The sequence below is a fragment of the Ahaetulla prasina genome, chromosome 2 (genome assembly GCF_028640845.1).
Source record: "Ahaetulla prasina isolate Xishuangbanna chromosome 2, ASM2864084v1, whole genome shotgun sequence".
NCBI classification, from domain to species: domain Eukaryota; kingdom Metazoa; phylum Chordata; class Lepidosauria; order Squamata; family Colubridae; genus Ahaetulla; species Ahaetulla prasina.
The window spans coordinates 42,624,559-42,768,737 of NC_080540.1; the positions used below are offsets into that span (position 1 = coordinate 42,624,559).

At 38.7% G+C, this 144,179-nt stretch overlaps 1 protein-coding gene across 1 annotated transcript; it reads right to left on the reverse strand.

Annotated features, from left to right (window-relative positions):
* Positions 1-42,358: 42,358 nt before the first annotated feature.
* MDFIC2 (MyoD family inhibitor domain containing 2) lies at positions 42,359-103,637 on the reverse strand. Its single transcript, XM_058170362.1, has 3 exons — positions 103,516-103,637; positions 56,161-56,376; positions 42,359-42,618 (listed from the first exon to the last, which is right to left on the reverse strand). Exons 1-3 carry the CDS (start codon positions 103,538-103,540, stop codon positions 42,359-42,361), a joined length of 501 nt encoding a protein of 166 aa, XP_058026345.1. The 5' UTR covers positions 103,541-103,637.
* Positions 103,638-144,179: the final 40,542 nt, after the last annotated feature.

The following is a 144,179-nucleotide window of genomic DNA, read 5'->3' on the forward strand; positions in this document are numbered from 1 at the left end:
TCCTCCTATCCAAGAGAAACTTCAGCTGTGATAGATATATAAGTCTCTTTGGTGATTTGAATTATGGCCTATGCAACATGCATTCAGGTTGGCAAAAGAAAATTGTTTAGTCTGCCCAATTTTTTAGGGTCTTCAAATCAGGGTAGCTTGAGGAGCACATTTCCAAGTGTACATTTGTTTATCAATAGTGCTGGATATGCTGTCACTTATCCCTTTGTCATACAGCTCACTCTGTCAATATTTCATAGTGCTATAATGGTATAATGTGACTAACTAATGGGAATGGCCATTAGCAGCACTGATGCAATTTCAAAATTTCAATCTATATTTTATGGGCCAGAAAGAGCCCAAAGGTTAACATAGACCTGTGAGAAAAGAAGAGAGAAATAGAGAAAAAGAAAAGGAGATTCAAATACACAGTCTTATTGCTACCTGGGGCAAAAGAAGAAGGGGATGACAGAGGTGGCTGGATGGAGTTACTGAAGTAGTAGATCTGAGCTTAAATGGACTCCAGAGGATGGTAGAGGACAGGAAAGCCGGGAGGAATGTCATGCATGGGGTCACAATGGGTCAGACATGACTTCGCAACCAGCAACATCTTCCTAATAGACCAGCTCCATTTCATTCGATATTACACACAAAACACATATGGTGAGTTTTTTCCCCTTTTGCGAAAAGAGCAAAGGAAAAAAAGGTTTTTTTTAATCTAAACACAATTGAGAAGCACACAACTGTCATTGGTTAACCATAGAGGGAAGAAGAAGAACAACCAAAAAAAAAAAAAAAAGCAAGGCAGGAGAATCAAAGTGAAGGAAATGGACAAGGACAAAGATCAAGGTTACATTTCTTCTCAAAAAAAATAATAATAATAGATAAATGGATGGATGGATGGGAGGGAGGGAGGAAGGAAGGAAAGAAGGAAGGAAGGAAGGAAGGAAGGAAGGAAGGAAGGAAGGAAGGAAGGAAGGAAGGAAGGAAGGAAAATTGATAGATGGGTGGATGGTGGATGGATAGATGGGTAATCATAGTTACCTCAGAAAAGGGAGCAAATACATGTAAGACACATATGTTTCTAAAACATATGCTAAAGGCACATAAAAATAATGATTACACATCAAAGAAAAATACAACCTATCAAAAATCAATCCAACCTATCAAAAACAGCACCACAACATTGGGTGCTATCTAACAAAATGAAATTCAACAGTGAAAAAAGTAAGGTTCTACATTTAGGCCAAAAAAACAAAAATGCACAGGTACCGTATATGTGGTACCTTGCTCAATAGTAGTACCTGTGAGAGGGATCTTGGAGTCCTAGTGGAAAACCATTTAGATATGAGCCAGCAGTGTGCAGCAGCTGTTAAAATGCCAACACAGTTCTGGGCTGCATAAACAGAGGGATAGAATCAAGATCACGTGAAGTGTTAGTGCCACTTTATAATGCCTTGGTAAGGCCACACTTGGAATATTGCATTCAGTTTTGGTCGCCACGATGTAAAAAAGATGTTGAGATTCTAGAAAGAGTGCAGAGAAGAGCAACAAAGATGATTAGGGGACTGGAGGCTAAAACATATGAAGAATGGTTGCAGGAACTGGGTATGTCTAGTTTAATAAAAAGAAGGACTAGGGGAGACAGGATAGCAGTGTTCCAATATCTCAGGGGTTGCCACAAAGAAGAGGGAGTCGGGCTGTTCTCCAAAGCACCTGAGGGTAGAACAAGAAGCAATGGGTGGAAACTGATCAAGGAAAGAAGCAATTTAGAACTAAGGAGAAATTTCCTGACAGAACAATTAATAAGTGGAACGACTTGCCTGCAGAAGTTGTGAATGCTCCAACATTGGAAATTTTTAAGAAAATGTTGGATAACCATCTGTCTGAGATGGTGTAGGGTTTCCTGCCTGGGCAGGGGGTTGGACTAGAAGGCTTCCAAGGTCCCTTCCAACTCTGTTGTTATATTATATTATATTATATTATATTATATTATATTATATTATATTATATTACATTATATTATATTATATTATATTATATTATATTATATTATATTATATTATATTATATTATATTATATTATTGATCATCAATTGTGTTGTAAATGTTGTACCTTGATGAACGTATCTTTTCTTTTATGTACACTGAGAGCATATGCACCAAGACAAATTCCTTGTGTGTCCAATCACACTTGGCCAATAAAATTCTATTCTATTCTATTCTATTCTATTCTATTCTATTCTATTCTATTCTATTCTATTCTATTCTATTCTATTATACATAGTAATGAGAGCAGCAACCAAGCAACATTTGTGCTTAATCAGTCTGTGTCCTGCTTCAGGAATAGTAAAGTTGTAGAGCAAGATAACACCTAGGTAAAGAAAATTCCAAAGTCAGTTCACTAAATTCATCTAGCCAAATATATTTGAAAGTGAAGAAAAAGTTGCTGAGATTGCTCCCGATTCCTAGGTATCAAGGTGTCTAGAAATAATGCCACCTCAGAAATAAAACCTATTACCAAATTGCAAGTAAAAGTTACTTCTTAATAAGCAGTTTGTTCCTTGGTCTAATGTTAAACCTTTCAGGCTGGACTCATTCTGTTTCAGCTCTTATGCATTCTACTTATATAACTGTTTCAAATAATTACTTTCATTTTGGGCTTTCACTTTTATACTCATTTGGCCCTTATTCATTCTTGTTTTCCTTTTAACATAACACATTTTAAAACTATGCCACTATCCCAGAACCCAACTTACTTTTATGGTTTTTTTTTAATGACATACAATACACAACTTTCACTCCCATATAATAAAGTAGGCATCCTTCTCATACATTATTTTTGCTTATTTCAACAAACATTGATTTCTTTCAAAAAACCACACATTATCCATTACTTTTCTGCTAGCATAAGCAGATGTCTTAAAATGCTCCATCCATTTCCTCATCTTAATTAAAATATAGATTCATCTACTTCCACTAGTTCTTCGCCATTTGTGCATAGCAGGTAATCATTTGCTCCAATTTCCCAGCTACCTTGGTCTATGATATGTCCAGTTTCCAATCCCTATTTCTTATTGCATTGTAAGTTTTATTTATGCTAGCTACAGATTTTATTTATTTAATATTTGTTTATTTATTTTATTTCTTTCTTTATTTATTTGCTTATTTATTTATTTATTTCTAGCTTACTGCAATCTTGTGACACTCAGTGGATACAATAAAAGCAAGAGAATTAAAGCCATAAAATCCAAATTTCGAAAAACAAAAGCAGAGGAGAAGAAAATAACACATACCAGAAACTGTTCTTACTGAGATTAGTGCCATCCCTATTAATATTCTATTATCGGGCCTAGGGGTCCCAGAGGACAATGGCTATTCTAAGATGGTTCTACCATTATGATGAATTTATTCTCCCTTGTATCTGATGGTATCTATTTTTAATTATGATTCTTTTGAATGATTTTTTTTACATATGTACTGTTTTATTTAATTGTTGTATGCTGCCCAGAGTCATTTTGTGTGAGAGCTCGTTATAAGGAATATTTTTCTTATTTTGCTTATTAAAATATTCTTATTTTAAACTAAAGTTACACAGATGGAGACATTACTTTTCATTCAAGCCTCATATTTTAAAATCAGATCTTTAACTTGCACTTCTAGCAAGAGGTCTGTTGCTTTTATGTTATGCAAGCGTTTGGTTTTAAGCCTTTAAATAATTCTCCAAAGGTTTCTTCTTTGTGCGCTTGAGACATTGGGGATAAAGAGGAATCAGGTCAGGCAAAAAGTTTCTAAGTTTGTCCTTGAGAGTTTCATTTAGTTTTCTCAACTTATTAATATTCTAGTGCTGTGATGGCGAACCTATGACACATGTGCCAGAGGCGCACGGAATGTCCTCTCTGCGGACACGCAAGCCATCACCCCAGTTCAGCTCCAACGTGTATGCATGCACATCTCCTGCCGGCTAGTTGGTCTTTGAGTGTCTGCTGCGCATGCGTGGTGGGGTGGGGCACATGTGGGGAGAGTGTGTGCAGGGTGTGTGTGTGGGGGGCACATGTGCATGCGTGTGTGTGCGTATGTAGGGGCTGTGCATGTGGGGGCTGTGCATGTGCATGTAGGGGGGGCGCATGCATGGGGGCCTGGCACACATTGCATTTGGGGAATTTGGCTGCGTGTGCGCATGCACTTTGGGCACTCGGTCTGGAAAAGGTTAGCCATCACTGTTCTAGTGCCTACCAACTGTTGAATTTTTATGGCTTGACCATTTGGAAGTGAGACTTGTTGGCTTAAGTTGGCCTTCAGGAACAGTTAGCTCTGCTGCTGGTGTACTGCCCTCCTTGCTGTTACCATCACCCCTGCTTGGGCTGCTGGATTCATGGTTGGATTGGTGGAGAACTCCCTGATGCTGATGGTCCTTGGGGATTTTACCCTAGCTCCTGGTGATTTTCAGTCTGGGGTAGCTCAGGAGTTCATGGCCTCTATGGCAACCATAGATCTAACCATAGATCTACCCAAGTCATACAGGGTCTGATGCATACCAGGTGTGGCTCACTAGATTTGGTTAATTTGTTTGTTGTTTTGGGGCAGTTACAGTGCATTTGTTAGAGCCAAGATTAGAGATGACACTGCAAAATCCAGTTGAGTTCAATCCTTTATCTGTTTACACCTAATAAACAGAATCTTGCCAAATGAAGATATAACATTCTAAACTACTAGAGATATTTTGAGAGACTCTAAGGGTCTTTCTCTCTCCTCCATCCAGGTCAGGACTACACAGTTTCTTAATCCAGGCCTCTCTTTGGAAAAGCTTTGTGTTGGCAAAAGTCTATCTTCTGCTCCTCCAGGTGCACATTCTATCACAGCATTATGATGCTGAAGGACATATCACTTTGGTGGTCCTTTGTCTTACCAGTGCGTTTCTTCATGGGGAAAACGAGACTTGTTAGATTGTCCCATCCCAGGCAACTGAGCAGCCATGTTTGGCTTCCAAAGGAGCTTGGAGTTTTCACTGAGAATCTGATGGGCAGTTCAGCTGAGGGGGGTGGGGAGGAAACTCTCATTCTGTTTTAATCCAGCCTGCCTTGTTTCATTGGTTTATATTTTTTATAAAACAGGCTGGATTAAATTGAAGCTTGACTCAGCCTTCCATCCTTTATAAGGTAGGTAAAATGAGGACCCAGATTGTTGGGGGGGGGCAATAAGTTGACTTTGTAAAAAAATATACAAATAGAATGAGACTATTGCCTTATACACTGTAAGCCGCCCTGAGTCTTCGGAGAAGGGCGGGGTATAAATGTAAACAAAAAAAAACCAAAAAAAAAGCTTGGTTAACATCTGGCAAAAACTACCCGATAATGAAAGAACCAGCAAAAGGGACAGCACCAGGCAACTACAGGCCAATTATCTGCTTACCAACAACTTCCAGATTGCTAACTGGTGTGTTACCTGAGGCCGTCCCAACAGCGTTTAATTGAAAACAATCTCTTTCCACCTAAGCAGAAAGGAAACTGTCCAAGCAGCAGAGGAACAAAAGGTCAGCTCCTAATTGATTAGATAATTTTGGAAAACTGTAGAAGAAGAAGGCATTTGATTCCCTGCCACGTGATTGGATAATCAAGTACCTAGAAATAACAGGAATCAATAGAAACTTTAGAAGCTTGGTGCAATGGAAGACATAGTTCCTGGTCAATGGTGAGAGATTATATATCAAGAGAAGAATATTTCAAGGAGAATTACTCTCACAATCACTGTTTGTCCTTGCACTGATTCCTGTCAACGATATTGAACAAGTCAAGCCATGGTTACAAAATACCAAAAACATCTGCCAAGGTATCCCACCTCCTTTCCATGAATGAACTGAAGCTGTATATATAAAGATACTATTTGAGATAGAATCTGTACTCAATGCTGTCTATATATACAGTCAAGATATTGCAATTGAGTTTGGACTGGGCAAATATGTCACCTATACCATCGCTACGGGAAAATAGTGAAAACTAAAGGAATCCAGATGACCTATAGAAATAACACCAAGAATCTGGATGAATATAATCACTTCAAATATCTGGACATCCTTCAAGTGGATGATCTGTTGTTGAGGAATTGTTTTCTAGCTCCAATGCACAACCTTACCATGTAGTCACTTGCAGACCCCATTTTTCCATTACAAAGTGCAGTGGCAGGTTTCAAAATTTTTTACTACCTGTTCTGTGGGTGTGGTATGGCTTGGTGGGTGTGACTTGGTGGGCGTGGCAGAGGAAGGATACTGCAAAATCTCCATTCCCTCCCCAATCCAGAGGAAGGATACTGCAAAATCTCCATTCTCTCCCAATTAGCTGGGACTTGGGAGGCAGAGAATAGATGGGGGTGGGGCCAGTCAGAATTTTTACTACCGTTTCTCCAAATTACTCAAAATTTCTGCTACCAGTTCTCCAGAAACCCACCTCTGAAGTAGTGTAACATTACAAGTTGCTTTATGTTCCCATTCCACTGGCCTTTCACTGGTGCCAGGTTGCTTGCTGTCCCCCAAAATTCAGGAAAAACTAAAATGACCTAACTTAGAAGAGGTTCCATGAGTAATTTCTTACTGGCAGGGATATTGACTCTCATCCCTGGAAGGGATAGTGACTGGTTCGTGGTGATTTCACCAAATTTCTTACATTCTATATTCACAAAAATGAAGCCTTTTCCTGATTGGTTTCAAACTGCTTTGGCATATTGAGGAGTAAAAATAGTGATGGTCCATAAGCAGTTTTAGTATTCTGTGGACTTGACTAGTTGGAGAGGCCATTAAAGATACACAATGGAAAAAGCATATGCCTTCTTGCAATTTAATACTTCCAACATATTTGTGAATTATAGAGAAAGTGTTGACTGGCACTTTTCAACCAACTATCCCATTAAAATGTTTTAGTGTCTTACTTTGGCCTTCATTATCATTACATAATATGCAGTATTGATTTCTAAGATTGCTTTTGCTGTAAAGGATAGTAAATTGGTCCATTATGCTAAAATGTTAATGAATATGCTGCCTCTTTGTTACCCTTGTGAAACTTATAGAGTGACATATAGTGGTGGTGATAACGCTAGATCTAAAATGAGTGCAATTTCATTGATTAGGGTTAGATCTGCCTCCAGCATTGATTAACACGATCTAGTCTTGAAATTGTAGGCCTACTGCCTGGTGCAAAAGTGAAACACACTATCTTAACTTCTGATTAATTAGAGAACAGGTACGTTAGTTTGGAAAACAAAAGAAATTTTAAGAAAATTTTCAAGATAGCCATCTGTTAATATTATATTGAGGATTACTTTTATTCTGTATTTGGAAACAGAAAAGGGGAAGTCAAAATAGAAAAACCCACAAAAGCATACATCTCTACACTAAAGAAAAGTAGTCATATGTGTGTATGCATGCTGTCTATTCACCCAGCCTCTCTATCCCTCAAACCTTGTTAACTCAACACAAATATTGATATATTTACATTGTTCGTTCTAATAGTACATCCTTCCCCACATGATCTCTGAATCATCCACACTCTGTGAGAATGGACAATGGTTTAAACTATTCCTCACATGTAGATGACTAATCTCATTCTTTCAATGAAAGCAATGAAATATGGTGCTCAGAAAAGGAGTAAGAAATAGTAAAGCAAAAAAGTTAAATGTATTTATTAAATTGATTAAATTAGACAACCTGTAACCTTTTGGATTATCACTTCACAGATATTTTCGTAGCTAAACAGAGAAACAGAATGATGGACAAAATAATTGTGGGAATAGGAGCAACATTTGACTTTCTGCAGAGGTGAAATTCAAAATTTTTCCCTACCGGTTCTGTGGGTGTGGCTTGGTGGGCATGGCAGGGGAAGGATATTGCAAAATCTCCGTTCCCACCCCAGTCTGGGGCCAACTAGAGATGGTATTTGCTGGTTCACCAAACTACTCAAAATTTCCGCTACGGGTTCTCCAGAACCTGTTAGAACCTGCTGGATTTCACCCCTGACTTTCTGCTGGCTTCCCCTTTGACTTTCCTTGTAGGAAGCTAGCAGAGAGCATTGGAAATTATGATCATGTGACTGAATGATGGCAACAGAATGTCATGGTAGTGTAGCAGCATTGTAGTAGCTACAACTCAGCAAATTTCAATCCCAGAGGAGTCAGGGGTTCTGAATTTGGATGCATTCATAAAGTTATCCCATTTGATTAAAAAAATGTTATCCCTAATGCATTATTTCCTCCTGAAGGTTACAAACAAACAATCTGATTGTTCTAGTAGCATGCATATCAACATTATTCACTAGACCTCTCCATATCTTTCTAATCTTTACATCCTTCTATCTTTCTACCGATGCAAACTGTCCTTGATTTACTACATCCCTGACTGACTGACTGATTGAGGATGCTTCATACATTTCAAATTGTTCTTTAAATTTCTCACCTTGAGGATTTCATCAATTCCACCCGACCACAACTTTCTTACTTTTCTCCTTCCTCTCCATCCGCTCATTCTTCTTTTGTATATTTTATGTTTGATTTGATCCATTTATTTTTTTTCTGTCTGATCAAAGCAACTCAATTGATTTATTTCGTGTTGCTTGCTCTCTTTTATATTCAGTCGACGCTTATTTTATACTCATTATTTTTTTTTCTGGTTTGCTTAAAAAGGTAAAGGTTCCCCTCGCACATATGTGCTAGTTGTTGCTGACTCTAGGGGGTGGTGCTCATCTCCGTTTCAAAGCTGAAGAGCCAGTGCTATCTGAAGACATTTCCATGGTCATGTGGCCGGCATGACTCAACGCCAAAGACACACGGAATGCTGTTACCTTCCCACCAAAGGTGGTCCCTATTTTTTCTACTTGCATTTTTACGTGCTTTTGAAACTGCTAAGTTGGCAGAAGCTGGGACAAGTAAACGGGAGCTCACCCCGTTACACGGCAGCACTAGGGATTCGAACCGCTGAGCTGCCAACCTTTCGATCGACAAGCTCAACGTCCTAGCCCCTGAGCCACTGCATCCCTTTTGTGGTTTGCTTACGGAGCCGGTAATGACTTGTCTAACATGTGCATGAAGGCTGCACCTGTACCTAACAATTGAAATAATGCTGGTAGTATTCCCTTATGTAAAAGGAAAAGTAGTGAGTGTGAGCATAAAAAGTAGAGAGGAATTAATGTGCCTGGAAAGGTGTTCAACAGAATTTAGATCAAATGGTTATGAGGTATGATAATTTGCAAAGTTTGTGAATATGGTTTTAGGCCAAGAGAGGGGAAGGCAGACCACACTTTTGTTCTTCAACAGATCATTGAGAAATATAGAAATGTTTGAAAGAAAATCACAGAAAGAGTAAGATAGCATAAATAAAATTGACTTACGGATTGTTTGCATGAGTATTAAGTCCATAGTGATTGGTTAATATAATAGGGATGATGCAATTGAAACATGCATAAGGAACACTTAGCAAATATTTCAACCTGAGCAGGGTGTAAAACAAGTATGTATTTAGTATTTTTAATGGATAAATGAGTAAAGAATTCTTGTGATGGTTGTTGTTTGCTTGTTGGGAGCTAAGATTTATATGTATCTTTGAAGGCAAGTGATACTAGGTTGTTGCCTGAGAACCTGAATAAATTGCAGTGAATTTTTGAAAGATTGTATGATATACTGAAGAGGATAAATCCAAGAAGTAATGAATCAAAACTAATGTTATTGTGTTTTACAAAGAAAATTGATCTGCTGCCCTGTTGCCACTTGGATACTTTCTTAACTCAAATGTGTATTTTCCTATACCCACGAAACTATTGTATGAGGGCAGAAGGGACAGCTTTTTTAAGGATGCCAGATCTGAAGCACCTTTGTCCACTTTAGATCTAAATCTTGCACAATTCTGGGTCAAAACAAGAACAGATAGGATCAAGGATGAATAGATGCTGAATTTATGCAAAAGAATAAAACATATGTGACATGATTTGGGCATATAAAGCTCTGAATAAGGATCAGATTGCAACAAATATATGAAATAACAGTAACTAGGTTGAAAGGAAGAAAAACTGTGACTTAGCTGAGTTGATGAGATCCTGAGAAAGTAGGAAGTTTCAAGCACTAAGGACAAGGTATGAGCGTATAGATGTGATGGAGCCAGGAATGATTTCCTAGAACAGACATGTATGAAGGGATCTATTGAATGGTTTGGTGATCTTTTCTTTTTCTTATTCCAAACTTTTCATTTCTTAGAATAGAATAGAATAGAATAGAATAGAATAGAATAGAATAGAATAGAATAGAATAGAATAGAATAGAATAGAATAGAATTCTTTATTGGCCAAGTGTGATTGGACACACAAGGAATTGGTCTTGGTTCATAGGCTCTCAGTGTACATAAAAGAAAAGATACATTCTTCAATAATCATAAGGTACAACACTTAATGATAGTCATAGGATACAAATAAACAATCAGGCAACAATATCAATATAAATCATAAGGATACAAGCAACAAAGTTACAGTCATACAGTCATAAGTGGAAAGAGATGGGTGGTGGGAACGATGAGAAGATTAATAGTAGTGCAGATTTAGTCGATAGTTTGACAGTGTTGAGGGAATTATTTGTTTAGCAGAGTGATGGCATTCGGGAAAAAACTTCTTGTGTCGAGTTGTTCTGGTGTGCAGTGCTCTATAGTGTCATTTTGAGGGTAGGAGTTGAAACAGTTTATGTCCAGGATGTGAGGGGTATACCATTTCTTATTTCTTATTTGTGTTCTGCAGAATTTTGCTCATCCCAAGGAGAACAGAATGAAGGATATATGTTTGCTGCCTTGAATCATTTATGAACATAATAAAGGTGGGATATGAAGGAAAGGAAGGAAGGAAGGAAGGAAGGAAGGAAGGCTGTGAAGGATAGCAATTAGATGAAGATCACCAATTGGACTGGAAAGTAAAAAAACACAAGAGGACAATGGTAAAACTCTGCTTTTGTAACCAAGAAAAGCATATGGATGTATTCATAAAGTTATAAGTAGTCAAGCTTAAAATACAACCTTGGTTTTTGCTTTGGTCCCATCTGCTATCATTTGAGTTGCATCTCCCAGCATCCCACAGTCAAATACCATCCTCAGTCCAGAAAAAGTTGGGTACCTCTGTTTTTAAAGTATTAGCACTTATTTAATGTTTTCCTGTCATCAACAGCCTGTTATGCTTATGGGGAGAATGAGTATTATGTAACCTGTAGCCAAATGCTTTTGCAAGCTCTTATACTCACCTGGAAAAAAAAAATCCATTATTGCCCTTTTGCATTAAAAACAAAGAAAGCAATATATTTTCCCATTTAAAATCAATAGCAAAGCTCTCATAATGAGGCTGGATTTCACCCAGCACTCTTAACAGACTTCCCAACTTGCTTTCTGTTCTTTACACATTTAGTTAATTGTTCGTCATCCATTTGAAAACACTATATATTTGATTTAGGGTGTAGCTCTAGGTACTGTAATCAGTCACATAATGTGTGAGGCACATCCATATTCAGAATCCATTTGCTAAGCCGAAGGAATGTTTCTGCACAAAAATATTTGCAGGTTAATGGATCACAGCACTATTTTCCAACAAATTAAAAATCTTTTTTGCCATCATTGTTGATCTACACCCTCTTCACTGATAGGGTGGATAAAAAGAGAGGAATAAAAGTGTAGAATGATGTAAAAAAAGAAAGAAACACCAATAATGAATTTTTCTGAAACTTTTCAGTGCAACACAACACAAAAATTGCTAGAGCCACAACCTTTTGCTTTACATTTTAAAATGTTTCAAGTCGTTTCTGTAATAAAATCATTCTAATTGTCAAAACCTAAAATTAGAATTTTATTTTATGAGTACAAAATCCAGAAATGGCTTCCAAATGGAAACAAAACTGGATAAATTATTTTCTTTAATTAAAATAGTTGATTTTGCCATCTCTACCAACTCCATCACCTTCACATCAGTTTTCCACTGTGGGAATTAGTGTAAGATCTACTATTTTATCAAAGGAGCAATAGTAATGATAAATAGTAAAAAAAGTATGTAAGAAATAAAAGTGCACTTTCCATTTTCTTTCTGTTATGGTAGACTGTAGAACATGGAAAACTTCTCACCTGTAGCCAATAATGGATAAAGGTTGTTAATAAATAAACTGTAATTTTTTCCCCCTCAGTGTTTTATTTTTTGCTAATTATTTCAAATTTAATTTGCTGAAATTTAGCAAAGTTCTTTGTTGAAGGTTGTACTAAATATTATGTGCATGCCATTGTACTCCAAACATGTATTTGTATATGTATGTGTGTGTGTTTGTCAATATTATAGAATTCTTGCAGACCATTAAAATAATGCATTTCTTTGCATTAGGTGCCTCGGTGTGTGAATTTCTGTACAGATTTTATATGGTAGATAGTATAGCAAATTTTGGAACTTAGAACTTAGACTAACTTCATTGTTACTTTAAATGCACACTAATCGGCACACATTAAAATGAAATTTTGTTGCATACAGCTCTCAAAGGGTCATCATCTCCAATATACACTACATAAACATGACTAAATAAATAAATAAATAAATACAAAATTATGCATATACACACATACATGTGTCACAGAGAAAGAACACGTCTAGTTCAGATGCATACATGTACATGGCCAGAAAAACGAATCTTGCGAGTTTACCAGACGGATGGCATAGGGAACAGTGAAGTTTGACTCGTAACCAAAATGAGCTTTGTACAGGGATTGGAAGAAGATAAACTATATTTAAAAACTAAACAAAATAAATTCCTTCCCAATCTCTCTCTCTCTCTCTCGTCCCCATTTTTTTTTTCAAACAGCAAAGCTCACCTTAAAAGACTTTATAAGCTTCAGCTTGCAAACTGTTCCATTAAGCATCTGGCATTGTGATGTGATGTTGCATACCTACAGTATGTCTTTTATACAGCTGATTAATAATAACAGGAGCAACAGAACATGATTCCTTTTCTTGTCCTGGTTCTTCAGAAACATTGAATACCCAGATAATGGGGGCAGGGAGGCTATTTTTTCCCCATCAATAAATATGCCCTTGAAATGTCAGTGGAAATTTTATCATGGGAGGGGAAAATATGTTTCTGGAGGAACTGTTGTTAAGTCAAGAAGGGAACTTAATTCCGTTGCACTGACATTGTGCTTAAAACGAGTTGTTACGATGTCAATCATGTATCGAATGCCTTGCAATGTCAGAGCAAAGCTGATGTCAATGTAAGACTTTCTATTAATACATAGAATTCTAAATTTACCAGCTGCTAAAAAGTATTTTATCCTCTTCTGAATATTCAGAGCTGTGGTTGCTCGTCTACCCCCACGTTTCTCATTTAAAAGCAGTGCTGCGGCAAGCAAGGAGCATTTAATATCTAATACCAATGGCTTACAATTGAGGATATGAGCATTTAAGTAGATTTCATTCAAACATTACCTATGCTCTTTTTTGAAATAGGCATCAGTCTCTAACTCTACTGATCACATAGTCAGGAAATATGAATTCTTGTACCTTCAAACCTAAAATGTAAAAACTACAGTCACCTGCACTAATTTTTGTATAAGTTGTATATCAAAGGTTTCATTTAAAAAAAATATCACAGAAACATGCTAAGCAAAACTTTAATTTAATTTAATTTCCTCTATCCTGGTATTACATTCAAACTACAGGTAGTCCTTGACTTACAACAGTTCATTTAGTGACCATTCAAAGTTACATCGGTCCTGAAAAAAGTGACTTATGACCGTTTTTCACAGTTTACAACCTTTGCAGCATCCTCATGTTCACGTGATTAAAATTCAAAGGCTTAGCAATTGATTTATATTTATGACCATTGCAGTTTTGGACCGGAGAGGACTTGATTTTGTGTGCTGCCTGCTGCACTCCATGGATGGGGCTTTGCTTGTTTGTGTGTCAGTTTCTGGCATGTCACGTACCAGTGTGGATCCATGGACCGGGGTTTGGAGAAACCTGTTTTAATCTACATCCTTTAGTATGTCTTCGGTGCATCCAATTTAGGTAATGATAAGGAACAAATAACGATAACAATGACAACGACTTAAAACCACAAGGATGTGATTGTTAATTATGACTCTTCAAACTTGTTTAGTAAATGAAGTAATAGGCACAGTGGATTTCATCTGTAGGTCCATGGGACTGCATCTTAACCCCATCGCTTTTAAGGAACCTAGCACATTATAATCTAGTCTTAAATATTTGTATGTTATATGCTTGGGACAACATTGCCTCCCTTTTTAAGGCATGGACGGTGTTGCTATTTCGTTGCTGTTAGTCTTACAATTGCTTAGGATAGGGGTGTCAAACTCTATTTCATTGAAGGCAACATCAGGGTTGTATTTGACCTGGGGGGAGGGGCTGGGGCCAGGGGGGGCGTGGCCAGCTCAACATCACTTGTGTCGGGAGCATGAGTGCTCTGCCAGTGAAAATGGGTTCCTAAACTCCATTTTTGCCTGGGAAGGCCTTCTGCAACTCTCTGTCAGTGAAAACAGAGCTCATACAGCCCTCCCAAGCTCTGTTTTCGCTAGCAGAGGCATTGCGAGCCAGTCCTTCACTATTTTCAGGGTGGCCCCATGGGCCTGATCTAAGCACCCCATGGACCAGATCCAGTCTCTGGGCCTTGAGTTTGACACCCCTGGCCTAGGAGAAAAAAGAAAAAAGCAAGAGGTTTCTGCAGATAGTGCTAACTCATCAGCTTTAGACAATAATGGGGAATTATTCTCATTCTTCTTTTCCTAAGACATAGGTGATACCTCTCTTGGCAGTGTCAACCTAATCTAAGTATTGTCCCTTGTTAGGCTCCTCAAACAGCACCTGTCTATGGTCAAAAATTTATGCTGGGAAAGCCTTTATGCAAGCTTTTAATAAGATGAAAAATTTAGCCATATGCTGTTATCTGAAGATGATATATTTCATATACAGGAGACTTATTTAATTAGCTCTGCTGGAGTCAAATTGGCCTGTAGGGTACTTTGCAAATCCTATCTTCCAATCAAACTTTTCTCTCTTAATCGGAGGTTATCCTGTGTAAAAAAGAGGCAAATAAACCATTTTTTTCTGGTGATTAAGGTGGCTTATGTAGATATGTTTAAATAAAATAATCTTAACGGATAGGTATTTATTTTTAAGGCATATACATCTCAACTGTTGCCATTATTAAATAAATGTTAAGATGAAGATATGTAAAGACACAAAACATCTGGTCTTACTTCATCAAATGAATGAGTTGGACCTTGGAGATTTGCAAAGGATGCTATTTCACAGAAAGCTTCAAGACCCTTCCTCTAATTTCGGGCGATTCATCAGCGCAGGGAAACAAAGAGGAAGAAAATCATTTCAACCCTTTCTCATTTTGTTTTCTGTCTTCCGGTGCAGAAAAAAAAAGAGATAACCCGTTCCAGGAAAGAAAAGAGGGGGAAAAAAACCATCAGGGATGCTGAAGGTATTTAAGTAAAGGCTAGAGAGATATTCTAAGGACGATTGCTTTTACTAGAACAAGAGGTTGGACTATACGACCTCCAAAATCTCCATCATGGAAAAATAGACACCACCACCACCCCTTTAAAAATGTGCACTGAAACAACTCAGTTTTGCATGTAGTAAAAGGGAAAAAAAATTACTACCAGTTCTGTGGGCGTGGCTTGGTGGGCATGGCATGGCTTGGTAGGTATGGTTTGGTGTGTGTGGTGGGGAAGGATACTGTAAAATCTCCATTCCTTGGAGTCAACCTTGGGCCTCTGGTGGCTCAACAGACTAATGCAGTCTGTTATTAACACAGCTGCTTGCAATTACTGCAAGTTCAAGTTCCACCAGGCCCAAGGTTGACTCAGCCTTCCATCCTTTATAAGGTAGGTAAAATGAGGACCCAGATTGTTGGGGGCAATAAAAGTTGACTTTGTATATAATATACAAATGGATGAGACTATTGCTTAACACAATGTAAGCCACCCTGAGTCTTCGGAGAAGGGCGGGATATAAATTAAAAAAAAAACAACTGGGACCCAGATTGTTGGGGGCAATAAAAGTTGACTTTGTATATAATATACAAATGGATGAGACTATTGCTTAACACAGTGTAAGCCGCCCTGAGTCTTCGGAGAAGGGCGGGATATAAATTCAAATAAAAAAAAAAATCCCTCGCCAATCCAGGGGAAGGTTAGTGCAAAATCCCCATTTCCTCCCAATCAGCTGGGACTTGGGGAGGCAGAGAATAGATGGGGGTGGGGCCAATCAGAATTTTTACTACCGATTCTCCGAACTACTCAAAATTTCCGCTACCAGTTCTCCAGAACTGGTCAGAACCTGCTGAAGCCCATCGTGCTATTCATGAAGTAATCTGTACTCACTTTAATAGATTATCGCATTTGAGAGAGCTAGATCCTACTTATAACTTTGTTTATTTTTTTTTTAGGAGTGAGATACTTCAGGCTGCCATCTTCCAAAAGAGCTACTCAGTGAAAAACCGAATATCGTATAATAGAAGAAAGAAGAGGAGTTGTTAATCTTGCTGGAATTAGAGGCTACATAAAACAGAAACAGGAAAAGCAAATTTATTTATTTTATTTATTTATTTATTAAATTTTTATACCGCCCTTCTCCCGAAGGACTCAGGGCGGTGTACAGCCAAAGATAAAAAGTTGATATACATACAATTTAAAACCAAGATTTAAAACTAAGCAAATTACAAAAGGCCAATATTAAAATTTAAAAATTTAAAAAACCCTAAGGCAATAAAAACCCAATTTAAAATTAATAACACTATTATGCCATTCCCGCTTGAATAAATAGATGTGTTTTCAGCTCACGGCAAAAGGTCCGAAGATCAGGTACTTGACGTAAGCCAGGGGGAAGTTCATTCCAGAGCGTCGGGGCCCCAACAGAGAAGGCCCTGCTCCTGGGGGCCGCCAGCTGACATTGTTTGGTGGACGGCACCCTGAGAAGACCCTCTCTGTGGGAGCGTACGGGTCAGTGGGAGGCATAAGGTAACAGCAGGCGGTCTCATAAGTACCTGGGTCCCAAGCCATGGAGCGCTTTAAAGGTGGTAACCAAAATCTTGAAGCGCACCCGAAAGACCACAGGAAGCCAGTGCAAACTGCTTAGTAGCGATGTTACATGGGAGCCACGAGTGGCTCCCATTACTACTCGCGCAGCCGCATTCTGGACTAACTGCAGTCTCCGGGTGCACCTCAATGGCAGCCCCATTATAGAGAGCATTGCAATAATCCAACCGAGACGTAACCAGAGCGTGAGTGACCGTGCATAAGGCATCCCGGTCAAGGAAGGCTAACTGGCTAACCAAGCGAACTTGGTAAAAGGCCCTCCTGGAGACGGCCGCCAAACTAGACAGGCAAACCAAATATATAAAATGAAATTTGGACAAATAAATAGATCTCTGTTCAGCATGTTAAAAAACAACAACTCCAAACTATTGGGTAGTATAATAGAAGAGGCTAGGTTTAGAAATTGCCTTGAGCGCTGGACCATAAAACATGGATGACAAACCATAATGGTTTGGTGTATCCACTGTCTTAAGCCAGCCCTAAACAAATCTATTTTATAGCTTAGCATGGAGCTTTTGAATGATTATTTTGCACTTATTATTTTGCACAGAGGGCTCATGGGGTGGGTCTGTTATCTTCTGATATTTTGTTCTATCTATTAGTAGAAGGACGTTTTTTATCCACTTTTTTCTTGTGGGAGAGGAGAATGTAGTATGTATGGATGGATGGATGGATGGATGGATGGATGAATGTGTATTTGTGTGTGTATTTATTTATTTATTTATTTATATTGTTCAACTCATGTATTTGTGTGTATTTATTTATTTATTTATTTATTTATTTATTTATTTATTTATTTATTTATTTATTTATTTATTTATTTATTTATTTATTTATTTATATTGCTCAACTCACTCATGGTGACTCCAGGAGGCTTACATAAGTAAAGTCTCAAAAACAAAACTCAGTAAACCTTCATCCTCTTGGTGACACCAAACGATCAAACCAGACTCCATATCACCTAGGATCCCCAAGCAGGCCTACTAGTAAAACCATGTCTTCAGGCCCTTTCAAAAGGTGAGGGCCAGTCTTATCTTCATGGGGATCAGTGGTGGGTTTCAAATTTTTTTATTACTGGTTCTATGGGTGTGGCTTGGTAGGCGTGGCATGATTTGGTGGGCACGGCTTGGTGGGCGTGGCAGGGGAAGGTTACTGCAAAATCCCCATTTCTTTCCAATCCGCTGAGACTCGGAAGGCAGAGAATAGATGGGGGCGGGGCCAATCAGAATTTTTACTACCGGTTCTCCAAACTACTCAAAATTTCCGCTACCGGTTCTCCAGAACTGGTCAGAAACCCTGCTGAAACCCACCTCTGATGGGGATGATAGTCCACAGTGAGCCAGCACAGTGAAGGCCTTTCTTTCTTAGTTCCACTAGATGAGCTTCCTTGATGGAAGATAACATAGCTTGCCTCCCAATCTGATGAGTTAGGTAGGTAACTAGGAAAAGATGGTCCTCCAAATAACTTGGCCCCAAGCCCAAGTTTAAACTGAAACTGATGTAGTGGAATGTTGTCTAGATTCCCAGGAGAAAAGTGCTGCATTCCGGGGGGCAAAGAAGCAGTGGAAAGTTTGGTTGGGAGGAAAAGGTTAAAAAAAGTCCTCTGTAGTACGATTCCCATCGTATATCCATCGTATATCCATAGTGATGCAAAGAGTTGCTTTAGTTTGGCTTGATTTCTGTCTAACAATAAAAGAAACTCAGCTCAGAAGTAATTTCACATGTTTTTCTTGGTTCTTAGAGCCTGACAATTTAGGAGTTTAAAATGCAAAAAAAAAAAGTCTTGTAGAAGTTTAACAAACCTGTTTTGGCTCATTTTTGAATTAAAAAAAAATGATCTTATGATTGAATGATGGCATTATTTAAGGGTGCTGCAAAATTGGGAAGTAAAGTCCAAGAGGAACTGTCCATAGGCTACCCCGTCATGATTAATCCCTTCTTGATTATCACCTGACCATATATTTAATTATTATTGTCTCTCAATTTTCTTCTGATGGAATTCAGGATGACTTACAAAGATCTCTCTGTCCATTCCTACCACAATATTATATTCGCAACAACTCTTTCAAATATATTAGATATATATGTGGAAATGCAATGCTTTGGCTAAAGTTATCCAGTGATTCCTTCCAGGTGAATGGGGATTTGAACCTGCATTTCTGAGTTAATCTGATATTCTATTAACTGTAGAACTCTACATAAAGACTGTGTTGAAAATGATCATCCTGCTTTGACTACTTCACTTAAGAATTTGTTTCTGTAAACTCTAATAAAAATTATTACCAAAAAAGGAAGAATCAGATTTAACAGATTTAACAGATTAACAGAGTTGGAAGCCACCATGTTGGTCATCTAATCCAACCCCCTGCTCAAGCAGGAGACCCTACACCATTTCTGACAAATGGCAGTCCATTTTTTTCTTGAAAGTCTCAAGTGATGAACCTCCCACAACTTCCGAAGGCAAGCTGTTCCATTGGTTGATTGTTCTCACTGTCAGAAAATTTCTCCTTATTTCTAGGTTGAATCTCTCCTTGTTCAATTTCCATCCATTATTCCTTGTCTGGCCTTCAGGTGCTTTGGAAAATAGCACCCTTCCTCTCTGTGACAGCCCCTCAAGTATTGGAACACTGCTATCATGTCTTCCCTGGTCCTTTTCTTCACTAGACTAGCCATGCCCAGTTCCTGTAACCGTTCTTCATATGTTTTAGTCTCCAGTCCCCTAATCATCCTGGTTGCTCTTCTCTGCACTTTTTCTAGAGTCCCAACATCTTTTTATAGTGTGGTGAAAACTGGATGCAGTTTTCTGCATCTAGGTGTGGTCTTATTAAGGCTTTATAGAGTGGTATTAGTCCCTCACTTGATCTTGATTGTATCCCTCTGTTAATGCAATTTAGGATTGCATTGGCTTTTTTGGCTGCCACTGCACACCACTGGCTCATATTTAGCTAGTTATTCACTAAGTCTCTAAGATGCCTCTCACAGTTACTGCTATTAAGCCTGTTTTCACCCAGGCTATATGTGTCCTTTTGGTTTTTCTTGCATAAGTGTAGGACTTTACTTTTCTCTACATTGATCTGCATTTACCTAGTCATTGAAAATTGACTGTAGTAGCTCTGATTAGTTCTTACTAATACCTAGTTGTTATGTTACTAGGGCAAGGATTTTGAAATGCCATTGATGTTATCAATTTAATCCTCCCTTTCCTTGAATTTGGCCAGTTCCTAGGTGGTCAATACATTCTGCATAATTGTATAGAAATGTGTCCAATCTGAATACAGCAATCAAGTCTCTTCAAATAAATGCATTGAATGCTTCCATAAATGCAACATTCTTTGTGCTTCAAAAATTATGCTGAGCAAGTTAAGGTGATGGGATAGAAGATGGCAAGATTTGGGGCTTCAGGGGAGCTAATCTGGAATCAATGTGCATAATTCTTCCAGAATTCTTGATTATCACAAAAAGAATATTTGGGTCATGGTAGCAACAGCAACATTTTCACCATTATTATTTTCAAAAGGAAGGGAGCTCAGAATCCCTATGGGATCAGCCACGAAGGATCAGATGGCGATGTGATGTTGCATTAATGCATATATCCAGTTTGTAGAGATTGCATCACAATTCTACATCCACCATCTTGACTTTTTTGACCTGATATGACTGAGGGTCAGTAGAAATGTCAATGATGGCTGCATAATTCCCATAGAACTATTCCAGTATCCCATCCAACTGTTTCCTCCTTTTTCTAACCAATACAAATCATAATGCTGGCCTACTTCCATGTTTTACTTTTTTTTTTAACAATATACTTAGAGAACTGAAATATTTTTAGGACAGCAAATGCGCACTTAACACATGATGCATATCTTATATGTCATGTTTGTTTTATCACTGGCAATAAAGAAAGAATTTGTTTCAGATGAACAATATTGTTAGAGACTTAAATATTCAACATCTATAAAAAGCAAAGGCATGTAAGTACTATAGTTTTCAAAACACTAATATATCTGAGTAAAGTAGATAAACAGATAGTATAAATACATCGTCCTGGACCATTAATCAAGTTTTTTTCCCTCTCTGTAAAGCTACAAAACAAAAAAGCTCTGTACTAGATGAAATTTAAATGTTTCTCTTTTAAGAACATTTACAAGTCATAAGCTCCTGAAAAAGAGACATCTAAATGAGATGTAACTGTGTTATTTAAATGGGCAAATGTAAAGTATTCTGTATGCATTTAGATAGCAAAGGAGCAGAAAATTACCAAGTTTAAGTATTATTGGCAGGAGTTATGAAGGTGAACTGTAAAAATAATGCACCCTCAAAGAATAAAAATACTAACGGAAATATCAACTTCATTGGGTAGGAAATGGGATTTTGGCTGAGCATTTAATGGTTAAGACCTTTATCCTTTAAAAAGAATAAGATAGAGCAAAATTTGCTCCATTAGCTGTGTGTTTTAAGGTATAATGAGTTGTAGAAAATTACCCAGAGAAAATCAAAGTATCACTGCATTCACAAAAGTCAGTGTTTAATTTTTGATAGTGCTAAACAAATGTTAACCTAGGCATTTCTTCTCTAATTTGTGTTTTAATTGATTTGCCAAATATCTTTCAGATTTCATTATTAAGTGAAAACTAATGGTTCAAGCAAAATGAATATTTATTTTTTCCTGAAAAACATTTAACTTAGGAAAAGATTTGTCTATTTCTCCACAGTGTTTGGCAGGGTTTATTTCTGCAAAGTGCTTCTTACTAAAATTTTCAAGGTCATGCAGTCAACAGCTCAGAGAGAAAAGATATGAGGTCACTCAATGATCTCTTTGACTGTCCTCAACTTACAGAGAAAAGATATGAGGTCATTCAGTGATCTCTTTGACTGGCTGTTCTCAACTTACATTTAAAAAAAAAAGAAATTGACAATCAGGTTTTGCTGGAGTTGAAAAAAGCATATGTGTATTGCTTTCATTTATTTTCACAACAATTTAACTATTTCCCTCTTGCAAGAATCAATGCAATGTTGTCAATTGACAAATCAGACAATAAGTTCACAACAATTTCTGCTGAAAATTTCTTCTGCATTTTTAGAAGAAAGATACTTTTTTCAAACAAGAACATTTCATTGAAATTTGCACAGGGTCCAGCTCTTCCTAAACATCTAAGTTCCCACATTTCAGTTAGGGTTAATCTCAATTAATTAAATTAAATTAATCTCCCTTAACAATGGACTCTGTCCTGCCACTGCCTCAGCCACATTGATGTTGTAGTTATGAAGGGGAATCTGTGAACATTTTTACCATGTTTCCCCGAAAATAAGACCCTGTCTTATATTTTTGGGGGGCGTGTGAAGCAAGATGGGGCTTCTCTTGCCGTCTTACCTGATTTTTCAGCTCTGTCTCCCTAACCCTAATCAGAGGAAATGACGGGGACCAGCTGTGCATGTGTTTAAATATTTTCAGGAGGGGCTTATTTTAGCGCTTTTGTTTAAAAGCCTGATTGGGCTTATTATCAGGGGATGCCTTATTTTTGGGGAAACAGGGTAATATTGTGTGTGTGTCTGTGTGTCTCTCTGTGTGTGGTGTGTTATGTCCTATGGTGAGAGAAATGGTCTTCTGCAATTGAAAATCCAACTAACTTCCCACTGAATGCCTTTATGTTGGTGATGTAAACATTTAAAAAAGGAACTGAAATGGATGTTTTGCTGTTAAAACTGGCAACTAAATTGTTCTGTCAACATTGTATTCTGGCTGTCAGATTTCACACTGAATCTTGAAATTAGAAAGGAGATCAAGAGCAATGTTTCCAGAAGACAGGTTTGCTTCAGTGTCTATTTTGCTGTTAGGTTTCAACTTACATATGCTTAATGCTATATGGTAAATGACAAAGGTACCTTTGAGTAAGCAGATATAATCAGGGCTCCTATATTTTGCAGGTTACCTTATAGCCTATAGCAGTGTTTGTCAACCTTGGCAATTTTGAGATGCGTGGGGAATTCTGGGAATTGAAGTCCACACGTCTTAAAGTTGCCAACGTTGGGAACCACCAGCCTATACTATAGTCTTTATAACCAGCAGGCATTGTTGTCATAATGTTGTTATGACAACACCCACAGAGACAGCAAGTGAGATTTTTCTAATCCGTGAACATTAAACAACATGTTAATAGGCTTATATTTATTTGCTTGTTCCATTATTCCTTTTCTCTCAGTTCCAATAGTGCCAAATTACATATAGTCCTTGATTTAGTGACTGTTTGAAGTTATGACCCAACAGTTTGGAACCCTTATCCCTGTGGTCATAAGATCGTGTTTTGGGTGCTTGGCAACTGACCCACATTTATAGCCCTGGTCACATGACCACAATTTATGCCATTTGTTGCTAGAAACTGCATTTACTTCAAAAGCATTTTCAAAATCATTTTCACCAAAAATTAAATTAACCACCCACTTTATCTGTTTTAAACTTTCTTACATCCCTTCCTTTTTGCCACTCAGAAAACTTTTCTTTAGCTGTAAATTAATTATATCCAAAAGTTGTTTAGAAAATGCGACTTGTGAGTACCATTATATCTCCAAGCTTGATCGAAATCTCTTAACTCCCAGCTGTTCAACTCACAAGTTGGCCACAAAAGCCTCAGTTCTAGCAAGCTACTCATTAGGAGCAGTTGTCTGGAGTGCAGATTTATGACTTCATGATCTCTGCTTTATCCAGAAAGATTGTGTCAGCCGCAATTCACTGTCTGGCTGCTGATTTTCAATGCAATGACATCCCTACTCCTTCAGGGACATCTATTAGAGCAGCAGTTCGCAACCTGTGGGTCATGACCCTGTTGGGGGTCGAATGACGATTTGCCAGGGGTCGCCTAAGACCATCGGAAATATGGGAAGTATACTTGCGAGTCGAAGAATCGCACTCCAATGGTTGACTCCACAAGCAATCACTCCCAATCGCTAGCCTAATCTGGCTTCAGGCGCGATAAACTTAATAGGGGAGGAGTCTCCGCTTGAATGCCTCCATCCTCAAGGCAATCGCAAGCAGTTCAGATCGCTAGCCAATATGGCTTCAGGCGCGATAAATTCAAAAAAACAGTTTGCCGCTTTTCCCCCCCTTCTGCGGCTGCTGAGGCACACTGAGATCGCTGCGAAAATAATTTTACGGTTGGGGTCGCCACATCGTGGGGAATTGTATTAAAGGGGTCGCAGCACATAAAGGTTGAGAACCACTGTATTAGAGCCTCACCCAGAAGTCCTTGGTGGTGGTGTGTTCATGAAAAATTAATACAACACTGAAAGTTTTTCAGTTTAACCTTAAGGAATAATCTCTTATTTAACTGTCTAGTTTTTTTATTCTGAAAGTACTGTATGGTTTAGCAAATGTCAGTGCTCCTCTTTGAAACTTCTGTTTCAATATTAAAAATAGTGGTTTTTTGTTTAACATAGTTGACATTACAGCATATTTGTGATAAAGGCTGGCTAAAACAGAGGAGTAAGGAATGCATGCATATGATTATCTAGTTACACTCTAAAGTCATATGATTTAAGTACTAGAGGAAATGGGCCAGTTGTAAACTGGCATACCTCCCAGAATTTGAGATTCTTATTCTTATCTACAGCTTGAAAATGGATTATCTCCTCTACTGAAAAAACAACAACAACCCCTAACGCAAAAATGAAATGAATGATTGATTCCAGAAGTTCTAGCAAAGCTTTCTTCTATTTGGATATAGTAGACTACAAATTTCAATACTCCTTGCCAAAGGGAATGATAAGCATATCATTCCAATGCAGCTGATGAGTGGCAGTTTATGAAAGGTTGCTCTAAAAAACTCTGTTAAATCCAAATAATTTTTTAAACCTCAAACAAACAAACTATGCCATTTATTTGTAGTGAAGAACACAACACACTTCATTCAGAGAACATTAGTTAACATAGCTATCCTGGTGCTTGTCATCAACAATTCTTTTAGAAAAAACCACAAACAAAGTCCATACATCCGGAGTAAGCAAAAATTACTGTACGTCCCTGCTGTGTGGCTGTTTGATCTTTAAAATCTTGATGTTGCATTCCATTCTTACCATGGTGGAATTCATTTAAGAATTACCAATGTTGTTTGCATCCTTAGGTTTGAAGAATTACTCCATGCTAGTGGAAACCACAAAAATATTGATTTTTGGACGATGAGATAATTAAATATACTTACCACTGATTCTTAGAGGAAAAAATGCTCAAAGATCTTTTCAAGATACAAATAAGAATCCGAACAAGAAGAAATGTGTTGTGTCATGCTTCGTAAACAACCAGCTAGAAAAAAGCTAAGGAGACTCATGCTGGGTTGATAGGAATGCGGTGAAATTGATTTCTTTAGAGGGATTGTAAATTTATTCAATTTGAGATTTATAAACCTGTCTCTGATGATAAGCTATACATGGGTGCGTGTATATATATTTATTTGGATATTTCACATTCTATATTTTACAGTTTCAGGGTTACTGATTTAAAGAGATTACCGAAGGCTTACAACATCAAGGAATGTGCCAGGCTTGACACGAACCTATTAAAATATTGCAAGAATACATAATGTCCATTGATCTATTTGTCACAACAATAAATACTTCATAGCAAAAGATAAGCACATAGGAGATTCACTGAATGAATATTTTTCAGGAGTGGATTTTTTAGAATGAAAAGAGATTAAGATATGCTGAACTACTAATATTCAACCCAAACTGTCCACTATCAAAGTTTTGGCTCACATGCAAATCAGTGAATTTATATGTTGATGTGTCAAAGTGCAGACATTTGCACTGTGCTCACAAGTGCTCATCTTTTAATTGATAACCAGGCATACAAGTGGAACTTTTGCCTTTGTTAGATTTTCCTCTCTCCCTCTCCCTCCCTCCCTCTCTCTCTTTTTGCCAGTGCCCAAATACAGCTGAAAAACCAAAATACCTTTGAATGTATGTGATTGTTTGTTTATTTGTATGTGCATACACTTATTTTTCCTTATTCAGTATGAATTTATTATTTATTGTTAACTGAAACTCCCAAGTGCAGTCTTTTTAAAACAATCTTCATTGTGTAAGAGGATTTTTTTTCAGCTTGACTGATGATTTATTAACTGTTTGTTGTTTCATCAAACTGCATCCAATCTGTTCATTTATTCAGCGGATGTTCAGTGAGTATCCAAGATTTTTGGTGAGGCTTTTTACAGAGAGCTTTTGAAAGATGGTTCAGCACTAGAGAAGTCTATTAAAGATTTGGGGATATTTTAGTCCTGGACTTCCAACTTCGGGTTTGTTTCAAGAGTTTCACACTTACAGTTTTCTTTTTAAAAAAAATAGAGGTAATATGTATGCATGCTCATATGTTTTCTTTATCATTCCTTCTTAAATTCTTGTGTGTGACTGTACTAGATATGCTGAAGTGTGATATATAGATTAGGAAAATTCAGACTTGAATTCCCAATCAGCCACATGACTGGTCATTCTCTTTCAGTTAAACACCATTCAAGGAACATTTGTAATACCGGCAGTCCTCAATTTATCACTTTTGGAAATAATGATGGACTGAAAAAGTTTACTTACTCCCCCATCCTCGAAGTTATGGCTACATTTATTTTTTATAAATAAGTCAAGGTGGCAAACATAGCTAATACTCCTTCTTCCTTCTCCTATTTTCCCCACAATAACCCTGTGAGGTCAGTTGGACTGAGAGAGAGTGAGTGGCCCAAGGTTACCCAGTTGGCTTTCATGGTTAAGGCAGTACTACAACCCCACTCCCAATTTCTAGTCAGATGCCTTAAACCACTAGAGTAAAATAATGTTATGACTTATCACTGATAATAGTTTAATTAGCAGTGATGAGATTGGAGTGACTTTTTCTCTATAAAACTTTTAATTTATCCACCCTTAATGTAGCTGTTGTAAATAAAAGCAGTTTGTTAAAGAGGAACTTGTCTTTGCTTTCCCCATACCTATATATGACAATATATCATGGAACTACTGTAGCTACATTTTTATGGCTCTTCTGTGTAAATATTCCAGGGCCTTAAGTATAAGTAGTTACAATAAACAATGAAGTAGTAATCAATGAGTTTTTCATCTGTAATAAAGCCAAAAATAAAAATGACTGCACTCACGTTGCTCATGAGTTACAGTCAATAGATTTTTATTTCATCCTTCATTACCTCAAGCCATAAACTTTCATAAATAAAAGCACATGTAGTATAGTATCCACCTTATTAATCGGGACTGGATACCTGCTTAGCAACAAATTATGTCAGAAGATGGAAAACATCATTGTTAAACAGCTTATAAATGATAATAGAGCAGCTTCACATACAAAAGTACATAAATCACTTCCTAGATTGCTGAGCATATGAGTTATCTTTAAGACAAAAGTATTGTGTGGCAGATGATAACATCTCTGTGGTATCTAAGTTCAATACCCATCACCGACATTCTGGTCATGGGCAAGAGTTTTGATGCAGGATATTCTTCGAATGCAGAAGTTTTACGTTACAAGTTACAAGTTACTAGGTTGATCCTTCGTATTTCTGCTAGGGAGACTCAAGGTGATATAATATAGCACTTTTTCTTCCAGTTGCTTGCCACAGCCACAAACTTATGAAGTAAATTAGGTGGAGAGACTTGGATTTGCCCAAAAGTTACTCAGTGAGCTTTTACAGCTATGTGTAGACAGAATTGCAGGAATTGGGTGTGTCTAATTTAATAACAAGAAGGACTGGGGGGGTGACACGATAGCAGTATTCCAATATCTTGGGTCCTAATGGGGGAACAGTACATTGGAGGTGGTTGATTGAGTAACAACTGCAATTCTATGGAAGGTTGGGATGATGAACTCCAACCCCCAAACACGGCAGCATTGTGATTGTCAGCACAGTGATGAAGAAAAGTATGGCCAAAATCCTCCCTCCCACCCAGATCTTAATAAAATAAGCTGAAGGATATGATATAGAAACATAATCATCTTTATATTAGAAAAAATAAAAGATGATATACAGATAAAAAATAAATCTAAATTGGGCCACAACGCCTAGCAGTTGAAAAGTATAGCTCTTACAAGTTATTATTATTTTTTAATTGGCTGTCTGGAAGGTTTGATATCAAAGTTAAAACTATTTGTGTCAATTCTACAGATCAGTCGTTTAATAAATGCATTGATTTACTGTTTTTTGCCACATTGTTATCATATGGATCAGTGGTGAAATCCAAATTTTTTCACTACTGGTTCTGTGGGCATGGCTTGGTAGGCGTGGTGTGGCTTGGTGGGTGTGGCTTGGTGGGCATGGTCAGGAAAGGATACTGCAAAATCTCAATTCCCACCCCACTCCAGGAGAAGGATCCTGCAAAATCCCCATTCCTGGGGCCAGCCAGAGATGATATTTGCCGGTTCTCTGAACTACTCAAAATTTCCGCTACTGGTTCTCCAGAACCTGCTGGATTTCACCTCTGATATGGATAAGCATTAAGGAGGCATCTTAATTGTGCCAGATTCTTTTAGTATCATTAAGTTCATGATTCACACATACCTTGGCCCTTCTAATTGAATACTGGTTTTCCTACAGTAATCTATTATTTCTACCTAACCTCCAACATTTTTATTTTCAAAAAAAAAAGAAAAGAAAAGAAAGAAAGAAAGAAAAAAGAAAAGGAGACCCATTTCATACTGAAGACTTTATGCAATTTAAAGGACTCTTAATAGCTTGGCTAAACTGACTGTGACAGGCTCAGCCTATGTAATTTGCTATCTGGTAAGGTCATAAAATCTAAAGGCTGAGCTGGTTTGTTGGGCCTCCTTTATTTTGCCAGCCAAGCGGTGCTTCTTGAGATTCGTGGAAATGCTCCTTAGCATGCCTGTCTCAGAAAGATTACAATCAGTTTCCTGTTTTCCTATTGTTGTAGTCTCAGCATAAATCTACAGGCTGTTATGCATTATAGCAATCAGAAGAGAACAGACAAATATGTCAAAGCTGGTATGGCAATTGGCATAGTGGTGACATGTTGGTGCTTCTCTGAAGATAGATGCATAGGAGATCTGGAATATGTTGCTAACATTCTGGCAGAGCCCATAATATTTTGACAGCTTAGAAAGATGTCAGTGCTGGACATCATTTCTTTTTCAAATGGAGAGAAAGGAAATCATGTATGCGAGACAACTTTGTCTCCATTCTCTGTTACATTAACCCCGAGTATTTAAACCAATTTTAAAAGCATTGTGTGTAATAATTGCCCTATATAATTTGCCCATTCCCACAAAGAAAGCTAAACATCACCTCTACTCAACTGCTTGAAAAGGTCTTCATACATTTATCATGAGCGTTCAGCCAATTGCGTTCATCGTTCTATGTGTGATGGGGAAGCCTGGGCAGGGTTCATAATTCTGTCATTTTTACAGTTCCTTGACCCGGGAACTGGCACATGTAACTCTCCTGCAACACAAATTCCTCCCTGAATTCATGAGAGTTAGCATGCTGTTGAGTACCACAGGAAGGAAAATGGGAACAAATGCTGACACGTGTAATGATGATATGATGCTTGCACTGACTTGTGTCAGAGGTCTTAACCAACGTATGCAGTTATGGTATATAATGATGTCAATACATGTGCAGTTAGTTTGGTGTCATCTCAGCTTACTGAGATTGTTGCCAAACTCAAGAAGACTAGTAAAGAGATCATTAAGGAGGCTCCATGGCATAGGGCCGGGCTACTTACGGGACCGTCTGCTGCCACCGATTGCCTCTCACCGACCCGTGCGCTCTCACAGAGAGGGACTCCTCAGGGTGCCATCGGCCAGGCAGTGCCAACTGGCGACACCCAGGGGAAGGGCCTTTTCTGTGGGGGCTCCCACCCTCTGGAACGAGCTTCCCCCAGGACTTCGCCAACTTCCTGACCTTCGAACCTTCTGCCGCGAGCTTAAGACACATCTATTTATTTGCGCAGGACTGGACTAGAATTTTTAAATTTTAAATCTGGTTTTAATGGGGTTTTATTATTTATATTTCTATTTTAAATATTCGGCCTATTTAATAAGTTTTTTAAATTAATGTTTTATTCTGTATATATATATGTTTTATTTGGCTGTAAACCGCCCTGAGTCCCTAGGGAGATAGGGCGGTATAAAAGTACGAACAAATAAATAAATAAATAAATAAATTAGAGTGCCACTGGCTACCATAAACAAGTTTAATTTTCTAAAATTACATTTAAGGGTCTTGAAAGTGCTTGAAATGATCTTTAGAAAACCATTAAGAGTAGGCATTTACAAAAGTAACTCACTACTTTTTGGAGACTATCTTCACTTGTCATGTAATTAATATAAATATTGTAATTATACTAATTGAAGGCTGGTTCCTTGAACATGCTGTGCTAGCATGGCCCAATTGACTGGACCTCCAGAAAAAAAAGAAAAAAAGATTTCTTGTTTTATTGGTAAAGGAAGACTTCACCCCACAGTGAAATATGTGGTGGTATTCTGTCCTGAAAGAATGAATCAGGAAAATGCCTCCAGATGTTTTCTATTGACATCAATTTATATTAAGAGGGATGTTTGTCAGGGATTCTTTAAGTTGATTCCTGAATTGAACAGGAAGATGTACTTAGTAGTTTAAAGCAGTGTTGCTCAATCTCAGCAATTTTAAGATGTGTGGACTTCAATATCCATATTTCAGCTATTCTGGACAGCACATCAGGAGGGCAATGGGTGATTAACTAAGCCTAAATTAAACCTTTTAAAGCAGCTGTCTCATTTTATTCAGTGACTGGCTTGAAGTTTTGAACTCCCTCTCTCTGAAAATAAAGCCCACAGGAATATCTGTTTTGTAATTTGGGAGCAAGTCTTGGAAAAAAAGACAAGATGTTATATTCCTTGGAAAAATAGCATCCATGTTTCTGAGCATTTGCATCTTTTCAATGTAAATTTAACATTATATTTGGCAAAACAGGCATCAACATATTTAATAAGATGGCTTTTAAAAAAAAAAAAGCAAATCCAAACAAAAAAGTGAGCAATTTTTGAATTTTCATTCCATCCAGAAATTGTTTAGTGTGTAGAAAATTAGTTTACCCTTATTGAACTTGGTATCATGTGCTCTTCATAAAGATAAAATGCAGTTCACATGACTTCAGCATCTGTGGTTCACTGTTAAGATAGCTTTAACCTTCCTGGAAATCCAAAAAGCATTTAAGTGGACTTAGAATTTTGTTCCAACACTAAGTATTGAGAGATTTTTGGAATGGGTTTCGATGGACTTGAACAAAAATGTATATGACTAAGAACTGGATACAACCTAAAATATTAAGGAATATTTTTATGATGGACTTGCATAACTGTGTAAAACTGCATCATATTGATTTATGTAACTCATACACGGACAAATAGTCAAACCTGTATAGGTTACATAATATAGAAACTTTAGCACTGAGATTATAATTTATATTTAATTGCAAGAAAAGATGTACATATTTGGCAGCATGAGATCCCTAGCCAAAAAAGAAAACAAAAACACAACCTTGTGACAATGGCATTATGTCATTTATTTGGCCTTTTCACCTCTCATGTACAGTTGGGATTAGGATTTGAATAATCATGAATTTTCTCTATTTCTATAGGTAATGCAGGTTGACTCAAATCCAGTCTAATTCCTTAGCTTTAGATTGCCAAAGAATTGAGTGCATTCTGCAATCAGATATAGATAGAAAGAATCCTATGGACATTTGAGAAAGTTCTTACCTTTCCCATCACATACTAGAATAGCCTAGCCTTGTCCTTGTGTCTAGTTGTTCTGGTGTGCAGTGTCCTATAGCGTCATTTTGAGGGTAGAAGTTGAAACAATTCATGTCCAGGATGTGAGAGGTCTGTAAATATTTTCATAGCCCTCTTTTTGACTCCTGCAGTATACAAGTCCTCAATGGAAGGCAGGTTGCTAGCAACTGTTTTTTCTGCAGTTCTAATTATCCTCTGAAGTCTGTGTCTCTCTTGTTTGGTTGCCAATCCAGACAGTTATAGAAGTGGAGATGACAGACTCAGTAATTCCTCTGTAAAACTGGATCAGCAGCTTCTTGGGCAATTTGAGCTTTCTGAGTTGGTGCAGAAAGAACATTCTTTGTTGTGCTTTTTTGATGACCTTTTTGATGTTAGGTGTCCATTTTAAGTATTGAGAGATGATAGAACCTAGAAACTTGAAGGTCTCTACTGTTGATACTGTGTTGACTAGTATTGTAAGAGGTGGAAGTATAGGAGGGTTTCTCCTAATATCTACCACTATTTCTTTATACTAATGATAGCATCCATATTTCCCATTCATGTATGTGTACAAAAGTGGATGTCTAAGCCATTATGTGTTGTCCATTACACAATACTGTTTAAAGTGATACCAGATGCCTGCTGAATTCGCATGCATACAGTCCAATAGCTGATTGTTGCTTTGAAGAACTGTTTTATCTTCTCTGTGCTCTTTTCAATGACAATTTAAAAAATTATTCTGGTTTGAGACCTTTGTGTCTACGGTTGAAATATTCATATTTTAGAATGGTACTATACTCCTATCAATGGCTGAGAAGGTAAATGTAATATTAGACAACCTGTGACCCATCGGCTCATCTTTTCAGTTATTCCTTATCTAAACAGCAAAACAGAATGACCATAGATGGATTGGTATTGTTTTGGTTTTAAAATTTAAAATTTAATTTCAGAATTAAAGAAGAAAACATCATTTTAAAAAAAATGTTGCATAGAAAGACTAATATATATATGTTTGGTTTAAAAAATGATGTATTGGATGACACTTGTGGTTGATCTGCCATTCTTTAAGAATACTCTAATGTTTTCACTTCTTTTTCCTCAGCTTAATGCAACATATGACTGATCATGTTGGAACAGCAATAGCAATAGTACATAGACTTATATACCGCTTAACAATGCTTTACAGCCCTCTCTAAGCGGTTTACAGAGTCAGCCTATTGCCCCCAACAATCTGGGTCCTCATTTTACCCACCTTGGAAGATTGGAAGGTGAGTCAACCTTGAGCCTAGTAAGATTCGATCTGCCAAATTGCTGGCAGCCGGCAGTCAGCAGAAGTAGCCTGCAGTACTCCATTCTAACCACTGCGCTATCACTTTCTCCAGATAAATCTGCACATTCTCCCTGCTTTGTTCTGGTGCTTTATGTATAGTGAAAGCATGACTATATTGGGAATTGGGTTTGCTGGAGAGCAACATCCTCACCTTCTGATAAATTTGCGTAGCATCCTATGGCAAATATTTAGTAGGAGCTTGGAAATGGGGAAGAGGGAAGAAATGAATGAATATATATGGTGTCTATCTATATACCTCAACGTATTACAATAATCCAAAGAGAATATTTTCTATTTAATTCCTTCCTGATTTGACCATTTGCTGTCCAAGAAAGAAGGGCTACCTGTGTTTAGCCCTCTATTGCAACTTCCAGTTTAAATGGCTAAAGGGCTAGATGATAGATAGATAAGATAGATTGATTGATGATTGATAGATAAGATAGATCAATAGATAGATGGATCGATTTATCGACTGACCGATAGATGATAGATTATATATAGATTATATATATATATGATAGATAATAGATAGATAGAATAGATAGGATCGATATCTATCAATCTATCTATCTATCAATCTATCTATCTATCTATCTATCTATCATCTATCTATCTATCATCTATTTATATAGATATAGATAGAAGATAGAAGATACAGTAGCTATCTATCTATCTATCTATCAATCAATCATCTATCTATCTATCTATCTATCTATCTATCTATCTAACAATCAATCAATCTATCTATCTATCTATCTATCAATCAATCAATCTATCTATCTATCTATCTATCAATCTATCTATCTATCTATCTATCAATCAAAATCTATCTATCTATCTATCTATCAATCTATCTATCTATCTATCTATCTATCTATCATCTATCTATCTATCATCTATTTATATAGATATAGATAGAAGATACAGTATCTATCTATCTATCTATCTATCAATCTATCAATCAATCAATCAATCTATCTATCTATCTATCTATCTATCTATCTATCATCTATCTATCTATCATCTATTTATATAGATATAGATAGAAGATACAGTAGCTATCTATCTATCTATCTATCTATCTATCTATCTATCTATCTATCTATCTATCTATCTAGCTAGCTAGCTAGCTAGCTAGCTAGCTAGATATTAAAATATCTAAGATATTTAGGTCTCAGGCAAAAGGGCTGCTTTAACCATTTACACTGCAAATTATAATAGAGGACTAAATAAATAAATAGAATAAGATTATTCTATGTATTATTCTCTTGATTGATTCTTGAGACAATTATAAATGTTTCAAAATCATTAGTAACAAATATATATAGACTTGAAATATAACTTTTAGAAAATTAACTAAAGCTTACCTAAAAGAGACAAAAACAAACGCACATGCTGGCTGGGAAATTCTGGGAGGCCACACATCGTAAACCTAATTTTGCGTAGCTTCTTTTCCAAAAACACCACACTACTAACCAGAGCATATAAAACATTTGCTAGACCAATTCTAGAATACAGCTCACCTGTTTGGAACCCTCACCACATCTCTGACATCAATACAATTGAACGTGTCCAGAAATATTTTACAAGAAGAGTTCTCCATTCCTCTGAAAACAACAAACAACCACAAATCTTAAAACTGCTAAATTTGGAAAACACTAATGTAGAGGTTCTCTATCAGTCACCATTTTGCTTGGACATCTCATAATCTTCCCAGTTTAATTGCTTGAAACTAACTTATGATGACAACACTCGCATTAGAAGTACTGTAACTTCTTGTTTCCTGGACAGATTTCATTGAATATGTTTGGTGAGTTCACAGAAAAATGGGCCCATAAATATGGTGCTTCAGTATGTGAGCTAATTCCATTGAGTTAAATGAACCTACTTCCAAGTAAATGTAAATACATTTGCTACTTTAGTATATGTAAATAGAGTCTAAGAAGAAGTAAGATTTACTGAAATAAAGCATGAAATTTATTGTGCAGGACCTTGTTTAGTTTACAATATTAAATGCAAATATTGTGAGTTACAAATGCTCACATTTGTGCGTGAAATGAAGCATGTATTATTATGAAATAAAACAAAAATTGCAGCTGTTTTCTTGTGCTGTTGTTAACAATTCTGTGTCTATTCCCCAAAGTGGATGTGGTACATCATACTTACTAGATATAAAGTCTTTCATTTTTCCACTGTGATGATGAGCTAATAGAATTCTTTTTATACAGTTTACCTAATAGCACCTACCATTCTTTCCCTGGCCATGATTTCTGTTTCTAAATGGGAAAATGTACAGCAAAGTCAGAGAGGAGATTCAACGTGAATAGTTTTATTGTCACTGGGAATATCTTTTTTTTCTTGATTGATTATAAAATCCCTTCTACCTTTTATTCTAATAAGTGAACATGGAGACATAGATAAACTGTGAAGAAATATCAGGGGTGCTACTCAGCAGGTTCTGACAGGTTCTTGAGAACCGGTAGCGGAAATTTTGAGTAGTTCGGAGAACTGGCAAATATCACCTCTGGCTGGCCCCAGAGTGGGGTGGGAATGGAGATTTTGCAATATCCTTCCCCTGGAGTGGGGTGGGAATGGGGATTTTGCAGTATCCTTCCCCTGCCACTCCCACCAAGCCATGCCCACCAAGCCATGCCCACAGAACGGGTAGTAAAAAAAAAATTGAATTCCACCACTGGGTTAAATGTTAGTGTAGGGTGATAGAGGTTTGCTGGGAAGGTGTGTCATAGAATCAGAACTGGCTACGTAGACCTGTAATTGGGGGAAATTAGAATCAAGGAATGACACAAACTTCCAGACAGAGCAAATGGAAGACAAGAGATTAAAAGCAGGTGATCTTAAAAGGAATGGGAGAGTCATCAAGAGATCCAACCTGAAAATAATTTCCTGACATTGAGCTTGATTAGTCAATGGAACAGCTTGCCTTCCAAAGTTGTGGATGCCCTATCGCTGGAGGTTTCCAAGAGAAGATTGGACAACCATTTGTTGATGGTATAAGGGTTCCTGCCTTAGGATAGGAAGTGAAGGAAAAGACCTTCAATGTCCCTTCCATACCTATGATTCTATGACTCAATTTGTTTAAATATGTACTATGCTTTTCAAATGTCCTTCAGTTTCTCATGCCCTAATAACCTTATGGCTTGACTATTGCAACATACTGTACAAGGGGCTGCCCTTGATGACCACTTGGAAGCTTGAACTGGTCCAGAATGCAGAGGCACAGGTCGTGATGGGCATGCCCCAGTATGTGATACCTCTGTTTCATGAGCTGCACTGATTGCCAATTTGCTTCTAGGTATGATTCAAAGTGCTAATTGCTACCTCTAAAGTCTTACATCAGAGCTGAGGTGGTGCAGTGGTTAGAGTACAGCCCTGCAGACTACTTCTGCTGACTGCTGGCTGCCTGCAATTTGGCAGTTCGAATCCCACCAGGCTCAAGGTTGATTCAGCCTTCCATCCTTCTGAGGTGGGTAAAATGAGGACCCAGGCTGACTCTGTAAACCACTTAGAGAGGGCTGTAAAAGCATTATGAAGTGGTATATAAGTCTAAGTGGTATTGCTATTGCTATTATGGCAGAGGGACTGTTGATTGAAGGACCACATGTCTCCCATAACATCTGCCCAGCTGATTCAATTTTACAGGTTTGGTGTGGTCCAAGTTCCTTTGATTAAGCTATGTCATCCATGAGACCCAGAAGCCTGCCTTCTCTGTAGCAGCACCAATTGATGCTCCTCTTGAGATCCGGATGGCCTTTACTTTGTTCTTTAAAAAAATCAGTGAAAATTTGTCTCTCTAGCTAGGCCTTTGGTGAGGGAGAGGGAGACCCTTCTTGCTTAATTCCATGCATCTGTCATTCTTGCTATCTTTTCACTTTTATTGGCTTTTCTGTAATTTCTTTGATTCTGATGAGTTGCTGTTTTCCTGACTCAGAATAGTTCCCAAATATATAAAAAGATTCCCATTGTGGGAAATACAAATGAAACTTCTAGAAAGTCTAATGACAGAATATTCCTTGCTCTGAGTCTACAACTTAGGCTATAGTATCTATATTGGGCTATAACAGGGTTCTGCAACTCAAAGAGCCATTTGGACCCTTTCCCATAGAAAAGAAAACACCGCCTGACTATTTCTTGAGCGGCCACAAAACTAGCATATGTTGTTGAATTAAATATTTTGTTTTCTTCTGAAACTTTTTTTCTTGGATTTATCCATGGTTGGCCTACCCGAGGCATTGAAAAGCTCAATAAATCACTTGCTGGTGGGTGTTGCACATTGGCGCTTGTGACACAGGGATCAGCAGCAGAGCAGTGAAAGAGCCATGTGCGGCTCCAGAGCCACAGGTTGCTGACCTCTGGGATATAATATCTATATTTAAACTCCTTTTTTACTCCTGTAATCCTTAATTCAAGGAAGAGTCAGGGCAACTGGATGGAGCTGAGCATTTACTGGCCGGATACCCTTCCTGATGCCACATGGAGTTTGCAGCAGATTTTCTTTGCGCCCTAGGAGAGAAATATCTGCCACTATCTAAGATTGAACTCTCAACCTTCCAAGTGGGAGGTGAGAGTCTTCATCACTACACTACTACGTCACTCATAATATCTATATTTGAATTCTTATTATTTCTTTAATGAGAGAGGGGGGAGGGGAGGGGGGAGGGAGGGAGGGAAGGAGGGAGAGAAAGAGAGACAGAAGTTTTCTTTCCAAATATAGTAAATTATCATGGCTTTTCTCTTTAACCTGCTGTACTCAGAAAAACAATTTTTGAATAAAAGAAATCTAATTTAATAATCAAGATCTCAAAAATAATATTTTTACAGTAGTCCACCTGACTACCTTTTTTGAGCCCTATTTATTATTTTATTTTTATTTAAAGCCCAATTCAAATGCCTGTATTTGTTCATGTTTCAAGTGTTTGTAAAATAAGAGTTTGCCAATTAGAACTATTCTTTTCTCTTTTTCTCTCTCTGTATTTTTCACTCACTTTTTTCGTATGTACCATAGGAATAAATGCATAATAGATATAATTATAAATGCTCTTAAATGTATACATGTATTTGAAATAAAACCCAACAGCCTATGTGGTGTTGGCTAGCAAGTCTAGGAATGACAGAGACAGTTTGGTGTAGTGATTGAGGCAACAGGCTAGAAACCAGAAGCTGGTAGTTCTAATCCTACCTTACTTACAAAGCCAGATAAATGACCTTGGGCCAGTCATTCTCTCTCAGCCCTAGGAAGCATGGAATGGCAAACCACTTCCAAAATCTTGCCAAGAAAAAATGCAGAGATTTGTCCAGACAGCTTCCAGAGTCAACACTGGCTCGAAAACATATATATACCCAAGTAGGTATTAATACTTGGTGTGGTGGCTCAGTGGTGAAAATGCTTGCCTCCCACTTGGAAAGTTGAGAGTTCAATCCTAGGTAGTGGCAGATGTTTTTCTCTCCTAAACCAGAACGAGCTTCCCCCAGGGCTGCGCCAACTTCCCAACCTCCGAACCTTCCGCCGCGAGCTTAAGACACATCTATTTATTTGCGCAGGGCTAGCCTAGGGTTTTTAGTTATAAATTTAGTTTTAATGGGGTTTTATACTATTTTAGTTATATTTTAATTTCGGCCTAATTAATAAGTTTTTTAATTGTTGTTTTTACTTGTATTATTCTTATGTTTTATTTGGCTGTACACCGCCCTGAGTCCTTCGGGAGATAGGGCGGTATAAAAATTCGAATAAATAAATAAATAAATAAATAAATAAATAAATAAATAAATAAATAATAAAGAAAATAAATAATAAAGAAAAAATGCCTGCTGTGAACTCCACGTGGCATCAGGAAGGGTATCCAGCCAGTAAATGTTCAGCTCTATCCAGTCGCCCTGACTCTACCCTGAATTATGGGATCACAGCAGTGGTGGGTTTCAACATTTTTTACTACCGGTTCTGTGGGGTATGGCTTGGTGGGCATGGCAGGGGAAGGATACTGTAAAATCTCCATTCCGTCGCCAATCCAGGGGAAGGATACTGCAAAATCCCCATTTCCTCCTGATCAGCTGGGACTTGGGAGGCAGAGAATAGATGGGGGCAGGGCCAGTCAGAATTTTTACTACCGGTTCTCCGAACTATTCAGAATTTCCATTACCGGCTCTCCAGAACTGGTCAGAACCTGCTGAAAGCCACCTCTGGATTACAGGGTTGTAAAAAGGAAGTTAAGTATTAGTAGCAGTCTCCTTCTGAGCTGCTGGCTTTATGATCTTGCCTTTGGCTCAGGGTTTTTGTCAGTTGCTGATTGTTATTCTATAAAGTGTGCACTAGAACATACAGTAGTTTATCTCTTGCTAAGAAATATAGATGCACAAAATAAGATGGCTGCTCCGAGGTAGTTTATGTCGTGTCCCACTCCTCCGCTGACTGCTGAGTCAGGGAAATCCGAATCAGGCGTGCCTCTGCAGCTCTGCCAAAGTCCTAGCAAAGTCCTCAAGGCAGGCAGGAGACCAGAAAGTGACTTCAGCAAGATATGTTTAGACTTTGCCTGACTCAGAGACTGCCAGAAAGCAGATCCTTTATATAGGCCATGGGGTGTGGCTCCATGACTCAGCACTTATCCAGTCCTGCCCCTCCCTTCCTTCTGACGCCGCCTCCTATCAATTTTTCTGAAGCGAGGGTCACTCCAATCGGCAGCTGTTGGTAATTGACCTTCCTCAGGCTCACATGCTGTGGAGGAGGGGGAGGGGTCTAGTTGCTCCGTTTGCCTGGGCATGGAGCCAGAGCTGGGGGCTGGAGATACTTGCTCTTCTTCAGCCTGTCTGGGCATGGAGCCAGGGCTGGGGCCGGGAGATGCCCCCTCCTCAGCCTGTCTGGGCATGGAGCCAGGGCTGGGGCCGGGAGGCATGCTAGGACATTCTTCAGCGTTCGGAAGCAGATAAGCAGACCCCGGCTGTGGTGGTGAGTTTATAAGCTAGTGTTCTGAATGATCACATCTGCATTCTTCCTTTCTGCTGAGTGTGGGTATTTCATGCCAGCTTGACCTCTTCAGGTAAGGGTGGAGTATGTCACTTTTAACAACATTGAAAACAAAGTCTCATTGGTTCAGCTCTGAAATTCAATTTATTTTGCAACAGTATAATGGCATCCAAAATCCATTCCTTATGATACAATTGTGAAAATCAATATATATGTACACATACATACACTAGTGAAAATTTTTTAAAATGTGATATCAGGGTCTTATTTCATGGTGGAACCAACACCATGAAGAAGAACATGCTGCCATAATCTCTTGGTGCACAATGAAAATCTCAGGCTCTCAACTTTCAGGACCATGATAAAAATACATGTTCTTTACGATACACTCAAAATATGTTGAAATGTACATTTACTCCTTCCACTTATGACTGCATGACTGTAACTTTGTTGCTTGTATCCTTACAATTTATATTGATATTGTTTCCTGATTGCTTATTTGTACCCTATGACTATCATTAAGTGTTGTACCTTATGATTCTTGATAAAAGTATCTTTTCTTTTATGTACACTGAGAGCATATGCACCAAGACAAATCCCTTGTGTGTCCAATCACACTTGGCCAATAAAAAATTCTATTCTATTCTATTCTGTAATTATGTCTAGCCGTCTTTCTAATTCATTAACTTTTCTGTTTGAAATGAAGTATGTGCGTGCGGGTGTGTTGTAAGAGACTGTAAAAATGAAATTTTAATTATAAAAGGACATAACATCATTAATTATTAATAAACGGCCAACAATGTGGAATATGTTTATATATAAAATCCATTAGGAAGATAAGATGGCCGAGGTCCTAAAATAAGACAAGCATTTCTCCAGGACATACAGAATCAATTGTAAATAAGATTTGCAAAGAAGAAAAAAAAGCAAGCAATTAGATTGATTCCCTAATAAATTGGGACATCCCATGCTGGGTCAAATTGAGGGATATTTAGCATATTGTCCTCCTTTATAATTTGTTCTCTGCAAATGATACTTGAGATGGAGATGTCTTATTGATAGATGCTCCATTAAATCAGTAACTTTTAAAAAAAAGAAGCAAAAAAACCTCCCCACCTTCTGCCAATGCTGTCATTAAATGTCTATGGACATTCTCCGTCATCCAGGTCATGGTTGTCCCAAAGGTGCTTTTTCAAGTTTCTTCAGCTTCTTGGATGAAAAACAAAATGTCTTCAAAGAAAATCAGAAAGTCCAATTGCCTCTTGAAAAAGCACCTCTGAGCTGTCATTAAATCTTACAGTACTAAATTCAGCATATTTTATAAATTATGTGTTTATGGTGGAGAGAATTGTCTTAAATATACTACTTACCATGCTGCCTTTAATTTCCTGAAGTTGAGTTTTATCAGAAAAGGAAAACAATATCTATATTTCCCACTTTGGAATATTACTATACGTCGGGGTAGTCAACCTTTTTATACCTACCGCCCACTTTTGTATCTCTGTTAGTAGTAAAATTTTCTAACCGCCCACCGGTTCCACAGTAATGCATCGTGTATTGTCATCTGCGCATGCCTCTCATGCATTGTGGATTGGGTGGGTGGGGGCGCCGGCTATCAGCTCTGCTTGTCTGTTACAGCTGGGTGGTGTGGGGGGAGATGCACGAGCTATTCTGGGATGAGGCTCTTTTGTTTGTGGTCACACTGTAGCACCATTTAGTTTCACGTAGGTAACGTGAACTAAACTTATGCGCGGGTAATTACAAATAGTATATTTTCAGAAATTTAAATTGTCACGGGGAATTTTATGAAAACCTAATGAAAATGTTTTTAAATAATGCGATGAAATTTTTTTAAAAAGTCAATTAAATTAAAAAAAAAAGAAAGTTCTTCAATATCAAACAAAACCTCTACTGCCCACCATGAAAGCTGGAACGCCCACTAGTGGGCGGTAGGAATCAGGTTGACTACCACTGCTATACATGATTCTTAAACTCCATTACAAGACAGCTTCTCATCCAGAATATCTTAAATTTGACGCGAGAGGGCACAAGCTATACAGACTGCACAGGGTTTAAAACAAGATGCATTTAAACAGGTGAAGCTGGCAAGCATGTTGCTGTATGCTTGCTACTATGGTTTATATCAATCCATCCTTCAGGTACCTCAAGGATGGTTTTTGAGGGAACCCCACCAGTATTTTTATTCTAGTGATAACAGACTTGTGAGATTTCCAGAGCCAGTTCAAGACATTCTCCACTTTCCTGACAAGACTCAAGGATGCTGCAATCAATGTCACAGTTGCAGCTGCAGTCACCGTTGTTGGAAGTATCGCTTGATGTTTGGTGATATCTATGCGAAGGGCAGCACGTATCGATCAGCCAGTTTTCACAGACATCGGGCAACATGAACAGAAACTCCCAAAACTGGCAGAATAAGCAGGCCAGGATGAGTGTGGCACATTCATCTGTTTTCAAAAGGAAAAGGGCAAAGAGTGAGATTCATGAGAGAAATGGGAATCCATCAGCATTGTGATAGGGTATCCATAGTAAAATAATAACGGTAAAGCTGTTATGCCACTTCTTATGCTACGAATCACCAGAAACATTTTTTAGCGCAAATTAAATGCAACTGCTTAGCAGGAAGTCCCTCTTAGCTAGAGGAATCTTATTTATTGCAGCCATAAAAACTAGACTGATATAGAAAAAAAAAGATTGTGAAAGGAATGTGTATGTACTAAGCATCTATTTAAAGGTAATCATGGCCAGGATCAGTATACCATGTGGCTTAAATTTTTCTTCCTACATGCTGGCCTCCTGATTCTCAGACTCCCATTTACTAGGCTTAAAACATCTCCTTGGTTCTGTGCAGACTAATTTCCCATTTAAAAAAAAAAACAACAGAACAAAATAAATTGCTAAAGGAGATGTGACAGCAGTGATGGGTTGCTCCCGGTTCTGTCCGGTTTTATAGAACCAGTAGTAAAACCGGCGGGAGGCTCCACCCACCCACCCCATCATCAAGGGGCTTCTGCGCATGTGCAGAAGCGCACGCATGCTCCCGTTGCAAACCGGTAGTAAAGGTAAGTAGAACCCACCCCTGTGTCACAGAGAATGTTAAATTAAAATATTCAAATTAAATATTTATTCCAAGAAAAGTACTAATATGTGAATACTGAATCAGAAATGGAGACTATTTTTTTAAAACCAGGCTTGATAGCTGAACTATTTTCCTGTTTAAATGAGAATGAGCCAATTTGGTTAGTAGTTAAGGCATCGGGCTAGAAAACAGTCCTGCCTTGGCCCATGAAAGCCAGCTCAGGGACTTTGGGCCAATCAACTTCTCTCAGCCCATGATGATCAGTTGGTCAGTCAATTCTTTTGCAACTAATGGATCAATAATCAGTTGATCTAAAAAAAAAAAAGAAGAAGCAGAACTTATACTTGCAGGAAAAATGTTAGGGAGAAAAAGAATATCCTGGAAGAAGATTCCAAGAATCTTAACTGCATCTTAACTCTTTTAATAAATTTGCAAAATTCCCAGGGAGCAGGAGATTATTTGCATGTACTTATTTATCGCCTGCCTTTATTATTTTGATAAATAACCCAAGACAATGAACATATCTAATATTGCTTCCTCCTCTTATTTTATCCACAACAACCCACTGAGGTGGTTGGGCTGTGAGAGAGTGATTGGCTCAAAGTCACCCAGCTGGCTTTCATGCCTAAAGTGAGACTATAACTCATAGTCTTTCTCACCTGTTGTGATAATCATTACTCCAAACTGGTGTTCAAGAGTTAGTGCCAGGGGTGAAATCCAGCAGGTTCTGGAGAACCAGTAGCGGAAATTATGAGCAGTTTGGAGAACCGGCAAATGCTCCAGAGTGGAATGGGAATGGAGATTTTGCAATATACTTCCCCTGCCATGCCTACCAAGCCACGCCCACCAAGCCACACCACACCCACCAAATCATGCCTACAGAACGAGTAGTAAAAAAAAAATTGGATTTCACCACTGGTTAGTGCCCTTTATTTAACCATGGGACAGCAATGTGAAAAGCAAACAAATGCTTTCTGTGATTGGTTGCATAGATTGCCACAAAGAGGAAATGTTTGGTCCATTTTAACCTAAGTATACTGCCAATTACCATTGTCATTACTTGCCTAGACTTGAATCCCCCTTCCTAATTACAATACTACAGGAAAGTACCATTTGGAACTTATTACCTGACTCCATAGTCTCTACTCAAAATCCCAAAATCTTCAACCAAAAACTGTCTACTATTGACCTCACCCCATTCCTAAGAGGACTATAAGGGGCGTGTATAAGAGCACAAAAGTGCCTACCGTTCCTGTCCTATTGTTCCTTTCATTATTTGGTTCACTGGTATCTATAAACACCCTTTGATGAAATTTCTTAACCTAATTCACATTATATATCAATAACCCCCTTAACATCAGACTAAAAAAAAGCCGCTCGTCCCTAGGAGCTTTCTGTCAGTCAAAAGGTTCCTTGAATATCCCAAATATTACATTAAAATCAAGTTTTATAATATCAGATAATAACACTAAGAAGCACAGCATTGAATTAATTTTTATTAGTAAGCTATCATCCATAATATTATCAATTTTAATACTTATCTAAATTTGTCAGGGATCTATTTAAGTTCAGACAAGCACAAGTAACTCCCAAGTCAGTCTGAGAGAATGAAAATGACTAGATTTGGGAGATACTAAGTAAATTCATGCTTGTATTTTTTTCTGAGTAAATGAACTGAAATAATTATCAAATTGAAACATGTTATAAGGTGACACTACTGCATTTAATTGTATGAAATTTACAGTGTAGAAAACGTAATCATTTTATCCAGTAGCCCATGGTGTAATTAAAGTTCTCCTCTTTTAGGTAACATATATTTATTAAGTTTTTTCCCCCTCTCTCCCCTCCCGCCTGCCTTGGCACTCAGATAGAAGAATATCAACTCTGAAGTTAAGCATCTTTTCAATTCTGACTTGAAATGTAAGATCTGTTTTCTTAATAATATGCACGCTTCTCAGTTTATTAACCTTGTTGGCATCTGCATAATTTTAATCAGAGAATGGATATTGCTCTTAAGGTCTTCCCATTATTTGCAGGAAGGACCACACAAAAAGACAACATTTTAATAAGAAAGTGATGTTCCAGTGGATACACTGTGCCTTACATTAAAGATGCTTTTAAATCCCCATCAGACCATATGCCATGAAACTAAGGTAATGGATATAATTCTTTCTTGCAAGATTTGCAGGTATCATGTCTTCCTCCCTCCTCCCACTACTTAAATGTTTAATGAACAATAAATATTAGCAACTGAGCATTTATTTCTATGCATTTATACGTGAAATAAATTAGCCACAAATTCAGATCCAAACTTTCTTTTCTGTCTTCTGCCTGTCTGGCTGCTCACAAAAAAGGTTATAAGCTCATTTATCTCAATAAGAACAATGATCTCCCTTCTCTATCAGTAGACAAATAATAACAACAAGAACTATATTTAATAATGTTGTCAAATTGACGCAAAGGTGCTTTTTCAGGAGGCAACTGGACTTTCTTGTTTTTTACTTTTGAAGACATTTCACAGACCCCTCACATCCTGGACATAAACTATTTCAATTCCCACCCTTAAAACAAGGCTATAGAGCACTGCACACCAAAACAACTAGATACAAGAACAGTTTTTTCCCGAACACCATCACTCTGCTAAACAAATAATTCCCTCAACACTGTCAAACTATTTACTAAGTCTATTTACTACTATTTACTACTATTAATCGTCTCATCATTCCCATCACCCATCTCCTTCCACTTATGACTGTATGACTGTAACTTTGTTGCTTGTATCTTTATGGTTTATACTGATATTGTTTCCTGATTGCTTATTTGTACCCTATGACTATCATTAAGTGTTGTACCTTATGATTCTTGATGAAGGTATATTTTCTTTTATATACACAGAGAGCGTATGCACCAAGACAAATTGCTTGTGTGTCCAAACACACTTGGCCAATAAAAAATTCTATTCTATTCTATTCTATTCTATTCTATTCTATTCTATTCTATTCTATTCTATTCTATTCTATTCTATTCTCATCCAAGAAGCTTCTTCAGCACTGACAGGATAGTGAGGAATGGAAGGGTTTATATTCCATGCAGATCTGGTTGACTGAGATGACTTGGATGACTGAGAATCTCTTCAGACTGTTGTCAGATTGACTTCACTCTACGTTTTTTTGACCTCAGTTGCTTTTGACCATCGGTCCATTCTTGCTTTATGCTATAGTTCCTCCTGCCCAACTGCTGATTCAAATAGTCTAATTTTTGAAGGAATTTCTATCAATATCCAAGACGGAGTGGCTGTGGATGCCGGCAGCCCAGCACAGTCAGCTTACTCCTTTGCTGACTGTGGGGGGCGAATCGTTGGCCCCCAGGGAATCGGTGCACAATTTAGGCGTTCTCCTGGACATACGGATGTCTTTAGAAGATCATTTGATGGCCGTCGCCAGGGGAGCTTTTTGTCAGGTTCGCCTGATTCGCCAATTGCACCCTTTCCTGGACTGGGACTCGTCATGCACAGTCACTCATGCCCTCGTCACTTCCCGCCTGGATTACTGCAATGCTCCCCTTGAAGAGCATCCGGAGGCTCCAACTGGTACAGAATGCGGCCGCGCGGGGGATTGAGGGAGCTCCTCGTAGCTCCCATGTAACACCTCTCCTGTGCAGGCTGCATTGGTTGCTGGTGGTCTTCCGGGTGCGCTTCAAGGTGTTGGTTATCACCTTTAAAGCGCTCCATGGCATCGGACTGGGATATTTACGGGACTGCCTGCTGCCGCCAGTTCCCTCCCATTGTCCAGTGCGTCCAGTGCGCTCTCACAGGGAGGGCCTCCTTAGGGTGCCGTCAGCCAACCAATGTCGGCTGGCAGCCCCCAGGGGAAGAGCGTTCTCTGTGGGGGCCCCAGCTCTGTGGAACGAGCTGCCGGTGGGACTCCGTCTTCTCCCTGATCTTCGGACCTTTAAACGCGAGCTCAAGACTTTCTTTTTCCACCAAGCGGGGCTGGCCTGATTGATTGATTTTAATAATTAGGGATTTTAGCGGGTTTTTAACAGGGGTTTTATCTTTGTATTTTTATTCTAATAGTTTTAAGTTTACAGCAGTTTAATAAGTTTTTTTATTTTGTTATGGTATTTTAAATGGTTTTTTTGTATTATTGTTGTTTTATTTGCTGAGTCTTCGGAGAAGGGCGGTATAAAAATGTGAATAATAAATAAATAAATAAATAAATAAATAGTTCTTCATAATGTGACTGGAATCATTTATGCAATTAAATTCCTTCTTCTGACTAGATCATTAAGTTGCACCAAGAATTTTATTTTATTTGGCCAGTGTATTTGATTGATTCATTTTACATTACTTCCCAAACCAAGATTTTGCTTTCTTTCATCAAGTTTTCTGTAAGAATTAAGGTTGTAAATTGTGACCATTATTATTCATCTAAACCAGGGGTCTCCAACCTTGGTCCCTTTAAGACTTGTGGACTTCAACTCCCAGAGTTCCTCAGCCAGCTTTGCTGACTGAGGGACTCTGGGAGTTAAAGTCCACAAGTCTTAAAGGGACCAAGGTTGGAGACCCCTGATCTAAACCATTATTCATCCAAATAAAACTTATTTGCTTTCATATTTCCTATTAACACGTATTTCATTTAGTTCTGGAAAGTTACTTCCATGAACCCTATGGCTACCTAAAGTTGGACTAAGTGGAGCTGTTTATAGTTCATAGAAGCCAATGTAAGCTTTCTCATTGTTCCAAATATAGTTAAATATCAGAATGTACATCTTATAGGGGAGGGTACTCTTGAAATTTCATTGACATGCCATTGTCAAAAATTGGTGAGAACACACTTTAAAGTAGTCCAGAACAAAGAATGGATTTACAGAGATTAACCTATAAACTGGGTTGACAAAATCAGAAATGAGGCGGTGATAAGCCACCTGGGAAAGTCAAGGGAAATCATCAAAACCATTAAAAAGCGAAAGTTAGTATATTTTGGACATGTGCTGTGATACCTGGAAAAATATGCCATACTTCACTTAATCCTCCAAGGAAAGATTGAAGGCAAATGAGGTCCAGGCAGAAGAAGAACATCATGGCTTCAAAATCTAAGGGATTGGTTTGGACAAAACTCAGCAGCATTTTTTTGTATGTCTGCTGATAAAAATAGGATCGCCAAATGATTGCCAGTGTCCAATGATGGACATGGAAGAAGAAGAAGAAGAAGAAGAAGAAGAAGAAGAAGAAGAAGAAGAAGAAGAAGAAGAAGAAGAAGAAGAAGAAGAAGAAGGAAGAGGAGGAGGAGGAGGAGGAGGAGAAGAAGAAGAAGAAGAAGAAGAAGAAGAAGAAGAAGAAGAAGAAGAAGAAGAAGAAGAAGAGGAGGAGGAGGAGGAGGAGGAGGAGGAGGAGGAGGAGGAGGAGGAGGAGGAGGAGGAGGAGGAGGAGGAGGAGGAGGAGGAGGAGGTGGTGGTGGTGGAGAAGGAAGAAGAAGAAGAAGAAGAAAAAGAAAGAAGATCTAGGATAACAAATAGATTTCTAACACTCCAAATTAAAATAAATTACCCAGAAAGACAGGAAATTCCTCAATCATATCATGCATTCAAGTAGAGGCTGAATAGCTATCTGACAGGAATACTTTAATTCGAATTCCTACACAGCCAGAATATTTGACTGAAAATGACTTAAAGCTTAAGTTTAACTAAATTAAATATATTTAATTTAAGAAATGCAACTACACCTCATGACTTTTGTTTTCTCCTTCTTTTGCATTAAAAACTTCATTTTTGCATCAAAAATTGGGATAATTGGGAGGAGCCTCATCATCTGAGAACTACATGTAGCCCTGGACTTCAAGTCGTGCATTGTTGCTGTAATGCATGCCTAACGCTTCTTCCATATTTACAGTATATTTATTCTCCCCACAAATAATTGCCTCTAAATTGACTCTTACATTTGCTGATAGCAATAGAAGAAACTATTGAAACCAAAAGAATGAAACCTGCAAATGACAGTCTCAATGCATCAATATCTTTGAAAATTAGCTATGTTTCCAATTTGCCTGGTGAACTGAACCTTTTTTGCAACTTTTATTTATTTATTTATTTATTTTTATTTATTTTGTCAAGCGTGTATAAGATAACAGATATAAGTATAAACATGCTTATGAATACATGAAATGGATACGAATAAAATGGGGACATTAGGACAGGGACGGTGGGCACGTTGGTGCGCTTATGCATGCCCCTTACAGACCTTTTAGGTCTTAATCATCTTTCTCTTTTCTCCTCTGTCCAGTTACCTCTTCCCTTTATTCATCTCTACCCAATTTTGCACCCTAAATACTCTCCTTCTTTTGTCTTCAACTTCTTCATCTAGTGCATCTATGCCTTTACTTCCCCCATTTTTGTCCAGTTTCCATTTCTTCTTCCTCTTCTTCAATGTTTCTGCTAAATGGAGGGAGTAGAATGTGTTTTTGTGTGTACCTGTGCACACACAAAATGTGTACACACAAATGGTGAAAGAATTGCTGCCACTTGTAGATAGGTGGAGACCGCTGAGATATCTTATTTTACAGGTTATTTGATTTGGGAGAAAAATATCGCAAGTAGTTATTTCCTGGGAATATGGTATTTCTAGTATTTGCTTTATCCAAAGTTGAAACCCTAGGTGGACAAAGTGAAGAAGATTTGCATAAAAATGTTTATCATCATTTTTTCCTTTCTACTCATCCTGGGGGTAGGTGGACAAGGAATAATTTGAAATTCAGTATCAACTAGCCTTTCTGTAAATGCAGTCTATAAACATCTTTCTTGATGTTTCAGTAGAATGCAATTCCATGAGCTTGCATGGAGCTTTACCTTCAATTTAATCCAAAGTGAAAATTATTGAATTGAGGAAGAACTAAACAAAATTCTTATAGAGATCCTTTTTTGAAGAATCATAGGTTAAGGGCATTTGTTGAAAACTTAAGATATTTCTAGACTAGCCAGCTTTCTCTGTAAATCAATACATATGTATATCATAAGAAAGAGAGTGGATTTTTATAGTGATCAATGACCAGTCCATAAAACACCTTATATACATAAAAACTGATATTGATTACCCAATTAGGTAAACCAATCAAACAAACTGCTGTACGTCTTACATGTAATATGAGAAAATTTGGCCATACTTAAAGAAAGGGAATCATCTGAATCTGGAATTGAATGTTTTAAGTAAAACTAGTCAAAGTGACCAGGGTATTTAATTAAATGTGGGGTTAACAGCTCACAGCGTGTGTCATCATAAAATGAATAGTATAGTAAAACATATTGGTGGATTCAATGAATCCTTCAACACAACTTCAAAAAAGCCAACTACGATCTTATAAACAACGATCTTTCATTTCTAGACTGGCAAAATCTGTTTGCTACCTGCACAACCGCTGAAGACCACTATAGAGTTTTCCTACTTGAAATCAATAAAGTCATTAAACTATATGTACCACAAATGACCACCATGACCAGGAAAAGCAAACTACCCATATCAGTAAAAAAGCTTCAATCAAAAAAAAAATCCCTCTGGAAAAGAAACAAAAAAGGCTATGTAGCAAATTTCAAAAACCGCTACAAAAATATATGCAACCAAATAAAAACTGAATGCACAAATTACCACACCAAGCAAGAAGAGGACCTTCTGCGCACAAATTCCAATCGTGCCTTTTATAATTTTGTTAACAATAAACTTAAAAACTCAAGATCCATCCCACCACTAAAAGATTCTAACAACAAAGAATACAATGACGAAACAGTTAAAGCTAACCTCTTCAACATTTTCTTTGGCTCAGTTTTTGTTAACAGCAATAACACATATCCGACATTCCACAAACGCACCAGCATTGAATATGATGACTTAACCCATATAGATTTCACAGAAGATAACGTTGAAAAAGCTCTTCATAACTTGAAACCATCGCTATCTATTGGACCTGATGGACTATGCGCATACTTCTTAAAAAAACTTTCCACTAATATAGCAGAACCCCTAAGCATAATCTTTGACAAAGCTTTCACTACCAGTTCCCTTCCCAAACTTTGGTCACTAGCCACAGTCATCCCTATCTTCAAGAAAGGAGACCCCAGCTTAGTTGAAAATTACAGACCGATCTCTCTGTGCTGCGTCACCTGCAAAGTCATGGAATCAATCATCAACCAATCCATTACCTCACACTTAGAAACTAACAACCTACTCTCCAATAAACAATTTGGTTTCAGGAAAAAATTATCATGCAACTTACAACTTCTTCACTGTAAAAACATACGGACTACAAATCTTGATCAAGGCAAAACAATAGATGCAATCTACATAGACTTCTGCAAAGCTGTTGACTCAGTAGTACACGATAAACTTCTCCTAAAACTAAAATCCTATGGCATTTCAGGACCCCTTCACAAATGGATATCTACTTTTCTGTCTAACAGACAACAAGTGGTCAAAATTGGCAATGCTCTATCAAATCCTGTTCCTGTCAAGAGTGGCATTCCTCAAGGCAGCGTCCTTGGACCAACACTCTTCATACTATACATTAATGATCTTTGTGACCATATCACAAGTAATTGTGTTCTCTTTGCTGACGATGTCAAACTATTTAACACCACAGACAATGCATCTATCATCCAAAAAGATCTTGATCATCTAACCGCTTGGTCTAAAACTTGGCAACTCCAAATCTCAACCAGCAAATGCTCAGTCTTACATATTGGAAAAAAGAACCCAAACACTAAGTACATACTTGATGGACATTACCTTACAGATGACCCCCACCCCGTTAAAGACCTTGGAGTTTTCATGTCAAATGATCTACATGCCAAAGCCCACTGTAACTACATAGCAAAAAAGACTCTAAGAGTTGTAAGCCTAATCTTGCGTAGCTTCTTTTCCAAAAACACTACACTACTAACCAGAGCATACAAAACATTTGCTAGACCAATTCTAGAATACAGCTCACCTGTTTGGAACCCTGACCACATTTCTGACATCAATACAATTGAACGAGTCCAGAAATATTTCACAAGAAGAGTTCTCCATTCCTCTGAAAACAACAAAATACCTTATCCCACCAGACTTGAAATCCTAAGCTTAGAAAACTTGGAACTCTGTCGCCTTCGAAAAGACCTTAGTTTAACTCATAGAATCATCTATTGTAATGCCTTCCTGTTAAAGACTACTTCAGCTTTAACTGCAATAATACAAGAGCAACCAACAGATTTAAACTTAATGTTAACCACTTTAATCTAGATTGCAGAAAATATGACTTCTGTAACAGAATCATCAGTGCTTGGAATACTTTACCTGACTCTGTGGTCTCTTCCCATAATCCTAAAAGCTTTAACCAAAAACTTTCTACTATTGACCTCACCCCATTCCTAAGAGGACCATAAGGGGCGTGCATAAGCGCACAAATGTGCCTACCGTTCCTGTCCTATTGTTTTTCTTTTCTTCTTCCTATATATATATAGATGCTTATACCTCCCAATATTTACTCATATATATGTTTATATACTATAAACTCTTTTTATATGATGTTGTGACAAAATAAATAAATAAATAAAAACATAGGCAAATCCTGAATTTACACTGGATGCCTTTGTTTCTTCTTTTTAAGGCCACTAATGGAACTGCAGTGAACCATGTCCCTTCCTTATATTATGTGTGCAGTAATCTCAAGGGACTACTTTAGCTAGAGTTATAGTTTAATAAATCAAGCACATTGTTTGTTTGTTTGTTTATATAGTTTACAGTGTGTTTTAATTAAAGCCAGTTCTGATTAGCTCTGGTTGATGTTTAAATTAAATAATCCCAGAAACTGGGATTGACTATTTGAGAGATTATTTCTTTTTTAAAAAATAGTCTTTATTCAACCTTTTTTTTTTTTTAGTTTTAAAAGCACATTTCCATTTTTGCAGCTTTCAACTATCGGTAACAATTCAAATTTCATAATTCCAATTGTTGGCCTAGTATTTTATACATTATGTACATCTTTAAATATATAGTATCTTTTACTATATTCTATTTATGTTCTTCATTAACATCAATTTAATTTAGTCGTCATATATGTAATTATATCTATATGAATTTACATATTCCTTTTAACAAGTTTTTATCATATTTATAAATATATATAATTTTCAATTTAACGTACTTTCTATATCATCTTTACGCATCAATTCTACATCTCGTTTCAAACCATTGATACCACATATTCCAACTCTTGTAATATTCTGATTCCTCTCTGTCTTTAAGCTCCATGGTTAATTTATCCATTTCTGCACAATCGAGGACTTCTTTTTAATTATCATTGAGTTTGTTGGCATGTTTTCTTGTTTCCAATTCTGGGCAAATAAGATTCTTGCTGCTGTTGTAATATGAAGTATAATAATATACTTTTGCTTACATTTCCTTTTATAATGCCCAATAAGAACAACTCTGGCTTCATCTCAGTTTTTTGTTCTGTGATTCCTTCTAACATTCTAATAATTCTGAGATTATTTCTATTGGTGAATCTCTTCAATATAATAACCCTTATAATGACCCATGCTCAGGTATTGGAATACATGACTGCTTCTTTCATAACATCTGGGGAGCTTTTTAAGTCATTATTCAGCAAAATTACCCACCATAATACTAATTAAGGCACCAGTGACAGCAGGCCAAATCTTATCATTTCCACTTATAGCCAGTGAGGGGCCTGCAAGGTGACCTGGTCCCTCTTGGGGAACATATTTATGTTCCTATAAAGACTATTTCAGGCATTTGTCAGATAAAACTACCTGAAATATTAGTTGGACTCCAGCTGCACGAGTCCTGCGGAACTGAGGCATGATCTAGCATGATTATCTGGGAAGACTTTGATTCTATTGGACCTTAGGGCTGTGAATGCAGTGACCTAAGTATTAGTTCCATGTCTCTGTTGAATCATACTTCTTCTCAGGAGTTAATTTGTGGATGGATTCAGGAAGAGGTATTGATCTATCAGCATGTAAATATAGTATGTGGTATTCTATCCTATCATTAAAAAAAAAAACCAGTTCTGGATTTAACAGTTCTGGACAATTGTCATCTGTCTCTAACTTCCCTGGACCAGGATAAAGAACTGATATATCACTGACTGCACTTTTAGATGATCTTTGGCAGGGTGAAGTTGGGGGTAGTGCATCCATCAGGGTATGCTTCTGGATCAGGGGTGGGTTCTACTTAACTTTACTACTGGTTCGCAACAGGATTGTGCGCACACGTTTGCTTCGCTTGCATGTGCACCAACTTTCTGCACATGTGCCAAGCTTCTGCACGTGCGCCAAGCTTCTGCGCATGCGCAGATCACCTATGACGCTATCCGGGTCGGTGGGCAGAGCCTCCCACCAGTTTTACTACTGATTCTATAGAACCAGTCCGAACCGAGGGCAACCCCCCCACTTCCTGGATTATCTTTGGGCCTGGAAATGGGGATCTTGATCTTGTGGTGGCTCACCTTCTTCCTCCAAAGCCAATTCACATCAGCCTTAGACCCCTATAGTACAGAAATCCTTGGGCCTTTACTTTTTCTCCATCTACATGAATTTGTTGGGTGAGGTCATTGGCACGGAGACTGTGAAGATTCTTTACTTTCCAAGGATTGTACACACCATAGCATTGCAGATCTGTACACAATGCTTTATTGTGGCACACACCTTTCCTGGCCACAGGCTATTGCTGTGGGTTAACTGTACCCTCCACTGGATTACGACATTGGATGAACCTATCTGAAAATTTGTTTAGAAGTTTGAATGTGTTGTCCTTCGGGCCTCTGATCATGCTGTTTTATATTTTTTTATTGCTCTTATCATTCTTTTACACCTATTGTTATCTTGTTTTCTTTTTAATCTTTTAGTTGCTCAGAGTCACCTTTTGCAAGCTGGTGCCCATACAAACTATTTAAATGAATCCAAATAAATAAAAACCCTTTACTACTTGTATCATAGGAAATAGGAATTTTTCAAACCATAAAATAGATCTGACCCCAATGGCTGTTTCTGAACACTGTAATTTATTGCACCAATCCAAATTTAGTACAGTTTAGTGATGGATGTGATAACTATTCAATAACAATCCTTTCTACTACAATTTATAAACAGCAAGATCAGAAAGATTTAATCTCCGAGCTAAAAGTATGCCAGATGCTTTACTACAATATTTTTTTACCTTTCCTGTTTTAGAATCAAAGGGTTAGCCTGCATTTAAAACACATTTTGTAGGGCAAAAAAAGTCAGTGAGTTTGTATTGTACTGCATTATTATGCAAAGCAATGACAGGTTGCAAGTGAAAATTTCTCAGTTTAGCCTATTTAATCATCGTAAAGATTGTTTTTATAAAAAACAATTTTCATTTTAAAAAAAGCTTTACAGGTTGCTTCCATAAGGTTCCAAACTAAGATTGCGTAACATTTAACATACAAAGTTTGATTTGTACTTTAGGCAAATGAGAAAATGTCTAAAATGGTCTGGGGTACATTTCCCCTCATTTAGAAAGATATCAAGAAGGAGAAGGAGAAGAATGCACAAATCTGAATTTCTGTCATTGCTGTGAAAATATTTTGTCATGGCACATATTCAGACAAAAGCTTGACTAAAATACCAACATTTTCCTAGCTGACTTGCTTATAGTTTCCAACATGAACAGTGGTTTGTTTTGTTTTTTAGGGTTTTCAGATTTTCATATGAGGCTTCAGAGCTTCAGACCCACAAATCCATTTCATATAAACCCGAATCACACAGTGTCTAACCTCCACAAAATGAAATGTCAAACCCATCTCCAAAACCCCATTTCCTTCTTGATGTACACAACCGAGGATAACTAAAGGGGATTTATATAAAAGATTTGTGAAAATGTGCTTCATCGGCAAAAACGTACCATTATTGTCTCTTTCGTGGCCTGATGCAGCATCTTCGAGGTAGCTGAATTGTGCTTCACATTTCTGAAGTGATGATAATGAAGATGTAGTAGAGTCCGAGAGTTTTCTGTCATTCCTGATGTCTTTGGATGGCACATCTGTGATGCTGAATTCCGACACTGAGCTGAGAACAATACTTTTCATAGATTTGTCGTCTTTATTTGCTAACTGATGTTCTAGAATGGTGGGGAGAAATCAAAAATTACTTGATTCAGATAGTTCTAACCTTTTCCCCAGACTTCCCATATCAGAGTAAATCCCCCCCCCAAGTTGTAATAATGTAACATAGCCAAAATGACATTGGTCCTTATAAAGTGGGGATATTACTGAAAAAAAAATTGCATTTTGCTCTTCCAGTAAATTAAAAAAAAATCCAAGCAGATTTTGGTCAACCATGAAACAATAATCTATAATAATTCAAAAGCATAGATAATGTTTGGGGAGCATACACAGATTGCTGATAACAAATAGCACCTGAGAGTCAAAATTCTATTCTATTCTATTCTATTCTATTCTATTCTATTCTATTCTATTCTATTCTATTCTATTCTATTCTATTCTATAACCATACTCTACCTTGTTATAGCAAATGCCACTGTTTAATATTAAGAAAATACTTCTTTTAACATTCAGGAGGAATCATGCAAGATCAAATATTTATCTAGATCCATCATATGATTAATAAATAGAAGTTTGGATTTGAGCTTCATATTTGCTATGTTGCAAATAAATAGCCAAATTCTGTTGTTGTTAGTTGCAAAGTTGTGTCCGACCCATTGCGATCCCATGGCCTTCCCTCTACCATCCCCTGGAGACCATTTAAGCTCACACTGACTGCTTCAATGACTCCATCCAGCCACCTCATTCTCTGTTGTCCCTTTCTTCTTTTGCCCTCAATTGTTCCCAGCATTAGGCTCTTCTCCAGCGAGACCTTCTCATTAAGTGGCCAAAGTATTTGATCACCTTGTAGTCAAAGAGACTCGCAGGAGTCTTCTCCAGCACCATAAATCAATAGTCCAAATAACCAAGATTCAGATAAGCTGATCCTCAGCTTGCCTATCTTTTTGCAGTATTATGATATTTTAATATTTGGCTAGAGTTTGGGTGTTGTGCAATTTGGTTTCTCCTTTGTTCCAGTCCTTTACAACAGGGTCTCCAAACTTGTCAACTTTAAGACTTGTGGACTTCAACTCCCAACTAGCATGGCTAGCTGAGGAATTCTGGGAGTTGAACTCCATAAGTCTTAAAGTTGCCAAGGTTGGAGGTGGCCCCCATTCTGAATTCTTCTGTTGACTGAAGTCTCCATTGCCAGATTTTAGAGTCAGCTGTCTGAAGGGCTTTTCAACCTGCAGAAGCCATGCATGACTTCTCTCATCTTAATCCCTTTCTTCCTGCAAATTGTTTTACCAACTGCCAGGTCAGTGTTCTGGTGCCCAGACTACTGATTCTTTTAGATCTGGAGAAAATAAGCACACACTGAATAAAGATTAATTGTTTAACTGTAGAAAGCAAATTAAACAGATCCACCAGAAAGCATAACATACTCCTCCTCCTCCTCCTCCTCCTCCTCCTCCTCCTCCTCCTCCTCCTCCTCCTCCTCCTCCTCATAATAATAATAATAATAATAATAATAATAATAATAACAACAGAGTTGGAAGGGACCTTGGAGGTCTTCTAGTCCAACCTCCTGCCCAGGCAGAAAACCCTACACCATTTCAGACAAATGGTTATCCAACATTTTCTTTAAAATTTCCAGTGTTGGAGCATTCTGCAGGCAAGTTGTTTTACTGATTAATTCTAACTGTCAGGAAATTTCTCCTTAGTTCTAAGTTGCTTCTCTCCTTGATTAGTTTCCACCCATTGCTTCTTGTTCTACCCTCAGGTGCTTTGGAGAATAGTTTGACTCCCTCTTCTTCTTCTTTTTTTAATTTTATTTTGTCACAACAGTATACACAAGCATCAACATAAAACAACAACACATCATATAAGCATATATATGAGCAAAAGTATGCAATAAGTATATTAATTTGATATAATGAAAGGAAACAATAGGACAGGAACGGTAGGAACTTTTGTGCTCTTATGCACGTCCCTTCTAGTCCTCTTAGGAATGGGGTGAGGTAAATAGTAGATAGTTTTTGGTTAAAGCTTTTGGGATTTTGAGAAGAGACCACAGAGTCAGATAGTGTGCTTCAAGTATTAACAACTCTGTTACAGAAGTCATATTTTCTGCAATCAAGATTGAAGCGGTTAACATTAAGTTTAAATTTATTGTTTGCTCTTGTATTATTGCGATTGAAGCTGAAGTAGTCTTTTAACAGGAAGGACGTTGCAATAGATGATTAAACACAGGTCTTGTCAGAGTCGGCGGAGTTCTAAGTTTTCTTTGTGGCAACCCCTGAGATATTGGAACACTGTTAACATGTCTCCCCTAGTCCTTCTTTTCATTAAACTAGACATACCAAGTTCCTGCAACTCTTCTTCATATGTTTTAGCCTCCAGTCCCCTAATCATCTTTGTTGCTCTTCTCTGCACTCTTTCTAGAGTCTCAGCTGAGTCTCAAAACTGAATGCAATATTCCAAGTGTGGCCTTACCAAGGCATTATAAAGTGGCATTAACATTAAGACAATAAGCAATAGGGTCTCCTTCCAGCTGTAAGGAGCCCTGTTTCAAGCAGCAGAGATACTTCCAAGCCCCTTGGTGCACAGAGGCTCAAAGCTTAATAGGCAGTTCCATAGAAGCTTTTTATTAAAGCCTAGGGTCAAGACTTCAGGGTCCTGTTTCCATGGTATGGAGACCACAAGACCTGACCTTGCCTGGACAGTCCATAACTCTGGGATAGGAAGAATAGATCTGAGAACTTTTCTGATAAACTAAGGCTAACCAAGGCAAGAGCCGTGGTGGCACAGTGGTTAGAGTGCAGTACTACAAGCTATTTCTGCTGCCTGCTGGCTGCCTGCAATTTGACAGTTCAAATCCCACCAGGCTCAAGGTTGACTCAGCTTTCCATCCTTCCAAGGTGAGTAAAATGAGGACCCAAATTGTTGGGGGCAATCAGCTGACACTGTAAACTGCTTAGAGAGGGCTGTAAAAGCACTATGAAGCGGTATATAATTCTAAGTGTTATTGCTATTGCTATACCCCCTTTCCTTCTATGGGTTCATACACCTTTTGGATAACAAGGGCCTAGTTAGTGGCTCTTTGTCTTATCTACAAGACCATCCTCACAGACCATTAAGATTCATCCTAGGGCAGGAGTGTCAAACTGGTGGCCCGTGGGCTGGATGCGTCATGCATCATGGGCAGGCCACAGTCACCCCAGCTCCGCGAACGGGAAAAGCAGGCTACTTCTGCTGACTGCTGGCTGCCTGTGATCTGGCAGTTTGAATCCCACCAGGCTCAAAGTGGACTTACCTTCCAAGGTGGGTAAAATGAGGACCCAAATTGTTGGGGGCAATATGCTGATTTAGAGAGTCAGCTTAAAGAGGATTCTAAAGCGCTATGAAGCGGTATATAAATCTAAATGCTATTGCTATTGCTAACCTAAACAATCTACAGCTGTGTGAAAAATCCCCTCATATTCCTCATTTATCAAGCAAGAATGAAAACAAGCAGGTCAAATTGCCCAGAATGAAATATATACTTCTAGATCTTTTTTTTTTTTTAATATGAAGGAGAAATGAAAATATGTCGCTAAACTCTTTGAATCACAGTGGTCTTCCACATTGCCACTACACACATGTGTCCAGTCAGGATTTTACTTATGCTCAAGTATCAATATCGAGTATTGCTTTCTTTAGATACCGGAGGGCCTATCTCTGTTCCAGCCTGGATTGGTAATAATCTGTCCAGTATTAAGTGATCTCTTGAAAATAAAGTTCAACCTATTTAACCCAGATATAAATTCCTTTGTTCATAATGTGCCCAAAATTTAACAGACTCATTTCAACTCCTGAAAGGTTTACAAGCATGCAATAGGATTAGGATGAGAAAACCTGGGAGGAAATATTCAATAAATAAAAGAGCAGCATTTTCTATACCCATAGTCAGCTCAGCATATCATGCTAAACTTTATCCTTCAAGCACTGTTGGAAGGGTAATATAAAAGTAATACATTTAACCTAAATTCCCCATTACAACACCTTCAAAGGAAAAAAGGGGTGAAGAGAGAGAGAGAGAGAGAGAAACAGAGAGGGGGGGAGGAGGGAGAGAGAGAGAGAGAGAGAGAGAGAGAGAGAGCTGTCATTCAAGGGTTCTTTTGTTTGTTGAAGAATGCAAATAAAGTGTATTTTACTGTCAAGCTCTTGTTCTGAAAAGCTTCCAATAAGTAATGATAAACAAGTTTTGTTACTAGAACAATCATTACAACAAGCAACTTGCTACGGCAAGCAGATTCATACTGTCTCTTCCAGAAAATAGCATTTCTGAGAGAAAATAGTGCACAGTTACAGGTATCCTTATGCAATTAGTCCTTAGTGGTTTGTGTGCCATGATAATGCTGTGTGGTTGTAATAATTTGTGATTTTTCCTGAGATGCTTTGATGTATGATTATCCTTTTCATAGCTTGTAATTGGTGTGCTACAGTGGATTGAGTGCATGAGCACTTGTATTTGTCTGCACTACTGTGAATCCTTATCTAAAGCACTCTTTGCAGCAAATACATCATGACTGGCTGTAAGCTGAGGGCATATATCCAGTATCTGATTTTTTAAAATATAAATGCTGCAGTTCAATATGTAGATGGCCTAGACATTGATGTTTGAACATAGATCTTTTTAACATTTATATTTTATTGTGTTTTACTAATCTAAGTGAAACATTAATATATATTGCTAATCTATTAATGAATTGTCATAGGCTAAATAATAGAATAGAATAGAGTAGAGTGTAGAGTGTAGAGTAGAGCAGAGTAGAGTAGAGTAGATTAGACTAGACTAGACTAGACTAGAATAAGTGTGAAAAACAGTTTTTTCAGTGACATTGTCAGTAAGCAAACTGTTGTAAGTCAAGGACTACCTTTACTCTGTCCACAAAGTGCAAGGACCAGCATACTTTGCAAGTCAGTTTACATGTCAACTTTTGAAGCTTTCCTGACCTGCTCCTGAGTTGCCATAGGAGTGGGATGGGAAATTGCGCCTCACAGCTGCACCAAGAAATTCACATGTCAGTCAAAACGAAACACAGTCTAGCCAGCTGAAGAAAGGCCATCTCCATGGAGACCCGCAATGGCTGGAGGGAGTGACTTCTATGACCCGCAAAACTGCTTGGTTGGGGAATGTGACTGGTGACACACTTTGGGTGGAGGGGGAAACGGTCAGAGGCATGGCACAAACTGGGTGAAGTCAGAGCTGGCTTCACCTAGGTCGTGCCAACATGGTGCTTCTAATGAACAATTGGATTTTTCTTGCTAAATGGCTTGAAACTCATAATTTTATTAGGGCATTAGTCGGAATCCTGACATTATGTTTCCTTTTATTCTTGACTGTTAATCTGCACAGCTACTTTAAGTATGAATGGGATGAAATTGTTTTTATGAAATTTTATGAAATTATTTGAGCCAAAATGGCACAGTGGTTAGAGTGCAGTACTGCAGGCTACTTCTGCTGACTGCCACTCCCTGCAGTTTGGCAGTTCAAATCTCATCAGACTCAAGGTTGACTCAGCCTTCCATCCTTCCGAGGTGGGTAAAATGAGGACCCAAATTGTTGGGGGCAATAATGCTGACTCTGTAAACCGCTTAGAGAGGGCTGTAAAGCACTGTAAAGTGATATACAAGTCTAAGTGCTATTACTATTCCTATTTTGTCAATGATTGCAGCTGTGATTCTTTGTCCCCTTGATTAAGGAAAAATATAAGGACCGCATACCATGTTAACTTTGACTTTTTGGAAGAAAGTGTTTTTTCCTGTTTTTCTTTTCACCTGTTTAATTAAAATGACTGTCGTTAATTTTGTATACATTATATGTGTCAGGAAAAGGCAGTGAAGGTAGACCCTCAAGAAACAAGTGGTGAAATCCATTTTGAAAATAGGAACCTTTTTAATAGGTCTCAAAATACTGGAAGAATTAGGATTAATGTCAATTCAAATCTTTATTGTCAGTACAATAAACAATAAACATATGTACAATGAGATTGGTTGAGCTCCCTCAGTGCACCCCCCACAACACAATATAACTCACAGTGAAGACAGAAAATCCCTAACCCAATAAATCATATTAACAAAACACCCAGTCCTATTGCACCAGTGTGAACATGTTACACATTGCACTGGCCCTGCAGTCCATCATACTACATAGTTATACTATTCCTCATTCAGGAGTCTGACAGCCCATGGATAAAAACTGTTCTTCAGCCTGTTTGGGCGGTGGCTATACTTCTAAATCTCCTTCCCGATGGTAGGAGGGTAAAGAAGTGATGACCAGGGTGAGAGTCGTCCCTGACTCTTTATGATAGGGTTGACATTTGAAGGCATTTCATCTCTCCTCTAGTTCTCCTGCTGCAGTTTTTCGAATAAAAATGGCTTTCAGGGAGAACATTCTGTAGCCAGAACATCATACAAAACAAGAAATTGCAAAAGGGGAGAGAGAAATGGCAGGAAGAAGAAGAAGAAAAAGAAAAGATTTTCTCCCACATCCAGCTTAATAAAATTAAAGCAATTTATGTAATATTGATATGTCGATATGTTTTTCAATTATTTTCCCCTGCAATTTAAAATAAAACTTTCACCACTTCAGAAATTATAATTACACATCTTCCTCCCACTTTGAAAATGGCATAAGGTGCTCATTTGCAGATTTCTTCTCTTCAGATTTTCCCTAAGAATAGAAATGTCATGACTCAGTTAACAATGGTTTATTATTCACATTGATCTCTTTTTTATGGTGTTCTTTATCTCAAAAACATTGTAAATCAGATAGCTTCCTCCCACTCTTTTGTTCATCTGCAAAATTTTATTATTCTCATTTAAGAAAGCAATGGAGTGTCAAGAGTCACGATATATTGTTTATATTCCTTTTTTCTTCCTTTACAATTACCTTTAGCTATTAAATAAAAACCCTAGCAGTCAGGGGGAAAAAAATATCTGAATTTTTAAAAAGCATGTAGTTGAAAAAGGAAAGGCAAGGATAGCTCAAGTTGCACACATGTATTTTATATTTATTGTATTTAATTCAACTTATATAGCCACCCATCTCACTTAAACAACTCTTCTTAGGGCACTTTTGTGTTTAATTTATATTCACTGACAAAGAAATAAAGGGAGACTAGTATAGATCTATTTCAAGCTATTTTTCCTCTCGTCAGCTAGCCATATCCTTCTGGGATTCGAACCCGGGCTAAAAGCAGAAGCAGTATGCTTTGTCCCATTTGGGTAGACCAGGTTGCCCTGATTAAAAAAATACTTCTTCTTTGGGCTGCGAAGAGAGGGTAAAATTTCAATATAATTCTAAAAATGACAATCCAAAATGCATTTTTTTAAAGAAACAAATGTCGGTCATGAATAACTATCAACTAGTAACTGTGAGAGGGATTTTGCAGTCCTAGTTGACAACCATTTAAATGTGAGCCAGCAGTATGCAGCAACTGCCAAAAAAGCCAAGACAATTCTAGGCTACATAAACAGAGGGATAGAATCAAGATCACGTGAAGTGTTAATAGTAATACCGCTTTATAATGCCTTGGTAAGGCCACACTTGGAATAGTGCACCCAGTTTTGGTCGCCATGATGTAAAAAAGATGTGAAGCCTCTAGAAGGAGTGCAGAGAAGAGCAACAAAGATGATTAGGGGACTGGAGGCTAAAACATATGAAGAACGGTTGCAGGAACTGGGTATGTCTAGTTTGATGAAAAGAAGGACTAGGGTGACATGATAGCAGTGTTCCAATATCTCAGGGATTGCCACAAAGAAGAGGGAGTCAAACTATTCTCCAGAGCACTTGAGGGTAGGGCAAGAAGTAATGGGGGAAACTAATCAAGGAGACAAGCAACTTAGAACTAAGAAAATTTTTGACAGAACAATTAATCAGTGGAATGATTTACTTCCAAAAGTTGTGAATGTTCCAACACTGAAAGTTTTTAAGAAGAGATTGGATAACCATTTGTCTGGGATGGTGTGGGGTTTCCTGTCTGGGCAGGGGGGTTGGACTAGAAGACCTCCAAGGTCCCTTCCAACTCTGTTATATAATTGTTTTAATAACACTGATTATGTGTATTCAAGGTACACATGACCTTTCACAGACCTAAATTGAATCTTTAACTATTTTATATGAAGAAATAGCAGCCTATTATTATTATTATTATTTTCCTGTACATATTTATTGATTTGATAGATATAGATTGGGTATAGTTATCCATGGATCAGATTTATTATCTGACTATTTTTCTAGAAGCTCAAAGCAGCATTCCCCTCTCTAATTTCCATATACAATAATTTTAAATGGTAGATTAGGATAAGAAAGAAACTGGTCCAAAGTTATATAGTTTGCATCTATAAAAAGGTAAAGGTTCCCCTAGCACATACGTCCTAGTCATTGCCAACTCTAGGGGGCGGTGCTCATCTCCGTTTCAAAGCCAAAGAGCCAGCGCTGTCTGAAGACGTCTCCATGGTCATGTGGCCGGCATGACTCAACGCCAAAGGCGCGTGGAACGCTGTTAGCTTCCCACCAACGATGGTCTCTATTTTTTCTACTTGCATTTTTACGTGCTTTCGAAATTGCTAGGTTGGCAGAAGCTGGGACAAGTAACGGGAGCTTACCCTGTTACACGGCAGCACTAGGGATTTGAACCGCTGAGCTGCCGACCTTTCGATCGACAAGCTAAGCTGAGGGTAGATATGGTGCTTATTCCCATTCTCCTAAGTAACCAAACTGCTCTTATTCCTTCCCATTATTTTACAGCAGTGGTCACCAACCAGTGGTCCATGGACCACTGATGGTCCATGAGAAAATTTTGGTGGTCTGCAGAAAAATTATTTGCATTTTTTATATTGCACTAAATACTATTTATCTTTTTAAAAAATTCATATTAGTGGTCCGCGGGATTTAAAATTATGAATTTAGTGATCCCTGAGGTCCAAAAGGTCGGTGACCCATGTTTTACAGCTATCCTGTAAAGGTGTTGTATTTCTCTGAATTCTGATTCTTTGTATTTACCACCTGCATATTTTATTACTGTATTTTCTTTTATCTATGCTACCCTGGAATTAGATTGTTTATTTTGATAGGTTTGTAAGACGAACCAATTAATAAACTATTACCTTCCTTTTACTGGGTAATCCTATTTAATTGAATTCAGCACCTAGTATTAGAAATTCAGCTTGTATTGTAAATATCTTTGTTAATACAAAGCTTAAAAGGTTGGTTTTTCTTGTCTCATGTACCAGGGGATCTGCTGTCTCCCACAAAGATTGATAAACCTGGCAGCCTTTGCTGACTTTTTGCTAGAAAGCTAGAGAGTGTGCCAAGTATACTTAGCACAATTCTAAATCTGATACCCATTTTGTAGGTCACCAGGATCAGACATGATTTCTTTACAGGTATTTATAGGTAATCTTGACTTACAACTATTTGTTGTATTCATCCAAAATTACAATGGCACTGAAAAAAGTGATTTATGACTCTTTTTCACACTTACAACCAATGGTGAAATTCAGTCGGTTCTATCCAGCTCTGGTGAACCGGTAGTGCCGGCGGTAGGAGGCTCCTCCCACTCGCCCAGATGTCATCATGTCCCCTTTTTAATCCTCTGCGCATGTACAGAAAGCTCTGCGCATGCGTGGAGGAGTCGCACGCACTCAGATTTGTGAACCAGTAGCGAAGGTAAGTGAACTTCACCCCGCTTACAACCATTGCAAGCATTCCCATGGTCATGTGATCAAAAAATTTGACATTTGGCAACTGGCATGTATTTATGATGGATGCAGTATCCTGGGATCATGTGATCAGTTTTTGTGACCTTCTGATGAGCAAAGTCATTGGGGAATTTACTTAATAGCCATATTACTAACTTAACAACTGAATGCAGTCATTCATTTAACAACTATGCCAAAAAACAACAACCTGTCCTACAACAGAAATTTTGGGCTCAATGGTGGTCATAAATTATTATGGACTACCTGTATCTTTTTTCTTCTCCTTTCCCCCTCTAAAGCCATCTTGTTTGATGAGCAAGAATTCCAAATGAAGGAAGGTGAATATATATGTCCCAGGATAATGCTGCAGGATCCAATCTGGTTCAGGGAAGAGGTTGAGTCTTCCAAGTTTTATAAAGGGCATTCTATTGAAAGGCCACCAATACTCCATGCATTCTGAATTTCAATAGCAACCATCCGGGATACTTATGGGACCATCTACTGCTGTCTTCTATCTCCCAGCGACCGGTGCGTTTCCACAGAGAGGGACTCCTTAGGGTGCCGTCAGCCAAACAATGTCGACTGGTGGCCCCCAGGGGGAGGGCCTTCTCTGTGGGGGCTCCCACCCTGGGGAACAAACTTCCCCCTGGACTCCGACAACTACCTGACCTTAGGACCTTTCGCCGCGAACTTAAAACCTATTTATTCCGTCTTGCTGGGCTGGCCTGATTTTTTAAAATTTTAATTTGATTTAATGGGTTTTAAATTTTTGTAAATTTTATAGGGGGTTATTGTATTTTAAATTTGGCCAATTGAATCAGTTTTTTTAAGGGTTGTTCTTAATATTGTATGTGTTGTTCTTTTTGTATTTTATTTTGGCTGTTCACCACCCTGAGTCCTTCGGGAGAAGAGCGGTATACAAATTAAATCATCATCATCATCATCATCATCATTATTATTATTATTATTATTATTATTATTATTATTATTATTATTATTATTATTATTATTATTATTATTATTATCCACTGTCACACAAAAAGAGTTGCATCAGAACAGTATATGGCAGGGTGAGACCCCACTGTAGTACCCAGCAAGTCAAACAGCTGGAGAGCAGGTTCCTACGTGAACAGTTCAAGTAGAATGGGTACCCATAATTATTTGACACAAAATATCTCGCAACATGGTGGGGAGAGAAAGGAAGAAACAAGAAACAACAAGCCACATCTTGCCGTACATCAAAAACATTTCGGAAGCTGTAGAATGCAGCTTCCAAGATCTGGAAGTAGGCATCACAGACTGCCCAGAGGACAAATTATGCATTGTAAAGATCACTTGGAGGTGCGATATACTTCCAATGTAATCTAATGAATCCCCTGCATGGATTGTCCCTGCATGGATAGTCATGGACTGTGACTATGTAAGTCAGATGGGGAGGAAGCGAACAATAACCACCAGACTGCAAGAGCACAAGCGAGCAGTCAGATGAGAAGGCCTGAACTTACTGGTAGTCACAGACTGCAATGAACAAGGACACACATTCAACTTTACTGCTATGAAGATTGTTGGATGAACAGGTACAAAAGCAACCACAGAAGTGATTGAAACAAGAAGTGAAACAGGCCCCTTGTCTTGGCTTGTCAATCCAGGTCCATGAATCCATAAAAGACCAGCAGCAAAAAGATGGAAGCAGAGTTCTTTAATGAGTAACCACAGCTAGAACGCAGAACAATTTATTTATTTATTTATTTATTTATTTATTTATTTATTTATTTATTTATTTATTTATTTATTTATTTTGTCACAACAATATATGTAGGTATCATACAAAAAGATTATATACACATATATGAGTAAATATAAGGAGGTATAAGCATATATATATATATATATATATAGAAAGAAGAAGAAAAAACAATAGAACAGGAACGGTAGGCACATTTGTGCGCTTATGTACGCCCCTTATGGTCCTCTTAGGAATGGGGTGAGGTCAATAGTAGAAAGTTTTTGGTTAAAGCTTTTAGGATTATGGGAAGAGACCACAGAGTCAGGTAAAGTATTCCAAGCACTGATGATTCTGTTACAGAAGTCATATTTTCTGCAATCTAGATTAAAGCGGTTGACATTAAGTTTAAATCTATTGGTTGCTCTAGTATTATTGCAATTAAAGCTGTAGTAGTCTTTAACAGGAAGGACATTACAATAGATGATTCTATGAGTTAAACTTAGGTCTTGTCGAAGGCGACGGAGTTCCAAGTTTTCCAAGCTCAGGATTTCAAGTCTGGTGGGATAAGGTATTTTGTTGTTTTCAGAGGAATGGAGAACTCTTCTTGTGAAATATTTCTGGACACGTTCAATTGTATTGATGTCAGAGATGTGGTGAGGGTTCCAAACAGGCGAGCTGTATTCTAGAATTGGTCTAGCAAATGTTTTATATGCTCTGGTTAGTAGTGTAGTGTTTTTGGAAAAGAAGCTACGCAGGATTAGGTTTACAACTCTTAGAGCTTTTTTTGCTATGAAGTTGCAGTGGGCTTTGGCACTTAGATCATTTGACATGAAAACTCCAAAGTCTTTAACGGGATGGGAGTCATCTGTAAAGTAATGTCCATCTAGTATGTACTTAGTATTTGGGTTCTTTTTTCTTATATGTAAGACTGAGCATTTGCTGGTTGAGATTTGGAGTTGCCAAGTTTTAGACCAAGCGGTTAGATGATCAAGGTCTTTTTGAATGATAGATGTATTGTCTGTGGTGTTAAATAGTTTGACATTGTCAGCAAAGAGAACACAATTACTTGAGATATGGTCACAAAGATCATTAATGTATAGTATGAAGAGTGTTGGTCCAAGGACGCTGCCTTGAGGAATGCCACTCTTGACAGGAACAGGATTTGATAGAGCATTGCCAATTTTGACCACTTGTTGTCTGTTAGACAGAAAAGCAGATATCCATTTGTGAAGGGGTCCTGAAATGCCATAGGATTTTAGTTTTAGGAGAAGTTTATCGTGTACTACTGAGTCAAGTCAACAACAAGTCAAGTTATAGGGTCAAAATTAGTGAAGATAGCAGCTGCCTCTCAGAGCTATTTATACAGGTTGTTCATCTTAAGCCACCAACCGGCGGCTAAGACCACCCTCCATTAGCTATTCATCAGTTTTAAGATTCCCACCTCCATGGAGCGTCTCTGTCCTCCCCGGAGCATCATGCATGACATCATCAGAGCCAGCTGCTGTCTCTTCCTTGCAGCTGCTTCCCCGTCCATCGCAAATGCCGCCCTCCGCCACCAGAGCTCATTACAGGTAGTTTTGATGGCTTCATCTCCTCCTCTCCCTCCCTCCCCCCCCCCCCCCCCCGCAAATGTCGAGTCCAGGCCGGGGCTTGACACCTTGTCACTTAACATTTACCACCAGTATATAAGAGATGGGCAAATGACAGCCAATGACTTAAAAACCAGCCATCAACACACCCCAATCAGCATCAAAAAAGCCACAGACAACAGGCACCATATAAATACCACACACATGCTCTGCTAGAGAGAAGTTCCCTGAAAATGGGCTCAAGCATGAGTCTGAAACTTGGAAGACAAAATCTCTGGTCCTGATGATCGACCCAGATTGGATCCTTTAAGAATTCCAAATGTATGCAACAATTTTGTAAGACATAGTAGTCCTACTAAAGGCTTTACTCAATAGATTTGGAAGTAATTTTTCCTCCTGTGTAAATAATGACTCTGCCTTCTGTTTTAATTATTATTTTATTTTCAAGAGGGCCTTTATCCCACCAAGCATAGACTGAACACCTTGTCCCTGTTTTGTCCTCTGACAGATCACCTCTTTCTTCTTTGGATTAAACTCTAAAAGCAGTGCTCACGTGACACGCTGAATGTAAGTCAATCACATTTAAAACAGCAATGTGAATCCAGAAATTTGGATTGAGTACACCCTGGCTAAGTAAATCTTGTTTAAGAATGGAAACACAATTCATTCATCCCATTTCTAAGAATAAGGTAGTTGAATACATTTAATAGAAGCTGATGCAAATCTAGATAAAAGTCTGGTATCCTAAGCAGATGATTGGCACTGACATCACACTTTACCTCGTTCTGGAAAATTAAGAACAATTTCATAATGGTTTCTAAAAATATGGGGCAGTGGAGACGAAACCACATTGATTTTTTTTTATTTTGTTGCTTGTAACTTTCAATTATATTGTTTTATTTGTTTCCTAGTACGATTTGATAGCTTATTAGTAACCTTGACTATTACTAAATGTTGTATCTTTTTATTATTGATGAATGTATTTTATTCTCCTTATGTACACTGAGAGCATCTACACCTAAGACAAATTCCTTGTGTGTCCAATCACACTTGGTCAATAAAGAAATTCTATTCTATTCTATTCTATTCTATTCTATTCTATTCTATTCTATTCTATTCTATTCCATTCCATCCACATTCCCTAAACTTACAAAGAGTATTGAAAATTTCTGTCATTTCTGCCATTTTTTCCCTTGTAGCCAAGACTATTTAAAAGTGAAGAGTATGCCTTCAGCTATCTGCCATCTTTATTGCAACCCAACTGGTCAATCCTTGCCATTTGCATGTAACCTTCACTTCAGATGAGATATTTTCCAGAAAGCAAAACTGAAAAGCACAACATCCATCTGTTGCCCAAAGGTGCTTTTTCAAGAGGCAACTGGACTTTTCATTTTTGGTTTTTCTTTGAAGACATTTTGCTTCTCATCCAAGAACAGAAGTGAAATGTCTTCAAAAAAACAACAACCCCAAAAGTCTAGTTGTTTCTTGAAAAAGCACCTTTAGGATAATCATGACCTGGATGACTGAGAATCTCCATAGACATCCACCTGTTGCACAGCCTAACTTTTCAGCTGTGAACTTACTTGGATGTTTGTTAGATTTATTGGTCAAAGCATGTATCAGCATCACTAGGTCCTTGTACTACTGATAGGCAGCAATCAGAATAAGGCCTGCCACATATAAATCACCCCTAACGTGCGTGTTTGAGTGAGAGAAGGTAAGAGAGACAAAGTATAAATTTATATGCATGAAGCAGTAAACACCAGCCTGAAGATGACGAATGAGACTTCGTTGAAACATCGCCAAGACAGTTCCAATTTTATGCGGGAGAAAACCCGAATAACCAAAGACCTACATACAAAAACCTGCGAAAACCTCAGAAAACAAATGTATGTATGTATGTATGTATGTATGTATGTATGTATGTATGTATATGTATGTATGGGCAAAACGCGACCTGTATCCCCATTTGGAGCAGGATCATCCTCTCTCTCCCCTTCTTTTGTTCCTGATCTATATTCCAAGCAAGCCCTTTTTTTTTTTGCTATCAATCTAAGCACTATTGTTCACATCTCCAAATGTGTTTAAAACACAAGGGCATTTTACTATGTGTATTGTGCATGAGAAATATTGTTAGATGACAAGCTCCAATTGGCAAGTGAGCAGGGGTTTTATTGAAGGAAATAGCAATAGCAAAGAGCGAACTGTGCAGCATAATGGTAATTGCTCCTTGAGCCCTGGCAGCACACATTCACTTAATATGACTCCTTCCTCTGTGTCTGCCTCATCAGGGCCCAGAGGACCTGTTAGACAACAGCCCAGCCACCTCTCTCTGGGATCAAGCTGTCAGTGCAGACTCTCTCTCTCCCCCCCCCTCTCTTTTTTACTTTGAGCTAAGCTTTTCCCCCAGAGTTCCCAAAGCTTTTCCAGATTGAAAGCTTTTCTTGGGGAAAAAAAATGAAAAGAAAGAACGCTCCATTCTAAATTACATCAGATGAGTACTTTGCCTTTCGATTGACAGAACAAAAGAGTTATTGGTGGTGGGGGGTTCGACGGTGGCATGGGGAGGGGTTAGATTCCAGAAATACAGCCCAAGTTACTTCCAGTTCATAATGAGGGCTTGTGGAAAGGATTCATTTCTCTCTGCAATTGATCAGGGGAAATGGGGTGTCGCATGAGATCATTTAGCGAACACCCACACCAAGGACTATAAAAGGAATAAAACAAATGCAGTATGAAAGGACAGAAAGCTGCAAAAAACCCTCACCAAGGATAAATCCATCTTACTAAACACAACCAGTATGAATGGTCCTAACTCGTTTATGGCCTCCGTTTCAGAATCCCACCTATTTAGAATAGAATTTATTTAGAATAGAATTTATTGGCCAAGTGTGATTGGACACACAAGGAATTTGTCTTGGGGCATATGCTCTCAGTGTACATAAAAGAAAAGATACCTTCATCAAGGTACAACACTTACAACACTTAATGATAGTCATAGGGTACAAATTTAACACTTAATGATACACTTAATGATAGTCATAGGCTACAATTAAGCAATCAGGAAACAATATCAATATTTTTATTTATTTATTATTTATTTATTTATTATTTAACTTTTATACCGCCCTTCTCCCGAAGGACTCAGGGCGGTTTACAGCCAAGTAAAACTAATAATGCAAAAGTTAAGAACAATTTTAAAAAACTAATTTTAAATTGGCCAAAATGTAAAAATTTGCTAAAACCCATTAAAAAACTAATTAAAACTATTAAAAACTATTAGGCTAGTCCTGCTTGATGAAATAAAAGAGTCTTCAGCTCACGCCGGAAGGCTCAGAGGTCAGAGAGTTGGTGCAACGTTGGAGGTAGTTCGTTCTAGAGGGCTGGGGCCCCCACAGAGAAGGCCCTCCCCCTGGGGGTCGCCAGCTGACATTGTCTGGCCGACAGCACTCTGAGGAGACCCTCTCTATGGGAGCGCACTGGTCGATGGGAGGCCACCGGTGGCAGCAGGCGGTCCCGTAAGTATCCCGGTCCTGAGCCATGGAGCGCTTTAAAGATGGTCACTAACAGCTTAAATTGCACCTGGAAGACAACCGGAAGCCAGTGCAGCCCACGCAGGATAGGTGTTATATGGGAGCCTCGAGCCGCTCCCACTATCACCCGCGTGACCGCATTCTGGACTAGTTGAAGCCTCTGGGTACCCTTCAAGGGGAGCCCCTTGTAGAGAGCGTTGCAGTAGTCCAGACGGGAAGTAACAAGGGCATGAGTGACCGTGCACAGGGCATTCCGGTCCAGGAAGGGGTATCAGGCGAACCTGATAAAAAGCCCCTCTGGCGACGGCGGTCATATGGTCTTCTAACGACAGCCATGCATCCAGGAGGATGCCAAGATTGCGGACCTTCTCAATATAAATTGTAAGGATACAAGCAACAAAGTTACAGTCATACAGTCATAAATGGAAGGAAATGGGTAATGGGAACAGTGAGAAGATTAATAATAGTGCAGACTTAGTAAATAGTTTGACAGTGTTGAGGGAATTATTTGTTTAGCAGAGTGATGGCATTCAGGAAAAAGCTGTTCTTGTGTCTAGTTGTTTTGGTGTGCAGTGCTCTATAGCTTCGTTTCTTTCAGACAATCTTAAAGAGATCTACCTCCAAACTCTGTTTGGCTATTTCAGGGAACGTAAAATGCAGTTGCATGGTTTTTAACTGATGCACAGATGAGGGAAGATAGATGACCAATACTGAAAGAGATTCATGGGCTAACTAGTCTTGAAAGCCCTGTAAACAATATGGTTGACGACTCCATAAAAGATTTTCTGTTTCCATGTGATTTCACCTGCCGGTAGCCTTATTTTATTTATTTATTTATTTATTTGCCACAACAGTATATATAGGCATAAGCATGAAATAACTATACGATTTTTTTTGTTTGTTTACATTTATATCCCGCCCTTCTCCGAAGACTCAGGGCGGCTTACAGTGTGTAAGGCAATAGTCTCATTCTATTTGTATATTTACAAAGTCAACTTATTGCCCCCCCAACAATCTGGGTCCTCATTTTACCTACCTTATAAAGGATGGAAGGCTGAGTCAACCTTGGGCCTGGTGGGACTAGAACCTGCAGTAATTGCAGGCAGCTGTGTTTTAATAACAGGCTATCTTACAGCCTGAGCCACCACGGCCGATATACTTACAATATATAAGTATATGCTGTATATAAGCATAAATATGTAATAACTATATGAATTGGATACAATTAAAGGGAATATTAGGACAGGAACGGTAGGCACGCTTGTGCTCTTATGCACGCCCCTTACAGACCTCTTAGGAACGGGGTGAGGTCAATAGTAGGTAGTTTCTGGTTAAAGCTTTGGGGATTTGAGGAAGAGACCACAGAGTCTGGTAGTGCATTCCAGGTATTAACAACTCTGTTACTGAAGTCATATTTTCTGCAATCAAGATTGGAGCGGTTCAGTCTTGTTGTTAACATTGTTGTTGTTAACCTTGTTGTTGTTAATCTTGTTGTTGTTGTTGTTAACCTTGTTGTTGTTGTTGTTAACCTTGTTGGCAGACCAACTCATTTTTCCAATAAATAAATAAATAAATGAAAACAAGTAAGTGAATTCCTAACATAAAGAGAATCATACTTTGTGGAATTTCAGCAGGTAGCATCACCTGGCTGACCTTAGAAGTTAAGTAGGGTCAGGATAGATGGGAGAGCATATAGAATTCCAGACTGTTTGCTAGACTGGGGAGTTGACAAAATATTCCAGAAGACAGCAATAAGAAATGGTTTATATATCATTGCAAAAAAATAAAAATAAAAATGGGTGAAATCGGAGGTTTCGGTACAATCCCATGAAAACTTTACCTTTCTCCATATCCATGGGCTGACCTTCAATAGCCTGCAGAGACTAGGTAGCAAGTAGTACCTTTCAAATCAATCAAATGGATGATCAAATGATTTGGACACTGAGGTATAACATACAATATTAGTCATCATTCCAGAAATCTTTACTGTGACACTCAAAGAAGCTTTTGAGTTATATCATTCTATCCAATGGGATTTTGTGTGTGTGTGTGTGTGTGTGTGTGTGTGTGTATTACAAGAGAGGAGATTGAACTTACAATACTTAAAATACAATTTAAAAAATAATAAAGGGTCACTTCCTGACACTTTTTTCTTCTGGACAGTTTTGTAATTAAGGACATAGAGCTGAAGGAAAGGGCAGTTAACCCGTTCCTCTTCTTGATGCCAAAATTTGCAATGCAAGCTGTACATACAGCATCTCTGAGAGTTAACTGTTCAGTTTCTGCATAAAAAATATCACCAGCAAAAAATAATTTACGAGGGGAAACTTTTTCTAATTATTTTTACTGTATTTAGTCAAAATTGGTTTCCCTACAATTTGCACTCCTTGGGTCAACCATACGTTATGGTTTATTACCATTTATGTTGTTTGGGGAGGAATGGGAGGGGAAGTCAGATATAATTTTGGAAAGAGGCAGAAGAAAAACCTAAGTAAGTTCATGGGGACTCACAACTGCTAGCTTGTGAGTCCCCCTAAACCATATTAGTTGTTTGGGGAAGGAATAAGCCAAAAAATTGGGGAAACCATGGCTCTTCTGTTGAATGTTGCCTTTTATGATATTTATTTTCGTAAAGCATCTAGTATGTAGCGAAGTAATGGTTGTCCCATCTTGGAAGGGGCTAGTAGACTAGAGCAAGATCTCACCTTCATTTCAACTACACATATTTTCTTTTTATCTGTTTTAATATTAATATTAATTTTAATGCTTTAGCTTTTGATGTCTGATGTTTTTATGTTTTAATCATCTAGCTATTTTATTCTGTTATTTATGATATTGCAAGCTGACTATAGTTGCTTGATAAAGAGACGGGTGGCATACAAATGTAATAAATAAATAAAGTAAATATCTTTATTCCTAAGCATTCTCATCTTTTCTTGATTTCCAAGTATATCAACTCTATATTTCAGGGGTCCCCAACGACGAACTGTGTACCGCTACCAGGCCACAGCCTGTTGGGAACCAGGCTGCACAAGCTTCATTTTTACATGTGCGGTTGAGTGTGCAAACCTACTCCTCCCCCCACCCACCATGCACTACCACTTGTTCAGGTGTGTGCAGCCAAAAAGGTTGAGGACTGCTGCTATATTTCATGCATTACCCAGAGAACTCTATAATGTAGTAGCTCTGCAAATACTATATGGGCTGCTGACTACTAACGGTGTTCTATAACTTTTGCTAATTCTACCCTTCTGCAAATCATAGAAATGGTTCTTCTGCCACTTGTACTTGAACTGGGAAATGAATTCAACTTCAATGAGGCAAAATGATTCACTTATATCTTCCCTATCGCTATTGAAGTAGAAAAAAGAAAAGTAGACCCACTAAATTAAAATTTAACTTTTAATATATTTTGCAAGTACTTTTCATATAGTCATGAGGATGGAGATAAGGTTTGAAGTGGCCAGGCTATAGACTAGTGCATTTAGAATAGAATAGAATAGAATTTTATTGGCCAAGTGTGATTGGACACACAAGGAATTTGTCTTGGTGCATATGCTCTCAGTGTATATAAAAGAAAAGAAAAGATACGTTTATCAAGGTACAACATTTACAACACAATTGATGATCAATATATCAATATAAATCATAAGGATTGCCAGCAACAAGTTATAGTCATACAGTCATAAATGGAAAGAGATTGGTGATGGGAACTATGAGAAAATTAATAGTAGTGCAGATTCAGTAAATAGTCTGACAGTGTTGAGGGAATTATTTGTTTAGCAGAGTGATGGCCTTCGGGAAAAAACTGTTCTTGTGTCTAGTTGTTCTGGTGTGTAGTGCTCTATAGCGTCGTTTTGAGGGTAGGAGTTGAAACAGTTTATGTCCAGGATGCGAGGGATCTACAAATATTTATTGATTATTGTGATTTTCACACACACACACACACACACACACACACACACACACACACACACACACACACACACACAGAATCTGCACTTCCAAGGTCGGTAAAATGAGGACCCAGATTGTTGGGGACAATATACTAACTCTGTAAACTGCTTAAAGACAGTTCAGTGTAAAACACTGAAGTGGTATATACATCTAAGTGCTATTGCTATTACCATTTATTTATTTATTTATAAATTATATTTATATAGTCACTGATTTTACAATGAAGTGACTCTGGGCAACATACAAAGCTAAAAATAACATACAATTTAATATTAATATGATTATATTAAAAAAAAACTTTTCATCATCTCATCAAAGCTACCTATTTAGGTTTTTTTAAATGGTGGCTTTATACCAGCATATAACTATCCTTATAACAATGGCATAAATATAGACATAGACTCCTTCATGAGCATAACTTGAATTCTACCAATAAAAGAGAATGCAGTCAATATCTTATTTTGAACTTTTTGGCACAGTTTAGAGAATAAACATCACCAAAAGACAAATATGTTTTCATTGTTAATCAAATCAAAAATGTAGATGAATGCAACGTTGGTTCATAAGCAGGATGAAAGAAAGTCAAATATAACTGTGCCATTAAAACAATTTTTATTACAGAAACTTTCTCATTATTGACTCACCTGGAACTTTGAATTTTTAGATTACAATGCTAGGGAATCCCTTTTTTTCCTGCTACTTGTCTCCTAATCCAATGCATCTATCTTTTGGGATTGTTTATATGTGTACCTTTATCTTCCACAAAAACTTTTGCACATTTGAGTAGCTTGTTAAAGTCAGTTGAGGATTGACAGTTTTCTCACCAGGCATCTTTACTAGAGATTTTAAGCCACTTTTTTTTTTTACATGGGTGGTCTTTGAAATGTCTTTCATGGAACAATAATTCCCTCTTTCTTTGTTTTTCTATAATCATAAGGATCATTTCCACCACCATTCATTGCACGTATGTACGTTCTCTTCACTGCAGATACGGAAGGGCCTAAATGAGCTCTGACGATAAGAAATGGGAAGACAGTACAGTAAGTGTTGTTATTTGATGTCTGATTTTATAGGAATATTGAGGAGCTCCATGTCATATGTGTGTGTGTGTGTGCGCGTGTGTGTATAAAATCAAGCTATTTCATCCAGAAAATGTTTCTGAATGGATTAAAAAAATCATTTAATTTTCTTTATCTCAGTCCATATAAATCAGTCAACTGTATCTTTGAAGAAATGTTTTCCAGTAAATTAAAAGAGCTGTTTGTGAAAAAAAATTTGGTTGGGTGAAAAATTCAGTTAGATTTAATTTTATTGTTGTTGCTAGTTGTGAAGTTGTGTCCGATCCATTGTGACCCCATGGACAATGTTCCTCCTGGCCTTCCTGTCTTCTACCATCCTTTGGAGTCCATTTAAGCTCATGCCTACTGCTTCAGTGACTCCATCCAGCCACCTTAAACATATCTCAATGAATGCATCATGATATATATTTGGATCTGTTCCTATAGAACTGCAGCGTACAGTAAGTTGCTCTTCTGATCCTACAGAGTGGTAAATTCTGCCTCCTCCTCCTCCTTAGATTGTGTATAGTAAGAATGCACAACCTTGAGACCCAGGGTTGCAAGTGGTCCCCCAAACTTTCAACTATGATCCCCCCCCCAAGTCCACCTAGAAATTACGGTCAAAATTGTATTTTTAGTGTAACAAAAGGGGAACAAATTCCATTATTTACATTTCATTGAACTAATTTCAGTTTAAATAGTGCAACCTTAATTTTTTTTAAAAAAGAGTTTATAAGAACATTTTTGTTTTGTTGCTTTTCATTACTAGCCTCCTTGCTGAAAAAATGGAGATAACAAAAAGGCTCCTCACACAGAAGTAAGTGAGCATTTTTTGCTACAAAGGAGTCTTCAGCAAAATAAATTATAAAGCTATCAATTAGCTACTGAGGCTTTTCTAACGATATCACAAGGATGTTGTCTTATTGTCAACCTGGCCAGCAACCACGAAAAATGATTTTATTTTATTTTTTTGACCAGCAAAAATGATGCACAGGGAGCCTATCTAACCTATTTCATGTGCCTGATTTTCCTCTCTCAATGAGAGCCATATCCAAGAAACATATTAGGTGATTTATATTTAATAGGAATCTTATGGGCCCATCAAAAAGTGCATCTATTTGCTATGGAAATATCAATTAAGATAAATATAAACTAATGCGGTAATCAAATAACTCTGATGGATAACATAAACTCTTCCCCTCTCTCTGAAGCCGACCAGGCATGCTAACAAATCTATTTGATCAATATATGGGATGTGAAAAAAGGAAAGACAAGATTGACTGATGACTAAAATGAAACTGACACAAATAGGCTGACAGCCAGTTTCAAGTCTCTTTAGGGCAAATGCAATTAACTTAGAATAATAGACTTGAATTTGATGGTTAGAAATGCATTTTTATTAACAATCAGAATCTGAATTATGTGCACTTATGAATCAAATGGTACTTATATTTAGCACATGTGTCTATATACATCTATTGAAGTGTATCTTTAAAAAAAAAAAAGGAAGAACATTGCTTTTAAGCACCAGACTGAAAACACAAAACTAGGGGGATTTTAAATAGAAAGGTTCATCCAAGCATATCGTTAAATATACCGAGTATACAAGTACACAAGTAAATTATACTGAGATAGATGTATAACAAAGATCATTGCTTTCCTTCACCCAGCCAGGTTCCTAAATTCCCATGTCTTTAGGGATATATATCTACAATCAGGGATTTTTACCAATTTCCTTCTGAAGAAGAGAAGTCATTACTAGAAAACTATGCTCATTTTCCTTAGCTTAATAGCTTTTTAAAATGATTCATTTAGGGAAGAAGAGATTAACACTTTATTTACCGAGTGTTTTATTCCACTTGCAATGCAATCCCAATGACATTTGTCACCCATATGGAATTTATTGTTTCATAAAAATAGTGGTGTGAACAGGTTTCCTGCCACATGTTACTACTGCTGTTATTTATAATTTGTGAATTGGGTGGTGGTGGTGGTGTAGGGGGGCGGGAAGGCTGTTTGGTTGTTTTTTGTTTTGTTTTTTAGAAAAAGTCAAAATCAGTAAGTTTCACATGGTTTTAATTTAAAGGGTAATAACAAACATAGCAGTGTATATCTGATCTTAAATAATATTATATCTCTTTCATAAATCATATAAGAAAAGTAGAGAAAGAAAATAGGATATTTTTTCTGATCAATGGATAGGCCAAAACAAGATTCTAATTCCATAGTAAGTTAGTAGTAGTCAGTCAGTAATACAGGGAGAATTGAGTTCTAGAGTTAAAATGTGGCAAACGTATATTGCACGAGTCAAAAAGAGGACTGGGAAAATATTTACAGACCCCTCACATCCTGGACATAAACTGTTTCAACTCCTACCCTCAAAACAACGCTACAGGGCACTGCACACCAGAACAACTAGACACAAGAACAGTTTCTTCCCGAATGCTGTCACTCTGCTAAACAAATAATTCCCTCAGTACTGTCAAACTATTTACTAAATATGCACTACTATTAATCTTCTCATCGTTCCCACCACCCATCTCCTTCTACTTATGACTGTATGACTGTAACTTTGTTGCTTGTATCCTTACGATTTATATTGATATTGATTGTTTCCCGATTGCTTATTTGTAGCCTATGACTAACATTGAGTGTTGTACCTTATGATTCTTGATGAAGGTATCTTTTCTTTTATGTACACTGAGACAAATTCCTTGTGTGTCCAATCACACTTGGCCAATAAAAAATTCTATTCTATTCTATTCTATTCTATTCTATTCTATTCTATTCTATTCTATTCTATTCTATTCTATTCTATTCATAAGCCATAGAGCAGCAGCAAACAGATTAAGGCTGAGCTATTTGCAGCCAGGATGGTGCCATGATATGAGTAAACTGCAAATGTGATGTTGCACAGTGACTGACTGATCAACTGTGACTTAATGGAAGCAATTGTAAATAGTAAGGGAAGGAGGTAAGAGAAATGATCTTTTCAAAATCTAAAAATTTCTCTATGCGACCATGAAGTTCAGAGATCTAAAATTATACGATTGAACTGTTGATTTAAAACAGCACAAATAGTAGTTATAGTGCTGCAGCAAAGAGTAAAAAGGAAATGGGGTAAAAGGCTATTCAATGGAAGGCAAAGTGTAGAACAGTGATTGAAAAAAGAGAGGAAACTGTTAAGCAGTGCCCTTACTATCACAACATTCTCTTAGGTTTAGAAGCAGTAGCTCAAAAACTAAACCTTGATAGGTATTGGGAACAAGCAACAGCAGTAGTATTTAGATTTATATACCGCTTCATAGTTCTTTACAGCCCTTGGAAGAATGAAAGACTGAGTCAAGCTTGAGCCCATCAGGATCAATCTCCAGGCTGTGGACAGACTTAGTCTGCGATATTGCATTCTAATTATTGCGCCAGTAAGGCTCCTAATGTCAGATCTGGCTAGTAGTCATACACAAAATCTTTGGCTTGCATAAGATGGGTTTTAAATTGGCTAGTGGGCAGGGGTGAAATCTAAAAATTTTCTCTATTGGTTCTGTGGGCATGGCTTAATTGGCGGGCATGGCTTGGTCACGTGACCGGGTGGGCGTGGCCAATAACAATAAATAATAAAAATAATAAAAAAGTACACAAAACAATGAGTTACCAGAAACCAACTTTCACAGTTTACACACGCACAACACAACACAACAAAACAAAACACAATTGACTCACACACAATGTAAAAGCAGCTGCACCCCACCCAAAATGGCCCCTGCAGCAAGCAGGCTAAATATTGCCTTGTCTTCCAAGACTCAACCCATCCTCTTTTTCCAGGCAGGGATTTCTCCAACCAACATGCCAGGATTCTCTTAAGTCCACATCCAGGTTAAAAAAAAAAGCCTATCTCCAACTTTTTCTCATGCCCACAAGACTGGAAAACAACTTGTAAACATTTCAAACCACAAATGGAAATTAGATTTTAAAATAGGTTATTCCTTATAATCGAAGTTCAATTTTTCTGTTCCCTTTTCAAGATACTAATTTAAAATTATATCCAAAGTATGATAAATAAGTAACTGTTTTTCCCCACATTGATTAAACTTCCTTATCATTTTATATAATATGGAATAAGTCAAAATATTTGCATATTCTTAGAGAAGAAGTTATCCTTATAGTTTGATGCCTACAGTCTGAAGTTCAATCCTGATGGCTGAAGGTTGGCTTAGCCTCCCATCCATCTGTGATCAATAAAATGAGGACCCACATTGTTGGGGGCAATATGCTGACTCTGTAACTTCTTAGGGAATACTGGAAAGCACTATGAAGTAGTATATATTGTAAAACTATTATTGCTATTGCTATTGACTATCTATGATATTCTCAAGAGTCTTTTCCAATACCAAGTTAAAAAGCACCAACATTTTATATTCTTTCAAGATCCAGTGAGTCACAAGAAAAACTTTTGTGGGTTTAGCTCTTGGTAGGTATAGATACAACATGCCTTCTAAATATCTTTTCCAAAGCTTTCATTGCTACTTTATTAGGTGTCAGTCTATGCTATATTTCTTGCTACTGGTTCTTTTATTGTTGATAGTCTATCCTAGGCAGAAGCTGTCCGCCATTATGTTTTTAATTTGAAAGCTGGATCTGTTTACATTTGACCTTCCCTTATATATCATTTTAAGGGGACGCAGTGGCTTAGTGGGTAAGACTCTGAGCTTGTCGATCGAAAGGTTGGCAGTTCAGCGGTTTGAATCCCTAGTGCTGCGTAATGGGATGAGCTCCCGTTACTTGTCACAGCTTCTGCCAACCTAGCAGTTTGAAAGCATGTAAAAAATGCAAGTAGAAAAATAGGGACTACCTTTAGTGGGAAGGTAAAAACATTCCATGCGCCTTTGGCATTGAGTCATGCCAGCTACATGATCATGGAGATGTCTTCGGACAGCGCTGGCTCTTCGGCTTTGAAATGGAAATGAGCACCGCCCCCTGGAGTCGGGAACGACTAGCACATATGTGCGAGGGGAACCTTTACCTTTATATATCATTTTAGTGGAACACAGTAAAGGCCTGGAGACTAAAACATATGAAGAACAGTTGCAAGATTCAGAGTTGGCTAGTCTAGAGAAAAGAAGGACTGGAGGGACATGATAGCAGTAGTCCATATTTGAAAGGCTGCCACAAAAAGGAGGGGGTCAATTTTCCAAAGCACCGGAAGGCAGGACAAGAAACAATGGATGGAAACTAATCAAGGAGAGAAGCAACCAGGAATTGAGGAGAAACTTCCTAACAGTGAGAACAATTAACCAATGGAACAGCTTGACTTCAGACATTGTGGGTGCTTCTTCTGGAGGTTTTTAAGAGGAGACTGGACAGTCACTTGTCTGAAATGGTATAGCAACAGCACTTAGACTTATATACTGCTTCATAGTGCTTTTACAGCCTTCTCTAAGCGGTTTACAGAGTCAGCATATTGCCCACAACAAACTGGGTCCTCATTTTACCAACCCCAGAAGGATGAAAGGCTGAGTCAAACCTGAGCTGCTCAGAATCAAACTCCTGGAGTGAGCATGAGTTAGCCTGCAGTACTTCATTCTGACCACTATGTCACCACGCTCTTTTATAGGATCTCCTGCTTGAGCAGGGGGCTGAAGACCTCCAAGGTCCCTTCCAGCTCTATTCTGATTCAGTAGCCTAGCAAAGATGCTTGGCCTGTCGACCAGAAGAGTGGCAGTTTGAGACCCTAGTGTCATGTGATAGTGTGAGCTCTCATTCCTGCCCCAGCTCCTGCCGACGTAGGAGTTCAAAAACTTGCAAATGCAAGTAGATAAATAGGTACCACTTCGGTGGGAAGGTAACAGTGTACTGTGTGCCTTGACTTATAATCATGCTGGCCACATGACCGTGGAAGCATCTTTGGACAACACTAGTTCCCTCAGCTAGGACATGCAGATGAGCACCATCCCCTAGAATTGGATATGACTGGACAGGGGAAATTGTGACCTTTATTTTTATATATATAAATTTTGTGTGTGTGTGTGTGTGTGTGTGTGTGTGTGTGTGTGTGTGTGTGTGTGTGTGGGTCTTGGCATATTCGGGTCTTTTTCCATGTAAGGTTGAGAATATCTTGGCAACATTTCGATGAGGTTTCACTCATCATCTTCAGGCTGGCGCTTTTGGCTTCGTGCTTGTGCGAGCAAAGCATGGTTGGAGCTGCCATCTCTCTATTGGTGGGGAGGTGGGGACTGTTGCTGTGAGCGGATTGGTTGGCTGTATGGTTGCATCTTGATTGGTAGATGGAGTGGGTGTTTGCAGATTGGTCGGCTGTTTTGTAGCATCCTGTGTGGATGTGGTCCTAGTCTTTTGTGTTGTAATGGCCTGGTTAATGGGCTGTGTGGAAACATCCTGAGTTCTGGGAATGTGACCTCCTGTAGTGGTAATGGGCTTCCTGGAAATGTCCTGAGTTCTGGAAATGTGACCTCCTGTAGTGGTAATGGGCTTCCTGGAAATGTCCTGAGTTCTGGGAATGTGACCTCCTGAGTCTTGTGCTGTAACATCCTAAGTAGTAGGTTGTGTTGTAATGTCCTGAGCTTTGATGTTATGGCCTCTGGAGTTCTGTGATGTGATGTCTTGAGCAGATGTCTTGAGCAGATGGCTGTGATGCAGCATCCCGGGTTTTGGTTTGGCTCCGAGTCCAAGGTCTTGTCATGTGTTCCTGCCGTGTGTCAGCTTGCTTTGTGTGGGGATTGGAGCGGGGTGCAGCAGCCAGTGGTGCCAGCATGGTCTGGCTTCTGGCTGGTGTGGTTGTGTTTCGTCTGTGGGATGGGTTTGGGTTTGAATCTGGTGAGCATGATTGGTGGTGGCGTTGTGTGTTGTCCTGGGTCCTGTGTCAATTTTCGTGGCTGGGACTTGTTTGTTGACTAAGGCTAGTTTCCAGCTCTCTGGTAGGCGGGAGGTGTCGTCCCGTAGGCAGGAGGTGTCATCACGCCAGGAACACATGACAAGACCTTGAGACCAAGATACTCTCAACCTTACATGGGAAAAGATCCGAATATGCCAAGTCCTACATACCTACATCCATAAAAACCTACGAATATATATATATATCCCCCTTTTTTGCTGTGCTACTTAACTTTCATTATTAGAGTTTGTAGATCATTTGAATTTTGACTACTAGTAGTGTCATCAGCAGACCACAAAATATTGATTTTCTTCTTCCATTTTTAAAACCACACTCATTTTTCCATCTAGCTTTTCTCAATATAAATGTTGCTTACTGTTAAATATTTTCACAATTGGAAAGATATCAGCGAACCCATTCATTTGTTTGCAAGATCATCAAGATTAAATTAATGTTTGTTAGCTGTCCACAAGGGAAGATAATCTTGGGAAATTTATTTAGAATTCTCAAATGAAGTTTCTTTCAAGGTGTAAAGGACAGTATTAAAAAGTTCCAGAATACTTTGGTAAAGGCAAACAGCAAGACACCAGTTGCAAATAAGGTGACTTCTTACACATTATCACAAAAGAAGATATGAAGCATCTAAAAGGAGGACAAACTAGAGTGCATAAAATTAGCATATGTTAGCTAAGCAACATCAGTGCATATTAGAACCTAATTAAATATATTAGAATGCATCACACCATAGAGGAGAAGACTGAAGCCAGGTGGCCTGGCTGTCAGCTCAGTTTGCTTTTGAACAACTTCAAGGCCCCTGTTCTGTCTTCTTATGCCTCTTAATCATTAAATCAAATTTGGACTGGAATAATATAGGGTATCTTTACATAGAAATTTGTCCTCTGCAAAATAAATTGCAGGCACACGCCTTCCAATAAATTATCCTATGCATTTTCTTTTAGATCATGCTGGCTTTGTTGTTACGGGCTTCTGCTGTTATTCCATCACCTTGATATAACCCCACACTGATTTGGCTATTGTCTGTACACACAGAGAGAAGGTTGTCAAATTCCAAATAGGACCTGAAAGGCAGCTGAATAAGCCACTGAGTCTTACACATACAAAGCACTGCAAACGATTAGCTCTTTTTCCCTGAGAAATCTTGATAACACATGTGGCTTCAAGTATTTGGAGGAACAGAAGGCAACTGCAGCAATGGCTTGATTCAATGGCTAAATAATGCAAAGCAACAACGTTTATCTCGTAATTCTTGAGGTGGATGGAATGAACATTCTTTAGTGTTATAGGGAACAATGTCAACCCAAAGACTCAAGGCAAGGCCAATTCTGCACCCCATATTTAATCCTCAATCCTTTTCTCTCTCGAATGAAATGAGAAGCTTTGCGGTTGACCTTAATGGAAACAGGATCGAGCCCTTTCCGTGTGAGTGGTGACACGAAAAGTGGTGTTACAGAGAATGATTATATTTAAAACAGCTTTGGTGTAATATCAATGTCAATGCCATTATTCTATCAGATGTAAATTTGCTGTGCTCTTGAACGCCAGTGGATTTTGTTAGCGATGTGAAAAAAAATGTACTATTAAAACTGCTGAAAAGATCTGTTTGCCTTGAATTGCTTCCTTATTTTCTAGCTCCCATTACAGGTAGTCCTCAACTTACCACAGTTCATTTAATGACCATTCAAAGTTAAAACAGCACTGAACAAAATGACTTACAATTATTTTTCACACTAACAACCATGGGGTCATGTTTTCAAAATTCAAATGCTTGGCAACTGTTCTGACCTAGGCTCCCTTAAAAAGCAGGAAGCGGCAAAACCTCTTTTATTTACATGACTGTGAATTACTTTCATTCACTTTCAGTCAGCAAGGTTTGTCCAAACAGTTTTTCAAAGGAATATTTCTCAACACACCTTATCTCGCTTGGCAAGCTGCCACGTAACTTGTTTCCAAAAAAACAGAGTAAGGCAAAACTTGGCACAGAGTCTCTTAAAGTCTCTGAGAAACAGAACTTTTCACTCTTGAAACTACTGAACGAACAAATTGTTTCCTGCAAAAGCCCCCTCCCCGTTTGCTCCTCTTTTGTTTCCTATGGGAGGGGCCAATCACCTCCAAGTCGACCCTGCTTTCTGAGTTGTTCTTGTTTTCTGGCAGCTCTGCGCATGCGCACACTGGGAACGGGCTCCAGCTGTTCCTCTGCTTCACTGCTGTCTATCTCTTTCTCTGCCTCCGACGCAGAGCCCTCGTCTGAGCTTTGTCCACCCCCAGGACTGGACCATGTTCCTCCCCAACCTCCTCACTGTCTGACTCTGCTGCCAGCTCTGCTGGCTGCCGGTGGGCCACAACAGCAACTGGCTCATGACAGTTGATGACAGTTGCTTTTTTCCGAGTTCATGCGATGTCCTTTTGTAACCCTCTGACAAGCAAAGTCAGATTCACTTAACAACCATGTTACTAACTTGACCACTGCGATGATTCACTTAACAACTGTGGCAAGAAAGGTCATAAAATGTGGCAAAACTATCTGAAGAAATGTTTCACTTAGCAACATAAATTTTGGGATCAATTGTGGTCATTAATCAAGGACTGCCTGTACTTGTTTGGAGTATATACTATCACATTAATAGGGATGAGCAATGGAGAAAAAAACACCCCCTCATCCATATTTTTGCTTCCTTTTTTTCTTTGTGGTGCTCGTTCTCACACGTATTTATGCAACAATCCTGTTTTGCTGAATCAGCATGTGGCATTGCAAGCCTGAGTACCAGGCTATTTCTGTTAATTCATCTCTGTCACAGACCATTGGTCACTTTCCCCGATGCAAACAATCCTTTGCATTTCCCACAATATTCCTGGTATTCTTTTAATCCAGGACATTGTGGAAAATTAAAATGGATGGCTGCTTTTTTAAATAAACTGATGGTGAAGTAATTGTGTGGTTAACATAAAGGGTGGTCCCTTAAAACTTGAATGGGTCTGGTTATCAAATGAGGAACCTAATATTAGTCAATTAGCTTTGCGGGTGAAGAGATTTGAATTTAAAACTGAAAATTTGCCGTGTTAGCATCCTCCACTGCAAATAAATGATTTTGGGATGGTCTAAAACAGAGGTCTCCAACCTTGGCAACTTTAAGACTTGTGGATTTCAACTCCCAGAATTCCTCAACCAGCAAAGCTGACTGAGGAATTCTGGAAGTTGAAGTCCACAAGTCTTAAAGTTGCCAAGGTTGGAGACCTCTGGTCTAAAAAATAGCATGTCTTTCATACTATGAAGCCTCAACTTAGGAAATATTTCTAATTAAAATGAAAGTTTTTCCTCCAACACTGAGATATAATTTTGAACAAAATGGAGAAGTTACTAGATGATGATGAACACAAAATTAATGCAACTGAGCTTAAAGGAATTCTTGTCATTTCAAATATTTATAATGGAGAAACATTCATTCTGAGACAGAATCAACTTAATCTGTAGCCCAAATTCACTAAACAATTAGACGACGTCCTCGACTTACAATAGTTCATTTAGTGACTGTTTGAAATTACAACAGCACTGAAAAAAGTGACTTACAGTATGACTGATGTGGGTTTGACAGCACCACCACCAGATGGATTCGTAACTGGCTAACCAACCGCACTCAACGTGTAGTCCTCAACGGAACTACATCCACATGGAGGGAAGTATGCAGTGGAGTACCCCAAGGCTCTGTTTTAGGCCCAGTACTCTTCAACATCTTCATCAATGACTTGGACGAGGGGATAGATGGGGAACTCATCAAATTTGCAGATGACACCAAGCTGGCAGGAATAGCCAACACTCCAGAAGATAGGCTCAAGTTACAGAAAGATCTTGACAGACTTGAACATTGGGCGCTATCTAACAAAATGAAATTCAACAGTGAAAAAAGTAAGGTTCTACATTTAGGCCAAAAAAACAAAATGCACCAGTACCGTATATGTGGTACCTTGCTCAATAGTAGTACCTGTGAGAGGGATCTTGGAGTCCTAGTGGATAACCATTTAGATATGAGCCAGCAGTGTGCAGCAGCTGTTAAAAAACACAGTTCTGGGCTGCATAAACGGATAGAATCAAGATCACGTGAAGTGTTAGTGCCACTTTATAATGCCTTGGTAAGGCCACACTTGGAATATTGCATCCAGTTTTGGTCGCCACGATGTAAAAAAGATGTTGAGACTCTAGAAAGAGTGCAGAGAAGAGCAACAAAGATGATTAGGGGACTGGAGGATAAAACATATGAAGAACGGTTGCAGGAACTGGGTATGTCTAGTTTAACAAAAAGAAGGACTAGGGGAGACATGATAGCTGTGTTCCAATATCTTAGGGGCTGCCACAAAGAAGAGGGAGTCAGACTGTTCTCCAAAGCACCTGAGGGTAGAACAAGAAGCAATGGGTGGAAACTGATCAAAGAAAGAAGCAACTTAGAACTAAGGAGAAATTTCCTGACAGTTAGAACAATTAATAAGTGGAACGACTTGCCTGCAGAAGTTGTGAATGCTCCAACACTGGAAATTTTTAAGAAAATGTTGGATAACCATCTGACTGAGATGGTGTAGGGTTTCCTGCCTGGGCAGGGGGTTGGACTAGAAGGCCTCCAAGGTCCCTTCCAACTCTGATGTTATGTTATGTTATGTTATGATGGGCACAATGATCAAACTCCAGGTGCTTGGCAACTGGTTCGTATTTATGATGGTTGCAATGACTCGGGGTCATATGATTATCTTTTGCGAATTTCTGACAAGCAGAGTCAATGGAGAAGCCTGATTCACTTAACAGCTATGTTGCCAAATAGACAACTGAAGTGAGTCACTTGACAACCCTGTCAAGAAAGGTCGTAAAATGGGGGTAAAATTCACAACAAATATCTCACTTAGTACCAGAAATTTTGGCTTAGTTGTGGTCATAAGTCAAGGACTTCTTATATCACAGAGGTGACTAAGTACTAGAGTGAGTTTTGATCAAACTTGCAAACCAAAGGTAGGAAAATGGTTGGGGGACAACATTCAAGTTTGATGAGAGGCAGAAGCCTATTCTCTTGCCAGCAACAAAGCCCTTGATATGCAGATGTTCTCATACATTAATGGAATGACTGGCAGTACTCTTGAGAATAGCAAGTGTAATCTCAGAGTGCATTACGATGATTTATTGAAAGGGGAAAATCTTTGCATTAACAAAACAAAACATGCATCAGTAAAAAATCAGTAAAAATATAGAAATGGAAAATATTTACAAGTATTACATTAGTGTCAAAACTTGGGCTACTCAAGAAATCGGAACTGACATGCAGTGGAACAATTAAGATAAAAGTGGCCATATTTATAAGTACATTGCTAAAAAAAAGCTAACCCATGCTAGTTAATCTTGAATAACTCCTTATTATCATAGATCAGCCTAAGTTTAAATTACAAGAACCACCATTTCTTTTCCTCAGCAAACAGAATCTGGAAGCAGAATACTGGATTATACTTACCCATCATTTTTTTATTTTATTTTATAAGAACCCCTACTGGACCTCTATGAGATAAGATACTCATTTGGTATAAATGAATTCATTCCATTTCATTAAAAAACCAAAATCAGCCATGGAATTCAAGAGGCAGGAGAAAGACGTGAGAAGCTATGAAGGATCTGTATGTTCTGAGCAGTTGCATACTCAATTGTAAGGGATGAAAAGAACAGCTGGATCACTCTTATTGCAAGGTACTTCTAGGTCAGGAGTGTCCAACTGGTGGCCTGCGATCCAGATGTGTCACATGCAGGCCACACCCACCCCAGCTCTGCAAAAGGGGGAAAAAATAGTGATACATCATGTGAGGGCAACATACACCACGAGTTTGACACTCATGTTCTAGGTATCAAAAGCCTCTGTTTACAACAACGGGTATTTAAGTGTGCTTCCTGAGTAAGTAGAGACCGTTGTCCTTTATTTAGAAAAGGTATATAAGGTAGTCAGTGTTAGAAATTCCATGTATATAAAGCACTACACAGAGCAAACAAAGAGTGCACTCAGTCAGAGGTAAAAGTCCCAAGTAGATCTCTGCTCCAAATCAGTACCTTTCCTTTTGATTTTCCTTCCAAAGTCTGCTTCCTGAATTATCTGGTTGATATAATAAAGATGAACAATGAACATCATATGCTAACTTCACTCTTCCATGTCCTCTCTGACTGTTTAAAGAAAGTATATGTAAAAAGAAGACTTTACATATAGCCAAATTGGCTCTTCAAATGACTGAGAATTATCAGCAGTTTTGGGGACTGTTTTGGAAAGACTTTCATGACCAGATTGCCATTTACAAACTTCAAAGAAACATCTTGACATTGAAGATAGACTGTGAGATGCAATGGCTGGACTAGCAAGCATGCTATGATATAGCCCCATGATGGCAAACCTATGGCATATGTGCCACAGGTGGCACATGAAGCCATATCTGTGGGTACGCGAGCGTTGCCCTAGCTCCATTGTGCATGCATGTGTTAGCCAGTTGATTTTTGGGCCTTCTGGGCCCACCGGAAGTTGGGAAATGTGCCATTTCCAGTCTCCAGAGGGCCTCCGGGGTGTGTGTGGGAAAGGCCACTGGAGCCTGGGGAGGGTAAAAAATGGGCTCACCGTGGCATTGTGTGCCAAAAGCGGGGGGAGTGCAGGGGGTGGTCATTCGTGCATGCATGGGGGCAGGGCACATTGAATTATGGGTGTGGGCACCCATGCGCGTGACCCCCCGCGTTCTCCCCGCTTTTGGCACACAGTGACAAAAAAGTTATCCTCACTGATTTAGCCTATTATATTTGTAGGAGATATTGATCCTACTTTTGAAGGAAGATAGATACTTTAAGCTTGGAAGCATGAAAAAAAGCACCCAAGAAGTTCATTGTTCAAGGTTAAACAGTTGTTTTGAATACAATTGAAGTCCTCATCTTCCTAGAGAGCAATCATTGGTTGTTGTCAACACAACACTAGACAAAGAAGCTCAATAGCCCGGTTCTATATAAGACAGTTCCTCTTGTTCCTGTTGAAAAGCAATGGAGGAAAAGCTAACAAGGAAAGAAGAAAGAGAATGAATGCTGTGCAGATGCAGGAATTGGGTATGTCTTGTTTAATGAAAAGAAGGACTTGAAGGAGCAGGGGGTTTCACTGGAAGACTTCCAAGGTGCCTCCTTCATGTCTGTTATATTCTGTTATCATTCACAGAAGTAACAGAGATATAAAAAAGAGGCAGCTACTTGCTTCAAAAAAGTATGTGATCCACAGTTGTTCATCTACATCAGAAAAAAAAGTACTGTTGATTTCTAGTGAGGAAATGGCAAAGTGACATTACAAGGGGAGAAGGAGACCTTGTGCATCTTCTTGTTGCAGCCATTCTCTACCCTGTTTTCCCCAAAATAAGACATCCCCTGATAATAAGCCCAATTGGGCTTTTGAGCACATGGCAATAAGGCCAAGCGCTTATTTCAAGGTTCAAAAATATAAAATACATTATAAAATATTTTCGGGGAAACATGGTATTTATTATTGCTTATCTTCCTTTCTACCTGTAGAAGAGTCCTAACAATACAATGTCTGACATTTTCTACACAACGGGGATATTACACAAAAATGCAACTAAACATCTCCTTGCTCTGGTACCCAGACACTTTTTCAGCCGCCTAAGTATTATATGTAATGGGATCAAAAGGTAAAAATAAAAGCCATTTTACATACAAAACTCTTTCATTTTAAATCTAGTTAAAATTATTTTAATGACTTATTTAAAGTAAAATACCAGGTTTCTACTTTGCTTCCTTTTTCTTGGCTCTGGCTTCACACCGACACATTAATGATTATTCGTCAAAGTCACACTGTTTGCTTACAAGGTATGAAGGCTCTTTAGACACTGTAATGACACCTTTTGATTCGCTTGATAATATTTAGAATAAATCCTAAAAGCCAATCTTTGAAAGAATAGACCATTTTTATTGGCTTTTAGTCTCATTACTGCTATCATAAGTGGTAAATTGGACTAATGCAAGTAGTGCTGCTGGGTCATACCGTAAAACCACTGCTTAGTTCAACATTTTATTTATTTTTACATGATCTTATTTTAAGATATGATTAAAAAGTAGTTCATCATGATGACCAGAAGTCCCTTACAAGGCATGGCTGGAGCAAATTGTGGAAAATTACACTCCTGAGTTGTGGTTATATTTGTTTCATTTATATTTGGAAGGAGTTCTTTTTTCTACACTGTATATAAGAAACATATAGACTAAAACATTTGAATACAGCTGGTTAGTCAAGCCAGAATTTCATTTGAGATTTCCTGATTTGAAGGATGATGAACCAGCCTGATCGCAGCCATTCATTAAGTCTTTTGCATATTTATTTGCTTCAGAACGTCTAAGTCTCTAGGTTAGCCTGAGTCATATGCTGCACTAAGCTGTAGTTCAACTGGGGTTTGTTGAATTCAGTTCAAACAACAATAATTGGCTTCACGCAAAATAGTAGGGTGAAACCAAACAAGCTACAAGGTAGGGGTGGCGGGGTGGCGGTTATTATTAGGGAGAGTCTGGAACCGAGGGAGACCACTGTGCCTCAGATAGCTGGGTGCGAAACCCTCTATGTGAAGTGGGGTCGTAGGACTCAGGTGGGCTTGTTGATCACGTACCTGGCTCCTTGCTGCGTGCCAACAGCCCTGCCCGAGCTGTTGGAGTTGCTAGCTGGGTTGGCAGTTGAAACCCCTAGACTGTTGGTCATGGGGGATTTCAACTTGCTGGCATGGCATCCTCGACCGCTCTGGAGTTCATGGCTTCCATGACGGTCATGGACCTGACTCAATTAATTGATGGCCCTACTCACATTGGGGGAGGCACCCTAGACTTGGTTTTTATCTCTGGCCAGTGGTTGAATGATCTGATTTTAAATGATTTAGTTATCGATCCTTTGTCATAGTCAGATCATTTTCTCCTTCGTCTGGACTTTCAGACTGTTACCCACTGCCGCAGAGAGACGGAACCAATGCGTTGGTTCCGTCCCAGGCGCCTGATGGACCCTGAGAGGTTCCTGACGGAGCTTGGGCCGTTTCCCGAGAATCTGGCCCATGGCACGACTGAAGAGCTTGTCGCGGCCTGGGAACAGGCCGCGGCTGGAGCTTTGGACCGTGTCGTGCCTTTGCGGCCTCTGACCTGGTGTCGGTCTCAACCAGCTCCTTGGTTCTCCGAGGAGCTGAGGGAGATGAAATGCCAGAGAAGACGCCTAGAGAGTGTCTGGAGATCCAGCCGTTCTGAGGCTGACTGGACACTAGTTACGTCCTATAGTAGGACCTACCTAGTGGCACTGAGGGATGCGAAACGTTCCTACGTTTCCTCCCTCATTGTGTCGGCAGATAACTGCCCGGCCGCCCTGTTTCAGGTGACCCGTTCTCTTCTTCAACAGGAGGGGCGGGAGGATCCTCTACAAGGGCGTGCCGAGGAGTTTAACGGTTATCTATACGATAAAATCGTTCAGCTTCGGGATGGATTGGATCAAAATTGGGTAGATCCAGACGAGAGTTCCGAGACCCGTCTTGTTGAGGTGGTTTGGGATGACTTTGACCCTGTGACTCCCGAGGACATGGACAGGTTGCTGGGTAGGCTGAATGCCACCACATGTTTACTGGATCCGTGCCCCTCCTGGTTGGTACTGGCTACTCAAGAGGTGACACGAGGCTGGCTCCGGGGGATTACAAATGCTTCTTTGCGGGAGGGGGTCTTCCCCGCTGCCTTGAAAGAGGCGGTGGTGAGACCTCTCCTCAAGAAGCCTTCCCTGGACCCAGCTGTTTTAGGGAATTACCGGCCAGTCTCCAATCTTCGCTTTACGGCGAAGGTTGTAGAGAGTGTGGTGGCATGTCAGCTACCCCAGTACCTGGATGAAGCTGTCTATCTAGACCCGTTCCAGTCCGGCTTTCGGCCTGGATACAATACGGAGACAGCTTTGGTCGCACTGGTGGATGATCTCTGGAGGGCCAGGGATAGGGGTTATTCCTCTGCCCTGGTCCTATTAGACCTCTCAGCAGTTTTTGATACCATCGACCATGGTATCCTGCTGCGCTGGCTGGAGGGGTTGGGAGTGGGAGGCACCGTTTATCGGTGGTTCTCCTCCTACCTCTCTGACCGGTCGCAGACGGTGTTGACGGGGGGGCAGAGATCGACTCCGAGGTGCCTCATGTGTGGGGTGCCGCAGGGGTCGATTCTCTCACCCCTCCGGTTCAACATCTATATGAAGCCGCTGGGTGAGATCAGTGGCTTTGGGGTGAGATACCAACTGTACGCTGATGATACTCAGCTGTACTTTTCCACCCCGGGCCACCCCAGCGAAGCTGTCGAAGTACTGTCCCAGTGTTTGGAAGCTGTACGGGTCTGAATGGGGAGGAACAGGCTCAAACTTAATCCCTCCAAGACGGAGTGGCTGCCGGCACCTCGGTACAGTCAGCTGCAGATGCGGCTGTCTATCGGGGGCGAGTCATTGGCCCCGATAGAGAAGGTACGCAACTTGGGCGTGCTCCTGGATGGTTGGTTGTCCTTTGAAGATCATTTGACGACCGTCTCCAGGAGAGCTTTTTATCAGGTTCGCCTGATCCGCCAGTTGCGTCCCTTCCTGGACCGGGATGCCCTATGCACGGTCACTCATGCTCTCGTTACCTCTCGTCTGGACTATTGCAATGCTCTCTACATGGGGCTCCCCTTGAAGAGCACCCGGAGACTTCAGCTAGTCCAGAATGCGGCTGCGCGGGTTATTGAGGGAGCGGTTCGGAGCTCCCACATAACACCTATCCTGCGCAGACTGCATTGGCTACCTGTTGTTTTCCGGGTGCGCTTCAAGGTATTGGTTACCACCTTTAAAGCGCTCCATGGCTTAGGACCGGGTTACTTACGGGACCGTCTACTGCCGGCTACTATCTCCCAGCGTCCGGTGCGTTCCCACAGAGAGGGACTCCTCAGGGTGCCATCAGCCAAACAGTGTCGACTGGCGGCCCCCAGGGGGAGGGTCTTCTCTGTGGGGGCTCCTACCCTGTGGAACGAGCTTCCCCTCGGGCTTCGACAACTACCTGACCTTAGGACCTTTCGCCGCGAACTTAAAACCTATTTATTTCGTATGGCTGGACTGGCCTGATTTTAAATTCTAAATTTTAAATTTTAATGGAATTTTGATGGGTTTTAAATTTTTGTAATTTTATGGGGTGTAAGGTTATTTTAAATTATTGGCAAATTTGAATTAGTTTTTTAAGGGTTGTTTTAATTATGATGTATTTCTGTCTGTATTTTATTTGCCTGTTCACCGCCCTGAGTCCTTCGGGAGAAGGGCGGTATACAAATTAAAACATTATTATTATTATTATTATTATTATTATTATTATTATTATTATTATTATTATTATTATTATTATTATTATTATTATTATTATTACATTGTGAGCTAGCCTGATTGGCACAATCCCAGGGATGAGATTCAATCTATTCGGATTGGTTCGGGTGAGCCAGTTGCTCCAACAATCAGCTGAGAGCGAACAGGTTCACTCCAACGATCATGTGGGCCTGCCCCCTTGCCCCTGCGCTATACTGATCTTTATTTTCCTTTTTTGAAGCCCAGCTGATAGGTGCGGCAGAGCGGATTGCTGTGCCTTAGCTGTTTTACTCACCAGGGCTGCAGTCGTTAATAGGTTTTAGACTGATTTGGAAACAAACCGTGCATGCACGGAGCATGTGAAGTGTGCGCACAGCGAACCAGTTGTTACATTGGTTGAATCTCACCACTGAATAATCCACATTGGAACTGCCACAGAGCCATATTAAATGTAACTTCTTCCTTTGAGTAGTGATAGCATGATGTTCAGTCCATCCAGAACATAAAATAAGACTTTAGAAATACAGATCCTATAAAGTATTATGTACAGGTCTACATTCTTATCAAGATGTTGAGTATCTAGAACAAGAGAAGAGCAACAAAGATGATTAAGGGACTGGAGGCTTAAATATATGGAAAACAGTTGCAGGAATTTGGTATGTCTTGTTTAATGAAAAAAAGGACTTGAAGGAGCAGGGGGGTTCACTGGAAGACTTCCAAGGTGCCTCCTTCATGTCTGTTATATTCTGTTATCATTCACAGAAGTAACAGAGATATAAAAAAGAGGCAGCTACTTACTTCAAAACAGTATGTGGTCCACAGTTGTTCATCTACATCAGAAAAAAAAAAGTACTGTTGATTTCTAGTAAGGAAATGGCAAACTGACATTACATAGGAAGGAGACATTGTGGCTAAAAACAGCAGCTGGATCCTGAATCTGGATTGCCAAAAACTCTTCAGAGAAAGGTAGCAGGAACTGAGGTTTCTGCATTCAGCTTGCCTACAGCTGGGAGTCACCACATTCTATCAAGTTCATAGCAATAGCAATAGCATTTAGACTTATGTATATACAGCTTCATAGTACTTTACAACCCTCTCTAAGTGGTTTACAGAGTCAGCACATTGCCCCGAACAATCTGGCTTCTCATTTTACCAACCTCTGAAGGATGAAAGGCTGAGTCAACGTTGAGCTGGTGAGAATCGAACTGCTGGCAGTTTGCAGAATTAGTCTGCAATACTGCATTCTAACCACTATGCCACCATGGGCTCCTCATAGCTGTCAATGTAGCCTTTACAGAGTTAAGATTCAACCAAATCACACTTTGGACTTTCCTCTTTTTAAACTGCTTTTTTTTGGTGGCTCAGCCATTAAGATGCTGTGCCTGTTAGCTGGAAGCTGGCAGCCTAGATTCAAGATCCAAGCTCCAGATGATGGAGTGAGTTCCCATCCTCACCTCAGCTCCTGACAACCTAGCAGTTAGAAAACATATGAATGCAAGTAGATAAATGGGTACCATTTTGGTGGGAAAGCAACACTGTTCCATGATGTCATGCTTGCCACATGACTATGGAAATGTCTTTGGACAGTGCTGGCTCAATGGCCTTGAAAGGGAGATGAGCACCATCCCCCCTATCGTTGGCAATGACTAGCGGAGTAAAATCTTCAGGGACTCCTTAAACTGCTTTTTAAACACTGAGAACCTTTAGAACCAAATTCAGTTGTATTAACTGAGTGAGATTTTCTTGAATCCTTTAAGAAACAAGTTCAAGGTTTTATAAAAGAATTTTTAAAAATATATAGCGAAGGGTGATTAGAGTGTTGATTTTAAAATGTTTTATATGCATTAAAGGTGCAGATGAAGTTGGATTAGGACTTTATTAGAAATTAATGATAAGAATCCTTCCCAAGGAAAATTCTCTATAGTTATATCTCAAAATAAGTAAATAACTGAAGATTTTGAAGATTGATCATTAAAGGACACCAAAAGGAAACAAATATTTCAAAAGATCTGGTGAAATAGATCTATTTATATTGATCTCAGAAAATAATTCTGAAGACATCTGGTATTATAACTAGATGGTTTCATGAAAGAGTTACAAATTTCTACTGAATAAATCTGAAATTGATTAAAAATTTAAAATGACACTGTTTACAAAGGAGATAGAAAAAGATGAAATAGTGGATATACGAAATGATGAGCACTAGCTGATTTTTTCATAATTAAAAAAAAGACATACAAATACTAAACCAGAAGAGTGATGTCGATAACCTTTTTGTTTTGGATTTACAAAAGAGTTTGTAAACAATTTTGTGAGAAGAGACTAAAAAGTATGAAAAGAAGACAGATACTTGGACATTACCCGATGACACTAAAACTTGTTGGGAGAAAGAGGAAACAATATAAAGTTGATTTCTTTGGTCATGGTTAAACTAGATAGGTTGCTATTTCTGGTAATGTTTAATGGATTTATGTTAGCTAGGACTAGGTGATGATGTTTTAGAAGTTTTGTTTGTTTGAAGAGGTGAGATGAGAGGATTTGTTTAAATAGAAATTGAGACATAAATGTAACAGGAAGGTTTCGAAGTGGGTTTTACTAGACTTAGTTTGTAATAGTTATGTTATTATTTCTGTAAAGCCTGAATAGACTTTTGCTGATTAAGATGGAATGATAAACTATGAAAGTTTTGGGATATGGCATGAAGAGATGATTGGTTACAGTGAGAGCATATGCACCAAGACAAATTCCTTGTATGTCCAATCACACCTGGCCAATAAAAATTCTATTCTATTCTATTCTATCTATTTAAGAGATTGTGATAAGTTAATGTTAACTATACTTTTGGGGGATAGAGGAAAGGTGGGTTTTTTTCCTGAACCTTTTATTTTTCTATTGTTTCATTTTTTTTCTTTTGTAGTTTTTTTTCTTTTACCCCTATATGTAATAATAAAACTATTATGAAAAAAGAAAAATATTGTAGCCAGAAGAGCTAATTCATACAGGCATACAAATTACTTAGTTCCTAGGTTCTAAGCACATAGAACACAGCCTATTCTGGCATTTAATTCCCTACACACTTCAAATCACACGTGGGAAGGAAGGCATAAACGTCTTTCATTTTATTTGTAGAGAAACTTTGCTTGATTTAGAACTCTGGAAAAGCATGTTTCTAAAATAGGTGGGACATTGTCATTTATCATGTTTGGATATTCTGCATTTAGAATCGAATAGAATAGAATTTTTATTGGCCAAGTGTGATTGGACACACAAGGAATTTGTCTTGGTGCATATGCTCTCACTGTACATAAAAGAAAAGATACCTTCATCAAGATACAACACTTACAACACTTAATGATGGTCATAGGGTACAAATTTAACACTTAATGATACAACACTTAATGATAATATAGGGTACAAATAGGCAGTCAGGAAACAATCAATATCAATATAAATCATAAGGATTACCAGCAACAAAGTTACAGTCATACAGTCATAAGTGGAAAGAGATTGGTGATGGGAACTATGAGAAGATTAATAGTAGTGCAGATTTAGTAAATAGTTTGACAGTGTTGAGGGAATTATTTGTTTAGCAGAGTGATGGCGTTCGGGAAAAAACTGTTCTTGTGTCTAGTTGTTCTGGTGTGCAATGCTCTATAGCGTCGTTTTGAGGGTAGGAGTTGAAACAGTTTATGTCCAGGATGTGAGGGATTTGTAAATATTTTCCCAGCCCTCTTTTTGATTCGTGAAGTATACAGGTCCTCAATGGAAGGCAGGTTGGTAGCAATTATTTTTTCTTCCAGGAGATCAAAGTGACATTCCCTGAATCGACAATCTTGGGAATGATCATCTACAGACTGTACTCTAGTTCCAGTAGAAATGGGATTGAGATGTGCTAGCAGCAAGCTGGGCATCCCAGAACAATGTTGCTTTTAGACTATCTGGCTGAAATTACAAGTAGGAGAATTTTAAACTATAATGTTGTTTGTTGTTGTTAGTTGCAAAATCGTGTCCGACCCTTCGCAACCCCATGGACAACGTTCCTCCAGGCCTTCCTGTCCTCTACCTTTCTCTGGAGTCCATTTAAGCTCATGCCTACTGCTTCAGTGACTCCATCCAGCCACCTCGTTCTCTGTTGTCCCTTTCTTCTTTTGCCCTCAATTGTTCCCAGCATTAGGCTCTTCTCCAGTGAGTCCTTCCTTCTCATTAGGTGGCCAAAGTATTTGAGTTTCATCTTCAGGATCTGGCCTCCTAAGAACAGTCTATAATTACTATAAAATTACTATAAAATATTATAAAATAATTATTATAAAAACTATAATAGACGTGACTTAATTCACTTCTGTCTTGCAGATACATGAAGTATCTCATTTATTCCACAGTCTAAAGGTAGTATATGATAACATTCTCTGTTAGAAAATTTTGTAGCTGAAAATGGAGCACAGCTTCTGGTGCAATCTAGAAGTCTGTAAGTAATGATAAATTAATGTTGGGGAACTTGGATTCCTTCAGGCTAACTCCCACACTCCCTTGCCATTGCCTTTACTTTATCTGGTGCTGATGGGGTTTGAAATTCATCCATTTCTGGAGGACACCAAGTTTTGACCTTAGTAGGAGACTGAACAGATAGTCCCAGAAGAAATATAGTGAAGAAATGTATAGTATTGGTAGTGAGAGAAAGAAAGAGAAGATATGGTGATTAAAATAGTGGTGAGAATAGAGGAGGAAGTTGACTAGAGCTTCTGGATGAACTCATCTAGTTCTTTAGCAGAGAGATTCTCCTTCCAAATATGAAGGATAATTACAGATAGGAAAGTTCTTTTTCCATCATGGGATTTTAATCCCATTATTTTCAGAAGCCATCACTTTCCTGTCCCTTGCTTTCACTCTTGCTCCTTTCACCTTTCCCCCCCAAATCTATTCTTTTCCAAAATCTATTTTTTATACTACTAAATAATGAACTGCTCTCCACTCAGAAGTGCATACTCCTTCTGTATTCTTTGTTATTAATAATGCAATCAATTATGCTTTTGGATTTGTACTGATAATACCTTTAGCCTATGAATAGACTTATGCTAAAATGAAAGGGGTTACCAGCTTTAGTTGAGTCCTGCCATATGCAGAATTTCCCACTAAATGGTAAAGACAATGCCAGAGGTTTTGGCACATCAGGCCAATATGTCACAAGTACCATACTCTCAATAATCTAGGTTTCTATTCTCTAACTCTAGAAACCAAGGTAATATTTGCTTCCCCTGCAGGTAGGAAGTACTGTGTCAACTCACGAAGCATTTCTGACCTGCTCTCGAGTTGCCATAGACAGGGGGATGGGGAACCAAGCCTCACAGCTGTAGTGAGGGAATTGCACTTCAGTCAAAACAAAAGCACATTCCAGCCATCTCTATGTCAAGGCCATCTCTATGGAAACCCAGAGTGGCTGGAGAGAGGGACTTCTACAACCCATGAAATTGCTTTGTTGGGGAATGTGACTGATGACACACCTTGGGGGGAGGGGGGAACAGGGTCAGAGTTGGGGCATGAATTAAGTGATGTCAGAGTTGGCTTCACTTGGAATGTGCCGACATGATGCTCCTAATAAATAACTGGATTTCTTTTGAAGCTTGGCTTAAGACTCATGATTTAATTAGGGCATCGGTCAGAACCCTGACATACTGTATATGTATATATACATAGCATACAGTCATATATGCTGGATGTGATCTAGAAGGTACCTCAGATATCTGCAGGAAAACAAATTGTGAACTCCAATATATAAAGCTGCATGGTTTGACGAAAACCTGCTCATCATCTTACAGAAACAATTTACTCATTAGGCATATATTAAATAATAATACAAAGAAACATGGACTTCTATTCCAACATGGTCATTTTAATGGTTCAAGATTAATATCAGCTTTATTATTTATAGGCCTGAGTAATTCATTAATAAATAATATAAGAAGCCATGCTACAAATTTTCCTTTTAATTATACATGCAGCAACATGCATTAAATTGTTTTTCTGTCTCCAGTAAGTAATCTTTGAAATTTCATAGAAACTTGGCACTTAAGCCCTTCCATCAACAAACTATGCAAAGCTCTTGCAAGTATTTTCCCAGCAAAGCTAGAGATAATCTTTGTTAGCAATTATTTATTTACTACACGCACAATATATTTGTATAGCCCTGCATCCTATACCTCTTCCAATTTGCAAATACTGTAGCATAAAATCTCACCTTTCTTTATAATGTTCAATCCAATAAAATGACATGGTACATTACAACAAAAGTATCATTGAAAACCTCAAAGTTAGAAAAATAAAAGGCAGCAATTTGTACAAAGCTGTATTGTCAATCAGACTTCTTTAACATTTTCTGGAGAATGTACTAAATAAGCAGCCAATTATTTTTGACCATTTACTTCATTTATTTATAAAATACTTTTCTGCTGTCTTGCAGATAAAAAAAAAAGAAAATCACCAAGGCATTTTATCAATCCAATTAAAACAACATTCAAACACAAAATAAGTCAAAACAAAATGCAAAAAAGATCTACATTAAAGAATGCAGTTTTTTTCCTCCTTCTCTGTCCCTTTTTCCTTCTGTGTCATGCCTTTCACATTGTACCCTAAGAATAAGAATGGATTTTATGAGCTTTAGTAGGGATGTAGTGGACTAAAAAAACAGAATAAAAGTTTGTAGAACAAGAATACTTTAAAAACAAAGCAAAAGCCTTGAAAATGTACAGTATAGTATATTCTACTTACCTTTACTACCAGTTAGCAATGGGAATGCACGTATACACTGAGAGCATATGCACCAAAGACAAATTCCTTGTGTGTCCAATCACACTTGATCAATAAAGAATTCTATTCTATTCTATTCTATTCTATTCTATTCTGTTCTGTTCTGTTCTGTTCTGTTCTATTCTATTCTATTCTATTCTATTCTATTCTATTCTATTCTATTGTTTGCCACCTTGGCTTATTTGTAAAAGTAATAAAGGCAGGAAATAAATGAAAGTGCAGGAAGCAAGAATCATTAGGAATTATGGGAAGATCTTTATTAATAGTAGGGTATCTTAACAGAATCTTTGAAGCCCACCAAAGGTCAACTTACACTTAGTATAATTAAAACCAAGCTACTGTCTCATGTTCCCTTGCTCTCTCAGACCTAGGATGGGTGGAGGGATGGATGAATAGAGATAGATGATAGATAGATAGTTGATAGATAGATGATAGATAGATAGATAGATAAATAGATAGATAGATAGACAGACAGACAGATGACAGACTGACAGAAAGACAATCACATCATCCCTATGTATGTACCTACCTTCTTTCTCTGTGTCCACCTCCATGTTGTTGTATGGCAGCACCAAAGTAGTTACAATGTCCTGCAAACTATGCTTCTGTCTCAAAGATTCAGATTTTGTGTGTTTGTGTATTGCTCCCTGCCTGAGCAATACACAAACCCCCTGTCAATTAGGGGGTGGCTTCCCACTGGTGGCTCACCACATCCTCTATCATCCTCTCGTCCAGTGCCAAAAAGCAGTTTCAGCTCCAGAAAGTAAATTCTAACTTTAGGAAACTGTTTTCAGACTGCTCTAAATGACATCATTCTAAGGGATAAGCGGGGCCTTTTTGCTCTCTGTTGGGGACTGTATAAGAGCCTGCAAGGCTCTCTATATTATGATGCTTCCTAACCAGTAACCTGGGAAACACTGGTGCACTGTATTTGGTTAGCAATATGGAGAGTCTAGCGATCCAGTTGGTGCCATGCCATCAAAAGTATTTGTAGCACTTTCCAGCTATTAGAACATTGTTCTTTCATTCTGTATGGACTTAAAACCCCTCTCTTTCCCAGGAGAATGCACTGCAGAATTTAACAACTACTCAGCTTATAAAACTGCAATTAATAGCAGCAAGCCAGAAGCATGTTACATTTGATAGACTCTGCACCTATTGGAAAGAAGTCTTTTAATCTCATTTTTTTTACAACTTAAAGCAAGGCTTGCATTGATTAAGTTACTCAAACAGAGGCCCTGAAGCTGGCAAGGCTCTTTCCCAGGATTTTGGCTCCCAAAGGATGAGCAACACCAATTTTGGGCTCCATTTTGCCCCCCTATTTTGATAAGAAAAACAGCAGAATAGATGAGAAAGACAAAATACAAAGACCTGCAAATAAAATAACTCTGGCAAAAGAAAGCAAAGATAATGGCCAATAATCCCAAAACAACTGGAGCAGCACCTGAACCCTATTGGCATTGACAAATTCACCATCAGTCAATTGCAGAAAGCAACTTAGAACAGCTTACATAGCAATAGCAATAGTACTTAGACTTACTACATATCCCGCTTCACAGTACTTTACAGCCCTCTCTAAGCGATTTACAGAGTCAGCCTACTGGCTCCAGCTATCTGGGTCCTCATCTACCAACCTCGGAAGCATGGAAGGCTGAGTCAACTTTGAGCCAGTCAGTCAGGATCGAACTCTTGGCAGTTGGCAGAATTAGGCTGCAATACTGAATTCTAGCCTTAGTTTGCCCTAACCAGGACTTTCCTGCAATGATATCTGTAACATCATCAAACATCCACATTTGCCTATCCCAGATCCTTGAGAAGATGCCAAATACAGTCTGAATAACTGGCAAAAGCCACCAATGATAATAATAATAACAACCGTGCATTATTTAATGTATCTGTTACCCCCATTAATAGCTGTTTCACTGAGAATCTTTTAATGAAATCTGCCTTTGCATTCCTTCATATATAAATATGATTAAATAAATAAATAAATAAATAAATATAATAATAAAGTTATATTCTATTTTTCTTCTTTGAAAGAAGAAAACCAGCTGATTTGAAAAGGGAAAAAAAATGCACCAATTTTTCCCCTAAGTGATCGGCTGTAAACTCAAAACCATAATATTTTAGTTTTGTATATACTCTTGACTATTTAATATATATGTCTACAAACACAGGCAATGCATGTTCATTGTTCTAATCATTATAATTTTGATGGAAATTTTTACACTTCAGATTATGATTTCATGTAAACCCTCCAAAACCCCCAACAGTAATTTCTTCAGCAACATGAAGGCAGTGCAGTGGAATTATTATTACTAAAATAATCACATGATTTATTTATGTTTTATTTGAGCTACTTCTATAGCTCAATTCAGCTTGAAGGTGAAGATTTGTATCCTTCAAATCCTGCAAATCTTGTTTGACCAGAGATTTCCGGTTATATGTCTAATGATAGCCTTACAGATAGTCCTCGCTTAATGACTAGTAACTTAGTGACCGTTCAAAGTTACAACATACCTCTGCAGAACTATTTTCAACCAGTTGGAACAGCCACATGTACCCCTGAAGTCATGGAATGGCATTTTGGCTGCTTGGAAGCTGACTCACATTTATGGCTGTTGGCAGTTTCCCAGTCATATGCCCATGATTTTTGGTGGTTTTTGCTCCTTTTTGGCAATTATTTCCAGTTTCCAGCAAAAAAAAAAAAAAAACCCCTTTGTGAAAATGGTTTGCTCCATGATCCTGGTGTTTGCTTAATGACCTCCACAAAAAAGGTTTGTAAAATTGGACATGATCGCATTTTTACCCACTTAAACTCTACCACAATTTAAATTGTGTCATTCAATTATACAATGGGTTCAGTTGGGTTGTACCAGTCATAATTGGGCTCAGTTATGGTTATAAGTCGAAGACTACCTGTATCATAAAGTGTTCAGCTAAAGAAACATCACTAATAGCTCTAAGTTCAGATGATGCTGGCACTGCTACAGTATTTTGAAGCTCTTTTCTACTAATCCATATAATTGTTTGTTTTTCACGTTTGCTACAAGTATAACTAAATATTTGCTGAATTCTTTTGGTATGATACTGACACAATCGGTATGGCAATTGATTTTTTCGTCCATGAAATGTTGCTCTCGATTTGTAAATCATGATTTTTATCAACTGATTTTTCATTTAACAGGACATCCATCCTTCTTTTCCATAACAGGAATGTCTGGTGAACTAGCTTCTAAGAGAATTCTGATCTCATTTTGCAAAATGGTTTTGTAGGAGATGACCAGACTGAGCCTGAGGAAGGGGTCAAAGGCATCATCAGTCACGAGCCCCTGTGTGCCCATAAGAGATCTGAGTCCAGCCCATCTTGATTTCTCCTCTGTTGTTGTTATTGTTGTTATTATTATTATTAATTTATTTGTCAACAAGTACAAAAAAACAAGTAACACTATAGTCATAGACATGGACACATGAAAAGATTTGGCACAAATAAAAGGATATAAATAGGCAAACCTGGCATAGGGCTGGGTTACTTACGGGACCGTCTGCTGTCACCGATTGCCTCTCACCGACCCGTGCGCTCTCACAGGGAGGGACTCCTCAGGGTGCCGTCAGCCAGGCAGTGCCGACTGGCGACACCCAGGGGAAGGGCCTTTTCTGTGGGGGCTCCCACCCTCTGGAACGAACTTCCCCCAGGACTTCGCCAACTTCCTGACCTTCGAACCTTCCGCCGCGAGCTTAAGACACATCTATTTATTTACGCAGGACTGGACTAGAATTTTTAAATTTTAAATTTGGTTTTAATGGGGTTTTATTATTTGTATTTCTATTTTAAATATTCGGCCTTATTTAATAAGTTTTTTAATTGTTGTTTTATCTGTATTTATATGTATGTTTTATTCTGGCTGTAAACTGCCCTGAGTCCCTAGGGAGATAGGGCGGTATAAAAATGCGAAAAATAAATAAATAAATAAATAAATAAATAAATAAATAAATAAATAAATAAATAAATAAATAAATAAATAAATAAATAAAACATAGCCATAAACACATAGAATGATTCAGTGGTGGGTTTCTAAATTTTTTACTACCGGTTCTGTGGGTGTGGCTTGGTGGGCGTGGCAGGGGAAGGATACTGTAAAATCTCCATTCCCTCCACACTCCAGGGGAAGGTTACTGCAAAATCCCCATTTCCTCCCGATCAGCTGGGACTTGGAGGCAGAGAATAGATGGGGGCGGAGCCAGTCAGAATTTTTACTACCGGTTCTCTGAACTACTCAAAATTTCCACTACCCACTCTCCAGAACTGGTCAGAATCTGCTGAAACCCAACTCTGGAATGATTACATATAAATGGGGACAGTAGGACAGGGACAGTAGGCACACTGGTGTGCTTCTGCACGCTCCCTTAGGGACCTCTTAAGAAACATGAAAGGTCCACAGTAGACAGTTTAAGGTAAAAGGTATGGGGATTAGCAAGACTAACAATAGGATCAGGTAGAGTGTTCCAGACATTTACTACTCTATTGCAGAAGTCATATTTCCTACAATCAAGATTACAGTGAATTACATTGAGTTTGAATTGATTGATAACCGTTGTGTTATTACGGTTGAAATTAAAGTACTCATTTACAAGTAGGATGTTTTGGTAAATAATCTTATGAACTAAGCATAGGTCGGAACATAGATGGCGTAGTTCGAGACTATCCAGACCTCAAATTTCAAGCCTGGTGATATAGAGAAATTTATTTCGAGCAGAAGATTTGAGTACTCTTCTAGTTTCTATCCTTAACTCCTGTGAATTTCCCTTGACTATTAGTAGTTCAGATTCTTATAGAGAGCTGGCAAATCTTTATACTCATTTGAGCTTCCTGAATTTCTCAATTTCTCTGGCACTTGACAGTTTTGAAACATAATTCCAGTGGTTTTTTTTTTAAAAAAAACCACAACCACAATATAAATTCCAATGGACAATTTTCGCAATCTTATTATGGTGCCATAAAATGAGAAATTAGACTATTGCCACTAGTAAGATTATCCTTAATTTTCATCCTTAATTTTACATCACTGATTTTGGCATTATCAAAAATACTGTAGATTCATTTTTTTACTTTGATGGTTCAGCATTATTTCCTGTAATGACTTGTTGTAGGGCACTAATGGACAACCCATAAACTGTGGCCTACTCCCAATATTGAGTTGCCTACCACCAGCTTAGCCCACCTTGATCTGGTGGTGAAGCCCCGAAAGACTTCCACCATAATCCTTTCTTTCCCCCAAATTTAAGCTCCTTTCCTTGATTTGAAATCAATGGACTTCAAAGTGTATAACCTTTGGCAGTTCATGTCTCATATTTCTGGTTCCTAATGTGTTCTTCTGGATAAATATCTATAAGTGTTCACATTAGAAAATATTAGTACTCTAATGCAAATGGTGAGTAAGAGATGATGACCTGCTTAGCAAACAAACGGTTAAAGGTTATCTTGTAAAGATCACAAACGTTTGGAATCGTACACAATAGCTGAGCTAAGAATACATCCAGTGTTGTTTTATGAAAAATTCTCTAAGATCTGAAACTGCAGGGCATTTCATTCCATACCTTTTCAGCATCTTATTTCCATTGTGTGTGGTTCCTGGATGCTTCTTTTAGAAGCCACAAATAATCAATATGAAACCATGAATAAAAATAACTTTCCCTTAAAATTGGATGCTAAAAGGACATGCAGCTTTCCTTCTTAGCAGGCAAGATCATATTCTACTACACAACTCCCTCTTTTGCTGTGAGTCCTGAAAATGAATATTTCAAAATCACGTGTGGCAAGCATAAATTTAAAAAAAAATGAGGGAAGGGGACATTTGGTCATTATTTTTTTTTGTTAGTCCCTTCCTAACTTAGTGCCTCCTGATTTTCATTTAGTTTCCAGATTTCACAATACCAAGTTGTTCAAATCGGGCAGAATGTATATAAATGTCTGGGTAAATACTGGAATTATATTATAGATTGAATAGAGATTTTTTGAGGAAAACACCCACCCCATTTTACAATAGTAAAATTGTACATTAGAAATGCTGACCAACATTGTGACCTGACACCAATATGCACCATAAAATACTATGAAGCACAGGTGAAAAAATATATAATGGGATGACATTGAAATAAAAAGCTGCCTTTTAGTGCATCAAGAAAATAGTCCAACTAGCTCATCCATAAGGTTCTGGCTAATCTGCACTGATTTGGGGGATCTAAATCTTGACCTAAAGTAGATGCCTTACCATTAAGTGACCTTACCAAAGACAACTGTTTGAAATGGGCGAACCTATAAATGAACAACTTTTGAACGAACAAATAAACAAACAAACCTATGCTCCTTTGACAATGCACATATTCAGTTTGCCTCTATGTTGAAAAGTCATAAATACATTCTGTTCATCTAAGAGTTGATCATCTAAGAGTTGAGGAACTCTGGTACTCTTACAGGGATTTTGCCATATTGCTTATAGAAGTTAGCACCATAATTAGTTCCTGATTCACTGTATTGAGAATCCTCAAGGATTGTTTTCAGATTTAAGGTGCATATCTAAACATCACTGATGACGTTAGCAATGACTATTAGGAGCAACAGCAGCCAAAAATAGCTAAGCATGAAAATTTAAAATTCCTCCTCTGTTAATACCTGTGCTTTCATCTTCAGAAAGAGAACGAAACTGAATCATATTTAAATTGTTCCATTAGCTAGAAACTATGATTAAATTTAGGGTCACTTTGGCATTCCCTTTTCCTTACCTCCCCCATTCCCACTTTTGGTCACTTTCAAAATCCATTATATTAATGAACTGATGTTGGAAGAGGTAAAACTAATACTTTTCAAAATTTTCCCTGCTGTTCAGAAGAATTAATGTCTACACATTTATTGCAGTGATGCAAACACCTTGAGAGATAACATTGATAACTTTGTATATCTATCTCAAATCTCAGATCTAACCTGTTACTTCACATTTCTCCAAAACAATAATTGTACAGTGATACCTTGGTACTCATCATTAATTGGTTCTGGGAGGTGTGATGACTACCAAAAACAATGAGTACCAAACAAATTTTTCCCATAAGGAACAATATAATGAGTCACAAGGCAGCCAGAACCAATTAGCTTGTGTGTTAAGTACCAAACAAACAATGATTACCGGGACAAAATATTCATGTCAAAATGCGTTGAGAACCAAATTTAACGAGTTTCAAACAATTGAGTACCAAGGTATCACTGTATGTTGAATGAATTTGTTATTCGATGCCAACATGCCAAAAATATAACAAAAATATACTTGGATGCTTGGAAACCAATACTTTTCAAAAATTGCAATCTTTTGGACTCCCTTTTATTCAGATATACATACAAACACAAAGGCCACAGGAGTTTCATTCATAACAACAAAACTGGGCTGAGCACATCAAAACAAATACAACCAAAACAGTGAAACAAGAAAGCTTTCAGCAAAAATGGAGAGGCTCCAAAATATTTCAAATATGTTGCTCATATCAAGCAATATATATATAATAAATAGAACCTTGAGTCCTTGACATTTCAGAATAATGGTGGATAAAATTTAAATAAATGAATAAAAAAAAACCCATATATTTGCTAAATATTTGGTATCTGAGAAAATGCAAACGATGAAGCTTAGAATAATTTGGTCAACTTTTAAAATAAAATACACACATTATAGCATGAAGAACATCTAATAGTTTCCTCAAAAAAGATGTTGGTTGGAAAATTTAGATTTGTCTGAGGAATAAGAAATGATGACCAATATTGTCATATTTACTTTATTCTAGTTAGTCCTAGAAACTTAGTTTGTTTCTGAAAGCTTCTGGGGTTTGTTCTCATAAAACCTTGTTCTCTGGGAATTTTGTTTCTCAACATTTTAGGGTAATAATACTAATCTTAATAATTCCAGTATAAACAAATAAACTTACCTTCTTTCAGCAACACGGAAATTGTTCTCTGATCATTTTCAAAGCTCTGTGTTCTAACTTTCCCTATGTCTGCCTCTGTTTCAGACATCTGTAGAATTGAAAAAAATTAAAAATATCAGCAAATAATTCTACAGTGTTTGACATCTACCTATTTTTACTTCTGTGGGACAAATTAGCTTCTGATAAATTGCTTGAGCTTTATATCTGCCAATGTGTTATCATTATTGGGGTTTTATGCATCCTGGTTTTCAAAGTTAATCATTACTTTTATGGCTTTATCACGGCACTTTCAAAAGTTGACCAATACTTACAGAACTAGTTTTATGAGAGGTTTGCTAAAAAAAATAATGTATTAAAATAGATTTTCCATCACTCTACTAATTGGAATGTCCTTTGCATCATCAAGCATATGTACTTGGATGGTACAACATCACTTTGAATGGCACAATACTTTGCGTTCTTACTCTGAAGTAAGAACTTATAGACACTGCATTGAGTAAACTGTACTTAGGGAGGTGAATAGAGCAGTCTTGTCTAAAATGCTTTATTTTGGATGAAAAAGCTCCTCCGATCAGTATCTACATTATGAGTTGTTTCTGTCTTGTTATATAACAAGTATTCATTTTTTAAAACAACAACAAAAATGAACATACTGCAAAATATCTTACCCTAAACTAAGATGTTTTTTATAGCTCTTTATTAATATTACATGTATTCTTCAACAGCAGTGGTCTCAATTTTATGTTGAGCTGTATTAATAATTCTTATGAGTTTATTGTAGAACAGAGATAAGCTGTGCTTGGGCAGGAGTTTTCCCTGTAGCTATTGAATATACTTATAAATAGCAATAATGCATCACATTCAAGCGCTCACAAATAAATATCAATAAAAGGTAGTTCAGCAAAAGTGTAACGAAAATATTCTTTACTGCCCCTTCAATCCATTCGTCTCTCCTAAAGATAATTGTTGTCCAAAAGCATGCAAATTACAGTACCTGGGAGTATTATGTGTACATTAGTCTGCTGAGTAGTATGATATTGATTGCCTCTTGTAATTTGTTTCCACGAAATGATAGGGGAATATATACATATATATAAATACATTCATATATATATATATATATATAAATATACTGGAATATCTTCTAACTGATGTTCATCTTCTCAGGATAGTTGAAATTTCCATTCCAAACAAGAGAAATGAAGATTAGGAGATCCAATTAATATAGGTTTAGTTCTTCCTCCAGAGTCCCGGATTGTGTACTGTCCAGCATTCCCTCACACTGACAAAACTGAAAGGATGAGTTAAGCATTCTCCCCCTTCACACTGACTTCCTGTGCTGTACAGTGCCAGATTTGACTGGGTGCCAGAAGCAGCCACATTAATGCTAAAATGATTTAAAAGGAAAAAGAAAGAAAGAAAGAAAAGAAAATTGACAACATTTCTTATGGTAATGGCTACAAAGTTGGGCACTTGACAAAAAGGGCTGTGCTGCGCAGAAAAAGCACAATCTTCAGTTCAAAAAAAAAAAAAATCTGCCTGACAATAATTTTGGATAAAGGTTGAAAGGAAGAAGCGTCATCTGATTTGCTATGCTTAAATCAAGAAGGTATCTTCCTTAAGGGAGAAGGTTTGAAACGAAGAAAATAGCTGAGCGGTGGTTCTCCAAGAAATGAAAGTCTCCCTTGGAATTGATTTCATGTCTCTTACATATGGGAATGGGAATCACATGGACCTATTGAGAAATATGTTACCCTTCCATATATATATAAAAAAACTACCTCAGATCAGGGGTGCTATTCAGCAGGTTCTGACAGGTTCTGGAGAACCGGTAGCGGAAATTTTGAGTAGTTCAGACAACCGGCAAATACCACCTCTGGCTGGCCCCAGATTGGGGTGGGAATGGAGATTTTGCAATATCCTTCCCCCAGGAGTGGGGAGGGAATGGAGATTTTGCAGTATCCTTCCCCTGCCATGCCCACCAAGCCACACCCATCAAGCCACACCACACCGACCAAGCCATGCCCACAGAACCAGAAGTAAAAAAAAATTGAATTCCACCACTGCCTCAGATCCTTCCTGCCTGCTATGGTGCTCCAGAATGACAGACAGAATTCCCCCCTCCACCAGATTTGCTCCAGAAGTACTAAAATACAACAGAATTCCCCATCTCTAACTCTGAGCTAAAGTTATGTGACATTGATTCACATGTCTTCATTGTATTCTGTTGTTTGATAAACCTCTAGTTGACTAGAACAGGGGTCTCCAACCTTGGCAACTTTAAGCCTGGTGGACTTCAACTCCCAGAATCCCCCATCCAGCAAAGCTGGCTGGGGAATTCTGGGAGTTGAAGTTCACCAGGCTTAAAGTTGCCAAAGTTAGAGACCTCTGGACTAGAAGGTCAAGCCACTGGCATATCTCAGGAACGCTGAGCAGAAGTACATTAATAGCATGAGTTGTACCCTTCAGGTTCAGCACGGTCTCTGAAAATATCTGAATAAATCCTGCCTTTTTATTTATGAGTGGGACTTGCCTGTGCACAACAATGCAAAAGAGAAAGAGGGAGAGGTGATGGTCCTTGCCAAAATAGAAGTGGAAACTGTTAAGTTCGGGCAATGAAGAGGCAGGAGATGATACAAGTGACAACAGCTCTTTGGTTTATTGTGATCCCAGCAACAACCAACAGGCAAACCCCCTCTTTAAATAGTATTTTGGCTGAGGCATCAGCCAATCAGCAATGAGCAATTTCCCGCCCAAATTTCCCTCCTGAAATTCAAATACATTACATTCCTCCCCTCCCAGAACACATTGTACCATATTTACATAGTTTTTTGCATGACATTTGCATGTTATTTTTCCATGTAGTCACGCAGGTAGACAGGGCGTCTCCTAACTCTTTCTGACCTGCGCAATTCATTCCCTGGGAGTGAGTCGAGCTGGTCGGAGGGACTGTTTGTTCCTCCCAGCTCCTCCTCTGGGCCCTCCGGCCCTGGATGATTGGCAGAGTCATCCCTGCTGTCCTCTGGAGGAGCCGGTTGGTGTCGCTGGACTTCTTCAGACTCAGCTAAGTCCTCCGATCGCCTCGGGGTTGAGTTAGCTGTTGGTTCCAATATTGGGTAGTCAGGGTCTGGCTGTTTGGTTTCTGGATTGATTTGTATTCTTTTTCGTAACTGATCTATGTGGCGTCTCCACACTCGGCCATCCCCCATGTCCACTATGTATGACTTTGGGCCCGTCACTCCTACAATTGTTCCCTTTAGCCACGCTGGGCCCTCACTATAGTTATGTGCCCATACCGGGTCACCTGTTGTCATTGTTCTGGTTCTTCCCTTTGTGTTTTGGTACCCATCAGGGGAGTATGTTGGGTTTAACCGATCTAGGGGGCACCGGAGTCTTCTACCCATTAGTAACTCCGATGGGCTGCGGCCGGTGGTCACACAGGGAGTTCTATGTTGGACTGCCAGGAAGGTATCAATTTTGGATTGCCAATCTCCTGGGCTAATTCTAGATAGCGCTTCCTTGGCACTGCGTACGAAACGTTCTGCAAGTCCGTTCGTCGCCGGGTGGAAAGGCGCCGAGAGGACATGTCGGATGCCCTCTTCTGCCAAGTACCCCTCAAACTGGGTGGCCGTGAATTGTGGGCCATTATCGGACACTAGAGTGTCGGGCAACCCGTGTGTCACAAATAGATGCCTCAATACTGTGATTACAGCTTCTGCTGTTGTGGTTTTCATGAGTAAAATTTCTAACTACTTCGAGTAGGCATCTACCACAATTAAGAAGGTCTGCCCATGGAACAAATCTATATGGATCCTGGACCAAGGACCCTGGGGTTTCTCCCAATCCCTTATGGGGGCTGTTGGGGGTAGTGGCCTTGATTCTTGACATGCTTGGCATTTCCCTACCCGGTCGCTAATGTCTTTATCCATTTGTGGCCACCACACGTAACTTCTCGCTAGGCTCTTCATCCTCACAATCCCCGGGTGGCCCACATGCAATAGTTCCAACACATGCCCTCGTAATTTCTCCGGAATAACCACCCTATCCCCCCATAACAGACAACCCCCTTGTACTGACAGTTCCGAACGCTTTTTTGTAAATTCTTTGAAACGATCCCCCAGTGCAGTGGGCCATCCCCTCTGCACCCAACCGATCACAGTTCTCACAACAATGTCTTTGTAAGATGCCCTAGTCACTTCCATAGATGTGACTGGGCCAGAGTCCAAGGAGTCAATTAACAAGATGGGTGTCCCTGGGGTCGGGTCTTCAATAGTCTCTGGCAACGGGCATCTACTTAAAGCGTCCACATGTCCCAAATCTTTGCCCGGTCGGTGAGACAGTTTGTACGAATATGCTGCCAGGAAAATAGTCCAACAGGTCAGCCTGGGTGATAATGCAACCGGTGTTGGACTGTCTCCCGCCAAGAGTCCCAATAAAGGTCTGTGGTCTGTGACTATTTCAAATTGCCACCCAAACAGGTACTCGTGGAATTTTTTAACCCCAGAAACTATAGCCAGGGCTTCCCGGTCTAGTTGGCTATAGTTCCTTTCCGCTGCGGACATCGTGCGGGAAAAATATGCGATAGGGGCTTCTGAACCGTTAGGTAACCTGTGGCTGAGGACAGCCCCTACCCCGTAGGGTGATGCATCACAAACTAGTACTAATGGCAACGTCCCATTGTACTGAATTAGAAGGCTATCGCTAGATAAGAGATTCTTAATGCCTTCAAATGCCTTAGCCTCAACCCTGCCCCAAGTCCAAACAGATTTTTTCGCTAGCAGTTTATGTAGCGGTTTGGCTACCGTTGCCTTATTTTTTAAAAATACCGCATAGAAATTTACGAGCCCCAAAAATGCCTGTAATTCTGTTTTGTTTTTTGGGGTTGGGGCCTTTCTAATGGCTCGCACTTTGCTCTCAGTTGGGTGGATGCCTTCCTTATCTATCCGGTAACCCAAGAATTCTACAGATTCAACTCCTATCTGGCATTTGTTGAGTTTAACCTTAAGCCCTGCAGACCTGAAAATGCCCAAAATCTTCCGTAATTTGACCCCTAATTCTTCCAAGTTTTCTGCTGATACCAGTACATCGTCGAAATATGGAACTACTCCCGGTAGACCTTGTAGGAGTCGTTCCATTAAGTTTTGGAATAACCCGGGGGCTACACTAACTCCGAACTGAAGTCGAGTACATTTAAAAGCGCCCCGATGTGTGACAATCGTCTGCGCTTCGGCTATTTTGCCGTCAACTGGTAATTGTTGGTAGGCTTGGGCCAGATCGAGTTTGGCAAAAACCTGTCCCTGTCCTAACGAGTGCAACAGATGTTGCACTACGGGAATGGGGTAAGCACTCTTTTGCAATGCTTTGTTAAGCGTTGCCTTATAGTCAGCGCAAATCTGGACTGATCCGTCCAGTTTGACTGGGGTCACTATTGGTGTCTCCCATTTTGCATGGTCGACGGGGACTAGTATTCCCTGGCTTACTAATTTGTCTAGTTCCCTTGGGTTTTAGGGTGAACGGGACCCTCCTAGCTTTTAATCTAATGGGAGCCACCTGGGGGTCCAAATTGAATGAAATGGGGGTCCCCACGTACTTGCCCAGGCAGTCCTGGAAAACGTCCTCGAACTCTCTCAACAGTTCGTCCTTCAGGTTGACTCCGCTTCTGTGAACCCCGGTTACTTCCATGCCCAAGGCTCTGAACCAGACTCCATACATAACTGGGCAGGTTTCCATCTACAATGGTGATCGGCAGGGTTTTCTTGAATTGTCCATATTTCCCTCTGACGGACGTGACCCCTTGAACAGGGATTCGGTTCCCCTGGTAGTCTTGCACTCTCAGCTTTTGGGGTTGCAGCTGGCGTTTTGCGATGTCTGGTAGGTCCCTTGCGATTGTGTCCCAAGATATAATCGTGATTGATGAGCCGGTATCCACCTCCATTTTACACTGCACTCCTTCGATGTGTGTCTTGGTGAATATTTTCTTCTCTAGCCGTGTCGATGCGCGGCCCACTCTCACAGTGGTCTGATTCAACTTCGCACCCTTTTTGAACTGACCAATCCCTGGCCGCCTCGCGGATCCGGCGCCCTGTTGATTGGCCGATTTGAATTTTGAGCGGGAAGGTTGAGAGGCTGAGCTATGTGTCCTTTCTTTTCACACCGCCGACAAATTGTGTCTTTGAACCTGCAATTCTGTCGTTGGTGTTGGCCTCCGCAACTCATGCACTCATCCTGGTCGCCTGTCTCCGGCCTCCCAGTGTGGAAGACCTCTTCCTCTTCTTCACCGTCCGATTCGGCCTGGATTTCTTCACTGTGGACTGGTGTTGCTTTCGCCGCGGCATTTGCCGTGTTCGGCTTTTGTAAGGTTTCCGCCGCTTTGGTGGACATTTCGTGTGCCCTGGCCTCATCCAGGGCTATCGCCAGGGTTAGGTTGCTTTTCGACAGCAGCCGCCTCTGTAGTCGGATGTCCCTGACCCCACAAATGAGTTGTTCTAATAAAGAGTCCTCCAAGTCTCTATACTCACAGTGGTTTGCGGCTTTCCTTAATGCGGCCATGTACACGCTTATCGATTCACCCTCTTGCTGAACTCTTTGCCTCAACTTGAACCATTGTACAAACTTCGATGGCACCGGCGCGTAGTGTGCTCGTAGCGTCGTCTGTAGCGTTTGCCATGGCACCGACTGTACCGGCATTGGTTCCGATAGCGATTCAGCGGTATCGAAGACTTCTGGCCCACAGTGGCTCAGGAAGTAGGCTCGCTTCCGATTATCCGATACTCCTTGCAGTTCGTTAGCTTCGAGGAAACACTCGAAACGAGCCATGTACGACCCCCATTTCTCCTTGGCTGGGTCGAATGGCGCTGGCGGCGTATAGCTAGACATCGCTATGTATCCGCCCTTGATACTGGCTGGGTTTGAAGTTACTTTGCCCCTTCAGCTCTTTTCCTAGTCTCACTGCCTTCAATATCCCACCCTCGTCGCCAATGTTAAGTTCGGGCAATGAAGAGACAGGAGACGATACAAGTGACAATAGCTCTTTGGTTTATTGTGATCCCAGCAACAACCAACAGGCAAAACCCCTCTTTAAATAGTATTTTGGCTGAGGCATCAGCCAATCAGCAATGTGCAATTTCCTGCCCAAATTTCCCTCCTGAAATTCAAATACATTATAGAAACTATCCGTTGAAAAGTGAATTCAATGTTATCATCCTGCAGTGCTTACAAAAACCTAGCCAGCATTTGTCACCCAATATTGTAATCCAAGATCACAAGTGGGATTGTGGAATGAAAGGAAGAGATGACAGTAACAAGGTGGTAGGGCTACCTACCTACCACCAAACTAAAACCAAACTAAAATTCCATCGAAGTCACCTTTGGTAATTCCTAGCTTAATGAATGAAAGGAAAGGAGGCAGAGAAGATACGGCAAGAGGAGTTTATAGAGGATACAAAAAGCAAGGATTGGGTCAAGGGAATAGCTTGCACAACATTTGAGACTGCTAGTTCATGGTGCGATTGTGCTCCCAGCCTGCATTTCCTCTCTCCCACCCAAGCTGCTTCTCAGCAAGCTAAGGAAAGAAAGACCTACAGCTAGATAGTTTTGTGTGAATTATGTATGGAGTCTGGTAAGGTTAAGGACTGAACATGCCTTTAGCAACTGAGGAACCAGAATCTCTTTAAACAGAACTTTGATCACAGGCTTCCCAGTCCCATGAGATCTTTCTCACGCTTCTTCATACTATCCAGGCTTTGAAGACTACATTTGGAAAACATAGTTGAATGATTTTGACACTGCACACGGTCCACCTAAAACTTGTGATATGCATGGGAGCATTGCTGGGTTTGTATCAGGGGTGAAATGCTCCCAGTTTAGACCGGATTGCCTGATCCGGTAGCGATGGTGGGTGGTGGTTCGGTCAAAGAGGTTGTAGAAAAAATGCTTTTAAAAGTAAAAAAAAAGTTGGCCACGCCCACTCAGTCACATTAACCCCCCCACCAAGCCACTCCCACAGAACTGGTAGTAACAAATTTTACATTTCAGCACTGGTTTGTATGTGTATACATAGACATAAAGAGACACAGCTCTCCCCCATCCCAAAAAAATCTTCTAAACTTTTTTTTTTACATGGCAAAAATCTAAAAAGTTTTTATGTTACCAACTGACTGAGTAGGATTCTGCCTATCACATTACTGGTGAATTTAGGATTGAAAATGAGAGGATGAAAATTCAGCTGGAAGGGACCCACCCAATCCTTAACACGGCACAGTTCCAAATGTATTTGGCTTTCTTGTTAATCATGCAAGGGCCTTGTAGAGCCGTGGTTAGCATGCAGTATTGCAGGCTAAGTTGGTAGTCACTGCAAGGGGTTCAATCCTCAACAGTTGAAGGTTGACTCAGCCTTCCATCCTTCTGAGGTCAGTAAAATGAGGACCCAGATTGTTGGGGGCAATTTGCTGACTCTGTAAACCTCTTAGAGTGCTGTAAAGCACTGTGAAGCAGCATATATGTCTAACTGCTATTGGAAATCATTTCTTAGTTGTTAGAGTAATTTTCATTGCTTCACAAACTGATACTCCCAATTTCTCTCCCTCCTTCTCCCTCTCCCTCTCTCTCTCTCTCTCTCTCATCTCCTCTGTTCTCTGCCACTTTCACTGCTCATGTACATTGAATTACTGATCAGATTCAATCTGTTTAGCCTTGCAACCTATTCATGCTAAACTGATGGTAGATCAAATGCATCTCCTAACATATTGGTAGTATTGGGCCGTGGTGGCTCAGGCTGTAAGATAGCCTGTGTTTAAAACACAGCAGCCTGCAATTACTGCATGCTCGAGTCCCACCAGGCCCAAGATTGACTCAGCCTTCCATCCTTTATAAGGTAGGTAAAATGAGGACCCAGATTGTTGGGGGGGCAATAAGTTGACTTTGTAAATATACAAATAGAATGAGATTATTGCCTTACACACTGTAAGCTGCCCTGAGTCTTCGGAGAAGGGCGGGATATAAATGTAAATAAAATAAAAAAAATATTGAAGGGAAATGCCAGTTTTTCTTTGTAAAGGTGAATTCCAGAATGATTCACTATAGAATGAATGCAATGGTATCTTTCTGCAATATTTACAAAATCTTATCCAGCATTTGTCACCCAATATAGTAATCCAAGATCTATGTACTTATGTTTGTCCAATAAATAATAATATATTCCTTTTTGTTATGACAGCAGCTTCTTCTGCTCTCCCATCATATGTCATTCTCGCTCACAGGAAAAAGAAAAGTTTTTTTATTGTAAGTGTGTGTGTGTGGATTTTTAAAAAAACTAATGGGTAACCTACCATCTCTAGTTAATAGTAAATTGCATGTGTGGCAAACAGATTAGAGTTGCTGAATTTAAAATATTTCATATTATTTTGGACAATTAATGCCAAGCAAGTCTATCTACCCCATTTCCATATTAATACATGTGCCTACAAGATTCATGCATATGTATTCTTTTTCTCGTTCCTCGCTGGTCCAATAAGAACAACCATTCATGTGAGTTAGAAGCCGACATTTGAGCCAAGTTAACTAATAACTTGATATTAAACACACTTTCTAATAATTTGGTGGGTCTAAATGTGTTTACATTGAAGGCTAATTTATTGATCCAGGATTCTTTTGCAGACAGTTCAGATGTCAGGACAAGATCAGATCCCTAGTTGCCAATGGATGAAAAGAAGAAATTCAGATATCATGTTAATCAATATTATTACTACATGTAAAGTTTCTGCTATGCGTGCCCTTTTCCTCAAAAAGATAAAGCAGGCTGTTTCAGGAAGCAGAATTTCAAAAGCCAAGTGAAGAAAAAGATTGGTATCTCAATGGTTCAGTCAACACATTTTAAAGCAGTGAAGAAAAGATTCAGTTAGATGTTCTACTTAATGCTAGGTTGGTTAATTTTGCCTTCCTTGTACTGGATGGCTTCAGATGTGTGAATCATCTAGAAATTTTTTCCATGTAACTCTTTTTGTTTGTGGAAACAATTGTTCTTGTTGCTTCAATGTCTTGTTCTCGTGGCTTATGGGAATATGTAGGCATCTAACCAGAGCCTAAACTTCCATTTCATTAAAATAGATTTATTATTTTCATAGTACATTTGGTATAAGAATTAATTGGACTTTTGGCCTGTAGCACCACAGTGGTTTGTGCAAGGGTCATGGATGAATGTTCTATTGCCAGTGAGTCAATGACCCTGAAAAGAAATTATTCAGCGAACAGATAACAAAACCCTGTCCTGATATTTTCTGGGAAAGTATGATGAAAATCATTACTCACTGTAGTAAAGGAATATGAATCCTGGAATTATAGTATTTTTTAAGCATTATGTACAGTAGTTTGCAGGAATTTTCTAAGGAGTAGAAAGGATGAAAATTCATGTTATTTAATTGTTGCCCTTTCATCTTAAAGTCATAAATTAATCCTTATAAGACTTTTTGCATCCTTCCCTTTTCCATACAATGTTTATTTCTTTAAATGCTTAGGACTCTCAATTTCTTCGTCTGAGAGCGTAGTCATTACTGCATTTTGTTTCATGCCAGTAAAGAGCTTTTTTATTTACAAAATCTCCACACATTTTGGTTCTTCCTAAGGGTGAACATTTTCCCACAAGGTGGACCACTTTGGCTGTCATCAATCAAGCTCTTTTTAAAAACAAAAACAAAACCCTTTTTCTGTTCTTCTTCCCATTTTTTTTCCTAGACTGGTTTAAAGAATCAAGCTAATGAACTCCTTAAGCCACTTTACAATGCTTAAAAATATAGATGAAATATCTGAAACACGCATTTTTACATATTTGCTTAGCTTGCTTAAATGTCTTTGAATAATTGATGGGAATTCAGAGTCGAACCATACTGATGATGGGTTTGGTGTGAGGGGAAAAAGGCTGTCCTGGAAAGCTTTCCAGAGAATTACTTTTCAGTATCAGATTAACTTCCAAAGAGGGAACAACACTCTCTTTTTGAATCAATGATTTAGCAGAAAATGATATTTTCCAAGTTACTCCCCAGAGCTATAACTATTCCAGGTTCTGTTACTGAAATGAAGGGGGAGAGATAACTTACAGTAACTTTGCAATGCGGTATAATGCTCACTTCTAAGAAGTGGGACAGTCTGAGAGTAGGTTAATTTCACAGTGATTGTGTAGGAGGTGACCAGGCTGAATCCAAAGGAAGGGTCAAACATGTCATTAGTCTCAAATCCCTTCATGCCCACAAGAGATCTAAGTCCAACCCACTTCAAATTCCATTGACTCTTACCTACTGCCTATTTGTTTTGACTGTTAGTAGTTCAGATTCTTGTACAGAGTATAAGCTTGCAATAAACCTTTATAATCATATGAACCATGCCTGGACTTCCTGATTTTCCCGTGCTTGACATATTGGAAGGAAAGAAGGATTGGAGGATGCTTCTCCTTTAGGGTCCTTTCCTTTTATGGAAATTATGCATGTCCTATCAGTAACATGTTGGACATTAAGATGATATTTTGGATTACCAAAATTGAGCCTCAATGGCACAGTGGTTAGACTGCAGTATTGCAGGCTGCTTCTGCTAACTACTGGCTGCCTACAATTTGGCAGTTCAAATCCCACCAGGCTCAAGGTTGACTCAGCCTTCCATCCTTCAGAGGTGGGTAAAATGAGGACCCAAATTGTTGGGGGGCAATAGGCTGACTCTGTAAACCACTTAGAGAGGGCTGTAAAGCACTGTAAAGTGGTATATAAGTCTAAGTGCTATTGCTAAGTGCTATTGTTACCAGATCACCCATTTAGAAAACCACATCCATCTAAAATTTCATCTTCAACTAGCACTGGACTTGGTACATAAACTGGACAGACACAGGTAATATTTCATGGTTTTGTCTGCATTTTACTAATATAATAGGATTGGTAAGAGCACAGAATACAAAACTGAAAAACTATCATACTGAATCAGCACAAAAATCTATCTAAGTCAATGTAGCTAACACTATACTGAAAGACATCAACTATGTAGAGTTTCCGGTAGAAGTCGCACCTGTGCTAGGAATGCTTGGAATAGAATCTTTCAGCTTTTGATGTACTCAACATTATGTCTGCTTTTATGCAATGGAGTTGCTGTAGTTGCCCACAGCATAGATATAAAATTGGCCCTTAATGTACTAGAAATCTTAGTGGAATCTTAGTGGAATCAGATTCAGTCACCAGCATTGTAGTTCTCCTCTGCGGCCTGGCAGCTTGGAGCGGGGTGGGGGAATAGATGCCCCCTGCAACAGTCTGACAGCCAAAAACGGGCTGGGTGGCCCATTTTTTGGCTGTTTTCAGCCTGGTTTTTGGCCCATTTTTCGGCCTGTTTTTCACCCTATTTTTGGCCTGGTTTTTGGGCTGTTTTTTTGACACAGTTTCAGCCGGCAGAGTGCTGCAGGAGGCCATGGAGGCTGAAAATAAGGTGCTGGGGGGGCAACATGGGCCATTTTAGCCACCAGAGGCACTGCAGGCCAGTCCCTTCATATTTCCAGGCTGGCCCCATGGCCGGATTTAACCACCCTGCGGACCACATCTAGCCCACGGGCCTTGAGTTTGACACCTCTGCTCTAGAGAGTGTGTGCTTTGTGTTATTCTGTGTGATATTTATATGGTGTCTGTTATATGTGGCTTTTTTGATGTTGATTAGGGTGTTGATGGCTGGCTATTAAATTGTTGGCTGTTGTTTCCTTGTCCTGCCAAGCCCTCACCTCCTAAATACTTGATAAGTTGGTGATAAATCCTGTTGACTAATGAGGGGCCCATTTCCCAGGCTTCAATCACCTTCCTGGATATTTTTGTGCCTGTTCGTCCAACAATGCTTGAGAGAACTTACTTATACTTTCATCAGATTTATTTCGGAGTACTGATACACATGAAAACACTTAATCAGTGGATTCATTGAGGGCATTTTTTCACTCTACAAATGGCCAAATCAACCTCAAAATACTTCTTTCATACTGGTCATTCATTTGTGGATTAATCCACATTTTTTCAGCAGGCATTCTTTTTTGAATCTATCTTTTCTGCTTTACACATGAAGTTTTTAGATATTTGTTCAAACTTTATTCAGCTTATGTTTCTGTAGCATATCCAACTCTTACTTCCGTATAACAAAGTAAGCATACTCTTATTCACATACATTTTCAATTATTTTAATAAACATTAATCCCTTACTGCAGATCATCCACCACCTTTCTACTAGGTATCATCTTGTCTTTAATAAACATTCTACAAAGATATACCAATTCTGCTCCTTTGGTTTTCTGCTATGTATGTTTAACTTCTAAAGTCAAACCTTCTCTTTCTACAATTGTTCTGTTTTGATTGTGGGGGGGGGTTGTTTTGTTTTCTTTGTTGTAGTTATTTTGCCTCTCTTCTCTTCTCCTCTCCTCTCCTTTTTTCTTCCATGTCAGTTTTCCTCCTAAGAACTACCACCAAATAATATTTTCTTATGTTTCACATTCTCTCATCATCCATATATCCTCATTACATTTTTCCCATTTTCATATATTTTTTCCCTGAGCAATTTCATCTATCAAATAATTTGGCTTTTAAATTAATTTCTTTTCCATTTTTATGTATGCATAAGTTTCACCATATATTCAGGAGAAGAGCGAATCAAACAATTATTGTTCAGCTAACTATCATTTTCATTCTTTCTTGTCCAACATGGTGGTGTACCTCTCTAAGGCATACTTTTCAGAATTTCTGTTCCCTCTTGGTTAACTAGCTAACCACAGGCATTCAAAATGTATGAATAGTCAAAAAAATTTTTAACTACAGTGAAATACACATACACGTAAAGATATATATGTAAAAATGTACCTACATGTCAACTCCAGAGTTTTAATTATAGGACTTTTCCTCCTGCCTTTTTGAAACAAAGGAATAATTGTGCCTGGATTGGCAATAATAGCTTCTTATCTTGCCAAATTCAGATGCAGGGATGGGCTGCTATGGGTTCTCCAGGTTTGGGACAACCCATAGCTAACATTATGGCCAGTTCGGAGAACCTCAAAATAATCCCACCCCTGGCTGGCCCCACTCACCCTATCCCGCCCCTCCCAGGAGTCTCCACGCAGCCCATTTTGGATGCGAGGTAAGTGCAGGGCCCACGTGGTGGCTTGGAGAAGGGGAAAAACGGGCCTCCCAGAAGTTCTGGAAGTCCAAAAACAGGCCTGTTTTCAGCCTCTGGAGGGCCTTCAGAGCCCGGGGGAGGCAGTTTTTGCCCTTCCAGAGGCTCGAGGAAAGCCTCCAGAGCCTGGGAAAGACAGAAACGCCCCCCCACCATGGTGCAGGAGGCCAATTAGGCCACCCCCACCATGGCCATGCCCATCCAGCAACCAGGCAGAGAACTTGTTGCTGAAATTTTTGAAGCTCACCCCTGTTCAGATGTTACAACTGGGAATAACCTTGATGTTTGACTCATTTAGATTGAAAGACATGGGTTTATTTGAAGGACCACTAGAATAGAATAGAATAGAATAGAATAGAATAGAATAGAATAGAATAGAATAGAATAGAATTTTTATTGGCGAAGTGAGATTGGACACACAAGGAATTTGTCTTGGTGCATATGCTCTCAGTGTACATAAAAGAAAAAATACCTTCATCAAGGTTCTCCTATACCATTGGAGAAAGTGGGGAGAGAGACAGAGAGAGAGAGACAGAGAGACACCCAGAGAGAGACTAAAATCCAATATACATTTATACCAATCAATGATGTAGACTAGCACCATAGTTTTACATAAAGTGATGATTTCTTCCTTTCTTGAAAGAAATTAACTAAGTAGCCTAACAAGTGTAGTAAGCTCACATTCTGTTAAAAATAATTTAACTCATCTCCTGTTGATTAAAAAGTAGCACTATCCCATTTAAACTAAAATCCAGGAAACATTGATTAATAAGACTAGTAAAGGATATGTCCATTTCTATTCTGAGAAGTGATACAATATTATATTGCTTAACTTGATTAAGTCTAAAAGCCAAACAATTTTTAGATTTTGCTCCCTTTTCAAAACGTTGTTGTCTTTTGCAGCATAATAAAAATTTCTCCTCTAAAACTTTAACCAGTTGTAGATACTTTTTTTATTGAAAACACATGATATTTATTTATTTATTTATTGCTTCAACTTAAATGTCATTCCATTTCTGAAGACTCCAAATGAATTCTGCACTGGTATTCCATATCAAAGAAGGGAGGCAACCAAGTCTCGGTTAAAATGAAAAAAATCTATCATTTCCTCTTCCATCTGTTAAGAGAATTTTCCATCTGTTAACAGAATATATCATTCAACAGGAATAGATTTAAGATGCATTTAAGGAATGTACATAAATGTTCATCAAATGGAGCAATAACCATCACAGGAGCATGTTTTGAAATCATAATAGCTTTTATTTCACCTGCTTTCATTTTAGGTAACCAAGAACAAATAATCTAGAAGTCATCTGTCTTAAAGCATGTCCAGTGGATGACGAGAGTAAAGTGTTTATACCAGGAAGAATTGATAGAATGCCAAATATCATCTAAATTAAATTCAGATACCTAATCTAGCAAAGCATTTATGATTCGTAATCTAGCAAATTACTATGAGAATATAATTTAGGTGGTGGGAAATTAAAAGCCAGAAAAGAATCCAGTGTGATGTAAATCACTTCTAGCAATTCTATGGTCCGTTGGTTTAGCACAAAAGTGTTGAGAATAATTATGTACTTATTTTGGAGAATCTATAGTTGGATGATATCAATTTCAGAGTGCTAACATTGGTCACTCCATCTGGCACTGAGAAAATTAGGAAACAGCATTCTTCTGATTCTTCCTCAACAATTAGTTTAGTAAATCTATGTATTAAAATAGAAACACTTCTACTTAGATAGAATATTCATCTAGTGCAAGAAAAGCAGTTTCTGTTCCCGTCTACTTTAACTTAGCTAAAATTTATCTATACTTAGCAAAATATGCCATTTTTAAACATTCCAGGTTACAAAGGACTCTGCCACTTTATATCATTAACATTAACACTTTTGAACAGCACAAAAAAAAAGAAAGAATTTACTAAATATACCAACAATATTTTGTCCAGCTCTGCACACATTTTAGGAAGGGCATGAACAAAATGGAGCAACCAAATGATAAGGGGCATTTTATGAACTTATGAAGGATTCTTGTGAGTTACAAGTTTGGGGAGATAGGATAGACTTCTCCAGTGTTGTTCTAGAAAAAAAAACCTCAATAAATAATTTGAATTTCAGGGAAATAGATTTTGTTTGGACATTATAAAGTAAAGAATTACTCAGCAATTAAATAAATTCCTTGAGAGGGTAGATTTTGATTTGCTGAAAATGCTTCAATAGATAACCATGTCAGGTGTGCTATAATATTAGATGTTTGCACTGGGCAGGATTGGATTACATAATCTCTATGGTATTATTGCATCCTTACGTTTTATACTTCCATGCTACCTATAACTTACCTCAATTTTACTAAGACCAGACAAAAAAAAAGGAAGAAACAGCTGCAATCACACATTGCTCCCAGAAGCACGAAGCTGAAGCCTGAAGGTGACAAATGAGACTTCGTCGAAACGTCGCCAAGATACTTCCAATTTTACGTGGGAGAAAACCCGAATAACCAAAGACCTACATACAAACACATATATATTTATTTATTTTGTCACAACAGTATATATAAGCATAAGCATGAAAATAACTATATAACATATAAGAATATATATAAGCATAAGTATGTAATAACTATATTAATTGGATATAATGAAAGGAAACAATAGGACAGGAACAGTAGGCATGTTTGTGCTCTTATGCACGCCCCTTACAGACCTCTTAGGAATGGGATGAGGTCAATAGTAGACAGTTTTTGGTTAAAGCTTTGGGGATTTTGAGAAGTGACCACAGAGTCAGGTAGTGCGTTCCAGGCATTAACAACTCTGTTACAGAAGTCATATTTTCTGCAATCAAGATTGAAGCGGATAACATTAAGTTTAAATCTATTGTTTGCTCTTGTATTGTTGTGATTGAAGCTGAAGTAGTCTTCAACAGGAAGGATATTGCAATAGATGATTCTATGAGTTAAACACAGGTCCTGTCGAAGGTGGCGGAGTTCTAAGTTTTCTAAACCCAAGATTTCAAGTCTGGTGGCATAAGGTATTTTGTTGTATTCAGAGTAGTGGAGAACTCTTCTTGTAAAATATTTCTGGACACGTTCAATTGTATTGATGTCTGAAATGTGGTATGGGTTCCAGACAGGCGAGCTGTATTCAAGAATTGGTCTAGCAAATGTTTTATATACTCTGGTTAGTAGTGTAGTGTTTCTGGAGAAGAAGCTACATAAGATTAGGTTTACAACTCTTAAAGCCTTTTTTGCGATGTAGTTGCAGTGGGCTTTGGCACTTAGATCATTTCACATTCCAATTGTAAATAACACCATAGCAGCTTGAAGAAGTGTGGGCTTCTTGAGAATTTGGAGCCCATACTTTATAAAGCTGCCAAGGTTGAGAAACACTGACTTAGATAGAGAGAATCAAGATAAATCAATTGATAGGAAGTTCTACTTATCTCTTGAGACCAGTGGCCATGATGTTTCTTATAAGAAAAAACACCTCACCAGGGATCACCTCGTGTGACCTCTGACTTCCTTGTCACAAGAATCTCTGTGTAGGAAACAAAAGTCAATAAGGAAAAAAAAGTCAAGTTGTATTAATAGACCAAGCACTAACCAGGAATTAAGATAAAATTATTCTTTTTTCCCCCTTCTCCTACAGAAACAGGAGGAAAGGAGTTCCTACATCCTTAGCTTTAAATATCTTATGCACAAATTATGCCTGAGTTTTCTCAAGGGACCACTCAGCCGCTCAACAGTAATGGGTAATTGCCCTAGCAAACTTATACCTTATATCACTGATGCACACCAACACTTTGGCCAAGATAAAAAGAAAAAAGAAACTGAAGAACAAATTTCAATACAAAGCATGTTATTATTGTTAGCAGGAAAATTACTCCGTTAGATTTAACTCTTTGCTAGCAGCACAAAACCAGATCCAGTGTGGACTCCACAGAGTCGATAGGTTATACTTTGGTTTTACTAAGTGTTTTCTGGAATGGTATCTTGGTGCTTTCAAGGGTGGCCCAAAGGCCTTATTCCAAGGGACTTTATTCTGTAGGACACAGCCTGTTCCTAAAATTCAGTTAAGAAAAAGATGCCCAATGCAGAATAGGAAAGTAGCAGGTTTCCAAAAGGATGGTAACAACTATGGAGATCATAAATAACCATATAAACAATGGGACTTTTAACCATTCAAAGAACCTTAGATCTAGGCAACTCCTGTCTGTGTCACACATGACTAGATTCATTAACAAATGAACAAGGCATTCCTGAATCCAAAAGGCTGGGTTTATATCAATGATAGTCTGATGCCCATCCTAAATCCCTTGAAGATTTGTAGAATGGGAACCCAGTGATCTTCAACATCTAGAACTTCAATGCTAGCATTCTGTTTAGGCTGGAATAGTCTTTCCATTCCAAGAGAAATACCCTGTTTCCCCCAAAATAAGACATCCCCTGATAATAAGCCCAGTCAGGCTTTTGAGTGCATGGCAATAAGGCCAAGCGCTTATTTCAGGGTTCAAAAAAATAGAAGACAGGGTCTTATTTTTGGGGAAACGCAGGTAAATAACTTCCATGTACAGGAATATGTAACCCCAAACTATGCGATCAAAGCATGAATGTTTGATCATTCAGGCTGAGCAGAGTCCGCAGGATTGTCTGGGACACTACACCAGGAAGCTGGCTGAGGAACTCTGGGAGATGAAGTCCACAACTCTTAAAAGAGCCAAGTTTGCAGACCTCTGCGCTACACATCTGCTTCATGACATGTTTTCCTTGTTACCTTCTGGGAGGAGGCTTCATGATATCAGAAGCAGAACATCCACATTCAGTCACAGTTTTGTCCCATCAACCTTGTCAGCTCTCAAGTTTCTCCTTTCCGCTATGTATTCAGAATAGAATAGAATAGAATAGAATAGAATTTTATTGGCCAAGTGTGATTGGACACACAAGGAATTTGTCTTGGTGCTTTGCTGGCTGAGGAACTTTGGTAGTTGAAGTTCACAAGTCTTAAAGTTGCCAAAAGTTGGAGACCTCTGTTCTAGTCCAACCCCCTGCTCAAACAGGAGACTCTCTACCATTCCAGACAGGTGATTTTTCATTTCTCTTCTTAAAAACCTCCAGTAATGAAGCACTTACAAGTTCTGAAGGCAAGCTGTTCCACTGGTTAATTGTTCTCAGTGTCAGGAGATTTCTCCTTTAATTCCAGGTTGCTTCTTTCTTTGGTTAGTTTCCTAGTCAGGTTAAGCTAATCCCCTTGATTAGCTTAACCTGACTGGATACTTCAGACAATTTCTTTTTTTTTTTTTTATTCAAAAAGTTTTACAAAATTTTTTCCCCCTTTCCCCTCCTCTCCCTCCCTTCACAACCCCTCCCCGACTTCCCGGAACGGGCACAAGGTATAGTTAAAAATAAAACAAACATATGCTAAAAAATTTTCATCCCAACTTAATTATACCGCTACAATCATCAATTCCTAACTTCCCCCAAAAACAATCAAAAAATAATACATCATAATCATTCAAAAACAGTCTGATAACTCTTAGTCTGATATCTACGTTGAATATAGTCAATCCATTTTTTCCATTCCTTTAAGTATCTTTCTTGCGTATTGTCTTTCAAAAAGGCTGATATCTTCGCCATCTCAGCCAAATTCAATATCCATTCTTCTATTGTTGGTACTTCTTTTTCTTCCAATATTGTCCTATTAGTAATCTTGCTGCAGTTATTAGATTTAAAATCAATTTAGTCTCAATTACTGTACAATCCGTAATAATTCCCAACAAGAAAAATTGCGGCAGGAACTTTATCTTCTTTTCAAAACATTTTGTAAAATCCACCAAATTTTTATCCAAAAGGCCTTTATGTCCTTACAAGTCCACCAAATGTGAAAATATGTAGCGTCATCACAATTACATCTCCAACATTTTGCTTGCATTTCTGGATACATACACGATAATTTTTAGGATCTAGATGCCATCTATAAAACATTTTATAAAAATTTTCCTCAGATTCTGTGCCTGCGTGAATTTAACATTTCTAACCCAAATTTTTCCCAAGTTTCCAATAATATTGGCTCCTGAAAATTTTGTGCCCACTTTATCATACAGTCCTTTACCAAGTCCCTTTCAGAATCTATTTCAAGTAACACATTATACAATCTCTTTATATGCTCCTGAGACTGATTTCTAATTTGCTTTACCAAATTTCCCTCGTTCTGCTCTATACCAATTTTCTGATCTCCCTTCCATCTAGCACGTAGTTGCTCATATTGAAACCAAGTATAATTTTTCCCTTCCTCTCTTAATACTTGCAGAGATTTTAACTGCAAATTACCTCTTTCAGTATACAAAAGATCTTTATATGTAATCATTTCCTGATTCTATTCTATGTTTATATTTTCTATTGTATGTCTAGGACTTTCCCATATAGGAACCTTATAATTTAGTTTATAAGAGTATTTTTTCCAAACACGCAGAAGGGCATTTCTTAGCACATGATTTTTAAAGGCCTTATCCACTTTTTTGTCATAAATTAAATATGCATGCCATCCATATAGCAAATCATAACCTTCTATATTCAAAATTCTATCCTCTGTTAAGTTAAACCAATCACTTATTGCAGAGAGAGCAGCTGCTTCATAATATAATTTAAAATTAGGACTTCAGACAATTTCTTAAGGCAAGGGCTGGGTTTCCACAACAGCCAAGGTGTGCAAACTCAGCAACCCCAATATCTAAACTTTGGCTTGGCTGAGATGCCTGCACAGCGCCTGCTGTGTCCGCTTTCTATCCAGATGTGCATCTCTGTGTTATGTATGTGTTTAGGTAGATCTATACTTTCTCTTGAGAGTAGGCAACAAAATTTCATTTTTAATGTGGGTTAGTGTGCTCAGAAAAGGGAAGCGGTGGCTCAGTGTCGATTGAAAGATCAGCAGTTCAGCGGTTCAAATCCCTAGTGCCGCATAATGAGTGAGCTCCCATTACTTGTCCCAACTTCTGCCAACCTAGCTGGTCGAAAGCATGTAAAAAATGCAAGTAGAAAAATAGGAACCACCTTTGGTGGGAAGGTAAAAATGTTCCGTGTGCCTTTGGCATTTAGTCATGCCAGCCACATGATCACAAAGACGTCTTTGGACAACGTTGGCTCTTCAGCTTTGAAATGGAGATGAGCACCACGCCTTAGAGTCAGGAATGACTAGCATACATGTGTGAGTGGAACCTTACCTTTACCTTTAGTGTGCTCAGAGTAAAACAAAAATGACAATAAAGTTATCTTATCTTACAGAAACCCTACTTGGCATTAAAATTTGCAGAATCCATAAGATTCTATGATTTCCACAAAACCCGCCAGTTATACAGCTGGCCAATAGAAGAATGGCTGCTGGAACAATTTGGTCTTAATTCCCACAAAACAATACAGTTCTCGGTCATAATATCAAACTCTCAAAACTAAGAACCCCCCCACACACACACAAAAAAAACATTAAAAAAATTCTTGTAGAGAAATGGGCATCTAAAGGAGAGGTTTTTTTAAAAAGTCAAAATGGCAGGCATGACTATGTAATCAAAGTGTTGTCTCTTTTGTGTATGAAATATTAAAATTGTCTAGCCCCAGCTGCCTCCCTTAACTTGCACCCTCTTCCGTGGATGCTTCTGGTTGGGATTCTGCAGCAAAGAGAAAGTTAGATAAACTTTAGATATATTTGTGGTTCTAAATATCTGTTGTGATTTTTCAAACAGCTGAAATAAAACACACTCAGACCTTCTCTTCTTCTGCCTCTCTTTCACAATTTATGCAGGGTTTGGGTTCTCAGGTGCTAAGAATAATTTTCTTTTAAGTTTAGTTTTAATTTATTTTATTTTTTAAAAAAAGTAGCTGCTTTAAAATCTGGGAAAAAGGAAGAGGATGTGAGGGAGAGACTCTAGAGATAAGTTATTTGAACAAGCTGATTTAGCATCTCTTTTATATCCCGAAGTGAAAAGAAAAGACAAAGGTTAGCGAAACACCTCTTCTTCTTCAACAGGGATCCCTGCGTCTTAGCATGGAAAGAAGCATTTCAGACAAGTATCGTTTTTGTTATCTGGAAAATACTGTGACTCATATTCATGTTTAAAATGTAGGTTAAGTGAAGAGCAATCTGGCTTGCCAAAGACACATTTGTCAAAAAGAAAATTACGACGTTCATTTCTCGGTGGAGAAAAGGAAAAAAAAAATGTGTAGAAATGGCAGGATCGTTTCTCTGCTCTCATTACACGATTATTCTTGCTTGGCTGCCCTCTGCTGGAATAGATGAATTCTACACCACCATCTTTAAATGGCATCGTAAGCTGACTTGATAATTGATGTAAGTAAAGAACATTGTATTGTTTGAAAGTTGCCTACACCAGTCTCGAACTAAGAGATTTGCCATTCGCTTAATTTTTAAATAGTTGAGGTGAAGCACTTCCAGTTGAAGAAAATAGCCATTCTTCTAATGAAGAAGATAGGCGTGGGATAGAAGAAAGGGTGCAATATGTATTTTGCCAAGACCCTGCGTGAGATATACCAGAGACAGATGCCTGAGATGGTAGACATTGGTAATTCCTACAGTGCTTGAAAGTGCTAGACTAATAGTGCTAAACTTAAAGGCAGCACTGAGGCAATGACCACAGCAGCACAAGAACAGTCTCTAGGCTACAAGTCCATAGAAGCTGGGATCTACCCACAAGATATGACTATGCTGAGAGGCTTCACGTACTGTCCAACAAATAGTGGCAGGTTGTGCAGAGAGACTGTGCAGAGAGGCCTCAGAGGCAGTCCAACACATACTGGCAGACTATAGGATGCAAGCAAGAACAGCATTACCCAAAAGGCACAACTAAGCAGCCGGCGTTGTATACAAGAACATCTGTAGAGAATGTGGGCTACATCCTTCTAAGTCTAGGTGGTCACAGAAGATTGTAGAAAATAAGAGGGCTATGATCCTGTGGGATTTCCAAATCAAGACAGCCAGGCAGGTACTGGCCAATCCACCAGACATCATAATAGTAGATAATGACCAGCAGACACTGAGGGGGGGGGGATAGATGTAGTACCAAGTGACAGAAACATCAGGAAGAAGGACTATGAGAAACTGGTGAAATACCGGGGCCTGAAGGAGGAACTGAAGATGTGGAAAGTAAAGAGCAAAGAGTTCCCAGTGGTGGTAGCAGCACTCAGGAATATGATTCCTAATCCATGAGAGTGACTTCAAAAGATCCCAGGAATATCATCAGAGCTGTTTGTCCAGAGCAATGCAGTGCTAGGAAAAGCTAATATCCTGCATAGACGCTTCAAATTCCCAGGCCTCTGGTAGAGCAGTGCCCCTCAACTTTTTGGGCACCGGGGATCAGTTCCATGGAGAGAGGTTTTTCCAAGGACCAGAGGTGACATGGTTTCGCCTGCTGCCTGCATCCTGGAAATAAAGCTTCACTTGTTTGTGCGATCTGGTTTCTATCATGCTGCAACCCAGTGCCAGTCCATGGACCAGTGGTTGGGGACCCCTGTGGTAAAGGAATTGAGTTTGAAGAAGCAATTTTCAGTCATTTCTCCTTCTATGCATACTGCAAGATTGTTATGGAAGAAAAAAGATGTTCTCTACCCAAAGAAGAGTAGGGTAGGAAAGCATATAGTAAAGGTAAAGATTCCCTTAGCACATATGTGCTAGTCGTTCCCAACTCTAGGGGGCAGTGCTGATCTCCGTTTCAAAGCCGAAGAGCCAGCACTGTCCGAAGACATCTCCGTGGTCATGTGGCTGGCATGACTTAATGCCAAAGGCGCACGGAACGCTGTTACCTTCCCACCAAAGGTGGGCCCTATTTTACTACTTGCATTTTTTATGTGCTTTCGAACTGCTAGGTTGGCAGAAGCTGGGACAAGTAACAGGAGCTCACCCTGTTATGCGGCACTAGGGATTCGAACCGCTGAACTGCCGACCTTTCGATCGACAAGCTCAGTGTCTTACCCACCGCGTCCCTATAGGAAAACATATAGGAACATACTAATAAAATAATTTAACTAACTGGAGCCTGATAGATGCCTCTAAACAGACTGGGCTTTTATGAATTTCCAGAAAGGAAGAAATATATACACTCACATGTAAGAGAATGGAACGTGGTATAAAATGGTGTAGGCTAATTGATTATAGTGAGATGAACTTTTTGAATGCATTTCATGATAATAGAAAAGATTGTGACCTGGTGAATATGTCTGCAACTGATATTTTTTTATAGGTAACTTCAAATCTGTCCCTGTCTCAATTATAATGCTTCATGTTTTTTTAAAATGTTTTTTTTAAAAAAATATTTATTAGCATGACCCTTCACAACATTAATTTAACATCTTTTAACATCTGTACAAAAATAAAAAGGGCCTCTGGTGGCTCAGACTGCTAAGACAGTCTGTCAGCCTCCGCTTTAATTTAGTGTATTTCTCCTACTAGATTATCTGACTATTTTATTACCTTGTTAAAAGTTTGCGCTACTGATTGTCTTACATGCTTTATGGAGAAGGTGGGGGAGGTTTTCACTGTTCCCAGCGTCGGCTGACATTGTATGTGGGGGAGAGAGGAAATGCCATTTTCAAAACCAGAGGTTTGAATTGTGTTGGCGCGTGAATGTAACGGCAGCTGCTGATTCCACATTCCATTCGGAAGATTGACAAAGGGAGAATATCGGAAGTGAAACTACACGTGGCTGAGGAGAAAGAAGACATTGGACTATTATTGTATGACCTCTAGTAGGGGGAGGGTTCAGGAGAGAATATGACTCTGGGGATTTGATTTACTTCCAGTTCCAGCTTTGCTTTTCACCGCATCCAGACTTGTATGATAAAGATTACCAAATTCTTCAACATGATGAAGTTGGGTTTTTATTTTCTCAAACACTGATCTGGGGCAGGCTGACACAGTCTGTTATTAACACAGCTGCTTGCAATTACTGCAGGTTCAAGTCCCACCAGGCCAAGGTTGACTCAGCCTTCCATCCTTTATAAGGTAGGTAAAAAGAGGACCCAGATTGTTGGGGGCAATAAAGTTGACTTTGTATATAATATACAAATGGATGAAGACTATTGCTTAACATAGTGTAAGCCGCCCTGAGTCTTCGGAGAAGGGCGGGATATAAATGCAAATAAAACACACACACAAAAAACCCTTGTGAAACATACCTTTGGACTCCTGGGTACTCAGAGGTGTCCATAGGGTAATGGTTGTGGTGATGGAATCAAAGTTCCACCTGTTTTTTTGTGCACGTTGCATGCAATGCACATTAGAAAACTTTGATTGGACTCTCATTGCTGCCATCTTGATTTTTTAGATCCTACTTTGCAGACATCTCTCTGGTTGCTCGTTATGAGAAAATCATTTAGCCATAAGTGTAGGGTTCCCTGCCTGGGCAGGGCGTTGGACTAGAAGACCTCCAAGGTCCCTTCCAACTCTGTTGTTATGATGTGATGTGATGTGATGTGATGTGATGTTATATTTATGTTATGTTATAGCATTACAATATTAATACAGCCTCCAGAAGCAGTGGAGCTCAGCGAATTGAAAAATTTATTTAAGAAAACAAGCTGAAAATATACAAATAGCAGCCAATTCCCCCTCCTCTCAAAAAAGTGTGATGTGGCAGTGATATGTGCTATAGCAGTGTTGGTAAACCTCTTCGGCACCGAGTGCCAAAATGGGAGTAGGTGTGCATGCGTGCCAGAAACCGGAAGAGCAGCCGCACAGTGCGCATGCATGCGCTAGGTGGCTGCTCTTCCAGTTTCCAGCACACACATGCACACCATCCAGCTGGTCTTTGTGTGCACATGCGCACCAGAAATCAGAAGGTAGCCAGGTAGCCAGCGTGCATGGTCGCACTGGAAACTGGAAGAGCAGCCGCCGGGTGCATGCATGTGCACTGGGTGGCTGTTCTTCCGGTTTCCAGCGCTCCCGCGTGCGTGAAAACCAGCTGGCCGCCGTGCCGGAACCCAGAAGAGCAAGGGGCAACAGCTCACGTGCCCAGAGAGATGTCTCTGCGTGCCACTTCTTGCACATGTTCCATAGGTTCATCATCAAGGTGCTATAGTCATGTCTTTACCCAAACTGTCAAAATTTCCCATTCTGTAATCATATTTAAAAGGATTTGGATAAAAAAAATACTACATTTTTCAGTGGAGGGCAAAGTCTGTGGTCAAGTAAAATTGTACCCATATTTATTCCTCATGTGCCCAGTTGTTGGTTTTGTTCTGTCTTTACAACCCTTTACAACCCTTGACTTCAAAGCAAAACCCCCTTATCGAAATATATAAGCCATAGAAGGTAGTTGTAGTTGATATCTAATGCAGGCATGACACTTCATTCTAAATCTTAATAACCTACCATCTAAGAAAATGGGAGCATGAACTATATATATATGTTTATATAGTATTTATTATTATTTGTTTCTATTTGTTATTTATTGAAATTTATCACTATTGCAATGTATACAGTTGCCTGTCTCACCAGTTGCCAATTGAGAGTGCCCTGTTAAGAAGTTAGGGAGAAGGTGTCCTTCCACTGTTCCCTGTTCTCCACTTTTCGGGAGGAAGTAGAACCAACTTCTAGTAGGGTACATAGGAACTTGGATCTTTTCTATTATAGGTGATTAAAGTGATTCTCATGCTCTCGCTACATGAAATGTTACTGGAGGATAAGCAGGATGAAACACCAAACAGAAACCAAGCAGTCTAGGCTGTAACATCAAATGTTATACTTAGATTCTGATAACCAAACTGGAGTCTTGACTATCCCACCATCAATAATAAAACTTGCCTATCATGAGGTTATGCATCAAACTGGAACTAAGATTTCCAATATTATTTCCACTGTCATCCCTTATTGATTGAAACCTAGCCTGAGATCTTTTCGGTTAAAACCCTGGACCACAAAGTCAGCTACTAGAAAAATGCAATTGCCAACTAGAATTTATGATGATTCAACAGTAACTGCAAAGAGGAGTAAAAGCTTGATTCCCAAGCTGGATGATGCTTGTTTTTCTGCATTTGTAGTTTCCCCCACCAGTCTCTGCATCTTTCTGGAAGAAAGTTGATTCTGAGAATTTGGAGAGATAGCTGGAACAGTGGAGTAAGGAGAAATGAATGAAATGAAAATTTCCAAAGCACCTGAAGGCCAGATAAAGAATAATGAATGGAAACTGAACAAGGAGAGATTCAACCTGAAAATAAGGAGAAATTTTCTGAGAACAATCAACCAATGGAACAGCTTGCCTACAGAAGTTGTGGGAGCTTCATCACTGGAGGATTTCAAGAAGAGACTGGACTGCCATCTGACAAAAATGGTGTAGGGTCAGCTTGGGCAGGGGGGGGAGGGTTGGACTAGATGACCTACAAGGTCCCTTCCAACTCTGTTAATCTTTATAAATCTGAAAAGAAACATTTAACACAGCACAGTACTTGAACAAAATGGTTCGGCTGAGATTGGCATATGTGGGAATGATCGGGGTAGAATGTAGAAGTGATCCCAAAATATAATTTTATCATATATTATTTTATTTATTTATCTATATATTAAATTATTGTACTTTATTCCAATTTCATTTTAAACTGCATTTTATTCCAATTTCATTTTAAATCTTATTTTATCCAATTCCATTTTAAGTTATTTTTATCAAATTTTAGTAATAATTTGTGTCTGGAACTCTGCACTTTGATATGACCCAAGGGCTAATCAATAAAGTAAACTAAACAAATAGAATTTCACAAAACAAACTCTTTTGAATTTATCCCCTTCCAAAAACCACAAATAACCCTTTCACTCGTAGGAGAGCTAGCCTGGATCTAAATCAGAACATGTTTGTGTTTCATTTTCTGCTTTGTGGTTTCCAGCTTATTTAAACAAGGACTAAACAAAAAAATGGATAACATTTTCCAGATAAGCAAACCTATCTTCTCACTATTTGGAGACTCCTCTGAAACTCTGCTGAACTGTTGGTTCTTCATCTATTCGGACAAGAAACAATGTCCTTTTTAGACAAATTGCATTTATTTAGAGTAACTCACTGAAATAAACTCACATTTCTACAGTCTCAATGTAGAAATGTTGTTTTCTACTCAATGGCAGAAAACAACGGCAGAATGTGTCAAGAAGGATAGGAATGTGTCAGGAAGGGAAGGACATCAAAGACCTTGGAGTTTTCATATCAAATGATCTAAGTGCCTAAGCCCACTGCAACTACATCGCCAAAAAGGCTTTAAGAGTTGTAAACTTAATCTTCCATAACTTCTTCTCCAGAAAGATTACACTACTAACCAGAGCATACAAAACATTTACTAGACCAATTCTCGAATACAGCTCGCCTGTCTGGAACCCACACCTCATTTTGGACATTAATACAATTGAGCATGTCCAGAAATATTTTACAAGAAGAGTTCTCCACTCCTCTGATCACAACAAAATACCTTATGCCACCAGACTTGAAATCCTGGGTTTAGAAAATTTAGAACTCCATTGCCTTCGGCATGACCTGAGTATAACTCATAAAATCATCTACTACGATGTCCTTCCTGTCAAAGACTACTTCAGCTTCAATCGCAACAATACATGAGCACACAATAGATTTAAACTTAATGTGAACCACTCCAATCTTGTAGAAAATATGTCTTCAGTAACAGAGTTATTAATGCCTGGAATGCACTACCTGACTCTGTGGTCTCTTCCCAAAATCCCCAAAGCTTTAACCAAAGACTATATACTATTGACCTCACCCCATTCCTAAGAGGTCTGTAAGGGGCGTGCATAAGAGCACCAGCGTCCCTACCGTTCCTGTCCTAATGTTCCCTTTGATTGTATCCAATTCGTATGGTTATTTCATGCTTATACTTATATATACTGTTGTGTTTGACAAATAAATAAATAAATAAGACTATATGAATATAAGCAGATCTACAAATTCTTAAGTTGTCACCAATCACCAGTTCTGTGTCTTCTTGGTGGCCTTATCGCATTTGCATATGCTATCATCGAATTTCAAATTGGTCTCAAATTAATGCTCTTTTAAAATGATCTTTCAGTTCACTGCTCTTTCTGTATTAAATAGTGATGACCTGCTTGCTTCAGGTCAGTAAGAACCTATAATGGCCACCCTCAAATGTCTCAGTCACAATATAAGGAAAGGGACTGGCAGCTAGCTCTTTCATCCTTGAAATCTTTCTCTGTAGTCACTGTTTGATAAATGCAAACAATATTAAAAAGTAAAATTTAAATGTATTTGACACACCATGGTTAGCATTAGAAATCTTCAAAGAAACTTTCTTGAGTCAAGTTTGATTTCTGGTGCCTGGATGGACACATCCATGTTATTTCATTGGCAACAATATGCAAGTGATTTCCCTTTGCTACTTTTGGGGTGATTTTTTCTTTCAATTTAGGAGAATAATCTACAGCACTGGATGGTCTTCTGTCCAACTACTAATGAAATGTGACTGCTTAGCTTTTTTTAAATTTTTAAATCAGGGTCAGTTAAGGTCTGCCATCTGTCATGATATCAAAGAGCGACTGAATATCTTTGTTTATTAAAAACAGTGAGAGCTATGCTGGTTCATATAAGAAAGGGGGAGAAAATCTAGATACCTGAAGTAGAGCAATGTATTTATTATATATCAAAAATGGTAAGCTTGCTTAGGTAATTTGTGTGTTCTCAAGATCTCTTCATCAGTCAAACAAAGTAGAAAGAAGAAGTGGATTTCAAGAAATAATAATAATTAGGGCAGATATTCTGCAGTACAAGTTAGCCTGGAGGCAGACACAACTAAAGGAACACAGGTTCCCCATTCATAGCTTTTGTAATGAGTGCTTGGACCACTTTCTGGGGTAGCCATATATTTATTTGTTTGTTGAAAAATGAAGGGTGGTAGGTAGGAAAGAAAGCATATTTAAGATTACACATTATTCTGAAAATTTAATTTCCCCCAGTTTATATTACAAGGCACTCAATACAGCTTTTGAGGGTTTGCTACATGCTGTTAATAGGATTGTTTGCTGCCTTCTTGTAAAAGTTTGAAGTATAATTCTTAGTTCAGGATTTCTATTGCAATAAATTGCACAGGGAAGGGACATTTAACTTTATTTTGTCCAACTTAGTACTCAGTGAATGCTCCCCACACATTTCAAATAGTCATAAGGAAAACATTCCCCTTCTCTCCCAGTAAGAACTGAAAATATCACACTGGCTTCATTTGAAACTAATGAGATATTAGCCTGTATAATCTTAGTTAGATAATGTTTCATGATTTTTGGGGTAGCAGAAGCTTAAGGTTCCACAGTTTCCACTTAATTTGTAAGTTTCTGGCAGGAAGCAAGGCACAGTTAATTCATAGGTTATAAATTCATGCAATTCATGATGCACACATTTCAAGCAAATGTCCCCTACTCAGAATCTGGAAAGTTCTGAGTCAGTGGGAGAGATGGTAGCTATTGATGATGATATACTCAGAGCTTAGGAAGCATAGCAGAGACCATTGTAATTGGCAAGTCCAGAATTGATCAAGTTTTAGATTGGGTCACATAAGGTAGTTCTTGACTTATGACCACAATTAAGTCCAAAATTTATGTTGTTAAGTGAAACATTTGTTAAGTGAATTCTGCCCCATTTTATGGCCATTCTTACCACACAGCTGTTAAGTGAATCACTGCAGTTATTAAGTTAGTAACCTGGTTGTTAAGTGAATCTGGCTCCCCCACTAACTTTGCTTGCCAGAAGCCCACAAAAGGTGATCACATGACCTCAATACACCATAGCCATCATAAATATGAGTTGCCAAGCATTTGAATTTTCATCACATGACCATGGGGATGCTGCAACGGTCATAAGTATGAAAAACAGTCCTAAGTTACTTTTTACAATGCCGTTGTTCCTTTGAATGGTCACCGAACAAACTGTTGTAAGTCTAAAGCTAAAAGGAAAAGTTCCCCTCACACATATGTGCTAGTCATTCCCGACTCTAGGGGGCAGTGCTCATTTCCGTTTCAAAGCCGAAGAGCCAGCGCTGTCTGAAGACATCTCCGTGGTCATGTGGCCGGCATGACTAAACACCAAAAGCACACGGAACACTGTTACCTTCCCACCAAAGGTGGTCCCTATTTTTCTACTTGCATTTTTTACGTGCTTTCGAACAGCTAGGTTGGCAGAAGCTGGGACAAGTAACAGGAGCTCACTTGTTATGTGGCACTAGGGATTCAAACTGCTGAACTGCCAACCTTTTGATTGACAAGCTCAGTGTCTTAGCCACTGAGCCACCGTATCCCTTGTTGTAATTAATAAGTGGAACGACTTGCCTGCAGAAGTTGTGAATGCTCCAACACTAGAAATTTTTAAGAAAATGTTGGATAACCATCTGTCTGAGATGGGTTTCCTGCCTGGGCAGGGGGTTAGACTAGAAGGCCTCCAAGGTCCCTTCCAACTCTGTTGTTATATTATATTAAGTTTAAGACTACCTGTACTGAATATTGGGAGATCTTTAGCTCTAGATTTGTTATAACTTCCTAGTCTAAATGCTCCATTTCTGTGATTCTATAACCATATGCAGAGGTGTCTGTTTGTGTCTCTATTGTTTGTTTCAATAACCTACTAAGTTCTAATTTTCTTGAATGGTAAAAAAATATTGAGCCACTGCTGCGGAGGAAGGCAATTTCAGCTGAGAATGTGAAGTCTGGGGCTTCATATAAAAGCTGAAGGGTAGCACTTGCTAATGGTAGCTGTCCTGAAGACCACCTCTTTCTGATAGACTTATCCAGAAGTAAGCTTCTTCTAAGGACTCACTGGAGAAGAGCCTAATGCTGGGAAAGATTGAGGGCAAAAGAGGAAGTGGACAACAGAGAATGAGGTGGCTGGAGTCCCAGAAGCAGTAGGTGTGAGCTTAAATGGACTCCAGAGGATAGTGGAGGACAGGAAGGCCTGGCGGAATGTGGTCCATGGGGTCGTGATGGGTCAGACACGACTTCGCAACTAAAAGTGCATAAGAACACCAGCGTGCCTACCATCCCTGTCCTAATGTTCCCTTTAATTGTATTCCTTTTATGTATTCAATTCATGCTTATACTTATATATATATTATCTAATATGTACTTGGCAAATAAATAAATAAATAAAAAATAAACTAACAACAACAAAAGCTTCTTCCAACTGATGTGCCAGGAGTCTATCAAGATGATTAGCAAATGACCCTTTAATGTAGCAGCAATTCAAGGCATTGTGGGCAATTACAGTGCTAGCCAATTACAATACTACTCAATACTAAATTTCAGGGGCAAACACAAAAAAAGAATGTATATCTTGGAACAGTTAAGTAGCATCTAATTAATTATGTTTTATTTTGTTTTATCATTTTATTTTAACATGCCCTCAACTTGAGCTCAGTTCCTGGTGAAGTTTTTTGAAAGTGTTTTGAAAGCCTCCTGACTGCCGGAATTTTTTTTTTGCCCCTACCATTAATCTAGCCTATACCATTGGATTTGCTAAGCCACTCCTACTTAGTAGGAGCTGCTTAGATATGCATTATTACTAGCATTATTATTTTACTCCAAAAGGTTAATGTTTTTACATGTATAGGAGAATATAATTTTATGAGGTAGTATATTAATAGATGACTGAAAAAAGACTGAATTTGAAGCAGGACATGAAGCCGTCCTGAACTATGCAGAAGGTTTCTTTCTTCTTTTCGAACATTTTATTAGGTTATAAGATAAGATACAAAATACAGAAGTAAATAGGAAGGCGGAGGGGGGGGGACAGGGAGAGAGAAGCCAGGAAGGGCTGGAAAAAAGAAAACAGAGTATTGATTTCTGACTTCCTCATTTGCAGTAAAATAAAGCATTAACATCAAACCACAACTTTTTGCTTTTTTGTAGTAATATAAACTAGCCATTTCTATAAGCTAATCAGTAAAACACAAAATCAAAGTTTCATTTTTTTTCCCACCTCAAGCACAAAGTTCAGAAGCGGTGAACAACAAAGGTACTTATATTCTTTTCTTTAATCAAAATAGTCAATTTAGCCATTTCTGCCAACTCCA

Bases quoted from the DNA above. Each gene is read 5' to 3' on its own strand.
- MDFIC2 (XM_058170362.1), bottom strand. From the start codon at position 103,540: ATGGAGGTGGACACAGAGAAAGAAG. The intron at 56,377-103,515 runs GTAGGTACATAC...CCACCATTCTAG, and splicing joins GGTGGACACAGAGAAAGAAG to AACATCAGTTAGCAAATAAA. The intron at 42,619-56,160 runs GTACGTTTTTGC...TTTTGAAAACAG, and splicing joins CCACGAAAGAGACAATAATG to ATGAATGTGCCACACTCATC.